General features: G+C 45.0%; 1 protein-coding gene across 7 annotated transcripts; it reads right to left on the bottom strand.

The window, feature by feature from the left end:
* Window positions 1-9,109: 9,109 nt before the first annotated feature.
* Window positions 9,110-118,628, bottom strand: LOC149284527 (uncharacterized). Of its 7 annotated transcripts, none has more exons than XM_089496526.1 (14): window positions 118,501-118,626; window positions 104,859-105,112; window positions 93,952-94,274; window positions 76,668-76,754; window positions 75,927-76,154; window positions 61,379-61,465; window positions 56,287-56,373; window positions 51,195-51,281; window positions 48,768-48,854; window positions 34,059-34,145; window positions 28,250-28,336; window positions 27,736-27,957; window positions 11,022-11,148; window positions 9,110-10,171 (listed from the first exon to the last, which is right to left on the bottom strand). In XM_089496526.1, the coding sequence occupies exons 2-14, from the start codon at window positions 105,049-105,051 to the stop codon at window positions 10,074-10,076; spliced, it is 1,800 nt and encodes a 599-aa protein (XP_089352652.1). In that variant the 5' UTR covers window positions 105,052-105,112; window positions 118,501-118,626; the 3' UTR covers window positions 9,110-10,073. The 7 variants fall into 7 exon arrangements, with proteins under 7 accessions (XP_089352652.1, XP_089352651.1, XP_089352654.1 ...); XM_089496525.1 differs by having other exon boundaries at window positions 9,110-10,174; XM_089496528.1 differs by lacking the exon at window positions 11,022-11,148 and having other exon boundaries at window positions 118,501-118,628.
* Between the last annotated feature and the right edge of the window lie 25,551 nt (window positions 118,629-144,179).

A 144,179-nucleotide genomic window follows, 5' to 3' on the forward strand; every position in this document is an offset into this window, starting at 1 on the left:
CAAATTTCAGTTAGATCAGAAAGTTTATTGTAAGGACTAAGTAAGTAAGAAGCATTCTTGGTCTCGTCTTTGAAGAGTCTGAAGCACACAAAGGGGAAGCCTTACTTTAAAAGGACACATTCCCCCCACCCTTTTTTTCCATTCCCTCCCATATGTTCTCTCCAAATCACCCCCCCCCCCCTCACTCAGCGGAGGCTTGGAGCCCTATATCAAAGCAACCCAATGTGGACACCATTTGGTCTCCGGAGATCCTCTGTCTTGTAAAAGCTATTGATGCTTAATTGATAGCTTGTACCTGTGGAACCTCTCTCAGTCGTAATTCTTCCTCAGGGTGTGAAAGATTCCTTGTCTTGTTAGCCTATGTTTTGCTTACATAACACCTTTGATTACAAATCATGGCCGCAGATGGGCATTTCCCATAATGCTTATTCAATTGAGTCCTACCGATACATACTTTTATTTAATCCATATATATATATATATTGCTAAGACACTCTAATATCTATATTTATATATGATAGTATATATGTATGTATGTATGTATGTATATATGTTCACTACTAAATATGATCAACAACTTTACCCAGTCTGCCTTCAACCATTCCAACATACAACAAGGTGAAGATTGTATATACATATCATCAGTGTGCATGTAACTAATTACTAACTTAGATGACTTAATCTAAACTCTTTACACCATCATGACAGAACCCTGAATGAATAAATGAATGAAAGGGTTCTGACACCTTGAGGGACACCAGATGTCAGCTCTTTCCTAGAAGAGCTACTGCCCCCCAGCCTCACCATCTGGAATCTGCCCGAGAGGTAAGAACGGAGCCACTGGAGCGCAGTGCCCCCAATACCTAACTCCCTCAGGCATTTCAGAAGGATACCATGGTCGAATGCCATTGAGATGTCTAAGAGCACTAGCAGGGTCACACTTCCCCCATCGATACCAGGACGGAGATTGTCAACTAAGGTGACCATGGCAGTCTCAACTCCGTATCCCGCCCTGAAGCCAGTTTGAAATGGGTCCAGATCATCGGCTTCATCCAAGACGGTTGGAGTTGGGAGGCAACTGCCCTTTGATCACTTTGCCTAAGAATGGTAAGAGAGATACCAGTCTATAATTTTTTCTTACCAGGGGATCTAGGGAGGGTTTTTTTTTAAGTGGTCTTACTACTGCTTGTTTTAATTTAGATAAAATATTCCCTCCCAAAAGGATGCTTTAATTATAAGTTTTAATAATATTTTCATTGCATCCTCTTCCTGAGTGGTCAACTATGATAGGCAAAGACTGAGAAGACTTCCTTACATTTCCAAGTAGCTTGTCCACTTCATTGGTATTTACAAACTCAAAATGATCCAGTTTAATACAGTCCATGGAGTCACTGGTGTGAGATTTGGAAACCTCAGACTAATGATCCACAACCAACTTACTGCAAGAACAAGAAAGTTTATTGTAAGATGCACAGCAGAAGTAACCACTGCAGATTTTTTACATAATCTGAAGGCACAGGAAAAAAAGTTCCCACTTTAAAACCAACCCCTCCTTTCCCACCCAGACGGCTTCTACACTACACCCATGGCTAAATCACCATGGCCACCAAGCTGCTCCCAGCCACCTTAACCTTGAAAACTGTGACATTCTATCCCACATTCCAAACCCGTTATCAGGGCCCCATCACCAAGACAAACCTCACCCTTAATATTCCACATTATTTTCCCAAACCCCAACACTATGCAATGTCACAACACAGAGAACTATCTAGATCAATATATATATTCAATATATAACAGTGATCATATATGAGTTGAATACATGAAGTGAATATTAAATAACTGGATATGTCTAATATACTTAATCTTAACTGGTTCTGAAAGTCTGCCCCCCTAAAGCTCTATTTCTCCCCCTTTGGCTTGTCTGGACGAGCATTGTGGAACTCTTAAATCAACTTGTCAGCACTAACATGTTTACCATTTACCCACTCAGCCATGTCAATTGGGAAATGTTTCCACTGTACCAAATATTCTAATTGGTCCCGGTTTAATCTAGAGTCCAATATTTTTATGATTTCAAAGTGCTCCTCTCCATCAATCAGCAGGGGTGCTGTCTCCTCTGTACTCCATTTACTCATCAGACCAGCTGGCTTCAGTAAGCTAAAATGGAACACAGGGTGAATATGTTTAAAATTCTTAGGCAACTCTAACAGCCATTACTTTTGTGAGTAGCCTCTTAACCATGAATAGTCCAACAAATTTGGGGCCCAACTTTTTACTTGGCACTCTGCACCTCAGATTTTTGGTGGACAAGAACACCTTATCTCCCACCTTAATGTCCCAACTAGGTTTTCAATGTTGATCCGCAAATCTTTTGTAATCCAATTTGGCCTGTTTTAAGGCACTCCACCTCCCCACCGACACTGGATTGTCCTTTTCAGGAGTCAATTGGGGTATTGTCCTCGGCTCATATCCATAGACTGCTTGAAATGGTGACACTCCCATACTGGAGTGAACCGCCATATTAAAGGCCACCTCAGCATGGGGCAACAGTTCTACCCAATTGTCTTGGAGGTGGTTCACATAACACCTTAAATAGGTCTCCAAACTTTTATTGGTTCGTTCCGTCTGACCGTCTGTCTCTGGGTGAAAAGCAATGTTCAAAGCCAATTGCACCCCTAATTTCTCCAGTAATCACCTCCAAAACTGGGAAGTGAACTGAATTCCCTGATCGGCCACAATCTTGTCAGGCAAACAATGTAATCTATAAACATGCTCTATGAATATGTCTGCCATTTTTTGTGCACTGGGCAGTCCTTTGCACCCCACGTAGTGCACCTGCTTTGTAAATAAGTCAGTTACTACCCAAATAGTGTCCTTTCCTTTGCTCTCGGGCAGGTGGGATTGGGCTACCTCCTCTTCCCTCAGAGGCCAGGATGGAACCAGATGCCTTCTGGGAAGGGCTCAGTTCCTTTAGGGAGGCCGGGGGGGGGGGGGTTATTTATCTATTTATTTATCTATAAGTACTTATCTGTTCACAAACCTGTTGAATATATTATTCTAATTTCTTATAATTTCTAATAATTTCCAGTTCTTCCAATTATAAATACAATCCTGTATTTAATTTAAGTACCATGTTTGCATTTTTATGTTGCTCATGTCTTTTTAACTGTTCTTAATTTCTATTAATCAGATTCTATTACCACTGTTTCTCTCCATCTCTGGATTAAGTAATATATTAATTTATTCCATTTGTCCAAGTATCTTTTGGAGTTTTCCTTGTTCAAGCATCTGGTGAGTTTATTCATCTCTAATGTATCAAGTAATTTAATAAGCCAATTTTCTGTTGCTGGTGATATTTCTGATTTCTACCATTTAGTATACACCTTGTGTAGGATCTTTTATGTGAATTGAGATACTGAATTCGACTGTTACTGAAGTTTTTTCTATGTCACATGCATTTATATGACTTCTCCTGTGTGAATTTTTTCATGTTTATTACACATACCTCTGTCACTGAACATCTTCCCACATTCCATGCATCGATATGGCTTCTCCCCTGTGTGAATTCTTTGATGTCTAGAACATGATCTTCTGTCACTGAATATTTTCCCACATTCCAGGCAGTGATATGGTTTTTCTCCTGTATGGGTTCTTTGATGTAAACGTAGAGTTTTACTGCAACTGAAGCTCTTTGCACATTCTATGCACTGATATTGATTCTCCCCTGTGTGGGCTCTTAAATGTGAGCATAAATTTCGATTATGAGGGAAGGTCATTCCACATTCCATGCATTTATATGGTTTCTCCCTTGTGTGGGTTCTTTGATGGGAACGGAGGCCTCTACTCTGAATGAAGCTCTTTTTACATTCTAAACATCTCCCTCCCTAACTGTCATCTTTTGGCCTCTGAGGGAGAGAGAAGGCTGGCCCAGTTCCATCAGGGGCTAACCTGAAGAAAGAGGCTCCTCCCTCCCTAACTGTCATCTTTCGGCCTCTGAGGGAGAGAGTAGGCTGGCCCAGTTCATCAGGGGCTAGCCTGAAGAAAGAGGCTCCTCCCTCCCTAACTGTCATCTTTCGGCCTCTGAGGGAGAGAGTAGGCTGGCCCAGTTCATCAGGGGCTAGCCTGAAGAAAGAGGCTCCTCCCTCCCTAACTGTCATCTTTCGGCCTCTGAGGGAGAGAGTAGGCTGGCCCAGTTCCATCAGGGGCTAGCCTGAAGAAAGAGGCTCCTCCCTCCCTAACTGTCATCTTTCGGCCTCTGAGGGAGAGAGTAGGCTGGCCCAGTTCCATCAGGGGCTAGCCTGAAGAAGAAGAGCCCTCCCTCCGGTCCATCTGCCTTGGTCCAGGCCTCAGAGGGAGAGAAGAATGCTGGACCTGATTCCCTCCCTCCCTCACCATTCCCTTCTCCTTTTGTGTCGTGTCTTTTAGATTGTAAGCCTGTGGGCAGGGAACTGTCGGTTATCCCCTCTATTGTAAACCGCTCGGATTCCCAGTGATTGGGCGGTATATAAATAAAACCTATTATTATTATTATTATTATTAAACATTGATGTGGTTTCTCCCCTGTATGAGTTATTTGATGTAAATGTAAACTGTCACTACGAGAAAAGCTCTTGCCACATTCCATACAGATATAAGGTTTTTCCCCTGTATGACACCTTTTATGCCTATGTAAATGCACACTCTGAACAAACCTTTTTCCACATTCCATGCACTCATATGGCTTCTCCCCTGTGTGAATTCTTTGATGTCTAGCACATGCTCCACTATCACTGAAACTCTTTCCACATTCCATGCATTTATAGGGTTTCTCCCCTGTGTGGGTTCTTTGATGTGAATGTAGAACTGCATTCTGACTAAAGCTCTTTCCACATTCTGTTGGTTAGGATTAGATCCAAAATAGCTGACCCCCTTGTTGCCTCTTCCACCTTTTGGACCATGAAATAGTCTTCCAGGCAAGTGAGGAATTTGCTAGACCTTGAGGATTTGGCTGAGTTTGCCTTCCAGCAAATATCAGGATAGTTGAAGTCACCCATCACTACTACATCTCTCCAATTACTCCATCTGACTTGGGGTCTGTAGTAGACTCCCACCGTAACATCCTTGTTGTTTCCCTCCCCTTTAATTCTTATCCAGATGCTCTCCACCTGGCTTCCAGGATTAATGTCCTGGATCTCTTCACTGGTGTAAATGTCCCTGATGTGAGACTTGGGATTGCTCTGACCAAAAAATCCACAACAACTTAATGTAAAACAAAAAGTTTATTGTAAAGACTAATGGAGAAGCACCCTGGACCACGTCTATGCAGAATCTGAGGCACACAAAAGGGAAAATCTTAATTTAAACTGATCACTGACCCCCACCTTTTTCCTGTCCCTCCCAAGTTCCTCCAATCCCCCCCCCCCCAGCGGAAGTTGAAGCCCTACATCAAAGCAAACCCAAATGTAGGCATCATTTGGTCTCCAGACATCCTCTGCCATGGGAAAACTAGTGATGCCTTAATGACTTGTATCTGTGGAACCTCTCCAAGTCATAAATCTGTCTCAAGGTGTGAAATATTCTTCCTATTTGCCCTGCTTGCCAGTCTCTGCTTAAGTGACCCATCCGATTATAGAGCATGACCGCAGATGGACATTTCCCATAATGCCTTTCCAACTTAAATGACTTAATCTAATCTCTTTAACTCATCATGGCAGAACCCCGAATGAATAAATGAATAAAGGGGATTTCTGACACCTGACATATAAGGCTATTCCTTCTCCTTTCCTGTTTGGCCTTTACTTGCTGCCTCGGCGGCACCATCTGCGGAGCCAGTTCACATCCACTATTTTCCTCTCCCTTCCTGGACCGTGCCCTTCAACTGGCAGAAGAGACGAGATGACAACCTGTGCCTCCATTCCTTTCAGCTTCCTACCAAGCGCCTCGTAATCCCTTTTGATGTTCTTCAGGCTGTGTCTTGCAGTATCATTGGTTTCACGTGGACCAAAAGGAAGGGGTATTGGTCAGTAGGCTTGACCAGTCTTTTCAGCCTCTCTGTCACATCACGGATCTTTGTCCCAGGGAGACAACACACCTCCTGAGTATCCTGTATCGCGTGTGATGTTGCATCTATGTTATCTATTAAGCCAAACCCACATATTATTTTTCCTTTAACTTCTTATCCTAGTTTTGTTACTTTTTGTATAAGTAAAACTTAATTATTTGTTTTCAGAAAGCTTTGTTAAATCTATCCAGACTTCTTTTGGATATTGACATCTCTTAAAGTGTACACCCCTACCCCTCTCAATGATTACTGTTTTTAATAAGATTATTTTCTTTATTATTTATAATTTATTTTTCTCTTTTCTGGTGCCTTCTTCTCTCCCCTCTTCCTCTCACCTTCTCATCTTTTACCATTTTCTCCTGCATAATTCTCAAAAACTAATTGCAGCTATTTTTCCCCATTCTTTTTCCAGACAAGCTAGTTATAGTCCATTCCTTTTTCCCGTTGTTCATCATTTTGGATCTAAGAAGTTGTGTTTAATTTGTCTATTTCAATTGTGTCATAAACTTTAGCTATTATTTTATACTTAGGATATTTTTTGCTTTCCAGTTTTGCACCAAAGTTATTCTCATGGTTGTAATCAAGTAAAAAATATTTTTTCCAAAATCCTTGTCCAAATCATCCTCCCACAAGTAGATTTCTGGATGGAACTGCAGCCTCTTTTGAAGGTTAGGATTAATAACTTCATTTGCTTTTACCCAATAATTTTGAGTTTGCATATCCATAAGCAGTGGTAAAGTGTACCGGGTTCTTTGCAATACTTACAACATAAACTATCTAAAATATAAAAAACAAAAAATAACTTATCAGGCAACAAATATAAATAAAAATATGTTTTGTAAAAATTTTCCCTAAGATTCTGAGATGCCATGTGTTTTAGTCTTTTTGTCCATGCAATTTCCCACCTCTTTAATTCTATTAGATATCCAAAATTTTTAGCTCACTGAATCATATTCTCTTTAATAACCTTCTTTTAAACTCCACTTCAGTAATATTTTATAGGAATAGCTAATCCATTTAGGATTGTTTCCTAGCCAGATTTTTATCAAAAGCGCTCAATTCAGATTGAATCCTTGCAATTTAGAGTCCATTTTGTAACACTCTAGAATTTGCCTAACCAATAAATCTTGAAACCCTCATTATTTAGATCTTCTTGTATTTTTAATTTATCTTTGGCAGTTTTATCTTTTTGTAGGAGTTTCTCATAACTTAGCCAATTTGAACATTGTCTTGTTTCTCTCCCTTGAATTGCTTCTTGAGGTGAGAACCAAGAGAGGAATTTCGGTATAATTCTCACTTTATATTTCTTCCACAAAGAAGGCCTAATACAATGTGTGTTGAAGTCCTTATTCACCTTTACTTTTCCATAGCCCAAGTAGGCATGCCACCCAAAATGGAGCCCATCACTTTCTAATTCCAAGAGTTCATTATTTCCCAAGAGCACCCATTCTTTAATCCACATAAAACAACACACCTCGAAATAGTTTTAAATTCAGCACTCTGGGGCCCCTCTTTCTGTGGAATCCTGTTTTATTTTTAATCTAATTCTTGGTCCCTTTTCTTTTGTCAAATAAAATTGTTCATGTCCTGGTGCAAATTTTTTTTAAAAAGTATCATTGATTATTATCGGTAGCATCTGAAATAGAAAAAGCATTTCCGGCAGAATAACCATTTTAAATGCAGCTATTCTACCAAGCAAAGAGGTGGTTTTAATTCCAGTTATTCAATTTTCTTTTAATTTCATGTTTTCTTGTAATTGTTGTCAAATAGTTCAATTGCTTTTTAAAATTATTATACTTTCTTTTGTATTTTCATGCCCTATATATTACTTAGCTCATTTCTTTATCTTTTGCCATGTTTTTTGTAAGAATTATTGATTTTTGTTTAATTTACATCCTGTTATTTCCCCAAATTCATCTATTGTTTCAACTCTTTCCTCAATGTGACAACGCCTCAAATACTTAAACAGGGCTCTCATATCACTTCTTAACCTTCTCTTTTCCAGGCTAGCTCTCTGAGTCTTTCCTCATAGGGCTTCATGGTTTCCAGATCCTTCACCATTTTGGTCACCTTCCTCTGGACACGCTCCAATTTCTCAACATCCTTTTTTGACTTTGATATGATAGCCCTGTTTAAGTATTTGAAGTGGTGTCACATTGAGGATGGAGCAAGCTTGTTTTCCGCTGTTCCAGAGACTGGAACACAGAACAATGGATGCAGTCAAGGGGTGGACTGGATGGGCCTTGTGATATCTTCCAGCTTGATGAATCTATGGCTCTTTTATTTTAAATAGCTTACATTTTCCCTTGCCACCCCTTTGCCTCTCCTGAGCTGCAATTCTCTTACTGCCTCATTTACTTTCTATTTACCAGGCTGAGCACTATTTTCCTTTCGAGAGTAAACACTGGTGTTAAGCAGTTTTGCTTTGTCTTTGTCATCAGTTCCAGACTGTCCCTCTTTCTCTCTTACCCAGATGCCCTTCGTGTTCCCAGTGCAGATGGAAGACCTCAAGCACTTGCTCCTTTTCTGCCAGAGGGACAGCCTTCTTCCCATTGCTGGAAGTATTGCAGGGATGTAAACACAACAGAGATGCTCAAGAGCCCTCACTATTTGTGTCGCCATCCTGGATAGGCAGCAACATAGCGCTCAATGCCTTTAAGCCCCCACACAAAATACCAATTTGCTTTCCTTAAACATTTGGCAGGCCACCATAAAGAATTTGCACGGCACTTTTCAAATAAAAGTGCCAGAACCCCTCTGACTTGAATGTTATGGTTAATATAGGTCCAGCAGATGTAATCTTGTTCTCTCATTGTCCCATGTTTCAGTTTGTGCAGCCTAAGGCTATGGAAAGGATCCTTGGAGAGGTAAGAGCCACTATTAGTGTTCTGGACCTATGGCCTTTCTGGCTTATAAAAGCAGACAGAGGGGGACAGGCTGAATCGGAAAGGAAAGTGGCAAAGCCTCACTCACTGAAGATTAGAATAAAGCCAAAGAAGAAAGAAAAAACAGTCATCATACCGAAATATGTCCTGAAGAACATCTCAACAGAATTTACAGACAATGTGAGAAACAGATTTGCTTTATTAAGCATAACTGAGCAGAACCAGAAGAGCTATGGATAGAATCCAGGGATGTAATCAATAAGAAAGAACAACGGATAACAGACAAAACACTTCAAGCAGTAAAGGAGACAAAAAGAAAAAGAAAAGGAAAGATAGGAACAAAACCAGAACCATGAACACTAGTTCAGCAACTAGTGCATAAGGATAAAGAGAATTACTCTAATAAACCATGTAGAGAAGTGACAACCAATCCCACACTGAGGATCTGCAGTGCCCAGGGTTGCTTGGCAGGACCAGGAGCCAACATGAACTGTTCTTCAGGTCCATCTGCTTTGGGAGATGAGGGCCTCTTGCTTCCCAGGACTGGAAGATGGCACGGCAGCCGCACTGGCTCTTCAGTTCAGCCAGAGAGAAACCTCACAACTGCCATTGGGACCTCATTGCCCAAGAGGGCAATTGGCAGAACTACTCCAGGCAGGACTCAGGGCTCCTGCCAGGCAATTCTTTCCTTGCGCCTCCCAGGGACCAATGGGGGGATAACTTCCACTCAAGTTATTATGATCATCATTAATTTACTTATATGACTCCTTTCTCCCAACATAGGAACTCAATCTAAGTTCTCCTCTTGCTGGGCTTCTTGCAGGCAACCAGTTGGCTGCTCTGTGAACAAGCAAAGGCTGGAGTCCTTCTGTGTGTCTTTCCTTTAGGCCAAATCTTTCCGGAAGGTTTCGTCAATTGTCCAGTCCAACTGAAGTGCTTTCCACTTTCTATGCATTCATATGATTTCTCTTCTGTGTGGATTCTGCAAAGTATGTTTAAATGAAATTTAGACTGGAATATTTTCCCACAGACAGAACAGTTTAACCTTCTTTTTCCTTTATAGTTTTCCTATGGGATCAAGAGTTCACAAATAAAAGCCAAGGAGATCTTCTTCCCACTCTTTAACTGGTTTCCCTTTTGCCTTTTCAGTCCCTTTCCAACTCCTCTTTCTCCACAACTATCTTGGCTGTTTCTGAGGACACCATTGAGGCCTCTACAAAATTCTCCTTCTTGTGCTCATTACCTGCTTGAGAAAGAAGATTTTGTTAGTAGTTGAACACAGAAACCAAAGATCTAAGAAGAACATACTGGAAGAACATTCATAATACAATACAGCAAATTCTTAAAGTTAAATTTGAATTTAAACCTGAAATGTATTTATTGAATATGGTAGATAGAATTGACCCGGTTGTGGAGAGAAATATTGGAGAGTTTTATTATATATGGTTTCAGTGGCCACACTTTTAACAGCTAGAAAATGGAAAGACTCTGAAATACCTACAATAGAGGATTGGCTTTTGAAATGGTTGGAAATGAAGGAAATGGATAGATTGACAACCCTTATAAATCAGAGAGACATTGAGACAATAAATAGAGAGTGGTTACCCATAACTGATTTTTGTAAAATGTGGTACTGAGTGCAAGATGAATTAAAAATATATCAGATTAACAAATAAGAAAATGAGGTACAATTTACAAACAATTGAGTAAAATATTACTCATTTTCTTTAGAAAGAGAGCAAGGATATAGAATAAGATAGGTAAAATAAGACATTAATATAACTGTTGAATTCAGAGTTGTTTTATTGTTAAAGGTACTTTGTAGGTGATAATTTTTTGAAATGACAAAGGATATGACTAATACTGTTGTTTTATGTTATATGTAAATGTTTTATATAAATAAAATAGTAAAAAAAAACAACCTAGGATCTGATTGGGGATCAAGGTCAATCACTACCAACCTTCTTCCCTTTCCCCTCAGTCAGGAATGTTCATGGCAGAACACGGTTGGACTGGATCAGGGCCCTTGTGGCCTCTTCCAACTCTATGATTCTATGATTCTACTATCCAATGAAGGCAAAAATGTCACTTACCCACAGAGGCCACATTACCAACATCTTTCATCCTGACTTCCTTGTAGAGAGCTCTATGGCCCTGATCCAGTAGATCCCACTCCTCCTTAGTGAAATAAACAGCCACTTCCTCAAAGGAGACTGGGAGCTGAAAGGGAGAAAGTGACAAACCTTCTTTAATCACAGATGATCTCTTCTGAAAGTATGCTCCTACAAATAGAAATAATTTAGGTGGCTCTCCATGTACTTTTTAGTTCAAGAATTAAAAATTATTTTTTAAATAAGATTCATGACTTCAGATGAGCAAAAGAACAGAGTTTGCAGTCTTCTTATGGTCTACCTGCATGGGAGATCAAGGAGAGAAAACTGAAACCATTTTGTGGTCTATGAAGGTTTCTTAGCTGCTACACACTGTGAATTGTACATCATCTTGGGCTCAAGAAGTATTGAGAGGTGATATAGAAATGCTTTGATAGACATTGATCTACACCTTTTTAATATATCTAAATTATAATCTCTGACCTGCATCTTGATATCAAAAAGTACATCTTAACCTGAGTAGCTATATGGCCCTAGCATGTGATCTCCCACTGAAACAAGGGGAAACCATGGGTTTTGATATGTAAACAAATTTCCTTTCCCAGCTTTGATGAGATCATGCAAGGAGCTGCTAAGTGCTATCAGGAAAGATGCAATAAATGTCTTAAGGAAGTGTCTCTCTTTGTGATTGAGGGGGAACCATTTGAATCAGAGGAATGGCATTTGCATAGCCATTTGGGTCCCTACTCTGGCAGAAACATTTGGGTTAGATCAAAACATTTGGTTAAGATGTGAAATACACTTCAAACAGTTTCCTTTGATTGCCCTTTGTCTAGAGACCCTGTTAAACCCTTAAAGGGTCTCCCAAATTTAGGAATGTGCTGTGGCCAGCCATTCACTGCTGGTAGCCACTCACTGCTACTAGACTCTCTCACTGCTGGCAGCCAACAGCTATGTCAGTTTGAAGTCAGTTTCTCTCTGACTTGTCTGCTAAACCTTACATATTAAGCAGACCTGCAAACCCACCCACAAATTGGACATACCAAGATAGAATTTCTACATCAGGTGAGTATTTCCATTAGAAAGCCTAATATCTATCCCTCATTTACTACGTTATTTCCTGAGTCTTATATGAATGTATGAGCGAATGTGCCTGCATGTTTGAATCCGTTTCCAATAAATGAGACATTGGTTGTACTTAGAGCTTCTGCCTCATTTCTGGATTTCTAGTTCCTGGTATACAGATCGAAGGGGCGATCCCATCTGAGGTGTAGTAACAGGCCTCCTCTCGTGACTTTGAGCTAATTAAATTCCCCATTGATAATTTGGTCACTGTTTACTGTTACAGCTTTAAATAAAACAAAATGTCTGACAGGATACTCAGGAGGTGTGTTGTCTCCCTGGGACAAAGATCCTTGATGTGACAGAGAGGCTGAAAAGACTGGTCAAGTCTACTAACCAATACCCCTTCCTTTTGGTCCACGTGGGAACCAATGATACTGCAAGACACAGCCTTCACAACATCAGAATGGATTACGAGGTGCTTGGTAGGAAGCTGAAAGGAATGGAGGCACATGTTGTCATCTCATCTCTTATGCCAGTTGAAGGGCACGGTCCAGGAAGGGAGAGGAAAATAGCGGATGTGAACAACTGGCTTCGCAGATAGTGCTGCCGAGAAGGATTTGGATTCTTGGATCATGGGCTGCGGTTCCATGAGGAAGGACTTCTTGCAACAGACGGGTTGCATCTCACGCCGGTTTGAAGAAGGACAGGTTGCTTACCTGTAACAGTATTTCTTCGAGTGGTCATCTGCGAATACATACAAATGGGTTTTACTGCGCCTGCGCAGTGCTGTTCGGAAACTTCTGGAATCACTGGGCAAAGTTTACTTTGCAACATATAGAAACTTTTTGGCGGTAACTCCGCCCACCTGTTATAAGGCCCCTGCCTTCCCGCTCTTTCCCCAGTTCCGCAATTTTTCCGCCAAGCAGGCGATGGAAAGAGCCAATAAGAGCAGGACACTGAGGGGATGGACGGGTGGGATTTGTATGTATTCGCAGATGACCACTCGAAGAAATACCGTTACAGGTAAGCAACCTGTCCTTCTTCTTCGTGGTCTCTGCAAATCATACAAATGGGTTTAGACTGACAAGCTTAGGTAAACGGCGGAGGGAGTGTCCTGAAACCAAAGCTATGGTAACCAAGGTATATCACTGACACAATAAAAACCTTGAACCATAAAAGAGTCAGTCTTTGTTTGTGCACCAACACCTCAACACAGCAATAACATTGCAGAACCTGAGAAGGGAACGTAAGGTCATGCAAGACCAATCCCATGGCAATTTGTGCAAACCAACATTCAACAGGAATGTAAAACAGTGGCATAATTTACATAACCTTGTAAACAAACATCATCAGTAGTGCAACCAATGCAACCCTGAGACCAACACAGCCCTCCCGAAAGCTGCGTCTAGGATGGCCCTAGTGTCCAGCCTGTAATGCCTTATGAAAGTCAGAGGCTGGGACCAGACAGCAGTCTTGTAGACATCCTCTAAGGCAATCCCCGACAGGGATCCTGAGGGTTGTGACACTGCCCTTGTGGAGTGGGACCAAACCCTGCCAGGGAGAGGTTACCCAACAGTTGATAGCAGAGGTGGATGGTACCAGCCACCCATTGGAAAACCTCTGCGCGGACACAGGCAACCTCTTCATTGGTTCCGAGTAGCACAGAGAGGGTCTCTCAGACCGACTGGAGGCAGCAGTTATGTCTAAGTGAAAAACCAGCGCCCTCCTGGCATCAAGAGAGTGCAGGCTTCGCTCTGCGTCCAAAGTCAGGTTGGACGCCGGAGTAGGCAACACAATGTCCTGGCCCATGTGGGAAGCAGACAGTACTTTGGGCAAGAAAGTAATGTCTGACCGGAGAACTACCTACTCCTTGTGAACCTAAGGAAGGGCTGGTCCCTCCGCAAGGCACAAAGGTCGCCCGCACGGCGGGTGGAGGTGATGACCCCAAGGAAGGCAGTCTTCCAAGTCAACAATCTCAAGTCCGTCGTGGCCATCGGTTCAAAAGGCTTGGATTGAAGAGCGGACAGCACCGCCTCCAGGCTTCAAGCTGGTACCAGTACCGACCCAAGGGGGTGCAGGTTGGCACATCTCCTAAGGAACCTCTACAAGGAAGAGGCTAAGCCTCCTCCACCTAATGGCATAGGACCGCTGGGTGGATGGTTTCTGCATAGGCAGGGTCACAGTCCTCACCGCATCAGGCAGTGAGGCTAGGGCTGGATTCTCCAGGCCACCAGCAGCAGGCTCTCGATGTCCGGTTGGAGGATCCGGCCATCCTGGATCGACAGCAGGTCCGGACGGAAATCGAGGCGGAGGGAGCATCTCTTGGAGGTGGAGAAGAGACGCGAACCAGGGCTGCCATGGTTACCACGGAGCGATCAGGATCACATCCGATTGGTCTGTTGTCATCTTGGACACCACCCTGATGATGAGAGGGAAGGGAGGAAAGGCGTAGAGCAGCTCTCCCGTCCAAAGGAAGGCGAACGTGTCTCCGAGGGAACCGTCCGTTCGCCTCCCGGAGCAGAACTGGGGAAAGTGGCTGTTCCATTCGGTCGCGAAAAGATCAACTTGGGGGGTCCCCCACCGGTCGAACAGGTCGCTGACCATCTCCGGATGGAGCCTCTACTCGTGGCACCGGAGGAGATCTGCTTAGGCAATCCGCCAGGTCGTTGTTCTCTCCCGGCAAGTGAATTGCGTAGAGGAGTGTCTGTCTCTGGATGAACCAGCTCCAGACGCGCAGAATGAACTCGAGCAGGGTCCTGGATCTGGAGTCTCCCTGCTTGTTGATGTAATACATCACAGTGGTGCCGTCTGTTCTCAGGAGGACCACCTTGTCCGCGACAGCGGATTTGAATGCCCTCAACGCCTTGTCGGCTGCCAGCATCTCCAACATGTTGATGTGGAAACGTTGTCCCGGGCGGACCACTTGTCCCTGACAACGAGGTTGAGCAGGTGGGCGCCCAGCCTTCCAGGGAAACATCTGTTGTCAAAGTCATTTGAGGCTGGGGTTGATGGAAGGGCATTCTGATGGAGACGCTGAAGCAAGCCAATCACCATCTCAGAGAAGCGGCCACTGGCCTCAGTGCCGTGAGATACCTGGTCGGGGAGTCCTCCATCAGTCTGAAGACTGAGGGGACCGAGAGGAAACAGGCCCGAAGGGGTCAGAGGCGAAGCCTCACCCACGGCGTCACGAACGTTGTCAACGCCATGTGGCCTAGGGCTACCTGGACGTCTCTGGCCCTCACCTTTCTGTGGGAGATGCAAGGCTTTAGTGAAGCTGCCAACGCCTGAAAAGGGTCTGGAGGGAGAAAGGAGGAGCATCCTTCGGAGTCGGGGATGGCCCCGATGAACTTAGCCTGCCTGGCTGGTGTGCAGCGGCTTTTCCTCGCAGGCAATCAGGCCGAGGGGCGCCCAGGGTGCAAGGCGAATGAGACTGTCTCCTGGTGCTCCTGCTGTGAGTCGGCGGCAACAACAGTCGCCAAGGTATGAAAAGACTCTGTAACCCCTCTGATGGAGGTATACCACCACTGGAGCCATGTACTTCGTGAGGACCCTCTGGGTCGTGGCTTGGCCGAAGGGAAGTATGTTGGCGAGGGATCTCCGGTGGGACTCTCGACTTCCGATGTGGAAGTGGGCTTCCCCCAGGTTGAACATCGCGAACCACCGGCCCTGGTGGAGTAGAGTCCGAATAGAGGCCAAGGTTACCATCCGGAACCGGCGGTAGTGGGAAAGCCTCAAGATGTCCAAGAACCGGAGGGGAGAGAGACGAAGTGCGCAGGAACCCCTCGGGTTCTCTTCTTCCCCCGGTCGGTATCCTGACGGCGGGACCTCCGATACTGCGGGTGGTGGTGGTGTTGCAACGGCCAGAGGAGGAGGAAAACTGAGAGGGGTAACGTCACCTCTGGGAATCCTGCTGCTGAGACTGTCGGTCTTGCTGGAAAGACAGTTGCGCCTGACCTTGGGGCTGCCATGGTCGCTGTCTCTTCCGGACGGGCGAGATGGAGGCCGACGACATCCCGTGGTTCTTGGCCGCCTCTTTCATCTTGAAATTGCGGTTCAGGAGCTCGTCGGTCTCAGCATGACAGAGACCAGAATCGTCAAGTGGCATGTCCTCAATAGCTGTCCTGACGTTGGTGTTCAGGTCAGATCAACGCAGCCATGCATGTCGGCGCAGAGCCATCGATGCCGCCATGGCCCGTCCAGCGCAGTCAGCCACATTTGTGGAGGCAGTGATGAGCTAGCTCCTGATGGAGCGGGCCTCATCTATGATCTCCACCAGGCGCCTCTAGACATCATTCGGGACGCCAGGGATGATTGGCAAAATCCTCTCCATCGAGGTCTGGATGTAAGCCCCCATGTAGGCATTGCTGGAGGTGTTGTCTGTTTGGGGATGAAGGTCTGCTGTGTCCCTTCGACTATCGCCAAATTTTTTTTGGGGTGGCCGGTCAACCAGAAACCGCTGGATGGAGAGATCTGGTACAGGGATTCGATCCTGTGGGATGATCTCACCAAGGAGGCCAGCACTCTCAGGGCCGCCTGACGAAGGTCTCCAGGGACGGCAGCAGCGGGATGGATGGCGGGGACGGTACACGGCCGTGCACCCTGTGTTTGACTGGGTCGTGAGCCTTCTCCTCGGGGAAGGGAAGCCAAATATCCAGGGACCTTGGCATCTTGATGATGTGCTTGTTGAAAGAGCGGCCATCATCGGTGGGAGAAGAAGGCTCGCAGTGGTGCAACCTCTGAGGAGAAGCCTGGATGGAGGCCTCATCGTCTGATGGGTCCTCCAGAGTTGACAAGATTTCTGGCTCAGAGACGGTGTCTGATGCCAGTGGGAGATCCGGCACCCGGACTCGCGTGGGGGATCCGTCGGAAGCTGAAAAGCTGACAATTCCACAGCGGGCCGCTACGACTCGGATGTTGAAACCCTCGCATGCAACACTGGGAGCTTGTCTCTCTCAGGAGCCATAAGACGGAGATTCAGCCTCGTGAATTTTCTGAAGGATCCTCATCAGACGGTTCATCCTCGCCTGAGTGAAGGGTCAGAGGGAAGGACTCCCTCCACGGAGGTCTGGCCCTCTCCGCATTGACGCGGACAAATTTCACAGTCGAAGGCAGTGGGGTGTCGAGCGCGGAAACCGCATACGATGCCGACGACTCCTTCGGGCGAGAAGAAACCGGAGTCGGAGTCTTTTGGATGGAGAGCGCGTTTTGTGCGAAGCGCGCTCCTCGCCCTTGGAGGACGCCACCGACTCACCTGGTAATGGGTGGATTTGGGCCTCTTGGGCGTGGAGTTGTCCAAAGCCCCCTCGGAGTGCCTCTTCTCAGAGGATCCCGGCGTCTCGCCCCACTCCTCGGCGGGGGAGGGATTGTCCGGCAGGTCTGACAGGACAATGCTCCCTGAAGGCTGAGGCTTGGTCGCCTTGCCCTTGTCCTCCGGTGCGGCGTTCATTGATGGCACCCAGGGTGCCCCCGTCTTGGGCGGCTTGGGGGGCGTGATGGGACGCCTTCGACGACGCCTTGGAGGATGGGACCGGCACGGCCAGGGCCTCTGCATCCGCTCGTTCCTTCGAGCGCGAACCCTCCGGGGATGCCTTCCTCCCGGACTTGGCCTTGAGCTCAGAACCCTCAGTCCCCGACGTTATGTGGGGGCGCTTGGAGGGTCTGTTGGTGGCGCTGGGTTTGAATGAACCATGAGCCACATCCGCTCGATCCTTCGAGCGCGAGCCCTCCGGAGACGCCTTTGTCCCGGACTCCATCCTGGGCTCGGAACCCTCAGTCCCCGACGTATGTGGGGGCGCTTAGAGGGTTTGTGGTGGCACTGGGTTTGAATGAACCATGGGCCACATCAGCTTGATCCTTCGAGCGCGAGCCCTCTGGGGACGCCTTCCTCCCGGACTCCGTCTTGGGCTCGGAACCCTCAGTCCCCGACGTTATGTGGGGGCGCTTGGAGGGTTTGTTGGTGGCACTGGGTTTGAATGAACCATGGGCCACATCCGCTCGATCCTTCGAGCGCGAGCCCTCTGGGGACGCCTTCCTCCTGGACTCTGTCTTGGGCTCAAAACCCTCAGTCCCCGATGTTATATGGGGGCGCTTGGAGGGTTTGTTGGTGGCACTGGGTTTGAATGAACCACTGGCCACATCGGCGGTGGTGGACGATTCAGCCACTGGTGGGCAGACACCACGCTGGACACACTGGCCCGGGAAGAAGAAGCAGGCGGCGTAGCCGAGGGAGCCGACGATGAAGGGAGGGGGCCCCCCTCATGGGTCTTGGCCTGGTGGATGGCCGAAGTCAGACAGGACTCACAATTCTTCCGAGCCTGGGAAGAGAGGGGCTTGCAGGGTGGACAAGTCTTCGGATCGTTGTCCTTTGCCAGATGGGCACCTTGTCTCCGCAACATCACACTTTGAAAGGTGCTGGAGACCTTCTTCCGAAGAAACAAAAGCGGAAGGAAAGTCCAAAATCGAGGTCAACAAGCCGAGAGTCCGAAGTTATCAGGGGCGGGAGACAACGAATGGTCAAAAACACAGTGATTCCGATCAAGCTAAAGAGCGAGCGAAGTTCCCTGAAGCAGCTAGCGCGGCGGAAAAAAGGAACTGGGGAAAAGAGCAGGAAGGCAGGGGCCTTATAACGGGTGGGCGGAGTTACCACCAAAAAGTTTCTATATGTTGCAAAGTAAACTTTGCCCAGTGATTCCAGAAGTTTCCGAATAGCACTGCGCAGGCGCAGTGAAACCTATTTGTATGATTCGCAGAGACCACGAAGAAGAAATACTATATCCACAGCATTCTCTTCATCTACCAAGCTGGTAATTTTATCAAAGAAAGAGATCTGATTTGTCTGGCATGACTAAAACCCATGTTGACTTTTTGTGATTGTGGCATTGCTTTGTATCTGCTGGGGATGTTTTGACTTGGATTTCCTGCATGGCAGGCGGTTGGACTGGATGGCCCTTGTGGTCTCTTCCAACTCTATGATTCTATATGTTCACAGACTCTCAGTTTAATTATCTGCTCCAGAATCTTTTCTGGGATTGAGGTCAAACTAACTGAAGGATAATTGTTGGGATCCTATTTTTCCCCTTTTTGAAGATGGGGACAATGTTGGCCCTCCTCCAGTCTGCTGGGACTTCTCCTGTTCTCCAGGAGTTCTCAAAGACTGTTATTGCCAATGGCTCCGATATTACATTTCCCAGTTCTTTTAATACCATTGGATGTAGCTCATCTGGTCCTGGAGACTTAAATTCATTTAGATTAACAAGGTATTCCTCTACTATCTCCTTACTTATTCTGTGCTGAAATCCCCCTATTCTGTCCTCTGCTCCATTATCTTCAGGTTAAGTACCCTTTCCCTTTTCTGAGAAGACTGAGGCAAAGAAGGTATTGAGTAATTCTCCCTTTTCTCTGTCTTCTGTTAGCATTTTGCCATCTTCTCCACGCAGTGGCCTTTCCGTTTCCTTCTTCTTCCTTTTGCTGTGGACATATCCATAAAAGCCCTTTTTGTTGTTCTTAACCTCTCTAGCAAGCCTGAGTTCATTCTGCGCTTTAGCTTTTCTGACTTTACCCCTACACATGCCTTCTATTTCTTTGAATTCCTTTTTTGTGATTTCCCCATTTTTCCATTTCTTATACATGTTCCATTTAAAACTTAGCTCAGTTGAAAGTTCCTTAGTCATCTATCCTGGTTTCTTGAGACACCTCCCGTTTTTCTTTCTCACTGGAACTGTTTGAAATTGTGCCTTCAGTATCTCTCTTTTGAGAAACTCCCATCCGTCCTGAACTCCCTTCTCTTAATTGATAATAATTAATTGATATTAATTAAAAAAGAATGTTGTCTTCCAGGCGAGGCCTGTTGTTGCTGGCCTGCCTCTCTCCCCCTAAAGATGGTGGTAGGGAGGAGGGCTCTTTGTCTTCAGGTCAGGCCTCTCTCCCCCTCAAGATGGTGGTCGGAGGAGGGCTCTTTGTCTTCAGGCCAGGCCTCTCTCCCCCTCAAAATGGTGGTTGGAGGAGGGCTCTGTCTTCAGGTGTCTTCAGGCCAGGCCTCTCCCCCCTCAAGATGGTGGTTGGAGGAGGGCTCTTTGTCTTCAGGCCAGGCCTCTCTCCCCTTCAAGATGGTGGTCAGGAGGAGGGCTCTTTGTCTTCAGGCCAGGCCTCTTCCCCCTCAAGATGGTGGTTGGAGGAGGGCTCTTTGTCTTCAGGCCAGGCCTCTCTCCCCCTCAAGATGGTGGTTGGAGGAGGGCACTTTGTCTTCAGGCCAGGCCTCTCCCCCCTCAAGATGGTGGTTGGAGGAGGGCTCTTTGTCTTCAGGCCAGGCCTCTCCCCCCTCAAGATGGTGGTTGGAGGAGGGCTCTTTGTCTTCAGGCCAGGCCTCTCTCCCCCTCAAGATGGTGGTCGGAGGAGGGCTCTTTGTCTTCAGGCCAGGCCTCTCTCCCCCTCAAAATGGTGGTTGGAGGAGGGCTCTGTCTTCAGGTGTCTTCAGGCCAGGCCTCTTCCCCCTAAAGATGGTGGTTGGAGGAGGGCTCTTTGTCTTCAGGCCAGGCCTCTCTCCCCTTCAAGATGGTGGTCAGGAGGAGGGCTCTTTGTCTTCAGGCCAGGCCTCTTCCCCCTCAAGATGGTGGTTGGAGGAGGGCTCTTTGTCTTCAGGCCAGGCCTCTCTCCCCCTCAAGATGGTGGTTGGAGGAGGGCACTTTGTCTTCAGGCCAGGCCTCTCCCCCCTCAAGATGGTGGTTGGAGGAGGGCTCTTTGTCTTCAGGCCAGGCCTCTCCCCCCTCAAGATGGTGGTTGGAGGAGGGCTCTTTGTCTTCAGGCCAGGCCTCTCTCCCCCTCAAGATGGTGGTTGGAGGAGGGCTCTTTGTCTTCAGGCCAGGCCTCTCCCCCCTCAAGATGGTGGTTGGAGGAGGGCTCTTTGTCTTCAGGCCAGGCCTCTCCCCCCTCAAGATGGTGGTTGGAGGAGGGCTCTTTGTCTTCAGGCCAGGCCTCTCCCCCCTCAAGATGGTGGTTGGAGGAGGGCTCTTTGTCTTCAGGCCAGGCCTCTCTCCCCCTCAAGATGGTGGTTGGAGGAGGGCTCTTTGTCTTCAGGCCAGGCCTCTCTCCCCCTCAAGATGGGGGTCAGGAGGAGGGCACTTTGTCTTCAGGCCAGGCCTCTCCCCCCTCAAGATGGTGGTTGGAGGAGGGCTCTTTGTCTTCAGGCCAGGCCTCTCTCCCCCTCAAAATGGTGGTTGGAGGAGGGCTCTTTGTCTTCAGGCCAGGCCTCTCCCCCCTCAAGATGGTGGTTGGAGGAGGGCTCTTTGTCTTCAGGCCAGGCCTCTCCCCCCTCAAGATGGTGGTTGGAGGAGGGCTCTTTGTCTTCAGGCCAGGCCTCTCCCCCCTCAAGATGGTGGTTGGAGGAGGGCTCTTTGTCTTCAGGCCAGGCCTCTCTCCCCCTCAAGATGGTGGTTGGAGGAGGGCTCTTTATCTTCTAGGCCTGGCCTCTCTCCCCCTCAAGATGGTGGTTGGAGGAGGGCTCTTTGTCTTCAGGCCAGGCCTCTCCCCCCTCAAGATGGTGGTTGGAGGAGGGCACTTTGTCTTCAGGTCAGGCCTCTCCCCCCTCAAGATGGTGGTTGGAGGAGGGCTCTTTGTCTTCAGGCCAGGCCTCTCTCCCCCTCAAGATGGTGGTCAGGAGGAGGGCACTTTGTCTTCAGGCCAGGCCTCTCTCCCCCTCAAGATGGTGGTTGGAGGAGGGCTCTTTGTCTTCAGGCCAGGCCTCTCCCCCCTCAAGATGGTGGTTGGAGGAGGGCTCTTTGTCTTCAGGCCAGCCGTCTCTCCCCCTCAAGATGGTGGTTGGTGGAGGGCTCTTTGTCTTCAGGCCAGGCCTCTCCCCCCTCAAGATGGTGGTTGGAGGAGGGCTCTTTGTCTTCAGGCCAGGCCTCTCCCCCCTCAAGATGGTGGTTGGAGGAGGGCTCTTTGTCTTCAGGCCAGGCCTCTCTCCCCCTCAAGATGGTGGTTGGAGGAGGGCTCTTTGTCTTCAGGCCAGGCCTCTTCCCCCTAAAGATGGTGGTTGGAGGAGGGCTCTTTGTCTTCAGGCCAGGCCTCTCTCCCCCTCAAGATGGTGGTCAGGAGGAGGGCACTTTGTCTTCAGGCCAGGCCTCTCTCCCCTCAAGATGGTGGTTGGAGGAGGGCTCTTTGTCTTCAGACCAGGCCTCTCCCCTCTCAAGATGGTGGTCGGAGGAGGGCTCTTATATTATGCCTATTATATCGTATTTGCTTTGTTGAACTGGAGTTCAAGTTCATCTTGCTTATTTCCCATTCTCTGTGCATTAGTGTAGAGACATCGCAGACCATGGGTCCCATTTACTTGCTGCTTGTGCAAGTTTATTTGCCTCCCACTGTTGTGTCCTTGCACTTTTTTTCTTGTTACCTCTATGTCTGTTTGACTATTTTCTCCAGCCCTTTTGCCTTCCTTTATATTGTCTCCCTTCCCCACGGGGATTGGGAACACAGGGGCTTTATAAGGGATGAGCAGAGTTACAGCAAAAAAGTTGCTAAAAGTTGCAAAGTTAACTTTGCCCAGTGATTCTAGAAGTTTTCGAACAGCATTGCACAAGTGCAGTAAAACCCATTTGTATCATTCGCAGAGACCCCGAAGAAGAAATAATATATCCACAGCATCTGATCTTATAAATATTCAGTGTGGTACAAGGCAAGGATGCCCACTGTCACCTTTATTATTTTTGTTGTACATCGAAGTTTTGAATAATAGAATAAAGGAAAATCCCAAGATCAAAGGTGTAAAAATAAAAGATAACCAGTGGAAGTTAAATGTATTTACTGATGATCTAATATGTTATATCGATGACCCCTTCATAATTTGCAACATTTATTAACAGAAATAAGGGAATTTGGAAAATGTTCGGGATTTCTAATTAATCAAGATAAAACTACTACTATTCTTAAAAATGTGAGTAAATCAAAGAACTAGAAATTCAGAAAGTATATGGACTTAAAATTGTGAGGAAGACTAAATACTTAGGAGTGACTATTACTAAAAGAAATATTGATCTTTTGATTAATAACTATGAAGAATTGTGGAAAGACTTAAAAAAAAGATTTAGAGAAATGGGCGAAATTACATCTCTCGTTATTGGGGAGGGCATCTGACATTAAAATGAATGTACTTCCGAGAATTTTATTTTTATTTCAAAATCTCCCTATTATCTCCAATGATTAATACTTGGATAAATGGCAGAAAGTATTATCTCAATTTCTTTGGCAGGGCAAAAAAGCAAGGATAAGCTGGAAACTTTTAATGGATGATAAGAATAATGGAGGGTGGGCTTTACCAAATATTAAACTGTATTACCATGCCTCATGATTAAAATGGATTGAAGATTGGGTTAAGCTTGATAATGATCGGGTTCTATGTTTAGAAAAGAATAATACGCGACATGGTTTTCATGGCTATATGTGGTACGACAAAGTAAGAATTGACAGAAATTTTGAACATCATTTTATTTGTCGTGCCCTATTCAGCGTCTGGAGCAAAATTAAGAAACAATTGTATAGAAATATACCAATGTGGGTCTCTTCCTACGAGGCGTTATCCCATAGTTCTAGAGATGGTAAGGAAAAATGGCTAAATTACAATGATCTATCTATAAAGGAATTTGATGGTACATGTTGGAAACTTAAGATGAAACCATTAGAACAGTTACAAGAGATCAATAAAAATATAAGCTGGTTCTCTTACAATCAACTATATTCAAGATTTAACCAAGATAGTAAAGAACCAGGGATAGGAGAAGAAAGTAATGAGTTGGATATAATCTTTTTTGATACAAAAGGGTAAAATATTTAGAAATTTTATAAAGTATTGAAAGGACGTGATTTGGAATCAGAAGAGATAAAACATGTAATGATAACATGGGCAAGAGACATATGTAAACCAATAGATTTAGAAACCTGGAAATGTTCGTGGAAATTAACAAATAGATTCACTCTCTGTCAAAATTTAAAAGAAAATTATTTTAAAATGCTGTACCATTGGTACCTTACACCCAAGAAATTGAATCTTATTTACAAAACTAAGTCGAGTGCTTGTTGGAAATGTGGTTACTCAGAACCTAATTTCTATCATTGTTGGTGGGAATGTCCAAAAGTAAAAGAGTACTGGGTTAATATTTGTAACTTAATTTCGGAAATACTGCAAGCTAACGTTTCTTTAAAACCTGAAATTTTCTTATTAAATATTATAGAGAATAAATTACATAATAATATCAAAAGAATATTATTGTATATGGTAACAACCGCAAGGATTTTGCTTGCAAAATATTGGAGGAATAATCAAGTACCTACGAAAGAAGATTGGTTGGTGAAACTTAGACAAAATATGGATATGGATTTCTTGACCTCACTTATGAAAAACAAATCCACAAATAATACGATTAGTGACTGGGAATTCCTTTTTTGTGATTTCCCCCTTTTCCCATTTCTTATACATGTTCCGTTTCAAACTTAGCTTGGTTGAAAGTTCCTTAGTCATCCATCCTGGTTTCTTGAGACACCTCCAATTTTTCTTTCTCACTGGAACTGTTTGAAATTGTGCCTTCAGTATCTCCCTTTTGAGAACGTCCCATCCGTCCTGAACTCCTTTATCTTTTAGTATTTCTGACCATGGAATCGCCCTCAATACTTCTTTAAGTTTACTGAAATCCGGTCTCCTAAAGTCTAGGATGCGTGTTTGACTATGCCTGGCTTCTCCTTTCCATTGCATAACAAACTCCAGGAGAACATGGTCACTTCCACCTAAGGATCCCACCACTTGCACCCGATTAACCAAGTCATCCTTGTTGGTTAGGATCAGATCTAAAATAGCTGACCCCCTTGTTGCCTCTTCCACCTTTTGGACAATGAAATTGTCTTCATGGCAAGTGAGGAATTTGCTAGACCTTGAGGATTTGGCTGAATTTGACTTCCGGCAAATAGCAGGATAGTTGAAGTCACCCATCACTACTACATCTCTCCTTTCTGACTGTGTGGTCATCTCTTCTAGGAAGGCATCAACCAGTTTTCTGGAAAATGGCCCAGGAGACCAGCTTTCCAAAGAGCTATGCACCAAATTCACTAGTAAAGAATAGATGGGAGTGGCGCAACAAGCCATACAAATTTCAGATAGATAAACTACCTGTATTCTGGCAAACAGTCTGGAACACCAGCTTTCTAAGGTGTTGTGAGGACTGCTCCTGTAAAGTCCTCTGATTGATTCCCCAACAGCACCTCCTCCTCTCCATGTTTAAAGAAGGAAACAGTGAGGTTAGGTTCAAGCAAAGAAAGATCCACCTCCCGGCCTTATCGTCTAACCTGAATTTGCTGTGAGAACCTACCCCCAGGCATTTACACTGATATATTTTACAGGTGACTAGACGGAGTCAAGGGAGCCGAGGCTGCCCTGAGTTTGCAAGACCTAAGCAGGCAGCAGGCAGGTGATGACTGTGGCTCTTGGAGGCCTCTCATTCATAGGGTCACCATGAGTCAAAGTTTGACCTGATGGCAAACAATGACAACAAAGTAATCCCCCCTCTAATTTCTTTTAACCTCCCCTGAAGACCTACAAATGAGTGTTGAGATAATTTGAATAATAACCTCTTTTTAAAATATATACACATTTCTTTTACTCTAACTTCCCTCACTCCCTTGGTCTCCCAGGCAGAGTCCAGCCAGAATCTCGGGGAAAGGGAGGGGAGAGAAGGAGGGTGTTTGAGAAGCCTCTTTCGCCAGCACCAGCATTATCGCAAGGCCAGCCCAAAGAGCCCTGGTGGCGCATTGGTTCAATGCCAGTATTGCAGTCACTCACTCACAAGCCACAAGGTTGTGAGATCCATTCCAGCCAGGCTCAGGGTTGACTCATACTTGCATCCTTCTGTAGGTCGCTAAAATGAGTTCTCAGCTTGTTGGGGGCAATTAGTTTACACCTTGTAAACCACTTAGGGAGCACTTAAGTGCACTGATAAGCTGTATAGAAATGTACTTGCTTATTGCTATTGCTATAAAGGAGGAGGACTTGTTTTTTTAATTCTACCCACCTACTCAACTTCTGTTTACATCTTTGAGCCAAAACCCTTAGCAGAAAAAATCCAGTTTGAGACTGCTTTAATTGCTCTCGCACAGTGCTAGGGAATCCTGGGAATTGTAGTTTATTGTGGCACCAGAGCTCTCTGACAGAGGTGAAACATCTCTCAAAACTACAGTTCCCAGAATTCCCTGGCATTGAGCCAGGGCAATGAAAGCACTCTCAAACCGGATGATTTATGCAGTGTGTTTTGGACCTAAGTCATTTCAGAGGGCAAAGAGGATCCTGGACTATTTCATCCCTCCCCCCTATTTCTAAATAAAATTATTTCCCCACCTTTACTATTTATTATAATAATAATAATAAAAAGGGAATGAAGGGATCAGAATAAGTGCTAATGAAAGAAGGGCTTTATTGAAACAGTAAGTGTTGTTTCTGCCATTAAGTAGGGCAAGGGAAAAAAACCCGGGGCCACTCTGGCTACTAAAAGGGCAAATCAGCATCTCTTGGAAGCCACAGGGAAGGGCTTTACCCAGTGACACTGGCAACTTGAAAGTCATACTTACTGGAAACCTGTAAGTGTTGAAACTGATGGTGAACTCTGCATGAAGAGAAAACAGGGCTTGCTTGTCAACAACTACATCTGATGATAAAAGTGTATTCCAAGAGAACTATGAATTTTTACACGGGAAAAGGCATGTGATCAAATATAGGCTATTTCTCAGGGGATTCATAGAGGTAGGGACTATTACGGAATGCAAAAAAGGCAGAGTGGCCACGAATGCAATTTGAATACAATTTGAAAGGAGTACAATTTGAAAGGAGGGTGGTAGCAGGAGGAGGCCGACAAACCGTTCCAAACCATTCCACTTCCACACAATCTCCATGCTTAGCAAAACCTGCTGCTACTGCTGCTGCTGCTGCTGATCTTGAGTTAGAGGGGCTCTCTGCCCCTTCTTCCTTCTCCATCAGCCCCAGGACACCTACCTTCCCTTCCTGGAAATGATGACAGAATATACAGCTTCTATCTTTAACCCATGTTAACATTTTCTCCCTCTCTAAGATGTTGAGCTTGCTGTCTACTGAACGCTTTGATGACAAAGAAGGACTGAAGGAAACATACTCTCTCTCTGTTCCTGCAACCCTTAAAACTGCAACCCTAGCAGGCCTCTTACAGACGATCCCAAGCAAAAAGACTGGTTGGAGGACTAATTAACTACAGTATTTTTAAACATAGGAGCCTTAAACACTTTTTTCTGACTTGGAAAAATCTTATGGCACAGAAGATTGCAATCATATACAGTCTTACCAGGGAGTAAGCCCCACTGAATGTATTGGGGGAGGGGAGAGCTACTTCTGAGTAGACCTCCAAAAGACTGTACTATAACTGACCCCCCCACACACTTCCAAAGGAGTCACAAAAGAGGCACCCCTCCCTTACACAACACTGGGAAAGACAATGGGGAGATAAATGGGGAGAGAGTTGTACTTCTTTCTGTGCAGTCCCTTGAAATCCTAAATGTCCCATTGCTGGACCTATGTGTCGTAAGGCTGAACAAAGTGTGTGTGTGGAGGGAAAAGAGAGATACTGACTTGTGGGTGCTTCCTAGGTCTCCCGCACCCCCTCTTCAGTGGTTTGGTGCTGGCAGGATGCTCCTGGGCTGCTGCTGCCGCAGAAGAAGTGGAAGGCTGGTCGGCTCCGGCGCTTGGTGCGCTCATTACCAAGGCTCCATTCACTCGCTGAGACGGCTCTCTTTCTCTCCCGCTCACTCGCTTCTTCCCTCTTTTTCTCCTTCCCAGCCTGCTGTATGGCGCCTTGAAGAAAAGGCAGTCAGAATGTTCCAGTTTTACTGCAGTAAAGATTTCTTTCTTCTAGACTACAGTCCTGAATGCACACGAACATACGTCTGTGTGTGTGTATTTTTTTAAAGTTGGATAAGGAAAACTGCCTGTAACATACTCTATCATACCCAAACATTCCAACATGAAATAATATTAAAATAACACAAACCCTGCAGTTCAAAAGTTAAATATGTGGAAACCTGTGGTTACTGGCTAATGAGTGGATAATAATCCAAGCAAATCTTTTGCTTTGGAGTAAGCTCACCTTCTGAGCTGCTTGAGATGGACTCTTGTTTGTGCTTCCTTTTGGTCTTCCTCTTGGTCTTTTAGGAGATGGCTCTTCCATTGGTAGCTATACAAAGGAAGACATGTTACTGGGGCAACGACCCAAAATACCAGCAACAGCACAAATCCAACTGTGTCACTAAATGAATAATTCACTTTTAAAATCTATTTTCAAAAATAATCTTTATTAAATTTAAGATCAGATTAATACATCCAATAGTTTTTTATTAATCAAAGCTGTTAATATATCCACCTCTCCTAATAATAATAATAATAATAATAATAATAATAATAATAATAATAATAGGATTTATTTATATGCCACCCAATCACTGGGAATCTGAGTGGCTTACAACAGAGGGGATAATAGACGGTTCCCTGCCCTCAGGCTTACAATCTAAAAGACGCAACACAAAAGGAGAAGGGAACGATGAGGGGGGTGGGGATCAGGTCCAGCATTCTTCTCTCCCTCTGAGGCAGATGGACTGGAGGGAGGGTTTGACTTCTTAATCGAGGCTGGGCCCGGTGGCGTTTGGCCTGTCCTTTCTCTCTCTCTAAAGCCAGAAGATGACAGTTGGAAGGAGGGAGGGGAGGGTTCTTCCTCTTCAGGCCCAATGGCGTTGGGCCTGTCCTTTCACTAAAGCCAGAAGATGACAATTGGGAGGAGGGAGGGGAGGGCTCTTCCTCTTCAGGCCCAATGGCGTTGGGCCTGTCCTTTCTCTCTCTCTAAAGCCAGAAGATGACAGTTGGAAGGAGGGAGGGGAGGGTTCTTCCTCTTCAGGCCCAATGGCGTTGGGCCTGTCCTTTCACTCTCTCTAAAGCCAGAAGATGACAATTGGGAGGAGGGAGGGGAGGGCTCTTCCTCTTCAGGCCCAATGGCGTTGGGCCTGTCCTTTCGCTCCCTCCCAGGCCTTATAGAATCATAGAATCATAGAGTTGGAAGAGACCGCACGGGCCATCCAGTCCAACCCCCTGCCATGCAGGAAATCCAAATCAAAGCATCCCTGACAGATGGCCATCTAGCCTCTGCTTAAAGACCTCCAAGGAAGGAGACTCCACTACACTCCGAGGGAGTGTGTTCCACTGTCGAATCAGGAAGTTCTTCCTAATGTTGAGGTGGAATCTCTTTTCCTGTAGCTTGCATCTATTGTTCCGTGTTCTAGTCTCTGGAGCAGCAGAAAACAAGCTTGCTCCCTCCTCAATATGACATCCTTTCAAATATTTAAACAGGGCTATCATATCACCTCTTAACCTTCTCTTCTCCAGGCTAAACATCCCCAGCTCCCTGAGTAGTTCCTCATAGGACATGGTTTCCAGACCTTTCACCATTTTAGTCGTCCTCCTTTGGACACGCTACAGTTTCTCAACATCCTTTTTAAATTGTGGTGCCCAGAACTGGACACAATATTCCAGGTGTCCATGATCTTCTGTATCTATTCCTCTATATTTGGCATGTAGTCTAATTTCCAACTTTTTGACAATAATAATCCAGTGGCTGTAACTAAGTATAGAACTATTCTCCAATCCTCTTTTTTTCTGTCTCTGGACCCATAAAGGAAGTCATATTTAGGAGACCATGGGCTAATTCCTGGACCATGGGCTAATTTAACTTCAATATTTCTTGTATTTTTGTGTGTATTTTATACCAGTATTTTTAATTCTGGAGCAGGAGCACCACATTATGATAATGTGAGCTCTTCTTTTAGTGACATTTCCAACATTTATTTTGCCCTAATCTATAATATATTTTAGCCAATCTCAATAGTGTGTAATACCACCTCTTAATTATCTTTATGTATAGTTTTTTGTGGGTTTTTCGGGCTATGTGGCCATGTTCCAGAAAAGTTTTTTCCTGATGTTTGGCCAGCATCTGTGGCTGGCATCTTCAGAGAAAGAAGATGTAATTTTCTTTAAGATCTTTAAGATCCTGGGATGCTGTGAATTTACTAATCTTTTCCCATGCATTTTCCCGGTTTTCAAAGGTGAGATTATGGCCTATTTCCTATGCCTATTTTATCATATATCTTAATGTCTCCTGCTCCAATTCTCATTTCAGTAATATTTTCTATAGTTTAGACACCTTCCCCTTATCTTTTTCCCAGAATATTTTGTCCAACCCATTTGTAGTGGGATTGTAGTTGCAGTTGTTGTTGGGGATAGCTCTGTATGCAAGGCCTCCTGGAAGAGGAGCTATCTTCTGAGAGAAAGCCTCTATTGCATAGAGGCCAGAAAACGAGGCCTAGAATAATTAGAAGGGGCAGGCTGAGCACGCCACTGTGCTTTATGGTACTGTGGTTTTTGACTGGTGACTCCCAACCTCTTGCCTGTAAGGCACGCTTTAGCAATGTATCCATAGAAGAGTCGGTCTTGGCTGCAAAAAGACCATCACCTTCAAAGGGCAGATCCTCAATATGCTTCTTAGCCTCCTCAGTGAGATCAGTAGACCTGAGCCAAGCATAGCGATGAAGTGCAACAGCACCTGACATGAATTTGACAGCATAGTTCACAGAGCCAAGTAGATCTGTTGGTTGATCAAGGAAAGAGCTTCAGTGTAGAAATCAAAACAGCCACCTTTTGTTCTTCTGGCAAATAAGGGAAGAAAGCATCCAACTTATCCCACAAAAACTTGGTAGGCACCCATGCACGCCTGTATGTTACCACCTTAGCAGAAAGGGCAGCCAAAGAATAGAAGCATCAGCCAAAGATGTCAAGACATCTGCTCTCCTTGTCCAATGGAGCAGAATGGGTTTTACCAGAGGATTTGGAGATAGACTCAACCACCAAAGAGTTAGTAGTAGAGCTGGTGAAGAGATAAGGTGCAGTATCAGGTTGGGCTTTGTACAGACCCTCCAGCTTCCTCAAAGCAAGTAGTACAGATGAGGGCTACAGCCAAGAAAGATTCATGACATCAGACAGTGAGGCCAAGAAGGCAAGAACAGCTGGTGAAACTGCAGCAGTTTCAACTATTTGAAAGACAGGATCTCTCGCTGGCTCAGGAGCGACATCAACCTGGAGTCCTATCACCCGAGCCATCCTCTGGAACATGTGTGAGAAAAGCTGACCATCCTTATTTGGAGACTGAGGTGTGGTGCCTTCAACTTCTTCCTGAGGAGATGCAATAACAGGAGAAGACAAAGCTGGTGACATTTCTGTGTCATAAGCAGATTCCTCAGTAGATTGTTGAAGGATGGTGGGGGTAAAAAACTGGGACACCTGTGTAACAGCAGGAGAAGACATAGATTGAGACACCAACATCAAGGACACAATTGGGATGATGGCAGGAATAGGTGTCACAACTGATGTCAATAGTGGGATTTGAGCTACTAGCATCGATTGAAACAGAGATGCAGAGAGGCAGAGGTGAAGGCACTCTGGTGGCATCATACTCATGCCGAGACTCATGAACACAGTGTGGAGATTGGGATTGAGATCGAAATCGAGAGGGAGAGTTGTAGTGCAGCTCCCTATGGTGGTAATGATCTCTGTAAGGAGAGTAAGACCGGTAGGAAGAAGGGCTTTCTCTCCAGTATTCTTCAGCTCGATATCAACCAATATACGATGCCAAGATGCAAGGTGAGTCTTGATAGTAATGCCACCAACAATTCAACTTGGTATCTAGATAGTGTCAGAGACCTCTGAGATCGATACATCATGGTGTTGAGGGGCTGATGGCGATAGAAAGAGCCTATAAGCCCAAACTGGTGAGGCAAATATCTGCGATGGAACCAATATCGGAATTGGTGGCAGAGGAGAGACCATCACCAGCAAAGATGGAGCGAGTGTTGAGCCAGGTGGTAATGGGGCACTCAAAGAAGCTGAGGTCAACACCGTCAATGTTGAGTCTGAACCAGTGACCAAAATGGTGTTGAAGCCAGTAGCAAGAAAGCCATAGTAGTTTCCAATGCCATTGCTGCTGTCAAGACTAGTGTGGGTGTCAAAGCAGACATCAAGGCCTCACCCAAGTAGAAAAGGCATTTAGAATGTCCATCAGTGAGGGCAACTTTGCAATTACAATCAACACAAAGATTAAAAAAAGACATGGAAGCCACAGAAGAACAGGAAGTAAGGTGCCCGCCTGGGAAGACAATACACAAAAAGGGGAACCTTGTTAAAAGTGACTCACTTCGAAGCTCTCCAAGGGCAATACTCAACATGAAAAATAAGAAAAACAAGAAATCACAAAAAAGATCCATCTACCATACACGAGAAGCTATTCAGCTAAGGAGCAATCTGAAAGGCGTGTTTTTCTTGTGGTGGACAACAGAGAACTGATGGTGACGCAAGACTGGCGAGATTGGGCATGCTCAGTACATGGGAGTGGGAGGCCAATCTGCTCAGCTTTCAAATGGAAACTCTGAGCAGGTGCAAACCCTATTCTGTGAGGCACAGAGACCATGAAGGTGTGTGTGTGTGTGTGTGTGTGTGTGTGTGTTTCTTGATTTATATAGTATAGTATATCTTGATTTCAGTAAGGCCTTTGACAAGGTTTCTCATGACATTCTTGCAAACAAGCTTGTAAAATGTGGGCTAGACAAGGCAACTGTTACATGGATTTGTAATTAGCTGACTGACCAAACCCAAAGGATGCTCAACAATGGCTCCTGTTCATTCTGGAGAGAAGTGACCAGTGAGGTCCTACAGGCCTCTGTCCTGGGGCCAGTGCTATTCAATATCTTTATTAATGACTTGGATGACAAAATTGGGGGCATACTCATCAAATTTGCAGATGACACCAAACTAGGAGGAGTAGCTAATACCCCAGAGGACAGGATTAAAATTCAAAATGACCTGAATAGACTAGAAAGCTGGGCCAAAGCTAACAAAATGAAATTCAACAGGGAGAAATGTAAGGTACTGCACTTAGGGCAGAAAAATGTAGTACACATATATAGGATTATGGGGGACACCTGGCTGAACGAGAGACTTCTAAGTGTGAAAGGGATCTAGGAGTTCAAGGAGACCACAAGTTGAACATGAGTCAACAGTGCGATGCGGCAGCTAAAAAGGTCAGTGCAATTTTAGGCTGCATCAAAAGTATAGTGCCTAGATCAAGAGAAGTAATAGTGCCACTATATTCTGCTTTGGTCAGGTCCCACCTGGAATATTGTGTCCAGTTCTGGGCAAAACAATTTAAAAAGGACATTGAGAAACTGGATTATGTCCAAAGGAGGGCAATTAAAATGGTGAAGGGCCTGGAAACCATGTACAATGAGGAACGACTTAGTGAGCTGGGGAAGTTTAGCCTGGAGAAGAGAAGGTTAAGAGGTGATATGACAGCCCTGTTTAAATATTAGAAGGGATGCCATATTGAGGAGGGAGTAAGCTTGTTTTCTGCTGCTCCAGACAATGGAGCAATGGATGCAAGCTCCAGGAAAGGAGATTCCACCTCAGCATTAGGAGGAACTTCCTGAGAGTAAGGGCTGTTCAACAGTGGAACACACTCCTTCTTCAGAGATTGTGGTGGAGTCTCCTTCCTTGAAAGTCTTTAAACGGCGGCTGGATGGCCATCTCTCAATGGAAATGCTTTGATTGAGAGTTCCTGCATGGCAGAAGGGGGTTGGACTGGATAGCTCTTGCAGTCTCTTCCAACTTTACGATTCTATGATTCTTAAGTTGGATAAGGAAAACTGCCTGTAACATACTCTATCATACCCAAACATTCCAACATGAAATAATATTAAAATAACACAAACCCTGCAGTTCAAAAGTTAAATATGTGGAAACCTGTGGTTACTAGCTAATGAGTGGATAATAATCCAAGCAAATCTTTTGCTTTGGAGTAAGCTCACCTTCTGAGCTGCTTGAGATGGACTCTTGTTTGTGCTTCCTTTTGGTCTTCCTCTTGGTCTTTTAGGAGATGGCTCTTCCATTGGTAGCTATACAAAGAAAGACATGTTACTGGGGCAACGACCCAAAATACCAGCAACAGCACAAATCCAACAGTGTCACTAAATGAATAATTCACTTTTAAATACAAAAACAAATAATGAAAATGGAAGACTGAAACATTAATATGAGTAAAATGTTGCATTATGACTGGCTGGAAAGCAGCATCTTAATTGGTTTCATCTGTGCAGATAATTTTTTTTTTAAAAAAATCAACATCTTTCCAAAAGGATTATAAAAGCTTCAGGATCCCCACCAACCTGTTTACTTTGAAAATAACCAAATATTTCTGGATTCCACCCAGCCTTGTTGGGGATGCAGGGAGGGCTGGGGAGAGGTCACGAAGAACCGGACTGAAGAGGGCAGCAGCTTGTGTGGGATATTTGCTATACATACACACACACACACACACACGATTGAGACATGGGAAAGGGAAGGACCAGGCCCTATTCTTCCTTTCCATTCTCACTTTCTTTCTTTAAAAAAGAAAGAAGAAAAGCAATCCATGTGCTCAGACAGTCAAGCTTTTCTCCTGCAACCAACAGGGATCCTCTCCTGCCAAATATATATACAAGCCTTGCAAACCCTGTTTTCCCAGCTTGCCTGCTGTGTGAGGCTGTCAGAGTTAGCCACCAAATTTCACCCACTATTGCCACCACAACAGCAGCAACAAGAAACAACCAGCACCACATGCTGCCAAAAAGCCCAAGAGTTTCCCTATCTGCTGGTTACTCCTGGGCTCCTGCCCTATTTGGTAAGTACATGCATACCTGAGTCCCCCAGCCTCTGCACTGGGCACATATTTATGGCTGGTAAGGCTAAGCAAAGTGTGTGTGTGTGTGTGTGTGTGTGTGTGTGTGTGTGTGTGTGTGTTGGGAAGGAAAGAGATATACTGACTTGTGGGTGCTTCCTAGGCCTCCAGCGTCACCTCTTCAGAGGTTCGGTGCTGGCAGGATGTTCCTGGGCCGCTGCTGCAGAAAAAATCAAACGCTGTCCGGCTCCTTGTGTGATCATTATGATTCCGTTTGCTACCTAGATGTCAGAACCAATCTTGAATCCAGTTACAATGTTAATCCATATAAATATATATACACTGTTGTGGAGTTGCACTGCTATTAGTAAGGTTAGGTTGGGAATTGTATGTATTTAGTTACTTAGGTTCACTTAGTTGTGTAGTGGGTTTTTTTGGGATATATATATTTCTCATTGTAACTGTAATGACTGGGCCCTCCAGTCACTTGGGGACTTCCCCTGAACCACAAAGGGTTAATCTGGGGGGAGGTACATGCTAATGAGAGCTGACATCACATGCTAATGAGCAGCTACATCATAGCTGACGTAAGGCTCACCTGGTCAATCAGCAGTGCCAGAGCGGCCTTTTCAAGAAGGTTCCAGGAGAGGACTTTAAATACCCTGTAGGACCATGCTTCCTTTGTTCTCCATCTTTGTGTTTGTTTGGGGAAACCAGCTGTGTGCTTGCACGGAGGCAGGCAAAAGTGATGCAAGTGGAGCTAGGCCATGAGGGCCAGCTCCTTGCATCCAAGAAATCAACATGAACTGCAAATCCCATCACTATGTGAGTAGCTAGGGAATGTGTTAGATAGTGCGTTTAGGTTTTGTTATGTTTATCTAATAGCTTGTCTGAAATGAATACTTCGTAACTATGCTTTCTATACCTGCAAGGCAAGGAGGCTTTGCATGAATGATACCTTCCTATCCTATGCTATTTCTTTAAAAATAAATATCTTTCTTTAAAAGTATCTGCTGGCTCTCTCTGCTCCTGGACACGTGCTTTTTAGCTCGGTTGCTGATTATTGATTGCTTAAACTGGAGAGATCCCTAGGAAGTCCCAGTGTGATGTCTGCTGTTGGAATCCAATCTTATAACAATCCACACAGAGTCCAGCCTTCAAGTAAGAGCAGTAAGTTTATTCATCCATGAGCTACTGAGCACAGCCAGTCCCAGGAGAGTGAGATGAGGAAGAGAGAACAATCAATCCCTCTCCAACCCTCTTAATAGTATATATACTACAGGTGATATCACTAAGGGCTATGTCTTAAAGGTACCTTACATCACATCTCCCTTTCATGGAAATATAAAAGCAATAATTATACACTTTAGAAAGTAACACATTGTATACAGAATTTTAAAAACATATGTAGAAAACATAAATACAAAGAATACAATATTTCTCATTGACCTAACTTACACAAATCATAAAAAGTCACCTTAGGGCCAAGGTGCATTTTCAAGAAGTATATCTCTCTGGCCTAAACACTGGTCTACCATATGATGTTATATATGTCAGTTGCCTATCTGCTGTTGGTGATGTTTGCACCTCATCATTATTCTCAGGAGCCCCACCATATCCATTGGTTAATGCATCTGGTCTTACACTTCTGTCTCTGATCATTTCTGGCATCTGTTTTCTCAATTGGCATCTATTATGCCGATATATCCTACCATTAAGAGTCTTTATTTGGTATGACCGTGGTTGTTTACATCTTTCTATCACTGTGGCAGGAAGCCATCTTTCCTTGGGGTCATTAGATCGCATCCAAACTGCATCTTGCTCTTGTAAATGAACATTGGCTTACCTTGTGATATGTTTGTTTTCAGCGATGGAGGCGATGGAATCCTGAATTGGGTTAGTTCCCTCCTCTCGCTCCAATAGGCAGGGACTAGGAAGTTGCAGGTGACGTCAAGGAGGGAACGCCCCTGACCTTCCAGTCGTTGTAACAGCCAAAGCTAAAGATTATTTAACACTAACATATAGAAGGTTAAGAACAGCAAAACTATGTACAAAACAACTTGTATCTAGCTTATCCTCTCCAAAACCGAAGCGTGACCTCAGTTCTGGGAGGGCAGGATTCCATCGCCTCCATCGCTGAAAACAAACATATCACAAGGTAAGCCAATGTTCATTTTTCCAGCAATGGAGGGATGGAATCCTCAATTGGGATATGCCAAAGCTATCTAGTGTGGGAGGGAAAACTGACAATGGCAACTAGACAATCGCTTGGAGGACTCGTCTACCAAACGAAGCCTCTGCGGATTGGAAAACATCCAAATGGTAGTGGCGGACAAAAGTGGAGGGGGAAGCCCAAGTGGCAGCCCTACATATATCTAACAGGGGGGCATTAGTGGAGAGGGCAGCCGATGTGGCAGCACTGCGTGTAGAATGGGCAGTGATAGCCCGAGAGGCAGATGAGCTATTAGAAGTATAACATTTGGATATGCAGTCTCTTAACCACCTAGATAGTGTGGAGGAGGACACTCTTTTGCCCTTAGATGAAGCAGCAAAAGAGACAAACAGGCGATCAGAAGTACGAAAACATCGTGTACACTTGATGTAGATTTGAAGGGCCGGCCGGACATCTAACGTGTGCCAGGTTTTTTCTAATTGTCTTTTGGGTTTAGGGCAGAAAGACGGTAACACAATCTCCTGGGACCTGTGGAAGGTAGAGTTGACTTTGGGAATAAATGTTGGGTCTAGACGTAACACCACTGAGTCCTCTCTGAAAGAACAAAGCTCTGATCTGACTGACAAGGCTGCTAGCTCAGAGACTCTTCTGGCAGAGGTAATGGCTATAAGAAATAACACCTTCCAAGTAAGGAATTTGATGTCCATTTGGTGTAGTGGTTCAAAAGGAACTGTAGTGAGAGCTGCCAAAACTAAATGGAGGTCCCAAGTTGGATAACGGTGAACTATGGGAGGACCAAGTAGTGTAGCTGCCCTCAAGAATTTCTTGACATAAGGATGGGAAGAAATCTGACTTGATAGTTTGACAGGTAGAGCCGAAGTGATTGCTGATATTTGTCTTTTTAGAGTGTTGGGCTTGAGTCCCTTATCAAGTCCTTGTTGAAGGTAGAGGAGAAGGTCGCCTACTGAGAATGAGGCTGTAGATATATTATTTGAGTTACACCAAGAAGTGAAGTTGCGGTAAGTGTACTCATATATTCGCCTAGTCGAGGGTCTTCTAGACTGGATGATGGTATCAACTACCTGAGCATTTAGGCCATCTCTTAACAGGATGAGGCGTTCAGTCTCCATGCGTGAAGACTGAGCCATTGTGGGTCTGGATGAAATATCTGACCCTGGGATAACAGGTCTGGGCGCAGAGGAAGTCTGAACTTGTCCTGTGATAGGGATAAGATTTCTGGAAACCAGGCCCTTCTTGGCCAATGTGGAGCAACAAATATCAGGGTAGCTCTTTCGCTTCTTAGCTTTAGCAGGCACCTGGATATCATTGGGATCGGGGGAAAGGCATAGAGCAGACCCGGAGGCCACGGAGCATGAAGGGCGTCTGTGTCCTCTGAAACCTGAGATGGGAATCGGGAGAAGAATCTCGGTAGCTGATTGTTTACTGGGGATGTGAACAGATCTAACATGGGAGTCCCCAGAGACCGGGATATCATTTGAAATACCTCTGGATGGAGATGCCATTCTGCTTGATCTATGTCTGTCCTGCTTAGCCAGTCTGCTTTGGTGTTTAGAGTCCCTTTTATGTGTTCGGCCCTTAGAGACAGGAGGTTGATTTCCGACCAACTTATTAGACTTTTGGTCTCCTGCATCAGCGCTCGTGATCTGGTTCTGCCCTCTCTGTTGACATGAGCTTTTGCTGTGATGTTGTCCGTCCTGACCAAAACATGGGTGTGGTTTACAAGCTGGGCAAAGGCCAGAAGGGCCAGGCGGATCGCCCTGAGTTCCAGCCAATTGATGCTGTGGGCTCTTTCGTGATCTGACCACCTGCCTTGAGCCACGTGTGTGCCGAGGGTGGCACCCCATCCGTGGAGACTTGCATCTGTGGTTATTTATATCTGGTGAAGAAGCCATATCGATTGGACATCCACCATTGTAGTGACCTTTTTACGCTTTGGGGCACACGAACCTGTTTGTGTCTCTTTTGGGTAATCATCTGTTGAAAGGGTAGGAGCAGCCATTGCAGTTCCCTTGAGTGAAATCGAGCCCAGGGGACACAGGACATGGCTGATATCATGAGTCCCTGAAACCTTGCAAGGAGAAGTAGATCTATTGATGGTAAAGGAAGAATGGAGGTTATCAAGTCTTGAATGTCCTTTATCCGTTGTGGTGGCAGTGATACAACTCCCTTGAGGGTATCTATCAAAGATCCTAAGTGTAGAATCGTCTGAGAAGGGATAAGGTGGCTCTTCCCATGATTTACCAGAAAACCATGGAGAGACAACGAATGTAACACCGCAGTGACATCGCTGGAGGCCTGTTGAAAGGTTGGGGCGGCAATCAGTAAATCGTCTAAATATGGGAAGACGTATAGGCCCTGTAGTCTCCAGTGTGCGACTAAGGCTATCATTATTTTGCTGAAAACTCTTGGGGCTGATGAGAGGCCAAATGGAAGCACCCTGTATTGGAAGTGACGTTTGTTGTAACAAAAACGGAGGTATCTGTGGTGAGATGGGTGTATCCAAATGTGCAAATAAGCCTCCCTTAAATCTGGGGCTGCCATGTAGACTCGTGGTTTTAATGACTCTAATATTGTCTTTAGAGTCTCCATTCTGAAATGACGTTTTCGGACACTCTTGTTGACCCTCTTTAAGTCCAGGACTGCCCTCCATGATTTGTTTTTCTTGGGCACTATAAACAGGATGGAGTAGCACCCCTTGTGTCTCTCTGGAGGTGGTACTATTTCGATTGCCCCTATCTTCAGTAGGTGATCGATGGCCTCCAGCATCAGGAGGTGTTTGCGTGGACGCTTCGACCTTGGTGAAACTGTGAAATGGTCGCGGGGAGGGTGAATAAAGTCTATCAAGTAGCCCTGTGAAATAGTCGACAAGACCCATCTGTCTGATGTGGTTGTTTGCCAAACATGGTGGAAATGTTGTAGCTTGCCTCCCACCAGATCCGGTGGGTAGTCAGGATCGCTGATTGGTTCCCTGTTTGCCAGGGTTGGAGGATCCAGGGTTGTTGGAGGCAGTTTTTCCGAAGGCTCTAGACTGTGACTGATGTTTAGGTGAAAATCTTCGATCAGGCCATTGTTGTTGTTTTCCATATCTGTTGTCTCTTTGTTTGAAGGCGGAGTTGCTGTTGTTACGAAAGGAACGACCAGATGATTGACCCTGGCGGGAGGACTTTTTGTCGTCGCATCTATATAAGGATGGAAGCGCCTTCTTTTTGTCTTTAGTCTCGATGAGTATAGGGTCCAGCACATCACCGAAGAGTTTTGATCCCCCGAAGGGAGCCATACTGAGGTTCTGTTTGGATCGCATATCGACTTGCCAGTTTTTTTAGCCAAATCTGCCTTCTCACCGGAATAGAGGCAGCCTGGGCCCTGGCACAAAATTGGATCATGTCAAGTGAAGCATCTGAAGTGAATGCCAGAACTTTCACTAGCTTATTTATACCCTGACGAAGCTTGGTGTCACCTTTGGGCACAAGCTGGATAAGGTCTTTGGCCCAGTCATAAGCAGCCCTTGAGAGGATAGAGACGGAGGATGAAGCCCTGATGGCTGAGGAAGAAACCTCGAAACTTCTTTTTAAGGCCGACTCTGCTCTTTTGTCTTCTGGAATTTTTAGTGTCATCGCCATCTTTGGCGTAAATGGCTGAGGAAACGAGTTGTGAGACAGGTGCATCAACCAAAGGGACTTGAAATTTTGACATCACTGAGGATGGTAAGGTGTAAAATTGTTTGACTATTGAAGGGTTTGGTCTTACAGTTGCAGGTTTGGACCACTTTTCTCTGACCACTCTCATAAAGTCAGCAGGGAATGGGACCTCTGTGCAAGGAGGACAAGGACGTGGGAAGGAGTCACCCTTTCCCTGAGGTAAATCAGTGTCCAGAACCTGAGTAGGTTTGGGTGTGTCAGTCAATTCCAGAGCCTTAATGGCTTTCTTCAGGAGAATGGAAAAATCATCAGCAGTAAATAGTCTGGCAGAGGGAGGAGGAAGGGGGGTATCCATCTCCTCTTCTTCAGAAAGATCATTTTCACCCCCCCTCAGAGACTGACTGTGACTGGGAGTTATCCATAGATTCATCTGAGGAATGATTGGAAAGTAGCAGTTTAGCTTTCTTGTAGTTTGACTGATGGCCACTAGATGTTGCCCTTCTCTTATAAGAGGCCTTAGAGTGAGTGGGTTTGGCGAGCTTTTTACTGCCACTTTTAACCGCTCTGAGGCGTTTGTGCAGCCTAGGTTTGAATTTGCCCCTCTCATTGGCTGGAATGGCTTCTGATGACGATCTGGCTGGCAATGTAGAAGAGGGTGAGTGAGCCCGGTGGGGGGAATCGTTGAGCCTCCTGACAGAGTCCCTGGGAGGGTTTTGGGAAGGAGGAAGGGCCGCTGGTATCTCACTAGGCAAGGACTGAGGATGGAGTAAGGGGGAAGGGGCGACCTGGCCTGCTAAGACCGAAGCCTGCGCTGCGATTAGGGAGGCCAGAAGGGAGGAAATCTCGGGGGAGAGGGTGAAGGGAGAGGCTGCTGGGAGAGGCAGAGAAGGGCTACTTACATGCCCGATGGGTTACGCTGGTAGCACCACTCCTTCCCGATTCCAGGAAGGGAGTAAGTGCTGTGGCGCATCTGGGCTCGGAGACGAGGGTTCTCCCTCCTCCGGCCGCGCCAATCTGGGGGTCCCTGCTTGTGCCGCTGTGCGGACTCGCTGCAGGGCAACCTCAATCTGCGAGGAATCCCCGGACATGCCGGGACTCTCCTCCGCATCCTCCATGCTGTAGCTCCTGACTCCCTATCAAGTCCTGCACTCGGAAGGAAGGAAGGGAAGGAGAAGGAAAGGATTATTATTATTATTATTATTATTGTTTGTAAAGATGGAGAAGGAGAAAAAGAGGAAGAATGACCTATCTGGAGCGAGGCAGGAACAAGACTGGAAGGTCAGGGGCGTTCCCTCCTTGACGTCACCTGCAACTTCCTAGTCCCTGCCTATTGGAGCGAGAGGAGGGAACTAACCCAATTGAGGATTACCTCCCTCCATCGCTGGAAAATGGTTGAAGTGGTCTAGCTGTTCGATCATAAAAATGTTTTTGTCTTTACTGAACTCTTTGTAGATCTTGATGCACATTCATAGGAATCTTAGGGCATAATAAACCAGTTGTTATGGGAAGTTTACTTCTCAACATCCTGCCCATCAACATTTGCGCAGGTGAATATGACAACCCTGTGACTGGTGTATTGCAATATTCCAACAATGCTAGATGTAAATCCCCACCAGCCTTCCCTACTTTGTTCATAAGCTGTTTAATAGACTGAATTGCTCGTTCTGCCATTCCATTAGATTGTGCATATCCTGGACTACTAAAGCATTGTTCAAACCCCCATTCTTTAGCAAATGTTTTAAATTCTTGACTAGCAAATGGCATGTTATCACTCATCACTATTCTTGGTATCCCATGGCGAGCAAACACAGACTTAAGCCTACAAATTACTGTTTTTGCAGCTTTATCAGGTAGACTTATTATTTCTGGATATTTTGAAAAATAATCAACTATCAACAGAAATGGACAACTATCCTGTTCAAAAATGTCTATCCCCACCTTTTCCCATGGTACTTCAGGGATATCATGTGGTTTGAGTGGTTCCTTTTGGTTGTTTGGAGCAAAACATGCACAAACACTACAGCTCCCCACAGCCAGCTCAATATCTCTTGACATACCCGGCCAATACATTAATTTCCTTGCTCTTTCTTTGGTCCTTTGAATCCCTTGATGAGACTCATGAAGTTGTGTAAGTACATTTGGTCTTTGACTTGTTGGAATAATCATTCTTTCTCCCATAAAAAGAACTCCATCCTGGCACCACACATGATCTTTAACTGGCCAGAAAGCTTTTGCTATCGGACTTACATCTCTCATATATTGTGGCCATCCTTGATCTAGGTATGTTTGAACCATCTTAAGCTGGGGATCACATTTTGTTGCCTCTTGTATTATAGACACTTTGTCTGGATGCATTGCTAAAGCATTCACCTCATGTATTACTTTCTCATCTCCCATGGAATGCTCTTCACTACAAGGAGGATCTACAGTGGCTCTTGACAAGGTATCAGCCAGATATATAAGTTTACCTGGGGTATATACAATGTTAAGTTGATACCTTTGAAGCTGCAAAAGCATTCGTTGCAATCGAGCAGGGGCACTGCCTATTGGTTTTTTGCAGATTGACTCTAAAGGCTTGTGATCAGATTGAACTAACACAGTTTTACCAAACACATATTGATGAAACTTTCGTACCGCATATACAACCGCAAGCAATTCTTTCTCTATTTGTGCATAATTTTTTTCTGCTGAGTTAAGAGACCTTGAGGCATAGGACACTGGCTTATTGTCCTGAAGCAGACATGCTCCTAAGCCATCTTTTGATGCATCTGCCTGAATTACAACTGGCTTTGTCACATCAAAATATTGAAGCACAGGTGTGCTACATAACTTTTGTTTGATAGCATCGAAGGCTTTTTGATGCTCTGGCATCCACTGAAAAACTACATTCTTTTTAAACAGCTTTCTCAATGGGGCCATCAGCTCTGCCTCTTGTGGAATATACTTTGCCAAATATTGTGCTGACCCTAAAAATCTCAGGACCCCCTGCTTATCCTCGGGCGATTTCATTTCTTGGACAGCCTTTACTTTCTCAGAATCTGGTCTGACTCCTTCAGCAGTCACTATGTGACCCATGTATTTTACAGAGTTTACCTTGGGAGATGAGGAAGAGAGAACAATCAATACCTCTCCAACCCTCTTAATAGTATATATACTACAGGTGATATCATTAAAGGCTGTGTCTTAAAGGTACCTTACATCACACCCAGTGTGTGCTGAGGGAAAACGTAGAGATTCACTGGGTAGTGGCAGCGAGACTACAGGATCTCCAGGGGGTCTCATTCAGCTCGGCAGGGAGTGGGAATGTAGACCTAGGAGATCCTAGAGGGGAAAGTGTGAAGGGGATGCCCTGGGAGTAAGAGCCACACACAGGGCTGGTTGCTCCAGGGATCACCCCCAGATCACCTCAGTAACTGTTATTATTCTTGTTCTCTCTAGGAGTTATGGTGGAAGGGGGGTTGGGAGAGAATAGAGACATTAATTGCATATACAGTCATCCCTCCATATTTGTGGCTTTGATATTTGCGGATTTGATTATGCACGGATTTGATTAATATGTTCTCTCTAGAAATATCTAAGCCCTCCAGTGCAACTCTATGGTCAAATTTAACTAAAAGATGCACTGAAAGACCTAGAGAGAATACTATACTAGGCATTTATAGTTCCTCCAGTGCAGTTCTAGGGTCAGTGTCTGTCGGATGTTGACCAGAGTTGCGCAGGAGGACCTAGAGCAGAGGTCAGCAACCTCTGGCCCGCGGGCCAGATGCGACCTGCGGAGATCTTTTGGCCGGCCCCTGCCTGCCCCTGCCACCGCCGCCGCCGATTCCGGCTCCCAGGCGCTGCCATTTTTTTCAAAATGGCGGCGAAGTCTTGTGCGACCTTCCCCGAGGTCATGCGAGACTTTTGAAAAAAATGGCGGTGCGAAGTCTCGCACGATCACAAAGGTCGCGCGAGACTTCGCGGAGGCCCGCGGAGGCCACCAGAGCCCTCGACCAGGGCTACGACGGCAGCAGCGGGCCTCTGAGAAGCCCGTTGCCATCGCTGAGGCCCTCCAGGAGGGCTCTGGTGGCGGCAGCGGGCCTCCCAGAGGCCCGTTGCCTTCACTGGAGTCTTCCTGGAGGGCTCCAGCGGCGGCAGCGGGCCTCCCAGAAGCCCATTGCCTTCGTGGGGCCCTCCTGGAGAGCTCCAGCAGCGGCAGTGGGCCTTTGGGAGGCCCGTTGCCTTCGCTAGGGCCCTCCAGGAGGGCTCCGGTGGTGGAAGTGGGCCTCTGGGAGGCCCGTTGCCTTTGATGGGGCCCTGCAGGAGGGCTCCGGCGGCAGCAGCGGGCCTCCCAGAGGCCCGTTGCCTTCGCTGGGGTCCTCCAGGAGAGTTCCTGCGGCGGCAGTGGGCCTCTGGGAGGTCCGTTGCCTTCACTGGGGCCCTCCAGGAGGGCTCCTGCTGCGGCAGCGGGCCTCCCAGAGGCCCGTTGCCTTCGCTGGGGCCCTCCAGGAAGGCTCTGGCAGTGACAGTGGGCCTCCCAGAGGCCCGTTGCCTTCGCTGGGGCCATTGAGGAGGGCTCCTGCGGTGGCAGCGGGCCTCTGGGAGGCCCGTTGCCTTCACTGGGGTACTCCAGGAGGGCCCCAGTGGCATCAGCGGGCCTCTGGGAGGCCCCTTGCCTTCACTGGGGCCCTCCAGGAGGGCTCCTGCGGCGTCAGCAGGCCTCTGGCATCAGGGGCCGGCAAAGAGGCGGAGGTCTCCAGCGCTGGCGGCCCCTGCCGGCTTTTTTGCTGGCCTTTGATGGGGCCTGGCACCCCGTCAGGGGCTATGTGATGACTAGGTCATCCTGTCATTTGGAAACTTCTCCTGACTACAAAGGGTTAATCTAGGAGGAGATACATGCTAATGAGAACTGACATCACATGCTAATGAGCAGCTACATCATAGCTGACGTAAGGTTCACCTGGCCAATCAGCAGTGCCAGAGCGGCAGTTTCAAGAAGGTTCCAGGGGAGGACTTTAAAATACCCTGTAGGACCATGCTTTCTTTTTCTCTCCCTCTCTCCTCTTGAGGGGGAAACCATGCTTTCTCTTGTTCTCCATCTTGGCTTTGGTTGGGGAAACCAGGTACTTTTCTTTGTCCTCTGAGCAGCTGGAGGACCGGCTCAGGAATGCAGGTAGAGTTGGCACGGAGCCAACTCCCTGATTCCAAGAATTCCACAAGAACTACAAAGCCCACTACTGTGTGAGTAGTTCAGGATAATGTGATAGAGAGTGCGATTAGGTGCGTTTGTTATGTTACCCAAATAGCTTGGCTGAAATGAACTCTTTGTAATTATGTTTCTGTACCTGTGAAGCAGGATGGCTGGCTTTGCATGAATGATACCTTTCTATTCTATGCTATTTCTTTAAAATAAACTTCTTTCTTTTAAGAAGTACCTACTGTCTCTCTCTCTGCTCCCTGTACACGCGTCTTGAAGCTCGGTCTACTGGTCGTTGTGGGCTAGCAAGAAAGGAAACTAGAGGTCCCAGCAAGTCCCAGTGTGTGCTTGGGAAACATAGTTCATTGAATTCACTGGGTGGTGGCAGCAGAAGGAAAGTTCTTTTAAGGGACTCCCTGGGAGTAAGGGCCATGCACAGGGCATTGCTCCCAGGGAATCATCACAGGCCAGCAAAGAGGGGGAGGCCTCCAGCACTGGCGGCCCCCACCGGCTCTTTCTTGGCCTCTGACAGGGCCTGGGGCCCCGTCAGGGGCCGGCAAAGAGGAGGAGGCATGGCCCCCGGGGGGTGGAAACTCCACCCCCCCGGCTTCGGCCCCCCAGTTGTCTGAGGGACAGCAACCCGGCCCCCGGCTCAAAAAGGTTGCCTACCCCTGACCTAGAGATTCCTAGAGAGGTGTCCTCTCAAGTAAAAACATGGTGTTTTTGTTATTTGCGGTTTTTCCATATTCACAGGGGTCTTATACCCCTAACCCTAGCAAATATGGAGGGATAAGTGTAGTTCTGTTTGAGGCCTAGCCGAGAGATTGCAATGTGGGAGATAACGGTACATCTGGCATCATCAAGGTCGCTACCCATCCTGGGAAAGGCTTGGTTGCCTTGGTGAGGTGTGTGTGGTATGGTTTAGCTAGGGTTTGGACAGGATGGGGCTGGGGGAAGGTTTAAAAGGCTAACTTTTTCCTGTAGCCCTCAGATATCGCAAAAACGTGTTAATGGATCTTTTTCTGCCTTATGCTTTACAATAAACTTTTATTTCTTTGGAATAAGTTTCCTTGTGGATTACTGGTCTGAGGATCCCAGATCTCACACTGGATTTGCTCACTCACTCCCCTGTTCGCTGGCCTTTTCTCTCTCTTGTTCCCTCATGCCTGCTGGCTCAGTGGTTTCCTCACTTGCTATAAGGCACCTTAAAGAAACAGGAGGATTCAAATGTGATCTTGTCAATTTCCTTTTGTCCACTCTCTTGCAACAGTACCAAGAGCAGCAAATACACCACCACAACCACTAGACCAGATGTCCTGGTGATGCTAAAAGGAGAGAGAAAAGGGAGGAGGAGGAGGAGGAGGAGGAGGAGGAAGCAGAGGCAGCAATAACAATGATGTTGCTGGTGATGAGATTGATCCTGTTGACTGTTGCACCCATTGGAGGGGGAAGTGGAATCCCTCAGTTGACAATTTAGCACCAAGATGGCAAAGGCAGGAGCAACTGACCCTTTCTCATGGAGGGAAGCAAAAGGCAGGAAGAGAGAAAACGTGTGTCTGTGCTCTAAACTCTTCAATCGCTGAGGGAATGGGTCAGAAGCGTGAGTGGGCAGCTGTTTGGCCAGGAGAGGCTTCTAAGGGGCAGAAAGTGAGTTGGGGTCTCTGCAGCCTTTTGGTGGACTCAGCTACTGCTGCTTTGTAGACCGTCTAAAAGAGAGTGTTATCTCACCCAGTGTGCCTTTCAGTGGGACTGATGGATTGGAACATGCATGTTGAGAGCAATCAGGTAATGGGACTGTGACATTGGCAGATCTCTTAGATCTTTCACACTAGATCTCACACTAGATCTTGGTCCTCTCACCTTAAATGTCTTTATTATTAATTGTTCTTATTATTCTTGGTAGCATGTTTAATGGTATTTATAAATCACTTCAGGCAACTTCTTGGTGAACATAGAGAAAATAGCTTTTGTTTACATGCAGAACTTATGACTGAATCTTTCTTAGTAGTTGGTTCTCAACCTTGTTGTTACAGTACACATATTACTTAATATATTTAAGTTCCCTCACTGACTTGTTTCACACAGAGCACAGTCCTTTAATAACACGGGACTTATAGTTCTTTTTCTGATCTGGGAGACTAAATTCCATCCAGGCTGAACTCCTATTCCTAGCTGCTCTTCCTGGCCGTTCTGATACACCTTCCTGCCTCCATACGTTTCACATTCGGCTCAAGCCTCTTTTAGGTCAGTTCATCAGGCAGCCCCCACCTTTTTCCAGTCTGTCCATGACTGGATACGCCGAACATTGCATTTTGCCGTGCTTCTCCATAAGTCTCCATAAGGACTTTTGCAATAGAAATAGCAATAGCACCTATATTTCTCTACTGCTTCATCATAAATGATGCACTCTCTAAGCGACTCACAAGTGTTAGCCAATTGCCCCTGACAAGCTGGGTACTCCTTTTACCGATATACGAAAGGCTGGAAGGCTGAGCCAACCTTGGAGCATGCTACGATTGAACTCAAAATGTTGTAGCAGCAGTACCAGTATTTAACCACTGCACCACTAGGGCTCCTTTCTCCGCATGAAAGGTTTTTGCGCACATTTCAGTGTGCATTTTTCAATGCACACATTTTAATATGTATGGTTATAATATATTGTTTTGTGAAAATAAAAAAGATAGTTATGAAACAATGTTCATTTAGCCTAACTCAGACATTGCTTGTATCAGTTTAACCCCATACATCCCCATTCAATGTTTCAGTTCAAAGATTAAAAATTGAGATCCTTTGGTTATTGGCTGATGAGTGGATAATAATCCAAGCAAACCTTTTGTTTTGGTTTAATCTCACCTTCTGAACTGCTTTAAATGGATTCTTGTTTTTGCTTCCTTTTGGTCTTCCTCTTGATCTTTTAGGAGATGACTCTCCTGTTTGCTCCTAAACACAGGAATGCATGCTATTGAGACAAGGATTTCAACATAGAACGTAAATTCAAACAAATCCAACTATGTCACTAAGTGATTCACGTTTAAATATGGAAGGAAAAAAAATAGAAGTTGGTACAGACCTATTAATGAGAAATTAATGTTGTATCTTTGGAACTTCCTGACAGTAAGGGCTGTTTGATAGAGGAACACACTCCTTCCTCGGAGATTATGGTGGAGTCTTCTTCCTTAGAGGTCTTTAAACAGAGGCTGGATGGCCATCTGTCAATGGGAATACTTTGATTGAGAGCTCCTGCATGGCGGAATAGGGTTGGACTGGATGACCCTTGGGGTCTCTTCCAGCTCTACGATTCTATGACCACTGGACTTGTATAATACAAAAATCTTGTATTTCACACTCTTTCTAGCTAAATTTATTTTAAAAGGATATTGTTTTTATAAACGTTCAGGACTTTTCTTAATCAACAGCCACATAAATAAGATGATATAAGATGCAGACCACCAACAGGAAACATCTAAGTTGGTTTAAGCTATAGACATATAGTGTAAACTATATGAAGCATGAGGTGGGGAGCTGTCTTTATCACATTCTAGTAAAATGAAAAGCCAATGCAAAATATAAAGGTACCTAGGATTCAAACAATTCAAGAGTAATGGGATTTAAATGGATGTGATTAAGCCCCCAGATTTCAAATATTAATTCAATGTAACATATGTACTATACAGAAAAAAATATATATCCAAATTCTAAATACTGAATATTTCATTTGGATTAAAGGAGGATGTAAGATTAATTAAATGCAGGGTTTTTAAAAAATGGAATCCTTAACTATTTAAGGCAATGAAATAGCGCTCACACTCCCCACCAAAACAGCAGCAGTAGCAGCAGCAACAAAAAAGACCGAGCACAACCACATGTCAGCAAAACGTCCCAGGAAGGTGACTTCTGAATCACAGCTTTTCCATCAGGAACACAGCTATGGGTCATTAGGTTGAGCAAAGTGTGTGTGTGCACCAGATGAGCACCATTCCAAAACAAAGTAATATTAAAATAACACAGCCTCCACAGTCCAGAAGTTCCCTTGTCCCCTCTTCAGCCATTCTGTGCTGCCAGGTTGCTTCTGAGCAGTTTGTCATGGCCCCTAAAAGCATTTACTGTCATGGCCCCTAAACTGTGGAATAGCCTACCGGAAGAGATCTGACTTAACACTACCTTAGAAACCTTTAGGAAAGCGATTAAGATGGATCTCTTCCGGCGGGCTTATCCCCCAGATCTTTTGTAAATAAATATAAAGGGACATCCCACTCTGAGTATGTTAAGCGGACCAGATGATGATATATTGATCTTAATGTGATACTATGTTTTTAAGCTGTATTTTATATGTAACTATGGCCTGAACCAGACAGGCCTTTGCGGTGCCCTCGTCACGTGCGAGGGCTGCCTGGTGGGCGGAGCACCCACATGCCCGGCATGTGACGAGGGCGCCGCAGCTGCAGCACACACACCTGACGTGGTGCGTACTGGTGATGTCGCAGCTGTGACGTCCCCGTGCCATCGCTGGCGCTTTGGGGCGCCGGAAGTGCGCAACAAAAAGGAGCCGCTTCCTGGTGCTCTTTTTTTGCTCCGCAGGAGCGCCGCGCAATTTGGTTGCTGCTGCGCTCCTGCGGAGCAAAGAGAGGCGCCGGGGAAGCACCTCTTTCTGGTGGTGTGTACCCTGCCTATATTTCCATTTTTATTATGGCTTCTAAACTCTTAGGACGCATGCATCATTTAAACAGCATAACTCCAAAGTGAACCGAAGCAGCTTTATTTTGGCCTGTCTGTCCGTGTCCTAAGTTTCCCTCATCCCCTCTTCAGCCATTGTGCTGGCAGGTTGCTTCTGGGCTGCTGCCACAGAAGAAATCAAAGAACGGCTGGCTCTTTCATGTTGTGTGCGCATCCTGAGTCCATTTACTCACCAGGGTTGCCAGCCCCCTCCCTTCTCTCTTGCTCATCTGCTTTTTGGCTTTTCTATTCTCTTATTCCCTTCCCACCCAATGGCTCACCCATCCCCTCGACTGCTGTAGGGAACCTTGAAGAAACAAAATTCAGAATGTTCCCATTTCACAGTAGTAAAGATTCATTTTTTCTAGCATACAGCCCTAACTAGAAGAACATACATGTAAATAAAGGTTCAACTGTTTAAAAGATTAAACAAGGAAAACTGCCCCTGAGATATTTAGGATTCTCTTATAACATTCCAAAACGAAGTAATATCAAAACAGCACAGCCTCTGCAGTTTAGAAGATTAATATGGTAAACCCTGTGGTTACTGCCTAATGATAATCTTACCTTCTGAGATGCTTGAGACAGACTCTTGTTTTTACTTCCTTTAGGTCTTCCTCTTGGTCTTTTAAGAGATGGTTGTCCTGTTGGTTCCTAAATATAGGAAGACAGGCTACTGAAGCAAGGATTGCAGAAAAGTTCCTAAATACAAGCAACGGCACAAATCCAACTGTGTCACTGACTGATTCAGTTTTAAATATGGAAGGGAAAAAAACGTGGTACAGATCCATTAATGAGAAATGAATGTTGTATCTTGACCACTGGACCTGTATAAACAAATTATAAAAAGTCTTGTATTTCACACTCTTTCCAGCTAAATTTATTTTTTAAAGGGTGACTATTGTTTTTCTAAACATTCAGGACTTTTCTTAATCAACAGCCACATAAAAAAAGACAGAAGATGCAGACCACCAACAGAAAACATCTAAGCTGGTCTAGACTATAGACAGTTTTTATTTTCTTAAAGCTACATGGGAGAGTTTTTCTTTCTTCTGAAGGTTTCACTCAGTTACCATTTCTCTAACATAATGTTCTGCATTATATGAAGCAAGAGGTGGGGGGCTGTCGTTATCACATTCTAGTAAAATGAAAAGCCAATGCAAAATATACAGATACCAAGGATTCAAACACCTGCGCCAGCGCTGAGGGGAGGAGAGCCGGTGGGAGCAAACTCCAAATATTCAACCCTCTGGCGGAACTTTTGAACGTTTGGGTTGCTCAACTGGGATGTGTGAATGAGTATGTCAGAATGAATATGCTGAATGTGTTGTCTACTGGATTGGTAGCAAAACTGAGTTAGGAACACCTGAAAGATGTCTATCCCCCACTCCTCACAAGCTGAAATCTCAAGCCGAGCTCAAATCTCAAGCTATAAGATCTGATCTTAAGATCTGATAGCCTAAGATAGCTTATAGTTTTTACTATCTAGTTCAGTTGGTCTACATTCAGATAGAGAATTCGATTTCAAATGAAGCACCAACAGATGCTTTTATTTATTATAACATATATCATTTAACTACTATGGATCATGAGGAGATTATGAATGGGAGGGAAATAAGTGGTGAAAGAGAGGGGAACCATTTGATTATAAATTCTGCCTATAATATACCAACAGGAGTAGTGTGGAGCAATGGGAGATATAGCGCTGACAGGGTGGGCATGAAATATAAAGGAAGACGAGATTGATGCTTAATATCTATCTCGTCTTCCACTCCCCTTGTTAACCCTAAAGAACCAAGGACCATCCCAATCATACCACAAACCCTCAACTTACTCCTCTGTAATGCCAGGTTGGTGAGGAACAAATCCCATATCATCCATGATTTATTGGAAGAGGAGAATGCCGACCTGGCCTGTTTTATGGAAACCTGGCTGGGGGAGGATAGTAATGTAATCTGGACTAAGACTCTCCCAGCTGGATATGCCATCAAGGAGCAGGTGAGGGAAAGTGGGTGAGAGGGAGGAGTCCCCTTGGTCCATAAATGTACCATCATGTTGAAAAGGAGACCTGTCAGGAAAACAGATCACATCAAGTACATCTACCTGACCCTGAAGGCTTGGGACAGTCTAGGGATTCTGTTAGTTTACCATCCACCCCGTGGCCTAACGGACTCCCTGGCTGAGCTGACGCTCCTGGTCTCGGGGCTGGTATTGGAGTCCCCCAGGCTTATCATCCTGGGGGACCTCAACATCCCCTTCGAGGCCGACTCATCAGATCTATCAGGAGCAGCTCGGTTGTTCATGGATACCATGACAGCCATGGGCCTGTCCCAATTAGTATCAGGGCCAACTCAATGTGCAGGTAATGCTCTTGGCGTGGTCTTTAGTACCGAACAGGAACATCCATGAGCACATGTAAAACAGATTTCTGCTCTGTCATGGATGGACCATTTCCTGGTCAAGGTAGGACTGAAGGCTACTCCTAATATCCCTCTCGGGGGTGGAAGACCTATTAACATGGTCAGCCCTCGAAAGCTGATGGAACCCAAAAGGTTCCAGGAAACTCTAGAGGGATTTATGATTGGGTATGATGGCGATTCTGTTGAAGCCTTGGTTGATACCTGGAATTATGACCTTACCAGGGCTATCGACACTATCGCTCGTGAGCATCCTTTCCAGCCCGCTTCAAATAAAAAACCATGGTACACAGAGGATCTTTGCCAAATGAAGCGGGCTGTGCAACGACTAGAGCGCCATTGGCAGAAACATCAGCATTTATCTGATAAGACACGCCATGAGAACCTGTTGAGATCTTATGGAGTGGCAATCGATTCAGCAAAGAATTCTTTCTATGCTACACGTATTGCATTAGTGGAGTCTCGTCCAGCAGAGCTGTTCAGGGTGGTTAAACAGCTAACCCAACTGCCTCCCACCCTGAACCCATTATTAGAACCAACTATATTCTGCTGTGATGCTTTTAATGACTTCTTTGCTGATAAAATCTCTCAGATAAAGGCTGATCTAGAGGTGGACATTACAAGAGAAACAATAAGAGAGGTGTCCAGTGACTCCACGGTCCATGTTAGACTGGATCATTTTGAGTTAGTAAATACTGATGAAGTGGACAAGCTCCTTGGAAGTGTAAGGAGGGCGACGTGCTCCCTTGATACTTGCCCATCGTGGTTGACCATTTATCTTATAATTAATGTATCCCCAAAGGAGGGAATATTTCCAACAAAATTAAAACAAGCGATAGTGAAACGGCTTATAAAGAAACCCTCTCTAGATCCCCTACTGAGGGACAACTACAGACCTTATACCATTTTTGGGCAAAGTGATAGAGAGGGCAGTTGCCCTCCAACTCCAAGCTGCCTTGGATGAAACTGACTATCTGGACCCATTTCAAACCGGTTTCAGGACAGGATATGGAGTTGAGACTGCCCTGGTCGCCTTAGTCAATGATCTCCGTCTGTGCATTGACAGGGGAAGTGTGACCCTGTTGGTGCTCTTGGAAATCTCAGCGGCTTTCGATACCATTGACCATGGTACGCCTAGGAAAGTTAGGTATTGGGGGCACTGCATTCCAGTGGTTCTGATCCTACCTCTTGGATAGATTCCAGATGGTGAGGCTGGGGGGCAGCTGCTCTGCTAAAAGAGAGCTGACATTTGGTGTCCCTCAGGGCGCCATTCTGTCCCCCACGCTGTTTAACATTTACATGAAACCGCTGGGAGAGATCATCCAGAGATATGGGGTGCGGTGTTATCAATATGCTGATGACACCCAAGTACACTTCTCTATGTCTCCGACTGACACAGTGACTAGGGATGGCATCTCTCCTCTGGACGCAAACCTTGGGTCGGTAATGGGCTGGATGAGGGAATACAAACTCAAATTGAATCCAGGGAAAACGGAGGTACTAGCAAAAGTTTCTCCAAGTCCAGGGACGGAGATTTGTCAGTCTGTCTTGGACGGGATCACACTTTCCCTAAAGAATGAAGTACGCAGTTTGGGGATACTTCTGGATCCATCTCTACAGTTATCATCTCAAGTAGATGTGATGGCCAGAAGTGCCTGTATCAACTTTGGCCGATACGCCAACTGCGTCCCTACCTGGACCAAAAGGACCTTGAAGCAGTGGTACTTGCACTGGTAATCTCTCATCTTGATTTCTGTAATGCGCTTTACATGGGGCTACCTCTGTACCAAGTTCGGAAGCTTCAACTGGTGCAAAATGCAGCAGCCAGATTGGTCACAGGAACACCTAGGTTTGACCATATCACACCTGTATTAAAATCTCTTCACTGGCTACCAATCAGCTTCCGGGCACAGTACAAAGTGTTATACTGTGCTTGGCTTGGGCCCGAATTACTTGCAGGAACGCCTCTCCCTACATAATCCACCCCGCACTCTCAGAACATCTGGGAAGACTCTATTGGACTATCCAAATATCAGATTGATATCAGCTTCCCACAAAGCATTTACTGTCATGGCCCCTAAACTGTGGAATAGCCTACCGGAAGAGATCCGACTTATCACTACCTTAGAAACCTTTAGGAAAGCGATTAAGATGGATCTCTTCCGGCGGGCTTATCCCCCAGATCTTTTGTAAATAAATATAAAGGGACATCCCACTCTGAGTATGTTAAGCGGACCAGATGATGATATATTGATCTTAATGTGATACTATGTTTTTAAGCTGTATTTTATATGTAACTATGGCCTGAACCGGACAGGCCTTTGCGGTGCCCTCGTCACGTGCGAGGGCTGCCTGGTGGGCGGAGCACCCACATGCCCGGCATGTGACGAGGGCGCCGCAGCTGCAGCACACACACCTGACGTGGTGCGTACTGGTGATGTCGCAGCTGTGACGTCCCCATGCCATCGCTGGCGCTTTGGGGCGCCGGAAGTGCGCAACAAAAAGGAGCCGCTTCCTGGTGCTCTTTTTTTGCTCCGCAGGAGCGCCGCGCAATTTGGTTGCTGCTGCGCTCCTGCGGAGCAAAGAGAGGCGCCGGGGAAGCACCTCTTTCTGGTGGTGTGTACCCTGCCTATATTTCCATTTTTATTATGGCTTCTAAACTCTTAGGACGCATGCATCATTTAAACAGCATAACTCCAAAGTGAACCGAAGCAGCTTTATTTTGGCCTGTCTGTCCGTGTCCTAAGTTTCCCTCATCCCCTCTTCAGCCATTGTGCTGGCAGGTTGCTTCTGGGCTGCTGCCACAGAAGAAATCAAAGAACGGCTGGCTCTTTCATGTTGTGTGCGCATCCTGAGTCCATTTACTCACCAGGGTTGCCAGCCCCCTCCCTTCTCTCTTGCTCATCTGCTTTTTGGCTTTTCTATTCTCTTATTCCCTTCCCACCCAATGGCTCACCCATCCCCTCGACTGCTGTAGGGAACCTTGAAGAAACAAAATTCAGAATGTTCCCATTTCACAGTAGTAAAGATTCATTTTTTCTAGCATACAGCCCTAACTAGAAGAACATACATGTAAATAAAGGTTCAACTGTTTAAAAGATTAAACAAGGAAAACTGCCCCTGAGATATTTAGGATTCTCTTATAACATTCCAAAACGAAGTAATATCAAAACAGCACAGCCTCTGCAGTTTAGAAGATTAATATGGTAAACCCTGTGGTTACTGCCTAATGATAATCTTACCTTCTGAGATGCTTGAGACAGACTCTTGTTTTTACTTCCTTTAGGTCTTCCTCTTGGTCTTTTAAGAGATGGTTGTCCTGTTGGTTCCTAAATATAGGAAGACAGGCTACTGAAGCAAGGATTGCAGAAAAGTTCCTAAATACAAGCAACGGCACAAATCCAACTGTGTCACTGACTGATTCAGTTTTAAATATGGAAAGGAAAAAAACGTGGTACAGATCCATTAATGAGAAATGAATGTTGTATCTTGACCACTGGACCTGTATAAACAAATTATAAAAAGTCTTGTATTTCACACTCTTTCCAGCTAAATTTATTTTTTAAAGGGTGACTATTGTTTTTCTAAACATTCAGGACTTTTCTTAATCAACAGCCACATAAAAAAAGATAGAAGATGCAGACCACCAACAGAAAACATCTAAGCTGGTCTAGACTATAGACAGTTTTTATTTTCTTAAAGCTACATGGGAGAGTTTTTCTTTCTTCTGAAGGTTTCACTCAGTTACCATTTCTCTAACATAATGTTCTGCATTATATGAAGCAAGAGGTGGGGGGCTGTCGTTATCACATTCTAGTAAAATGAAAAGCCAATGCAAAATATACAGATACCAAGGATTCAAACACCTGCGCCAGCGCTGAGGGGAGGAGAGCCGGTGGGAGCAAACTCCAAATATTCAACCCTCTGGCGGAACTTTTGAACGTTTGGGTTGCTCAACTGGGATGTGTGAATGAGTATGTCAGAATGAATATGCTGAATGTGTTGTCTACTGGATTGGTAGCAAAACTGAGTTAGGAACACCTGAAAGATGTCTATCCCCCACTCCTCACAAGCTGAAATCTCAAGCCGAGCTCAAATCTCAAGCTATAAGATCTGATCTTAAGATCTGATAGCCTAAGATAGCTTATAGTTTTTACTATCTAGTTCAGTTGGTCTACATTCAGATAGAGAATTCGATTTCAAATGAAGCACCAACAGATGCTTTTATTTATTATAACATATATCATTTAACTACTATGGATCATGAGGAGATTATGAATGGGAGGGAAATAAGTGGTGAAAGAGAGGGGAACCATTTGATTATAAATTCTGCCTATAATATACCAACAGGAGTAGTGTGGAGCAATGGGAGATATAACGCTGACAGGGTGGGCATGAAATATAAAGGAAGACGAGATTGATGCTTAATATCTATCTCGTCTTCCACTCCCCTTGTTAACCCTAAAGAACCAAGGACCATCCCAATCATACCACAAACCCTCAACTTACTCCTCTGTAATGCCAGGTTGGTGAGGAACAAATCCCATATCATCCATGATTTATTGGAAGAGGAGAATGCCGACCTGGCCTGTTTTATGGAAACCTGGCTGGGGGAGGATAGTAATGTAATCTGGACTAAGACTCTCCCAGCTGGATATGCCATCAAGGAGCAGGTGAGGGAAAGTGGGTGAGAGGGAGGAGTCCCCTTGGTCCATAAATGTACCATCATGTTGAAAAGGAGACCTGTCAGGAAAACAGATCACATCAAGTACATCTACCTGACCCTGAAGGCTTGGGACAGTCTAGGGATTCTGTTAGTTTACCATCCACCCCGTGGCCTAACGGACTCCCTGGCTGAGCTGACGCTCCTGGTCTCGGGGCTGGTATTGGAGTCCCCCAGGCTTATCATCCTGGGGGACCTCAACATCCCCTTCGAGGCCGACTCATCAGATCTATCAGGAGCAGCTCGGTTGTTCATGGATACCATGACAGCCATGGGCCTGTCCCAATTAGTATCAGGGCCAACTCAATGTGCAGGTAATGCTCTTGGCGTGGTCTTTAGTACCGAACAGGAACATCCATGAGCACATGTAAAACAGATTTCTGCTCTGTCATGGATGGACCATTTCCTGGTCAAGGTAGGACTGAAGGCTACTCCTAATATCCCTCTCGGGGGTGGAAGACCTATTAACATGGTCAGCCCCTGAAAGCTGATGGAACCCAAAAGGTTCCAGGAAACTCTAGAGGGATTTATGATTGGGTATGATGGCGATTCTGTTGAAGCCTTGGTTGATACCTGGAATTATGACCTTACCAGGGCTATCGACACTATCGCTCGTGAGCATCCTTTCCAGCCCGCTTCAAATAAAAAACCATGGTACACAGAGGATCTTTGCCAAATGAAGCGGGCTGTGCAACGACTAGAGCGCCATTGGCAGAAACATCAGCATTTATCTGATAAGACACGCCATGAGAACCTGTTGAGATCTTATGGAGTGGCAATCGATTCAGCAAAGAATTCTTTCTATGCTACACGTATTGCATTAGTGGAGTCTCGTCCAGCAGAGCTGTTCAGGGTGGTTAAACAGCTAACCCAACTGCCTCCCACCCTGAACCCATTATTAGAACCAACTATATTCTGCTGTGATGCTTTTAATGACTTCTTTGCTGATAAAATCTCTCAGATAAAGGCTGATCTAGAGGTGGACATTACAAGAGAAACAATAAGAGAGGTGTCCAGTGACTCCACGGTCCATGTTAGACTGGATCATTTTGAGTTAGTAAATACTGATGAAGTGGACAAGCTCCTTGGAAGTGTAAGGAGGGCGACGTGCTCCCTTGATACTTGCCCATCGTGGTTGACCATTTATCTTATAATTAATGTATCCCCAAAGGAGGGAATATTTCCAACAAAATTAAAACAAGCGATAGTGAAACGGCTTATAAAGAAACCCTCTCTAGATCCCCTACTGAGGGACAACTACAGACCTTATACCATTTTTGGGCAAAGTGATAGAGAGGGCAGTTGCCCTCCAACTCCAAGCTGCCTTGGATGAAACTGACTATCTGGACCCATTTCAAACCGGTTTCAGGACAGGATATGGAGTTGAGACTGCCCTGGTCGCCTTAGTCAATGATCTCCGTCTGTGCATTGACAGGGGAAGTGTGACCCTGTTGGTGCTCTTGGAAATCTCAGCGGCTTTCGATACCATTGACCATGGTACGCCTAGGAAAGTTAGGTATTGGGGGCACTGCATTCCAGTGGTTCTGATCCTACCTCTTGGGTAGATTCCAGATGGTGAGGCTGGGGGGCAGCTGCTCTGCTAAAAGAGAGCTGACATTTGGTGTCCCTCAGGGCGCCATTCTGTCCCCCACGCTGTTTAACATTTACATGAAACCGCTGGGAGAGATCATCCAGAGATATGGGGTGCGGTGTTATCAATATGCTGATGACACCCAAGTACACTTCTCTATGTCTCCGACTGACACAGTGACTAGGGATGGCATCTCTCCTCTGGACGCAAACCTTGGGTCGGTAATGGGCTGGATGAGGGAAAACAAACTCAAATTGAATCCAGGGAAAACGGAGGTACTAGCAAAAGTTTCTCCAAGTCCAGGGATGGAGATTTGTCAGTCTGTCTTGGACGGGATCACACTTTCCCTAAAGAATGAAGTACGCAGTTTGGGGATACTTCTGGATCCATCTCTACAGTTATCATCTCAAGTAGATGTGATGGCCAGAAGTGCCTGTATCAACTTTGGCCGATACGCCAACTGCGTCCCTACCTGGACCAAAAGGACCTTGAAGCAGTGGTACTTGCACTGGTAATCTCTCATCTTGATTTCTGTAATGCGCTTTACATGGGGCTACCTCTGTACCAAGTTCGGAAGCTTCAACTGGTGCAAAATGCAGCAGCCAGATTGGTCACAGGAACACCTAGGTTTGACCATATCACACCTGTATTAAAATCTCTTCACTGGCTACCAATCAGCTTCCGGGCACAGTACAAAGTGTTATACTGTGCTTGGCTTGGGCCCGAATTACTTGCAGGAACGCCTCTCCCTACATAATCCACCCCGCACTCTCAGAACATCTGGGAAGACTCTATTGGACTATCCAAATATCAGATTGATATCAGCTTCCCACAAAGCATTTACTGTCATGGCCCCTAAACTGTGGAATAGCCTACCGGAAGAGATCCGACTTAACACTACCTTAGAAACCTTTAGGAAAGCGATTAAGATGGATCTCTTCCGGCGGGCTTATCCCCCAGATCTTTTGTAAATAAATATAAAGGGACATCCCACTCTGAGTATGTTAAGCGGACCAGATGATGATATATTGATCTTAATGTGATACTATGTTTTTAAGCTGTATTTTATATGTAACTATGGCCTGAACCGGACAGGCCTTTGCGGTGCCCTCGTCACGTGCGAGGGCTGCCTGGTGGGCGGAGCACCCACATGCCCGGCATGTGACGAGGGCGCCGCAGCTGCAGCACACACACCTGACGTGGTGCGTACTGGTGATGTCGCAGCTGTGACGTCCCCGTGCCATCGCTGGCGCTTTGGGGCGCCGGAAGTGCGCAACAAAAAGGAGCCGCTTCCTGGTGCTCTTTTTTTGCTCCGCAGGAGCGCCGCGCAATTTGGTTGCTGCTGCGCTCCTGCGGAGCAAAGAGAGGCGCCGGGGAAGCACCTCTTTCTGGTGGTGTGTACCCTGCCTATATTTCCATTTTTATTATGGCTTCTAAACTCTTAGGACGCATGCATCATTTAAACAGCATAACTCCAAAGTGAACCGAAGCAGCTTTATTTTGGCCTGTCTGTCCGTGTCCTAAGTTTCCCTCATCCCCTCTTCAGCCATTGTGCTGGCAGGTTGCTTCTGGGCTGCTGCCACAGAAGAAATCAAAGAACGGCTGGCTCTTTCATGTTGTGTGCGCATCCTGAGTCCATTTACTCACCAGGGTTGCCAGCCCCCTCCCTTCTCTCTTGCTCATCTGCTTTTTGGCTTTTCTATTCTCTTATTCCCTTCCCACCCAATGGCTCACCCATCCCCTCGACTGCTGTAGGGAACCTTGAAGAAACAAAATTCAGAATGTTCCCATTTCACAGTAGTAAAGATTCATTTTTTCTAGCATACAGCCCTAACTAGAAGAACATACATGTAAATAAAGGTTCAACTGTTTAAAAGATTAAACAAGGAAAACTGCCCCTGAGATATTTAGGATTCTCTTATAACATTCCAAAACGAAGTAATATCAAAACAGCACAGCCTCTGCAGTTTAGAAGATTAATATGGTAAACCCTGTGGTTACTGCCTAATGATAATCTTACCTTCTGAGATGCTTGAGACAGACTCTTGTTTTTACTTCCTTTAGGTCTTCCTCTTGGTCTTTTAAGAGATGGTTGTCCTGTTGGTTCCTAAATATAGGAAGACAGGCTACTGAAGCAAGGATTGCAGAAAAGTTCCTAAATACAAGCAATGGCACAAATCCAACTGTGTCACTGACTGATTTCATTTAGGGTTGCCATAAGTCAGGACCTCCAAACCAGGACAAATGTAGGACAACATTTTCAAATGGAGGACATGCGAAAAAAATTGATGATTTTTAAAAAATGTTAATATACATTAACATACATTAATACATTAATGATAAAACCTCAAGATATGTTAGAAAAGGAGGTTTATGTTTAAACTGGTTCCTGTATCGCCAAATTAAAGAAAGGTTTATGTTAGACAGTAAGACGTGTGGTATAGACTCTTTACCCTCAAATTTAGATAAAATCATTTTTGGTAAAAATGAGAAGATGATTTCTAAATTTTACAGTCTTTTGTTGGAAACAGACATGCATGAAGAGCTTGTGAAACCATCTATGATTAGATGGGCTCAAGATTTGGGTGAACCCTTGCCATTAGTTCAATGGGAAAAAAGTGGGTTGTTAGAACTAGATACACTGCCTGTATAGCACTAAAGGAGAACTATTATAAGATGCAGAATAGATGGCATCTTACCTCTCTGAAGCTTTCAGAGATTTACAAAAACCAGAGTCCCAACTGTTGGAGGTGTGAGAAGGAACCAGGCTCCTTTATGCATATGTGGTGGTATTGCAAACATGTTAAAAAATACTGGGTACAAATATATAATAAAATGCAACAAATTGTAAAAGTGAACTTTAAATTTGAAGTCAAATTCTTTTTGTTAAATATGATTTCAGATGAAATGGAAAACAAGCACGGAAAATTATTTTTTCACATGATTTCAGCGGCTAGAATGATACTTGCATCTCATTGGAAGGGAGATGCAGAACCTACATGGAAGGAAGGGATCTTGAAACTTATAGATTTTATGGAATTGGATAAAATTACTTGTTATGTTATGAATTTGAATTGGAACAAGGAGAAATTAATTTGTCATCCTTTGATTACGTTTATAAAATCAGATAATTTGGTCCGTAATTTTATTGGGTAATTTCTTAATGTGTTATAAAGATTTTTAAAAGAAATATAGCAAAATGCGGGGAGATATAAACACAAGACAAATTCATAAGTGGTAAAGATTTTTTATAAATTGAAAATAATCATAGACTACACAAGAATGGTGAATTTTTATTTTTTATTTTTTTTGTATTAAGGAAAATTGCTGGGCTAAAGCATGTCTCAACCCCTCTGTAGGAGGAAGTCACTATGTTCTTGTAGTAATGTTGGCATTGTATTTGTTGTTGTGGGTTTGTTTAGAGGAGGGTTAATGTTGAATGTATGTATTGTATTTTATCGGAAATGTTATGAATGTTGTATGTAGTTGTATGTGTTTTTATATATATGTATGGTAAACTTTAATAAAGATTATATATAAATGCATGTTTCTTAGGCATGAGCAAAATGGAGGACGTTTTGCCATTATTCCTAGACAGATGGCAGAAATGTACTTCCCTTTCTGGCCAAACCACCCCCCTCCATTCCAAAACACACACAACAGCACATTAAGCATTGAACATGGTTTACTTAGCATAGCCTTTTGCATATTTCAGAGGCTTATTCCATAACCAAACCCCTTAGGTTTAACAGCATGGTTTATCATGGCTATGCATATTGAACATGTCAAGGTGGTTTCACAAGAAGTGGATTTGCCGTTTCAGGTTTCTTGCACCAAATGTACTTCTCAGAAATGTGTACTTGGTCAAGGGAAAGCACAAAAAATACACCAAAAACACACTTTGGAAGGTGACACTGTCTCGCCTTCAGAAACAGTGCACACATGCCTCAGAAGCTGACTCATATCATCATCATCATCATCATCATCATCATCACACTATCATTGTCAAAACAAGGGAGACTTGTAAGCATTAAAAGCACAAAAAATACACCAACACACACTTTGGAAGGTGACACTGTCTCGCCTTCAGAAACAGTGCGCGCATGCCTCAGAAGTTGATTGATATCGATATCACCATCCTCATCCTCATCACTATCATTGTCCAAGCAAGGCAGGCTTGATAGCATTCAAAGCACCAAAATGCACTTTGGAAAGTCACACCATCTCGCCTTCAGAAAGAGTGTGCGCAGGCCTCAGAAGCTGACTGATATCAATATCACCACCATCATCATCATCACTATCATTGTCAAAGGAAGGCAGACTTGTTAGCATTAAAAGCACAAAAAAAGACACAGAAAATGCACTTTGGAAAGTCACAGACTCTCGGCTTCAGAAACAGTGAGCGCATACCTCAGAGGCTGACTGATATCAATATCACCACCACCACCACCATCATCATCATCACCATCATTGTTAAAACAAGGCAGACTTGTTAGCACTAAAAGCACAAAAACACACATAAATGCATTTTGGAAAGTCACACTGTCTTGGCTTCAGAAAGAGTGAGCGCCAGCCTCAGAAGCTGACTGATATCATCATCATCATCGCTATCATTGTCAAAAGAAGGCAGACTTGTTAGCATTAAAAGCACCAAAAATACACAAACAATACACTTGGGAAAATGCATATTGGAAAAAATACACGTTATAAAAATACACTTAAGAAAAAGACATATTGGAAAAAAAATACACTTTAAAAATATTTTTAATAAAAATAAATACTGGAAAAATACACTTTAAAAAATACAAAAATTCATACTGGAAATGGCCACTCACCACCACCACCTCCTCTTCCTCCTCCTCCTCTTCATCCTCCTCCTCCTTGGCGCCAAAAAAGGGCAAAAGAAATGGCCCTTTCCTTTGCCCTCTGGCTGCAGCCTGGCCCAATAGAGGAGGAGCTCCTCCTCCTGAGTCTGGCTGGCCAATGGGGGCGGACTGGGACTGGAACAGCCCTGCCCCCGCCAGCGCTCACAGGCTCAGGCCTGGAGCCCCAGCCTCAGGAGGAGGAACACCTCCTCATTAGCTCTGTGTGCGGCCCTGCAAGGGCATGTGCAGGGCCAGCCTAAGCGCCGGCGGGCGGCCAGCAAAGGCTGCGTTGCTGGTGGCGGCCGCACTGGCGGCTGCGCAAGCGATCGTGCGCGAGCAGCTCCACACAAGCGCCCATGCACGAGGGCTGCAGGAGCGGCTGTGCGCAACAGCAGCCGCCGCAGCCGCCGCAGCCGCCGCAGCCGCAACCTCCTTGACCCGGAACAAACCTGGGTCAAGGAGGAAACCGTGCGGGGACGCCCCCCAGCGATCAGAAACTGGGACTGTCCCGCCCCCCGGCGGGATATGGCAACCCTAATTCCATTTCACACATGGAAGAAAAATAGAAGGATAAAACAAAACAAACCGAAGGGTTCTAACAAAAAATGTGAGTAGCCAGGATAAACTGTATCCCACTTCCAATTACAAAAAGAATTAAGAAAATAACTACACCCTGGAGCAGAAAAGCAAATGTCATTTCTAAAAGGGTATAAATACCCCACTAAAAAGTATGCAAATGCAAAAAATAAGTATGAACAGGTTGCTCACCTGTAACTGTGTTTCTTCGAGTGGTCATCTGCGAATTCACACAAATGGGTTTATTCTGTGCCTGCGCAGCAATCCTCGGAAACTTCTAGAATCTCCAGGCAGAAAGCAATGTATCTTTCTGCAACTTTTTGGCGGTAGCCCCTCCCACCCATATATAAGGCCCCTGGTGGCCCGCTCCTCTTCAGTTCCGAATGAGCCGCTAATCAGCGCGGCAACAAGTGTTGTCAAATGAGCAGACACTGAGGGGATGGATGGGCGGGTTTGTGTGAATTCGCAGATAACCACTGGAAGAAACACAGTTACAGGTGAGCAACCTGTTCTTCTTCTTCGTGGTCTCTGTGAATCACACAAATGGGTTTAGACTAGCGAGCTGTAGTCAGTGGAGGAGGGAGTGTCAATAACCAATAAATCACATAACCAATAAAGTATGTAAACCAAACAACTGTGTTATTTATTAACAGTGCAACAGGTCTATTGCATGGCAGAAAATAACACTGCCCTCCCAAAGGCTGCATCCTGCCTGGCCCTGGCGTCCAGCCTGTAATGTTTTATGAATGTCAATGGCTGGGACCAGACAGCAGCCTTGCATACATCCTCAAGGGGAATCCCCGTCAAAAAGGCTGAGGATGCGGCTACCGTCCTAGTTGCATGGGCTCTAACCCGACCTGGCAAGGGCTTCTTGGCCAGTTCGTAGCAGAGACGGATGGTGTTGGCCACCCATTTAGAGAACCTCTGCGGTGAGACCGGCAGCCCTCTCTTGGCTTCGGAGTAGCATACAAAAAGTCTCTCCGATCACCTGGACGCAGCAGTTCTGTCCAAGTAGAATGCCAGTGCCCTCCAGACATCCAGGGCATGGATCTGGCACTCAGAGTCCGTGGTCGGATTAGGAGCCAAAGTCGGCAAAACAATGTCCTGGTTGATGTGGAAAGCAGACACCACTTTGGGCAAGAAAGTAATGTCTGTACAGAGCACCACCTTGTCCTTATGAAAACGGAGGAAAGGTTGGTCCACCCTCAGGGCACACAGTTCACCAGCCCGGCGGGCTGACGTGATAGCTACCAGGAAAGCCGTTTTCCAGGTCAGGAGTCTCAGGTCCGTGGTAGCTAAGGGCTCAAACGGCTTAGACACCAGCTGTGCCAGGACGGTGTCTAAACTCCACTGCGGTGAAGGGTCTGCGACAGGTGGATGCAGGTTGTTGAATCCTTTAAGGAACCTCTTTATGAGAGGGCCCCCAAACAGAGAAACAAATAGTGTGACGAAATGGCAGACAGGTAGCACTTGATAGAACTCAAGGAGAGACCTGCTTCTGTCAGTGTCATAAGAAAGTCCAGGACCACAGGGATGGAGACACGGGATGGTGGAATGCCCTTTGTCTGCAGAAAGGCAAGGAACCGATCCCATTTGTAGGCATAGGACCTCTGTGTAGATGGTCTTTGTGCTGCTTTGATGAAATCCTGAACACCGGATGGAAGCGTGCTCAGGACCGAATCCTCCATGCCACCAATGGGAGAGACTGCATTTCGGGATGGTGGACTCGCCCGTCGTGAAGCGAGAGCAGGTCGGGCCGGTGTTCCAGTCGGAGATGCTCCTGTGCCCGCTGTAGGAGAGGAGCAAACCACGGCTGTCTGGGCCACCACGGAGTTATCAGGATTGCGTCCGTGTGGTCCGACAACATCTTCGAGATCACCCGTGTGATCAGAGGAAATGGGGGAAAGGCATACAAGAGGCCTTGAGTCCACTTGAGTTGGAAGGCATCCCCTTCCGATCCGGGCTCCCTGTACCGTGAGCAGAATCCGGTGTGTGAGCATTCAGCCGGGAGGCGAACAGGTCCAGGAGAGGAGGACCCCAGCGATTGGAGAGTTGGGTCACTACTTCTGGATGCAGCCTCCATTTGTGGCAAGTGGAAGATGACCTGCTGAGTTGGTCTGCAAGGTCGTTCTGGTCGCTGGGCAGATGGATGCACTGCAGCAGTATCTTGTGCTGTATGCACCACTCCCAGATGCGGATGATGACTGCCAACAGAGTCCTCGATTTTGTACCCCCTTGTTTGTTGAGGTAGTACATGACCGTGGTGTTGTCGGTGAGAAGAAGCACCACCCTGTTTGTGAGGACCATCTGGAACGCTCTGAGTGCCTTTTCCACGGCAAGCATCTCTAAGACATTGATGTGGAGAGTGGCTTCCGCCAGTGACCATTTGTCCTTTATTGTAAGGTCCAAAGTGTGGGTGCCCCATCCATGCAGGGAGGCGTCCGTGGTCAGGGAAAGGTCCGACTGCGGGGGTAGGAATGACATTCCCACGCAGACGTTGTCGGGCTGGAGCCACCATCGAAGGGACTTCTGTACGGTCCTCGGGATGGTGAGCAGTTTGGTAGGCGTGTCTCGGACGGGGTCGAACACGGATAGGAACCAGGATTGCAGGGGCCTGAGCCTTAGCCTGGCCCACGGTGTGACGAAGGTGGTAGAGGCCAGGTGTCCCATGGCGACTTGTACCACATGGGCTTGAAGACGCCTTTGACGCAGGCAGGGCTGCAGTGATGCGTGGAGGGCCTGAAACCTTGCCTCTGGACGGTATGCCTTCATTGACACAGAGTCCAGCGTGGTTCCTATGAAGTCGATGCGCTTGGTAGGAGTCAGGTTGGACTTGTCGAAGTTGACCTGTAGTCCCAATGCTTGAAGGAGCGACAGGGCAAACTCGAGTTGTTTGAGCAGAGTGTCCTTGGAAGATGCTGCGAAGAGCCAGTCGTCCAAGTATGGGAAGACTGTGATTCCCCTTTGACGCAGGTATGCCACCACGGGTGCCATGTACTTGGTGAAGACCCTTGGAGCTGTGGAAAGGCCGAAGGGAAGGACCTTGTACCGGTATGCCTGGTGTCCGACAGCAAAAGCGAGGAACCTGCGGTGGTCCTCCAGGATCGCTATGTGAAAGTAGACATCCTTTAAGTCTAGCGTCACGAACCAGTAGCCTTCCTGTAGGAGTGGTAAGATAGAAGCAAGGGTTACCATCCTGAATTTCTTGTGAACCATAAAGTCATTGAGGGCCCGAAGATCCATTATGGGTCTAAGGCCAGAGTCTTTCTTCGGTACGGTGAAGTACCTGGAAAAGAAGCACCGCTTGAACTCAGAGGGGGAGACAGGTTCAATGGCGCCTTTTTCTAGAAGAGTGCGCACTTCGTCAAGAAGGGTGTCCGAGGGGACAGTTGACACAAAAGCTCCAGTTGGTGGGAGCTGAGAGAACTCTAGGGCGTAACCCCTGTGGACGATGTTAAGTGCCCAAGAGTCCGTAGTGATGGCGGCCCAGGTGTTGAAGAAAGGGCTCAGCCTGTTGGAGGTGACGAGGTGCGCAGGAACACATCAGAACCTCTTCTTGCCCCAGCCATCCTTCTTCCTATACCCCTGTTGGTATCTGGGTTGGGAAGATTGACGCCTGTCTGGTGGGGGAGCAGGCGACCGGGAGGATCGGCCCTGAGGGTTACTGTCCTGGTGGTAAGGATGGTCCTGGGGCTGGAAGCGGTACTGGCCTCCTGGGTGCCAGGGGCGCTGACCAGGGTACCTCTGGCGGGGGGACTTGGATGGTGCGGAAGACATACCGTGCTTTCTAGCCGCGGTCTTCATCCGGTACCTGAAGCTAAGCTTCTCGTCCGTGTCCCTATTGAAGAGGCCCAAGTTGTCGAAGGGCATGTCTTCAATAGCCACCTTCGCCTGAGGGTGAGGTCTGAGGACCGGAGCCATGCATAGCGGCGGAGAGCTATGGAGCCAGAGAGGACCTTGGCTGCACAGTCCGTGGAGTGTCTGGCGGAGATGATCTGCTGCCCAGCCATCAGGTGGATCTCACTCCTGAGAGCCGCCATCATACGCCTCCTGTCCTCGGGCAAGTCAGCAATGGTGGGGTTCATCTTCTCCACCAGGAACTGGACGTAGGCCCCCATGCAAGCTGCGTAGTTTGCGATCTTGAGATCGAGAGCCACCGAGGCATAGAATTTCTTTGCAAGGCCGTCCAGCTTCTTGCTGTCCTTGTCGACAGGCGAAGATGAGGTCTTGGGAGCGAAGGTGGACTGGGCTCCCTCCACAATAGCTGAATTCAGCTTGGGATGGTTTGACAGCCAGGATGGGGCAGACGGAGTAACCCGGTACAGGTTCTCGATCCTGCGCGAAGTCGACGAGATGGTGGCTGGGGCGTCCCAAGAATGCTTGGCAATCTTCTCCAGGGACGGGAGGTAAGCCAGGGCTGGTGGAGCTGGAGCAGAGCCGTGGATCCTCCTTTCCACCGGGTCAAGGGCATCATCCTCCAGATGGGCGACTTCTAGCTTGAGAGCATCAGCCATCCGTATGACCCTGTCGGCAAAGGCCCGGACGTCGTCCGTGGGCGACGGGACAGATGGGCCTTCGGGCACAAACGGGGCGTCCTCATCCGAGATGGGAGACACGGAACGAGGAGAGCCCGAGCCAGATCTTGAAGCAGATGGGCTCCACCGTCTGAGGAGAAGATCGGATGTCCCGAAGTCGTCCCGGTCGTCCCGGCGGGAGGTGCCACCATCCAGACGACGGGCCCGTGAATGAGCATGGAGGTTACGACGCAGGTGGGACGGGTCAACCGGGATGAGGTACTGTCCCGTGTGCTGGTCATGAACGAGATCCGGGAACGCCTGGAAGAGGTCCCGATCATGCTCTGCAGGGGCACGATGGTCTGCGGCCAGAGCCTCGTCAGCTTTGGTCCCCAGCGTAGCCCGGTCCCGTGCGACAGAGCGTGGCCTTCTCCTTGGTGGGGGTGAAGGAGATCTTGGCCTCAGCCTCTGAGGAGAGAGTGGAGCATCAGAGTCCTGGAGCTCTCCCTCCAATTCAGAGTCCACGGTCACAATCTGTAGGCTGTCTGCTGGTACAGAGAGGTGACTGGTGAGGAGGACTCTGGGTTCAAGCGGCACCATCCGGGAAGGGGCCGGTACAGACAGAGCCGGGGTCTTCACCGGCTCTGCGACAGGCGATGTCGACGGTACTGGCCTCGACTCAGGCGGAGGCACTGAGACTGTACTTGGGGGCCCCTTACGGCGGCTCTTAGAAGGCGGCGAGGACGAGCGAGCCCGCTTCTTGTCCCGGCCGGAGTCCTTATCCCCTTTTCTCTTGGGGGCTTTGGGGGCATCCAAATCCCCAGAGGCTCCAGAGCTGCCAGGCTGGCTGAGAACCCTCTCATAGAGGGCAGCCTTGAGTGTCCGGTCCCTGTTCTTGAGGGCTTGGGTGGATATGGCCTTACAGTGGGCACAACTGCCCGGAATGTGTGCCTCCCCCAAGCAGAGGACACACTTGTCGTGGCCGTCGGCCTTGGGGATTTTCACCCCGCACTTGGTGCATTGCTTGAAAGAGGCCATGGTAAGAGAAGTCCGTTACCAGTCTGAAGTCGAGCTGTAAATCAGAGAAAGTCGTCAAGCCAAAGGGAAAGTCCGAATGAATGGTCAAGTGAAAGTCCGAAGGTCGAATAGCCAGAGATTCCAATACACAAAGAGCAAGCGAAATGCTAGCGAAGTTCCTCGAGCTGCTTAGCGCGGCGGAATGAAGGAACTGAAGAGGAGTGGGCCACCAGGGGCCTTATATATGGGTGGGCGGGGCTACCACCAAAATGTTGCAGAAAGATACATTGCTTTCTGCCTGGAGATTCTAGAAGTTTCCGAGGATTGCTGCGCAGGCGCAGAATAAACCCATTTGTGTGATTCGCAGAGACCATGAAGAAGAAATAATAATACAAATTTCAAAAATTAGATAAATAAAGAAAACTGCCGTATATACTCGTCTATAAGATGAAAAATGTATGCCAAAAATGGGTCCCAAAATCCTGGGTAGACTTATATACGGGTTTATACGGTAATGTGGCTCAGAAAAGTGGCAGCCACAGCTCTTTCAGGGGGAGCAGGGGTTGAGTGGCCCTTCCTTTAGTCCAGGGAGGCTGCCTTTAAAAGAAACACTGCCCTCCATCTCCTGCCGGTCTCCCTGCTTCTCTCCTTAAAAAGAGACGTCACCCTCTCTCCCTTTTCTTCTCTCTTCGGACTCTGTGCCACGAAGATCCAGGGTTAGGGATCAGCTTCTTCCCCTTTAAGAATATAGCAAAAGCAAGTGCATGTCTATACCGCTTCTCAGTGCACTTAAGTACTCCCTAAGCAGTTTACAAACTGTAAACCAATTGCCCCCAACAATCTGGGTACTCATTTTAGCAACCTCCTCGGAAGGATGCCAACCTGGGTTGAGCTTGAGCCGTTTTTCTGGTTTTGAACCCGCAACCTTATGGTTTGTGAGTGAGTGGCTACAGGACAGGCATTGAACCCTTGCACCACCAGGGCTCAAGGAGCACTCCCTTGCCCTGAGCCTCACTTGCACGCTAGCCAAGCAGCTTAGAGATTTCAAGGAGAGGGCTTTTAAAGGAGCAGAAACCTTAACACTCATTGGAGACACTCAGGAAAAGAAAAAGCAGCTGGAAAGGAGGCCTGTTTCTCTGGTGAAATCTCCCAGCCGTTGCTTGCGCAGCTAACGTGCAAGCAAGGCTCTCCCAGGGAAAGGGAGCCCTCCTCATGTTCTTAAAGGGGAAGAGACTAGTCTCTAACTCTGGCTCCTAGTCCAAAGGGAGAGGAAAGGGGCAGAGGGTGAGGTCTCTTTTGAAGGAAAGAAGCAGGATGCCAAGCAGGATGCCAGAGACTCTATCACTTGTGAAGCAGGGAAGAGCATTCTCCCTGGACAAAAGAAAGAGAAGACTCACTTTTTAAACGGGGGTGGGGAACCTAACTGGCTGCAGCTATGGCTGGGAGAAGCCAGCTTGCCTGATTTCACCAGAATCAGGAAAAAGAGAGCTCTGTTTAGCTGCTCTGTTCTTAAAGGGGCAGAAACCTAACACTTGCTGGAGAACCCAAACTGAAAGGGAGGGGTGGGAAGGAGCCTCTCTTGAACTCTTTCCTCTCCAAAACAGACAAAAGAACAAACAAACCTGAGCAACCTTTTGAGTTAGAGTCTCAAGGGAGAGGGAGCAGTGGAGATGGCAGCAGAGATGTCTGGTTTACAAACTGACAAAGAAAATCCAGCAAATGCTTTGCCCAGCCAAGGACCAGAGAGACCCTCTCACAGCCGCAGGAGGGTCTGAATACCATGCAGCTGCGGAAAAGTCTACATAGGGACCATCAAACGCAGTGTGCAAACAAGAATCAAGGAACATGAGAGACACTGCAGACTGGGCCAGCCAGAAAAATCAGCAGTAGCAGAACATGTTACAAACCATCCTGGGCATAAAATACTGTTTGAAAACACTGAAGTTCTGGACCATGTCAACCACTACCATGTCAGGATGCACAGGGAAGCCATTGAGATCCACAAACATCTGGATAATTTCAACTGGAAAGAAGAAACCCTTAAAGTGAACAAAATTTGGCTACCAGTCCTGAAGAATAGCAAAATAAGGAATCAGCAAATGCAAATGGGAAACCATTCAGAGTCAGGGGCTTTCCCAGCAGATAATTGATCACCAATTAGCAGACATTAATCCTCGTTTGCATTAGCCTCCCAGGCTGAGGCCAGACATCAACACAGAACAATATACATGCAAACCACTCCTGCATTCCCAGGCTCACACAGTATATATACACCCCATTTTCCAGGCAAAGTATTCTCTGAAGATGCCAGCCATAGATGCTGGCAAAACGTCAGGAAGAAACTCTGCTAGAACATGGCCACAGAGACCGAAAAACCCACCAAAAACTATAGCAGAGATGTCCCTTTGGCGCTTGCTCTCAGAGCATGAAAAGGCAAGCAGACCACAAGGACCGCTCAGGGGCAACAGCCACTCAAAGGAGCACCAAGAGGCAAGTGGAGCAGAGGGGCAGTGACTGCACCCCAGACTTATCCACAGGTCATATTAAAATCCATAATGTTGGCCCAAAAGCCTCACCTCAACTTGTACATGAGGTCGACTAGTACATGAGTATATACGGTACTACAATGAACAGTGCAGAGAAACAAGACAAAAACAAAAAGGGGAAAACAAGAGACCTATTCCACAAGATCAGGGAAATCAACGGAAAGTTAAAACCAAGGGCTGGGACACTCTATGATAATAAAAGTAACATAATTCAAGACCCGGAAGGAATAAAAAGACGATGGACACAATACACAGAAGAGCTATATAAAAGAGATGACAGAATTAAGGACACATGGAACAAAGAGCCACATGAAGATGAACCCTGTGTAAGGCAAAAAGTGTATATGATTGAGCCCCATTGAATATAATGGGACTTGTGCTCACTGTGTGGCCGGGCACACACACCATTCTCCCAATCTCCCAGCGGCTTCCACATAAACTGGAAGCCGCCTCTAATGAGCTGAGTATGGTGCGGGCTCACTGTAGAAGCTGCAATAAGAGAAATGGCAAAAAACAAGTCACCATGAACAGATGAAATGCCCTTTGAGTTGCTGCAATCTACACTGACAGAGTCAATTATAGTGATAACTAAACATGATGGCCAACAGACTGGAAACAATCAATATACATCCCCATCCTCAAAAAGGAGACACAAAGGATTGCTGCAACTATAGAGCCATAGCACTAATATCCCATGCAAGCAAAATTATGCTCAAAATTCTACAACATAGATTCCAACCATGAATGGAGAGAGAAATCCCAGAGGTCCAAGCAGGGTTCAGGAAAGGAAGAGGCACTAGAGACCACACTGCAAATATATGATGGATAATTGAGAGAACCAGGGAGTTCCAAAAGAAAATCAGCATGTGCCTTATAGATTATAGTAAAATAGATCATGAAAGGCTATGGAATGCCTTTAAAGACATGGGAGTGCCAACACATCTGATAGTCCTGATGAGGAATCTGTACTTAGGACAAGAGGTGACTGTCAGAACAGAACATGGAGAAACAGAATGGTTCCCAATTGGCAAAAGGGTCAGACAAGGCTGCATCTTATCACCCTACTTGTTCAACTTATATGCATAACATATTGTAAGAAAAGCAGGCTTGGACACAAAAGAATGAAGAGTGAAAATAGGAGGAAGGAATATCAACAATCTGAGATACGCAGATGACACCATAATACTAGCAGAAAACCTCAAAGATGTGGAACAACTGCTAAGGAAGATCAAGGAAGAAAGTGCAAAGGCAGGCCTATTGTTGAACATAAAGAAAATAAAAATAATGACCACAGAGAACATACACAAATTCGAATTAGACAATGAAGAAATAGAAATAGTAATAGAATTCTCATACCTGGGATCAAATACTGATAGAAATGGAGACTACAGCCAAGAAATCAGAAGATTAAGAATGGGGACAGCTATGAAAGAACTAGAGAAGATGCTAAAATGCAAGGATATACAACTGAGCACAAAAGTTAGAATTCTACATGCCATTGTATCCCCTATTGCCATGTATGGATCTGAGAGCTGGACAGTTAAGGAGAATAGCAGAAAAATAAACTCATTCGAATTGTGGTGCTAGAGAAGAGTGCTAAGGATTCCACAGACAGCCAAAAGGACAAACCAATGGGTCTTGGAGCAGATCGGGCCAGAAATCTCCCTAGAAGCCAAGATGACAAAACTCAGGTTGTCGTACTTTGCACAGACCATGAGAAGGCCTGAATCATTGGGAAAAACAATAGTGCCAGGAAAGATAGAGGGAAGTAGAAAGAGAAGAAGGCCACATGCAAGATGGATGATGGACTCTATTAAAGAGATAACAAATATGAGTTTGCCAGAGTTGAGCAGAGCAGTTGAGGACAGAGGGTCTTGGAGATGTCTCAGCCGCACAGTTGCCATGGGTCCAGATTGACTCAAGGGCAATTAACTACAACAACAAACTCTCTGGAATGTGTGCATTTTGTTCAGTGGGGCAGGAGCAGAGATGTTTTTACCATGTTCTAGTAAAATGAAAAGCCAGTGCAAAATTTAAAAGGTGCCTGGGATTTGAACAATTCAAAAGCAATGACTGTTTCAGCTGTTCACCTCTCCCCCATGTGTTTGCTGCTTGACAGTAAATAAAGACTAATTTAAATAGGTATGACTAAGCTTCCAGATTTCAAATACAGTGGGCCCTTGGTATCTGCTGAGATTTGGTTCCAAGATTCTCCATGGATACCAAAATCTGTGGATGCTCAAGCCCCATGATGGAGGAGTAAAACGGTGTCCCTTATATTAGATGGTAAGATCAAGGTTTGCTTTTGGGATTATTTTTTAAAAATATTTTCAAGTCATGGATGGTTGAATCTGTGGCTACACAGGGCCATAGAAACAAACAACCTACATCCAAATTCCAAGTATTGAACTTTTTATTTGGATTACAGGAGGCTGTTGCACTTAGGGATGAAAGGGCGGCTTGAAGCCACCCCTGACAAAACTGGATTGGGACCATGGCAACAGCATGCCGCAGCCCCTATCCTCCTTTTTGCCAGCCAAAAAAAAAAGCGGCAAACACTCCATCCTTTTGGAGGCAACAAAAAGCCAGCTTTTCAGCCCCGCTGTAGCTGGAGCAGTTTTAAGGCACTGCGGTGGTATCTAAACACCATCCACCGGAATGACTGGAAGCCAGCCCACATGTGGGCAGCAGGACGGCATGAATTCGGCTTCCAGACATCTTGGGGACGTGTGTTGTGTGTACGCCACACTTCCAAGCTGGCTGAAAGCTGGCTTTTTATGCTTGTCTGTTCCGATCCTAAATCAATGTTGGGTTTTTAATAGGAACCTTAAACATTTAAGGTTATCAAACTGCACTGGCAGTTGCCATCATAACACCACATAACAATAACAAACACTCTGCACCACTGCGAAATGCTGCCAAAAAGCCTTAGAGCTTCCTTATCCACCAGGCACGCATGCCTCTGAATCATTCAGCCTCTCCACTAAGCACCTATCTGTGGGTGGTTAGGTTGAGTGAAATGTGTGTTGGAATGGAAGAGATATACTGACTTGTGGGTGCTTCCTAGGTCTCCCGCGTCCTCTCTTCAATGGTTTTGTGCTGGCAATGTGCTCCTGGGCTGCTGCCACAGAAGAAAACAAAGGCTGACCAGCTCCTTCGCCTTGTGTCCTCACCACGGCTCCGTTCTCTTGCTGGGACTGCCCACTCACTTGCCCATTTGCCAGCTTTTCCCCTCTTTGGTTCCCCTCCTGCTTCTTGGCTTGCTCATTGTAAGACACCTTGAAGAAAAGACATTCAGAATGTTCCAGTTTCACAGTAGTACAGTGGACCCTTCTTATATGCTGGGGGTTGGTTCCAAGGTCCCCAGTGGATCACAAAATCCGTTGATGCTCAAGTCCCATTAAATATAATGACATGGTGTCCCTTATAACAAATGGAAAATCAAGGTTTGACATGTGAAATTTATACTTTTTTGAAAATTTTCAAACCGTGGATGCTCGAATCCATGTATAAAAAATCTATGTATAAGAAGGGACAACTGTAAATATTTGTTTCTTCTAGATTACAGTCCTGAATACAGAAGAACACACATGTATATAAAGGGCTGGCTTTTTAAAAAAAGTTGGCACAAGGAAATCTATCCCTAAAATACCCAGAATGTTCCTACAACATTCCAACATGAAACAATATTAAAATAGCACAAACTCTGCAGTTCATATATTAAATATATGAAATATGTGGTTACTAAATGAGTGGATAACAATCCAAGCAAATCTTTGGAGTAAGCTCACCTTCTGAGCTGGTTGGGATGGACTCTTGTTTGTGCTTCCTTTCAGTCTTCCTCTTCGTTTTTTAGGAAATGGCTTTCCCATTGGGTTCTAAATATAGGAAGACATACCATTAAAGCAAAGATCCTAAATACCAGCAACAGCACAAATACAACTATGTCACTGAGTGATTCAGTTTTAAATATGAAAGAAAATAAAAACAAGGGGGGGGGGAAATAAATAGAAGGGGGGATTTCAGTAAGACCTTTGACAAGGTTTCCCATGACTTTCTTGCAAACAAGCTTGTAAAATGTGGTCTAGGCAAGGCAACTGTTACATGTATTGCAGTTTGAATCAAGGGAACAAACAAAGTAAGAGTAGTGGCAATATTAATGAAAGATGGAATAACCTTCCAAGTAGATAAGATTTTAAAAGATAATGAAGGGAGATACATTTTTGTTAAGGAAATATAAAGAAGATAAAAGTTATGTTTGCTTGCATTTATGCCCCAAATAAAAAAACAAGTCAAATTTATAAATAAGGTATTAACATTATTAGAGGTCCTTTATGAAGGGGAGCTATTTCTGGGAGGGGACTTTAATACTGACATATTAAGATACAATATAAAGGGAATATAAGAGGAAGAATAGGAAACACGCCCTCTCTATGGCTAAACAAACTTATTACAAATTATTGATCTCTGCCAATGAGAGGCGCCCGCAGCGTTTGTTCTCCATCTTCAACTCGTTGCTTAAACCTCCCTCTCCTCCTGTCTCTTCATCATTCTCTCCTAATGACTTTGCTAATTATTTCGTCACTAAGATTACCACTATTCGCTCTGAGATAGTCCCTCCTGATTCCTCTTCTGCTCATAATCTTCTTTCGCCCTCCCCTAACAAATTTTCTGTGTTTCCTCCTGCCTCTTTGGATGAACTAGCTACACTTCTGAACTCTTCCAAACCTGCAACCTGTCCTCTTGATCCAATTCCTACTTGTCTTCTTATTTCTATAGCTCACATGTGTTGGTGATTTTCAGATTTTTATTGTTACTCCACACCCTATGCTTTTCCCTAGGATTTGTTCTTGAGTTTTAGCACGATTAAGCTCATTACCAACACAGCTGGTTATAGAAGACACTCTGAGAGCAGTTGAAGCTCATTGCAGCTTTTGAATTCAGCAAAGACATATTGGTTGCTAAGGTGCTATTATACTTTTTATATTTTTACAGGCCACCGAGGAAGACGTAGGTCGAAACGTGTCTGGCCTTTTGTTTTATAAATAATTTTGCATATAATTGCCAAGTATTTTGGATATTTTTATTCACCATTAGCATTTTAAATCTTCCAGTGGGGTAATTTTACCCTTTTAGACATTACATTGTTTTTCTGCTCCAGGGTGTTGTTATTCTTTTTTAATTTTTACCAGAACCCTTTGGTGGTTGTGTTTGTATGCAGGACCTGATCGATCAGGAAAGTGTAGAAACAGACACCTTTTTCCCCATGGAATTTTTGTGGAATGAAACAAAAAGGCTGTCAGTCAAACGGAACCTTTTCGTTCTATTAATATAAATGTGGAGAACCCTCCGAACATCCAGTGTATGCCAGGTCTTTTCCAAGTCTTTTTTGGGTTGAGGACAAAAAGAGGGTAGAATGATATTTTGGGCCCTGTGGAACATAGAGTTTATCTTGGTTAGTGACACAGAGTCTTCTCTGAACATGCAGAGTTCTTTGCCTATGGACAAGGTGCCAAGTTCTGAGACTCTCTTGGCCGAGGTGATGGCTGTGAGGAATAGGACCTTCCAGGTAAGGAATTTTATGTCTATGACTTTTAGTGGTTCAAAGGGAGCTTTGGTAAGAGCCGAAAGTACCTTGTGGAGGTCCCAGTTAGGGTATCTATGGATATGGGAGGTTGGATGAGAGTGGCTGCTCAAAGAAACCTTCTGACATAGTAGTTGGACAGTTTGTTAGCGTGTTTTTGAGGAAAGGCAGAAGTGATGGCAGAGACCTGTCTTTTGAGGGTGTTGGGCTTAAGACCTTTATCAAGTCCTTCTTGGAGGTAAGAAAGGAGAAAGCTCACAGAGGCCTTGAGTGGATTAAGTTTGTTTAGCTTACACCAACAGGTCTGGTGGAAGGTCGTCTAGCACTGATGATGGTATCTATCACCCTAGAAGTGAGCCCTTCTTTTATCATATTTTGGCATTCAGCCTCCAAGCGTGAAGGTTGAGCCAGGCCGATCTGGATGGTGAACCTTGGGATAGAAGGTCTGGGCAAAGCAGAAGCTTGAGAAACTCTTGAGCCATGGCCAGGATCTCTGAGAACTATGGTCTTCTTGGCCAGTATGGAACTATATTAGTGTCTATCTTTCTTTTCTTGCCTTTTTTAGGCACTTGTTGATCATGGATGTTGGAGGAAAGGCATATAGTGTCCCGTCTGGCCATGGGGCATGTAGAGCGTCCATTTGTTCCACTCCTTGAGTTAGGGACCGAAAGAAGAAGCATGGCAGTTGATTGTTTATGGGTGACATGAAGAGATCTACCAGGGGAGTTCCAAGCTTGTGTGTCACCATGTGAAAAGCTTGAGGACCATTATGACTGGTCTATGTCCTGTCTGCTGAGCCAGTCGGCTCTCGTATTTAGAGTCCCCTTGATGTGTTCTGATCTTATTGAGAGGAGATTTGTTTTGACCACTTAAGAGAAGCTCTGTCTCGCTCATTAGAGACTTTGATCTTATGCCTCCTTGCTGATTTATGTGGGCTTTTGTTGACATGTTGTCTGTCTGAACCAACACTGGTTGTCCTTTGACCAGGGATGAGAACTGTAAAAGAGCCAGGGGAACCGCTCTGAGTTCTAGAAGATTTGTTCTTGGATGGACCATCTTCCCTGTATATAGGAGTTGTTGAGTGTGGCTCTCCAGCCCCGCAGACTGACGTCCGTCATCAATTGTAGTTCTTGAGGAGGCCAGAGTGGTCGACCTGTTTGGAGATTGGGAGAAGTCCACCAGAGGAAGGAGTGTCTGATTCTGTGAGGGAGTATGAGTCGTTTGTTGATCTTTGGCAATATGTATTTTTTGTGTGGAAGGAGGAACCACTGGAGAGGCCTTGAGTGAAATCTGGCCCATGGTGTGCAGTCTATGGCCAATATCATTAAGCCTTGTAGTCTCGCCAGGATCAAAAGGTTTGTCGAGTGAGAGTGGGACACGAGGTTGATGGTCTCACAAAGTTTGTTTATTCTTTCTGGTGAGAGGTATACCTTGCCATGTTGGGTGTCAATGATCGCCATGAGGTGGAGAATATGTTGGCAAGACTCTGGGTGGCTCTTCCCACGATTGACCAGAAAACCATGTCTTGTCAATGAAGATAGGACCAGATGGACATCTGGACAGCCTTGTTGGAATGATGGTGAGCGTATTAAGATGTCATCCAAATAAGGATGGATGTGGATTCCTTGTAGCCTCAGAAGTGTGTACTTGGTCAAGGGACTTTGGTTTTTCTTCACTGCACATGAGTTTGTAAAAATCACAGCAATTTACCTTGCCTCAGGGGCTTTCTGATATCAATATCACCATTAAAGAACCAAAAAGACACAGAAAAGGCACTTTGGAAAGTCACACTCTCTTGGCTTCTGAAAAAGTGCGTCCATGCCTCTCTAGCTGACTCATATCATCATCATCACACTATCACTGTCAAAACAAGGGAGACTTGTTAGCATTAAAAGCACCCAAAACACACTTTGGAAGGTGACACTCTCTCGGCTTAAGAAACAGTGCCTGCATGCCTTTCAAGCTGACTCACATCATCATCATCATCATCATCACCACCACCACACTATCATTGTCAAAGCAAGTGAGACTTGTTAGCACTTAAAGCACACACAAAAAATTTAAAAAATAGCACTCACCACTTCCTCCTTCTGCTCCCCCTCCTCTTCCTCCTCCTCCTTCTCCTCTTTCCCCTTCCTCTTCCTCCTCCTTCTTCTGTTCCCTCCTCCTCCTCCTCCTTCTCCTCTTCCCCCTCCTCCTCCTCCTCCTCCTTTTCCTCCCCCCTCCTCCTCTTCCTCCTCTTCCTTCTTCTCCTCCCCCCTCCTCCTCTTCCTCCTCCTCCTCCTCCTTCTGGCAAAAGTAATATCGGAGCCATTGGCAATCATATTTGAAAACTCCTGGAGAACAGGAGGGATCCCAGCAGACTGGAGGAGGGCAAACGTTGTCCCCATCTTCAAAAAGGGGAAAAAAGAGGATCCCAACAATTATCGTCCAGTTAGTCTGACATCAGTTCTAGGAAGGATTCTGGAGCAGATCATTAAACAGAGAGTTTGTGAACATCTAGAAGGCAATGCCATAATCACAAAAAGTCAACATGGGTTTCAGAGAAACAAGTCATGCCAGACAAATCTAATCTCTTTCTTTGACAAAATTACCAGCTTGGTAGATGAAGGGAATGCTGTGGATATAGTATATCTTGATTTCAGTAAGGCCTTTGACAAGGTTTCCCATGACATTCTTGCAAACAAGCTTGTAAAATGTGGGCTAGACAAAGGAACTGTTAAATGGATCTGTAATTGGTTGACCGGCCGAACCCAAAGGGTGCTCAACAATGGCTCCTTTTCATCCTGGAGAGAAGTGACCAGTGGGGTCCCACAGGGCTCTGTCCTGGGCCCAGTGCTATTCAACATCTTTATCAATGACCTGGATGACAGAATTGGGAGCATACTTATCAAATCTGCAGATGACACCAAATTAGGGGGAATAGCTAATACCCCAGAGGACAGGATCAAGATTCAAAATGACCTGAATAGACTAGAAAGCTGGGCTAAAGCTAACAAAACGAAATTCAACACAGAGAAATGTAAGGTATTGCACTTAGGGCGGAAAAATAAAATGCACAGATATAGGATGGGTGACACCTGGCTGAATTAAACTACGTGTGAAAAGGATCTAGGAGTCCAAGTAGACCACAAGTTGAACATGAGTGAACAGTGTGATGCGGCAGCTAAAAAGGCCAATGCTATTTTAGGCTGCATCAATAGAAGTATAGTGTCTAGATCAAGAGAAGTAATAGTGCCACTGTATTCTGCTCTGGTCAGGCCCCACCTGGAATATTGTGTCCAGTTCTGGGCGCCACAATTCAAAAAGGACACTGAGAAACTGGAGCGTGTCCAAAGGAGGGCGACAAAAATGGTGAAGGGTCTGGAGACCATGCCCTATGAGGAACGACTTAGGGAGCTGGGGATGTTTAGCCTGGAGAAAGGAAGGTTAAGAGGTGATATGATAGCCCTGTTTAAATATTTGAAAGGATGTCATATTGAGGAGGGAGCAAGCTTGTTTTCTGCTGCTCCAGAGAACAGGACCCGGAACAATGGATGCAAGCTACAGGAAAAGAGATTCCACCTGAACATTAGAAGGAACTTCCTGACAGTAAGGGCTGTTCGACAGTGGAATGCACTTCCTCGGAAGGTGATAGAGTCTCCTTCCTTGGAGGTCTTTAAACAGAGGCTGGATGGCCATCTGTCAGGGATGCTTTGATTTGGATTTCCTGCATGGCAGGGGGTTGGACTGGATGGCCCTGGTGGTCTCTTCCAACTCTACGATTCTATGATTCTATGATTCTTCCCCTTCCTCCTCTTCCTTCTCCTCTTCCTTCTTCTCCTCCCCCCTTCTCCATGTGCCGTATGGCCTGGGGGCGGGGTGGAGGAGGCAGAGGAGAAGGAGGTGGGTGGCATGGGGCCATGTGGGGAGGCAGGGAGGGCAGCGCAGGGCCGCGCAGGGAGGCAGGTAGGGCAGTGCGGGGCCGCGCAGGGAGGCAGGGAGGGCAGTGCGGGGCTGCACGGGGAGGCAGGGAGGGCAGTGCAGGGCCACACGGGGAGGCGGAGAGGGCGGTGCAGGGTGGCACAGGGAGGCAGGGAGGGCAGCGTGGGGCCACACGGGTAGGCGGGGAGGTTAGCGCAGGGCTTCCCCCTTTGCCTCCTCTGCCCCAGGCCGCAAGGCCCTCCTCTTCCTCCTCTGCGCGGTGGAGGAGGAGGAGGGCAGCGTGGTCGCCCAGTCGTGCGGCCCAGGAGGAGGTGGAGGAGGAGGCGGCAGTGGCAGGACTGGGCTGGGGCCGGTCCTGCCGCCTCCGCGGGCTGCATCCGGCCCACGGGCCGGGGGTTGCCAACCCCTGCCCTAGTGTAATTTAATGTTGCCCGTAGGGAACTCTTGGATAAGGTCTCTAGCCCATGTAAAAACAGCCCTGGAGAGAATAGAAACTGTAGATGCAGCCCTGATGGCTGTGGAAGAGGTTTCAAATGATTTTCTTAAGGCCAAATCGGTTCTTTTGTCTTTGTGGTTCTTTAGGACATCATCTCCATCTTTGCAGTAGACTGCAGACGTGATCAGAGCCGCCACAGGAGCATCAACCACCGGAACTTGGAGCATTGACAAGGGGGAAGGTTATAAAAATTTTTGAATGACTGAGGATTTGGTCTGGCTGTGACGGGCTTAGACCACTATTCTCTAATAACCTCCATGAAATCTGAAGTAAAAGGAACCTCAACAGATGGGGGCCCAGGTCACTCTTTCCCTGTGGGAAGTCTGTGTCTTGAGTCTGTGGGGTGGTAGCATTTATAGGCAATTCAAGAGTTTTTATTGCTTTTTTCAACAGGATTTGAAAATCTTCTTGGGGGAAAATGCTGGAGGAGGGTGTAGGATCTTCTTCATCATCATCATCATCATCATCATCATCATCATCACCATCAAATTCGTCAAGGGTGAGTTCACCCTCTTCACTGTGAGGTAATTGGTTTGGAATGTCCTCTGCATCATCCTCGTCATCAGAGGAATGCAGAATAATGGAGATTTTGGGCTTTTTAGATTTGTGTTGTTGGCCAGTAACTGGCGCTAGCTGCTTTGTTTTTGTCTTAGCAGCAGTTGAAGAGGAGCCCGGGAGACCTTTCGTACCTTTTTTGTGGGGCTTTAATGGCGTTTTTTCTGGGGGTGAATTTTCCACTTTCAGAAGGAGGGATGGAATCCAGGGAAGAGTGGAGTGGAGGAGGAGGAAGCCCTTGTCCTGGTCGGGGCTCTCTGGGCCGAGGAAGGGGCACACTGGGCTGGAGCTGGCTGGGAGTTAGGACAGGAAGGCTCTCCCCAGTGATCTGAAATGGGAGAGGGGAAGGGCTGCAGGGGAGGGCTGCTGGCCCAACAAAGCCACGGCTTGGAAGAAGATGAGGGAAGCGATTAGGGAGGAGAGCTCCGGTGGCAATATTTGCAGCGGGGAGGGGGGAAGTTGGGCAGGGGTGGTACTCACACCCTGCTCTGAGTCCTCTGATGCGGCCCAGACCCGGTCCTTTTGCTGGGGGGTGTGGTGGGGACCCTGTAGTTTCGAAGACAAGGGTTCTCCTTCATCCGACCTGACCGTGATGGGCGTAGCCGCAAGCTCCTGGTCTTCATAGGGGCTGAGGGAGCATCTGGGTTGCTCCCTAGCCAAGTTCAGGGAATCACAGGACATGCTAGGGCTGTCCTCCCAGTCCCCAGCCCCTGACATCTTTGTTGGTCCCCCGGCAGTCCAAAGAGACAGGAGAGGGGACAGTCAGGAGGCAGAGAAAAAAGGAGCGGGATAGAATAAGGGTTTTGTTTTTTAAGGAAGTAAAGGAAGAATAGCAGAAGAGCTGATCTGAAGCGTCTGACCAGAGCAGAGGCAGGAACAAAACTGGAGCTTGCTTTGGGGGTTAGTCCTATCCTGTGGACATGTCTCTAAAGTTTTGTCTATTATTATTATTATTATTATTATTATTATTATTATTATTATTATTATTAACCTTTATTTATAAAGCGCTGTAAATTTACACAGCACTGTACATACAATCTTTTTAATTGGACGGTTCCCTGCCCTCAGGCTTACAATCTAGAAAGACACGACACAGAGGGAGTGGTGTTGGGGAAGGGGCATCTCTAGTAGGATAATACATATAAAATACATAGCAATACAGGAAATGATTCAATAAAACAGACAACAAAAGAACATCAAATAGCAAGTGACAATTATGCAATGCCTGGGAACGCTGCCCTGAACAGAATGGTCTTCAACTCCGTCTACTTCCTGTCTGACCTAGAGCGAGTCACAGGGTCTCACCCACACATCAAGGATGCCTTCTCTCCATTGCTGGAAAACCAGGGGAAGCTGCCATAGGGATTTTTTTTAGCTTAATGGAGTTATTGGTATTACTGTAGGAGATGCGTAGAAAATAAAAACAGAAACAATAAAGATTACACCATCTTTTCAAACCCCCATAAAACTTGGTCTAGGATAGATATGATCTATGTTCCAAAATTCATAAGGTAAAAATTTTACCTAAAATTTGGTCTGGTCATAATCTGGTACAATAAGATTTTAAAATGGGAAGAGGAGAATTCAACTGGAAATTGAATACAAATCTATTGAAGGATGAGAATTTAGTGAAAGAGTTCAATATGAATATTGAGAATTACTTTAAAGAAAACTTAAAGAAAGAGACATCTTCGCAGATAGTTTCGGATGCTATGAAAGCAGTAATAAGAGGTTGGTTGATTAAAAATCTTCAGAAATAAAGAATAAAAGAAATGAGAAATTAAATAACCTTAATAAGGAATTGGAGAAGAAAGAAAAGGATTTAAAGAAGGAACCCAAAAATCAGAAGATAGCACAGGAACAAATATCAATTTTAATGGTAGAGGAAATGGGGAAAAATTGTTAAAAATATTTCGAATCTGCAAATAAATCTGGGAAAATTTTGATATATCAATTGAAAAAAGAAAAAAACAAGCTGTTTGATTACTGCAGTTAGACAAGATGGAATACTGACAACAAATCAAAATAAAATTAAAAAGAACTTTTTAGACTTTTATACAGAATTTTTTAAAAAACCAAAAATAAATGATTTAAAAATAACAAATTATTTGGATTCACAGATGAACAAAGGGAATTACTGAATAAACCAATAACTTTACAAGATCTCTCACAAGCCATACAAAAATGTAAGACGGGGAAAACCCCTGGGTTTTATGGGTTTTCAAATAAGTTTTATAAAATTGGTGAAAAATATGTGATCAGACCATTATTACAAATGATGAATGAAATCATGATAGGTAAAATATCCCAAACATGGACTCAATCGAGTACAATTTTGATACCAAAGGAAGGAAAAGGCTTGACCTATCCAAAAAAATTATAAACCAATTGCACTTCTTAATTCTGATTTTTAATTATTTATATCTATATTGGCAGAAAGATTAAAAATATTTTAAATAATTGGATTCACTCAGATCAATGCAGCTTTCTCCCTAATAGAATGATAAAAGATAATATTAGAAATTTTATAAATTTGATAGAAATTCATAAAAAAAGAATTGATAAAAAAAATAGCAATGATATTTATAGACGCGGAGAAAGCCTTCGATAATATTAATTGGGAGTTCATGTTTGGGGTATTAGGAAAAATGGATGTTGGAGAAAAATCCTAAAGCTGGATTGAAATGATCTATAATAAGCAAGAGACAAATATATTGATCAATGGAGGAAAAACAGGCCCCTGTATGATATATAAAGGAGCGAGACAAGGTTACCCCCTATCACCACTCTTATATTAATATTGGAATTACTTTTGAACAATATTAGAGAAAATCAGCTGATTTAAGGGTTTAAAATGAAAGGAGAAGAATATAAATTAAGAGCATACGTGGATGACCAAGTCTTGATAATATCAAATCTAATTGAGAGTTGTGAATTTTGGAAAAGTAGCAGGATATAGGATTAATAAAGAAAAAACAAATATGTTAAGCATGAATTTGACCAAGGAAGAAGAGAAAATATTGGAAGAAAAAACGGGATTCCGATTGAAAAATTCTGGGAAATATTTGGGCGTTATAATACACCTATATATAAAATGTTAATATAGTGCACTAAGTACAATATACCACAATACAATATAGATACATATGAATAGCCTAAACATGGACAGCTTATATACAGACTATACAAATCTAAATAAAAATATGTACAAAAAACACAGAATTATTTGGGAATAATTATGGGAAAACTTGGAAAATTATTTTTAAAGATTTGGAAAGGTGGAAAAAATTAAATATTTCTTGGATGGAGAAAATAGCCACAATAAAGATGGTAGTGTTGCCAAAGATGATTTTTCTGTTTCAAAACATTCAATAATTGGGGAAAAGATTTGTAAAAATTTATATAGAATAATAAAAAGCCCAGAGTTAAAATGAAGCTCCTACAAGACTCAATTGATAAAGGTGGTTTCGTCCTGTAGCCAACAGGGATTTACTTACACACACACACAAGCCTGACAAACCCTTTTCCCAGCTTCCCGGTCTATGCCTGCCTCTCTCTTTCTCCGTGGCGCCAGCTGCTTGCTGGCTTTTCCCCTCTGCTCGACTATGGTACTGCATGCCTCAGAATCCTATTCATGAATGATTTAAAGGATTCAAATTTAATTTAAAATTTAAAGCATCAAATAAATGGAGAGGCAGAAAGAGCAAAGTACCCTCTATCAACACACTCAGACCAAGACACCTACAATCAGGATCTCAAAAAGGTCAATGTCCATAGGTCCCAGCAGAACTCCATGGTTTGAAACACTTCACTTGTGTTAAAAACAGTTAACCGCAAACAGGCACATAGCCTCACTCCTGCTGAGAGGATGTGCAAACCTTGAAGGAAACATCCACCACCAACGAGGCAACGTTTAGCCAGTATGCCTTTCAAGTTTGAAGTGAACATTTCACAAAATTCCTTTGGAGCTGAGATTGCAAGAAGCAGTTCATGCACTGGTAATTTCCAGATTAGATTGCTGTAATGACTCTACATAGGGCTGTCCTTGAAGATCCTTCACTAGCAGACAACACAACAGACAGGATGCTTACTGAAACACAGCACAGAAACTATAAAACACTAGGCTGAAAAAAGCTGGAAAATTAAAGGGAGATAAGGTATTAATTTCAAAGGGAACTAAACGTAACTCACTCATTCTGGATGCAGTCAATAATGACAGACTGCCATGTGTTGCAAAACATCCCATTTGTCAAAATAGCTGCCAGTTCGAATTCTGAGGTGCCCTGTTTGTTATTCCTTGAGTATTTTCTACTGCTTTCTTTAAAGTTTGGATTGTCAAATTCGAAATGTCAGGACATTCTGAGATTAATGTTTTGAGATGCAAGGAGGGGTGTTTTTTTGGCTCTGGTAAAACTAGGAATATATAAAACCAGCTTAAATTAAAACCCAGCAAAGCTCTAAAATATAAGTGAGAAACACATGGCCCTCTCCCTGTGTCTTGCGTCATCCCTTGCTATTAACCGTGCCTTCTAGGGATGAAGTGAGCTGCAAGCCAACAAATCTGAAAGACCACACATTCCCCATCTCTCCTTCAGAAGCGTCGGATGCAGGGATGTGGATTTCACTGGCTCCTTAGAAAGGACACTCCTGAAAGTTTCCATGTCAGATTTCAATTTAAATACAATGATGTATTTTAAAAATGAACACTGGCTTACCTTGTGAGATGTTTGTTTTCAGCGTTGAAGGCGAAGACATCCTTCATAAGGGACATACCAAAGCTCCCCGGAACTGGGTGGGAAACTGAGGTAATATCTGAATTATAAAATGGACTGAAGAATCTGTCTACCGAAAGAAGCCTCATGTTGACGGAGATGACCATGTGGCCGCCCTACAAATATCGGACAATGGGGCGTTTGTGGCCAGGACAGCAGTTGTGGCGGCACTACGAGTGGAATGAGCAGTGATCCTTACTTGAAGAGTTGTTCCTGAAACTGTATAACACTTGCGAATACATGATCAGATCCATCTTGACAATGTAGATGAAGAGACCCTTTTGCCCAGGTAAGTATTGCTGAATGACACCAATAAACGATCTGATTTTCGCCAAGGCCGGGTGCGTTTGAGATAAATGTGTAAGGCCCTGCATACATCTAGGGTATGCCATGTCCTTTCGATTTCTTTTTATGATCTGGAACAAAGGAGGATAAAATAACCTCTTGAGATCTATGAAAGGTAGCATTGACCTTAGGCATAAAGGTAGGATCTAGACGAAGCAAAACAGAATCTTTTCTGAATATGCATAACTCCTTTCTGGTTGATAGGGCTCCAAGTTCAGAGATCCTTTGGGCAGAAGTGATAGCCGTGAGGAAAAGAGTCTTCCAAGTCAGAAACTTTAGTTCTGCCATGTCTAGAGGTTCAAATGGCAGCTTAGTCAGGGCCTGAAGAATGATGTGAAGATCCCAATTGGGATATCTATGTATTGTAGGTGGTTTAATGAGAGCAGCTGCTTTTCAAAAACTTTTTGACATAAATGTGGTTGGATAATCTAAATGCTGATTTTGCTGGGAGTGCCGACAAAATAGTGGAAACATGTCTCTTTAAAGTATTAGGTCTGAGCCCCTTGTCGAGCCCATCTTGGAGGTATAGGAGGAGGGTGTCAACTGATACTGACAAGGGTGAGGTATTGTTGGAGACACACCAGTCAGAAAAGGATCAATAAGATTATTAGTAAATCCTACGAGCAGAATCCCTACAAGATTGAATGATAGTGTCAGCCACCCGAGGAGAAAGGCCATCTTTTATTAACAGTCGCCTTTCAATTTCCACGCATGAAGGTTTAGCCAGTCTGGGTCTGGATATATTATTTGACCCTGTGAGAGGAGGTCTTTGCATAATGGACGACGGAAGTGGTCCTGGGCCAGTTGAGATATCTCTGGAAACCACACCCTTCTTGGCCAATGAGGAGCCACGAGAATGATCGGTGACCTTTCGCTTCTTAGAGTTTAGAGGCATCGTGATATCATTGCCGTCAGTTGAAATGCATAAAGAAGACCTCTTGGCCAAGAGGAGTGGAGAGCATCGATCTGTTCTGCTTCCTGAGTCTCAAATCTTGAAAATAACCTGGGGACTTTGGTTGTTTATTGGAGATGCAAATAGATCTACCAACAGCATCCCGAACCTTTGAGTTATGAGGTTGAACATCTCTGGGTGGAGGTGCCACTCTGCTTGGTTTATGTCTGACCTGCTCAACCAATCGGCCCTTGTATTTAGTTTTCAATTTATGTGTTCTGCCTTGATGGACAACAGGTTGGTGTCCACCCAATGAAGGAGAATGGTTGTTTCTTCATTAACGACAACAACCTGGTCCCTCCTTGTCGGTTTAGATGTGCCTTTGTTGTCATGTTGTCTGTGAGGACCAGAACTTTGTTTTTTATGTGTTGAGCAAAGGCCAGGAGCGCCAGCCTTATGGCCCTCAGTTCGAGCCAGTTTATTATGTGAGTTTTTTCAGACTGGTTCCATCGTCCCTGAGCACAGAGATTGTCCAGGGTGGCCCCCCAGCCCCTCAGGCTGGCATTGGTTGTGATCAAGATTGGTGGAGGGGGTAGAAACGAGCATCCCCACCAGATGTGATGAGTTGTCCACCATGTTAGGGACAGTTTGACTCTGTGGGGAACTGGAATCTGTTTGTGGATTTGGTGAGTGATTTACTTCTGGTGTGGCAGGATCAACCATTGTAACTCACAGGAGTGATAACGAGCCCAAGGGACGCTTGAGATGCTGCAATCATTAGACCTTGAAGCCTCGCTAGAAGAAGATTTGATGAGGGACTTTTCTTTACAGACTTGATGGTATCTTGAATGGTCTTGATCCTCTCTGAGGGGGAGCTGTAGCAGGCAGCTTGTGGTGTCTATGATGACTCCAAGGTGTTGGATGATTTGAGAAGGAACAACGTGGCTCTTCGCAAGATTTACCTGAAAACCATGGAGACATAACAATGTAAGAATGAAATTGACACCTTTCATTCCCTGTTGTGGAGACGATGAAGCAATCAGGATGTCGTCCAAATAGGGAAAGACATGAAGGCCCTGGAGACGCCAATAGGCCACTAGGACAACCATGATTTTGGTGAATATCCTTGGGGCTGATGAAAGACCAAACAGGAGCACCTTGTATTGAAGATGTCTGTTGTGGTAACGATAGTGAAGAAACCTGCGGTGGTCTGGATGTATCGGAATATGCAAATAAGCTTCTGTCAATTCCAGAGGGGCCAGATAGTCGCCTCTTCAAAGAGATTGTGTTATCATTTTGAGCGTTTCCATCCGGAATCGATGTTTTGTTACAAATTTTTTGACCCTTTTGAGTTTGAGGACTGTTCTCCAAGATTTGTCTCTTTTTGGAACAATGAAGAGATTAGAATAGGATCTGAAAGAGATTTGAGACAAGGGAACCAGTTCTACTGCTTCAACTTGGATCAGATGGTCGATGGCTTCTATCATTAATAGAATTGTGAGGTCTGTAGGATCTGGGAGAAGCGATGAAATGATCTCTAGGAAGGCACATAAATTCTATTAGACACCCTGATGACAGGGTGGAAAGGACCCATCTGTCTGAGGTGGTGTTGGACTACATCTGAGAGAAAAGCTGGTCTCCCTCCCACTTTGGGGTCCAGATAGTCATGTAGATGAATTTTGTTGTTTTCCTGAGGAGTTGGAATTATTGGACAGTCCTGTGTTAGTTGATCTACCAAAGGACTTGCTGTATTGAGATCTAGAGGAAGATCTCTGGTCAGACCACTGTCGTCCACCACGTCTGCCGCCTCTCCCACGGGAGGATCAAAAGGAACGAAAGGAAGATTGTCCCTGACAAGATATTTTTTTTTCCTCTCAGCGGGGAATGGAAGGAAGAGCCTTTTTCTTATCTTTCGTTTCAATAAGGACAGGTTCTAAAACTTCACCAAATAGCTTGACACCCCCGAAAGGAGCCAAAGTTAAATTTTGTTTAGATCTAGAATCTACCTGCCATTTTTTTAGCCAAAAATGTCTTCTGACAGGGATAGAAGCTGCCTGGGCACTGGCACTAAACTGAATGACATCGAGGGAGGAATCAGCAGCAAAGGCTTTAATAATTTATTAATTCCTTGGCGTAGCCTGGTATTGCCCCGAGGCACCTCTAATACGAGGTCCTTGGCTCAGAGGTGAGCAGCCCTGGTTAACACAGAAGTAGAAGTGGTGGCCCTGATAGCAATGGAAGATGCCTCGAAGGACCGTTTGAGGGCAGAGTCAACCCTTTTGTCCTCTGGCAATTTAAGGGAATCTTCTCCATCTTTAGAACAGATGGCAGATCTAACGAGAGACAACACTGGAGCATCTACAAGAGGAATCTGTAATTTGGACATCATGGTTTGAAGGAGGGAATATAATTTTTTAACAGAAGAGGGATTGGGTCTAACAGTTGCAGGTTTTGACCATTCTTCCCTAAGGACTCTCATGAATTCAGATGAGAAAGGCACCTCATCACTAGCCAGGGAAGGCTTAGAGAAGGAATCTTTTTTGCCCTTGGGAAGATCAGTCTCCTCTTGGTTAGGAGTCAGTGGTTTTGTATCTAACTCAAGGACTTTAATGCCTTTTTTAATAAAATAGGAAAATCATTAGCACAAAAAAGTCTGAATGAAGAAGACGAAGAAGGCTCAATAACTTTGTCATCAACAGACCACTCTCCTTCCTCTGATTCAGACTACCCAGGAAGCCTGTCGCCCTCGGAGTCGGAGTCCCTGGGAGAAACTAACAAAGGCTCCTTTATGGGGCGAGCCTCCCTATCGGAGGAGGGCAGGGAAGAAGAAATGGCTGCCGTAAGGGCAGACACCAGGTTAGCCAACTCTGGCGGGAGTGGTGGGGCGAGATGCGGCCACGCGTTATGGCCTTACTTATGCTCCTAGAGACCTCCGAGAGAGCCACTTCCTCCTGATTTCGGGACAGGTCACAGCGGTCAGGCGCATTAGAGCACGGAGATGAGGGATATCCCTCCTCTGGCTGCACCCTGTGGCCTCCCGGCCACACGTCAGAAGTCTGGGCCAACTCTCTCCGCGCCACAGGAGCCCTTGGCAGATGTCAGGAATCACCGGGCATCCCAGGGCTGTCCATCTCCTCTGTCCCACATCTAGCCTGCTCCATAGGAGAGGGGAGGTATGGGAAAAAAGGAAAGAAAGGTTGTTTCTTTCTTTCCTTCTTTTTTAGAAGAAGAGGACAAGGGAGTCTGAAAGTAACCTGACGGAGTGAATGCAGGAACTAGACTCGGAAACAAGGGGAATGGATTCCCAGGGTTCACGCCCAGAATTCTAGGTCCTACCTGATTGGAGCGAACAGGGGGAACCAACCCTTATGAAGGATGGCTCCGCTTTCACAGCTGGAAAAGCACAAATACATACCGTATTTTCTGGCGTACAAGACGACTTTTTGACCCTTTAAAATGGGGTCAAAAGTTGGGGGCTGTCTTGTATGTCGGTAACAAGAGAGCCCCAGGAACCCATCACACTTACCTGGTTGTCCTGCCAGCTTCCAAAGCCCTCCGGAGCCCTTTGGAAGCCGGCGGTTGTGGGCATCAGGCCCCCTAACTTGGCCTATAGTAGGCCAAGGCACTGCCTGCATGCAAGGCAGGCTTTGCAGGCCTCAGCAAAGGCCTGGGGAGCTGGCTTACATAGCAGCTAGCCCCCCCTAGTGGTTGAACCATAAATAACTGGTAAATAAAAATAAAAAAATAAAAATAAGAAAGATAGATAGATGATAGATAGATAGATAGATAGATAGATAGATAGATAGATAGATAAGATAGATAGATGATAGATAGATGATAGATAGAGATAGGTAGGTAGGTAGGTAGGTAGGTAGGTAAATAAATAAATAAATAAATAAGCAGGCAGGCAGGCAGCAAGCAAGCAAGCAAGCCAGCCAAGATTGGAGAACGAGTTGGGGTAAATGCAGTGATGTTTTTTTAAAATTTTATTTGGTGTGCGTTGGAAGAGGGGTGGTCTTATACGGCGAGTATATCCCAAACTCTATATTTTAACTGGAAAAGTTGGGGGTCATCTTATACGCCCAGTCGTCTTATAGGCCGGAAAATACAGTATATCATATCAAAACCTTGCCCAAAGGGGAAAATTCGGACAATGAAATATGAAATAAGATCTTGTAAGGGTCTTATAGCACTGCAAAAACTAATTTATTTTAACATGAGCTTCCATGACTCTAGTTCACATCTTCAGGCATGTGTTCAAACTTCCTCCCCATCCATTCATCTAAGGATGTGGGGACTAGAGCCCAGACATTTCTGCCAAATAAAATTTGCTAGTCTTTGTTGCCACCAAACTCTCAGATGTTACTTTTGTTGCAGCAGACACTTCCAACTACCCTGCACTACTACCATCCCCTGCCCCGGGGGATTTCGGAAACAGTTACCCTTAGAATTGCCCTTGCCTGCATTAGCGGTTTTAAACAGCACATCATTGGGGCTCTCTACATACCTTGAGGGCCTGGACATTCTCCAGACTTAGGACAAATTTGTCCTGCTCTTGTAAGATCTCCTCCCCAACATTCTCCATCACATCTTCATCTGTCTTCCCACAAACAGCGGTGGTCTCCTGTTTTTTTAAAAGGTGGAGGAGCAGAGTGTCTTCAGGGTCCTCGGTTTCAGAAGATGTCTGGGCTGGTGGCTGTTTGTCTAGAGCAGGTGGAGCCTCCATAGGGGATGGAGCTGGGGAAATGGGGCGTGGGGGCAGTTCTTGGTGGGTCTTGGCTTCCATTGAGGAGGCCAGGCAGTGGGGTTGCTCTTCTACTGGTGGAACATCTGTGGGTGAAATGCAGACGTTTTAATCAATAAGAGTGCCACATTGTTTTAAAAAACTTTTCTACACTGTCTTTGGATTAAAAACTGTCCCCCTTTTTGTGCACCTCTATTAAAACTCAGGAAGAAAACAAAACCAGTCATCATGCCAAAATATGACCTAAACAATATTAACAGAATTTATTGACAACATAAGGAACAGATTTGCGATTCTAAGCATAATAGACCAAAAGCTAGATGAACTATGGACTGAAAAAAAACATAATAAAAGAAGGCTGCAGACAGACACTTTCAATAGACAAAAAGAAAGAAAATAAACAATGGATGACAGATAAAGCACTACATGCAATAAAGGAAAGAAAACAAAACAAAAGGAAGATAGGAACAAATTAAGAACCATTAATGCAACAGTACAACAGGTAGTGCATAGAGATGGACAGGTTGCTTACCTGTAACAGTATTTCTTCGAGTGGTCATCTGCGAATACATACAAATGGGTTTCACTGCGCCTGTGCAGTGCTGTTCGGAAACTTCTGGAATCACTGGGCAAAGTTTACTTTGCAACATATAGAAACTTTTTGTCGGTAAATCCGCCCACCCGTTATAAGGCCCCTGCCTTCCCGCTCTTTCCCCAGTTCCGCAATTTTTCCGCCAAGCAGGCGATGGAAAGAGCCAATGTAGAGCAGGACACTGAGGGGATGGACGGGTGGGATTTGTATGTATTCACAGATGACCACTCGAAGAAATACCGTTACAGGTGAGCAACCTGTCCTTCTTCTTCGTGGTCTCTGCGAATCATACAAATGGGTTTAGACTGACAAGCTTAGGTATGCGGCGGAGGGAGTGTCCTGAAACCAAAGCTATGGTAAACCAAGGGTATTTTTATTGAAACAATAAACACCTTGAACCATAAAAAGAGTCAGTCTTTTGTTCAAGCACAAAAACTCAACACAGCAATACCTTGCAAAACCTGAGAAGGGGATTAAGGTCATGCAAGACCAGTCCCATTGGAATTGTGCAAACCAACATTCAACAGAATGTAAAACAGTAGCATTATGTACACAAATGCTGACAACACAAACCATCAGTAGTGCAGTCAACGCAACCCTGAAACCAACACAGCCCTCCCGAAAGCTGCGTCTCGGATGGCTCTGGTGTTCAGCCTATAATGCTTTATAAAAGTCAATGGTTGGGACCAGACAGCCGCCTTACAGACATCCTGCAAGGGAATCCCCAACAGGAATGCAGAGGATGCTGACACTGCTCTCGTGGAGTGGGACCGAACCCTGCCAGGGAGAGGTTTACCCAGCAGTTCATAGCAGAGGTGGATGGTACCAGCCACCCATTTGGAAAACCTCTGCACCGACACGGGTAACCCCGTCTTCGGTTCCGAGTAGCATTGGAAAAGTCTCTCGGACCGACTGGAGGCAGCATACGTTGGCAAAAGGCCTAAGGATGTTCAAAAAACACAGAGGAGAGGCGAAGTGCACAGGGAGTTTTCATGCCCTCTTCTTGCCTTGATCGGGATCCTGCTTTCTCGCCGCCGCCTTCATCCTAAACTTCCGATTAAGTCTATCGTCCGTCTCGGCATGAAATAGGCCCGAGTCATCAATAGGCATGTCCTCAATGGTGGCTCTGACACTGGAGTTGAGGTCTGAACCATGGAGCCAGGCGTGCCTCCTCAGAGCGATGGATGCTGCCATGGCCCTGCCCGAACACTCTACAACATTCCTGGACGCCGTGATGAGCCAGGCGACAATGGAATGGGCCTCGTCCCTGATCTCAGTCAGTGTTTGTTGCACCCCATCCAGGACGTCCGGCACAATCGGGGAAATGCCCTCCATCAAGGTCTGGACATAGGCGCCCATACACGCAGTGTAATTGGTCGCCTTCACCTCTAACGCAGCCGCCGCATATGCCTTCCTCGCCAAAGCATCAATCTTTTTGGCCTCCTTGTCCATCGGTGAGGCAGCCTGACGCTGAGTCGAGGCCTGCTGGGCGCCTTCCACAATAGCCGAGTTCTGGCGAGAGTGTGAAGTCAACCAGGGCGAGTTCGGAGCCGAGACCCTATACAGGGACTCTATCTTGCACGGCGGGCCAAGGAGTGAAGAAGGGGTGTCCCAGGAACGCTTGACCAGAGTCTCCAGTGAAGGCAGGAACGGAATGGAGGGTGTTGTGTGGACCCGACCACGGACACGGCGCTCAACAGGATCCTTGGCCTCTTCCTCAGGATAGGAGAGTTCAGTGTCCAGGGCCCTGGACATTTTGATAACATGCTCCGCAAATGACCGCACATCATCCGTCGGGGAAGCCACCTCCGGGTGGTGAAGGTATTGAGGGGAATCCCGAGGAAGCCCCTCGTCACCCGAGGTGCCATCGGAAGCGATGGGGTCTGGTTCAGAGTCTGAAGAGAGCAGGTCAACTGCAACAGTGGACCTGGGGTGCTCAGCTGGACGAGTCGCAGGCAGTAAAGAAAGTGCCATCGACAGACCTGGGCGGTCGGTACGTTCCTCGGGTCGATAGCGATCCTGACCATGAGCACGGTCCTGGTCATGAGCACGGTCCCGAGCAGAAGTGGGCTTGGCCATAGCAACCTCTCTAGGTACTGGCAAGTAGAACTGGTCAGTCTCAGTCATAGAAGTACACCGCATCATCCAGGGCCCGGGCCGGAAAATGCAAGGCAGGTGAAGAGGACCTCACTGGGAGATCACAAGGATCCTCATCGTCCGACAGAAGAAAGGGGATTGTTGTCGAAGCCGATGGACCCGGAACCGAGGATGGCACTCCCGCAACAGTCGGTTCTACGGTAGCACCCTGGCCATGATCTCCTACAGAAGAGTAACCTTCAACAGATGGTGTAGCGAGGGAAGCAACCACCGGCAGGGAGCTAGGACGAGAACGGTCCCGACGGTGAGTCTTCCGGGACCCATCAGCCTCCTTGGATGTGACCGGCCTCTTGGAAGGAGACCCCGACTGGGAACCTGAATGGCCACTTGGTAACTTGGCCTTCTTGGTAGCCGTGGATGTCGCGACTGGGGCCGATGCCTGCCTCTTCTTGCCCGATTTAGACCGACGAGGTGCATCCGGAGGAAAGAAGAGGATCGGTGACTCCGAGATCCTGCCCACAGGCCCAGTCCCATCCTTCTTAATGGAGGCGGACTTCTTCGAGCCCGAGTCATCGGGTTCAGCGGTGGCCCTTTTCGAACCGGAGTCATCGGACCTGGAGGGCTTGGAACAGTCAGATGATCTGGACTTCTCCTTGGCTCTCTTGGAGCTGGAAGATGCCGATGGAGCCGCCTTATGGGACTTATGGTCAGAGACCGCCCGCTGGGATGCCACCGAGGCTTCGGAGGGGGCTCCCTCCTCACGAGTTGGAGTCGAGGCGGCAACAGAACCCACTGACCCTGATTTATGCGGGTGTTTAGCAGGTTTGGAAGTGGCACTGGGCTTAGTGGAGCCGCGGGCCACCGGGGGTGTGGCGTCAGAGACCCCCGAATCCAGCACCAGAGAGGTAGAGGGAGGAGCGCTGGCCAGGCCATCCCAGGCCGGGAGAGGAGGAGCCACCACAGGGGCCGAAGGGGCTGAAGCGGGACGGGAATCCTCTTCCCGAATCCTGCCCTGGGCTATCGCGGACGTCAGCCGGGATTCCCGGTTCTTCCAGGCTTGGGAGGACATAGACTTACAGAGGCTGCAAGCCCTGGGGTCGTAGTCCCCGCCGAGGCACAGCAGGCAAAACGAATGTGGATCCTGCACAGGAACCTTTCCCCCACAGACGTCACACTTCTTGAAAGGGGGAGACATCTTCACCGAGGTCGACAAGCCAAAGCGAGATCCAAATCAAAGTGAACAGTCCAAAGTCCAATAACACGGGGGAAGAAGAAAAGCCAAAGTCCAAAAACAGTCCGAGTCAGAAGAAAACCAGTGATCCGAAACGAGCTAGCAAGAGCAAAGTTCCAAACAGCAGCCAACACGACGGAAAAAAGGAACTGGGGAAAGAGTGGGAAGGCAGGAGCCTTATAACGGATGGGTGGAGTTACCGCCAAAAAGTTTCTATATGTTGCAAAGTAAACTTTGCCCAGTGATTCCAGAATTTTCCGAACAGCACTGCGCAGGCACAGTGAAACCCATTTGTATGATTCACAGAGACCATGAAGAAGAAAACGAAAACTACTACAATGACCAGTGCAGAGAAATAGAAGACAACAAGAGATATATTCCACAAAATCTGCGAAATCAAACAAAATACAAACCAATTAGCAAGACATATATGACAATAATAACAACATAATTCAAGTCCAGGAAGGAATAGAAAGACAGTTGCAATATACAGAAGAATTACATAAAAGAGATGACAAAATGAAAGACACATGGAATGAAGAAATATAAGATGAACCCCAAATTCTAAAATGCAATAAGAGAAATGGCGAAAAACAAATCACTAAGAACAAATGATATTCCAATCAAACTGCTCCAGTCCACACCGACAGAGTCAAATCTCGTGCTAACCAACATATGTCAACAGATATGGAAATCAAAATGATGGCTAACAGTTTGGAAGCAATCAATATACACCTCCATCCACAAAAAAGGAGACATAAGAGACTGCAGCAACTACAGGATCATAGCACTAATTTCCCCACACAAACAAAATTCTGCAACACAGACTCCAAGCATACATGGAGAGAGAAATCACAGAGGTTCAAGTAGGGTTCAGAAAAGGAAGAGGCACTAGAGACCACACTGCAAATATATGATGGATAATGGAGTGCACCAAGGATTTCCAGAAGAAAAGAAGCATGTGCTATATAGGCTATAGCAAAGCCTTTGCATAGATCACGAAAGGCTGTGGAACGTCCTTAAAGACATGGGAGTGCCAACACATCTGATAGTCCTGATGAGGAATCTGTACTCAGGACAAGAGGTGACTGTCCCAACAGAACATGGAGAAACTGAATGGTTCCCAATTGGCAAAAAGGTCAGACAAGGCTGCATCTTATCACCCTATCTGTTCAACTTGTCTGCAGAACATATTATAAGAAAAACAGGCTTGGACCCAGAAGAAGGAAGAGTGAAAATAGGAAGAAAGAATATCAACAATCTAAGATCTGCAAATGACACCATAGTACTAGCAGAAAACCTCACAGACCTGGAACATCTATCAAGGAAGATCAAAGATGAAAATGCAAAGGTAGGCTTAAGGTTGAACATAAAATATGCATGGGTAGCTGTGTTGGCCATTTAGCAAATTCAAACAAAAACCCACCAAACAGTGATACCTTTATTAGCCAACCAAAATGCACAATATACTTGTTGCAAGCTTTCAAAGCTCCACTGGCTACTTCATCAGGCAAGGTGTTACAAATCAAACAGGAGAAAAAAAATGGAGATGTTAGTAGGAAGCCTGCATTTTGTTCTTCTGTCCTTGGTTAAGATGGTATGAGGAGGGTAAATTTGCAGGCTGGTTCCTCCTCCTTCTGGTCATGTGGGAATTGGGAGTTTAGCAAAGTCCAGGAAACTTAAAGTACATTTGTAATCCGATCTGTCTCCATTCCATATGTTGAACATAAAGAAAACAAAAATAATGACCACGGAGAATCTACATAAATTCAACCCAGACCATGAAGAAATAGAAAGAGTGGAAAAAAGTCTCAAACACTGACAGGGACTGCAGCCAGGAAATAAGAAGATTAAGAATTGAGAGGGTGGCTATGAAAGAACTAGAAAATATCCTAAAATGTAAAGATTTACAGTGGGACCTTGATAGCCACAGAGATCCTTTCCAGACACAAACACACCCTCCCGCACAGATGCAGATGCCAAAATCCTTGAATACTCAAGTTCCTTCCTGGTGCTGTTGCAGCTGCCCCTGCCACCGCCCTCTTCTTCCTCTTCCTCCTCCTCCTCCTCTTCCTTGTGCTCTTCCTCCTCCTCACAATTGTACCCACCGCCCGAGAAGAGCAGCTTCTTCAAGATCAGAGCAGCTGCACGCTGTGGGAGCAATAGGGAGGAGGAGGAAGAGGATGACAATGACAAGGAGGACTGAGAGAATGAGGAGGAGGAGGAAGGTGGTGCAGTGGCAGCAGCTGCAACAGCATCAGGTAGGCCTTTATTGGAGACAACCAAGGGCTTGCCGTCTGCAGATGGCAATTCCATGGATAAGATGGATGGACTCTATTAAAGAAGTCATGGGTATGAATTTGCGGGAACTAAGCAGAGCAGTGGAGGTCAGGGAGTCTTGGAGATGTCTCATCCACAGAGTCACCATGGATCAAGATTGAGGGCAGTTAACAACAACAAATTACTGGCATCTGAAATCCTTTCAAAAAACAGGATGCATTCCTTCCTGGATCATTGGATCTGACCAGTGATGTAGCTGAATGAGCTCAGACCAAGCCATTGGTCCCTGTAGTTCAGCAGCAACTACACTGACCAGCAGTGGCTCTCTGGAATTTCAGGTAGAGCTCTCTTCTCATCCAAGGGAATGTACCTGGAACCCTCTGGATGCAAAGTGTTAACTCTGCCACTGAGTCATGGCCCTTTCCTGTGGCCAGCTTGCCTGACGGATAGATATAAATGTTTCTGAGAACTATCCATTACTAGTGATACGAAGCCCTAGGTGGGGGGGGGAATGGTTAAATTTAGGGGGAAAGAAAAAGGTTGTTTTTTTTTTTTTCCCCCAAAGCCTTTTCTTCCAGGGAAAATGTGGGAACACTTGTGTTCATATAGTTCCTCCCCCAAAATTATTTCTAAGAATTATGTCAGAGGAAGGCTTATAGACAAGACTAATTACAGGATCAGATCACTGCAATTCTTAGTCTTGGGTTTCCTTTTCTCAGTTCATTTGACAGGAACGTCTGCTTGACACTATGGAGAAATAGAGGAAACTAAAAAAAGCGTTATGTTGTTGATAGTTCCCCTGCCTTGTTTTTATTAATTGTTGCCTTTTTTTTTGAACTGGCAAAATGCAATCAATTCCTTATAGTTCAGGACTCTCTGGTCCATTTGTAAATATTAAATATTAATTATTAACATATATTAAATATAAAAATTAAATTCAATTTGTAATAAATAACCTGTACCAAACATGATAATATTAAGGCAAACCAAATTACAGTGGGATTACTCCACATTCGCTGGAGTAAGAGGCACAGGACCCCTGTGAAAGTGGGAAAACCACAATTTTTTAAAAAAGCTATTTTTTTAACCTGAGAGATCACTTTTCTAGGAATCTGTGTTCTCCAGTACAACTCTATGGTCAATATCTACTGAATGCCTACCATAGAACTGCAGTGGAGGACCAACAAATGCCTAGAGAAGTGATCTATCTATGAAACTTAGTTCCTCCAGCATGACCTTTGGCAGAAACTGACCACAGAATTGTACTGGAGGACCTATAAATGCTTAAAGAAGTGTTTCACTAGGAATCTCTAGGTCCTCCAGCATGACTTTTGGCAGAAGTTGACCATAGAATTCCACTGGAGGACCTAACGATTCCAATAGGGAACATATTAATCAAATCCATGAATAATCAAATCTACAAAACTCAAAGCCAAAAATGTGGAGGGCCAACTCATGTTTTATATTCCTTAAGTAATAAAGTGGCTTTCAATTTATAAAGTGTGACAGTATTGCCATTTTTAATTTTTTTTCCTGGTACTTTTCATCACCACCACCACCACTACCCCCCCAAAAAAAAATCCTGGGAAAAAGTTTTCCCAGCATAGCTTCAAAATTTCTGGAAATTTTACATCAATGTTCATAAAGTTCCCAATTGAACAGAATGCAGCAGCCAAACTAACAAGATGCCAAGTGCCTAAGGTGTGCCAATTGTATATTTTCAGCACTCTGAGATAAAAGGTTTCTCTGGCTGGCAATTTGCTTCTGAACTCAATTTAAGCTGGTGGTCTTAAGCCAGCGTGGACAAAGCGCAGCCCTCCAAGGCTGGTTTTGTAATCACGGAAAACGCTGACTTCCCTAGACTACCATTTTCAACACACACAAAAAGTGAATTGTCTCTTTTGGAATCAGCCATTTACCTTATTAAACAGGCTGCCAACTCCCCTTGTATTGCAAAGGGATCGTGTCACACCTTTGACACTAACTGAGAAAATGTTGTAGCACAAGCTTTTGTAGCCTAGGGGTGCATCTACAATGTCTGGTGTTCTGCCCTTTGACAAAAAGGGCATTATAAATAAACACTGTTGTTGTCACTATTATCATTATCCGATGGGATAACTTTACAAGGCCTTTAGCCTTCTCTGCCAAACAGTGCTGGTGCCTCACAAAACTACAAATTCCAGGATCCTATAACATGGCAGCTAAACTGGCATCAAACTACATTATTTCTACAGTATAGATGCACCCTCATTTTACTTCCTCAGATCTGCATCTGAGGAAGTAGACCAAGGTCCAAAACACACTAGAGAAATAATCCAGTTTGAGACTGTCTTAACTGTACTGCCATGGAATTCTGGGAACTGTAGTTTTGTGAGACATTTAGCTTTCTGTGTCAGAGAGCTCTCATGGCACAATAAACTACAATTCCCAAGATTCCCGAGCACTGAGCCAGGGCAGTTAAAGCAGTCTCAAACTGGATTATTTTTACAGTGTGCTTTGGGCCCAAGTCTACAAAAGCTTAGGCTACAAGTCTTTTGCTTATTTGTTTTCAAAGGTGCTACTAGATCCCTTTGCATACTTATATTCTAGAGACTAACATGGCTACAGAGTTGTTCCCACTAGGAAAAGCTCCGAAGCCTGATTTGAGCTATATGCCCCTAGTTCCCACTGGAAATCAAGTCTGATCCTCATTTGATGGGGAAATAGAGGAGCAAACGCAAAAAGCCTGGGGGGGGGGGGGTTGGTAGCAGTTATTTTGACGTTCTTTTGAGAAGAATCGGTTCTGATGCAATTCTTAACAGTGGGAACGCCAGATCATCAGAATCAATTCTTTCTGAGGGGAGGGACAAATGGCAGAGGGGTGATGTTTTGACAGATTCCCCCATTCCCCCTTTGCAGTGCTGCCTGTGTACTTGTGTTTTTTTAATTGATATAATATGTGATTAGAATATATGATTGATAGACTATGTGATTGATAGTCTATGCGATTGTTTAATTTTGTACCTACTTGCAAGGCAAGAAAGGACAAAAGGAGGTGTGACAGCAGTGCTGCCTGTGTTCAGTTTTTGTTTTTTAATTTAAACTGATAGAATATGTGATTGATAGATTATGCGATTGATTGATTTTGCAAATAACTTGCAAAATCAATCGAAAATTCTGTATTTTAATTTTTTTTTAAAAAAAATTCCTCCCCTTCATCCTCCTCCTCTGTTCCTCCAGTGCCTTCCTTCCTTCCCTGCTTGGCTTCCCCAGTGCCTGGCTTCCTTCCTTTCCCATCTGGCTTCCCCGGTGCCTGCCTTCTTTCCTTCCCCACTTGGTTTCCCCGATGCCTGCCTTCCTTCCCTGCTTGGCGTCCCTGGTGCCTTCCCTTTTATAGTGAGAACGAGGGATCTTTTGAAATTGGTTACAAGCACGGAGGGGACCCAAATCACAACCCATGTTATTCTGCCAGTGGGAATGAGCCCCAAGTCTCGGAATTCTATCCCCCTGTACTGTTTAACTTTTCATAGAATCGTAGAGTTGAAAGAGACCACAAGGGCCATCCAATCCAATATTTTTTAAAAGGGGAAGTAGAACTTCCAGTTTTGTGGGGTCCCCAAGAAGGCCTGGAGCAGAAAATCTGGCCATGGTCCTGCAGAAATTGTCTACTCCCTCCTTAATAACCCTAAAGCATTAATAACTGGGGCTGCCCTTTCATAGGACACCTTTATAGCAGGACGGCTCCATTTTCATTGCCATGATTTCATCTTGGGGAATCTTGACATTTGCAGTCTTGTAAGAGATGGGAGCTCTCCAGCTGAGACTTCTCAAGACCGCTCCCTAAAATACAAATCCCAAGAGGATCCCAGGGGATGTCGCTGTGGAAGTTAAAATGGAACTGCAGGTTTATGACTGGGTGGTGAAAAGGAGCACCAGAACATTTTCAGAAACACCTTCTTCTGCATGAACCCCTTCAGACACTTAAAGAGTACCACAGCTAAATTAATCCCTGGCATCGCTAGTTCAAAAAGACTCAGGGGAGCAAGTTTGCCTGAGGCTCTGGCAAGCCACTGTCTGTCTAAGAAAACAAGACTGGATTATAGAGACAAACTTCTTGATCTGATTCAAAGCAGATCCATTTACCAAGTCCATTCTACCAAGCCAGAAGCCAAATATTCCATCACTGACCTCTGCCTGTTGAAAGATCTTGTAGCACCTTTGAGACCAACTGAAAGAAACAAGTTGGCAGCATGAGCTTTCATAGACTTAAGTCTACTTCCGTTACTGCATATGGATTTAAGTCTGCGAAAGCTCAAGCTGTCAATTTCTTTCATTCAGTTAACCTCAAAAGGGCTACAAGAGCTCTCTACATATTGATTCTACAGACTAATATGGCTATATGTTTGAATTTTGACTTCTGCTTGTTTTACTTTTACCCTTAAACTCTATGGCTGAACAAAGAAACTCAGTTTCCTTGCCCTCCTAGCCTACCTTGAGTGGTTGGAGTGGCTCCAATATTCCTGCTGGCTTCCGTCTGTCTCCCCTGGCTGTGAAGTGTCTGGGTGCCATTGTGAGCCATGCCCCTTTGAGGTAGTTCAGTCAGGGGCTGGATGTACAGCCTTCCACACAGGTAGGATGAGTCCTCTCGCTTGGGCTTCTGGTCCCATTGTTTGGGTTCCTCCATGCGGCTGCTGTTAGGCTAACAGAAGTCTATGTCTCCCTTGGGGCTGAGCCTGGTCTGGCAGCTGGAAATGAGGTTGGGTGGGTGGGTGGGGGGTAACAATAAATAATAAGAAAGCCAGCTTGGTGTAGTGGTTTGAATCTTGGACTACAACTCTGGAGATCAGGGTTCAATTCTCCACTCAAGCATAAAAACCCGCTGGGTGAACTTGGGCAAGTCACACTCTCTCACCCTTAGAGAATGGCAATGGCAAGCCCCCAGTGAGGAATCTTGCCAAAAAACACCAGCCCTATGATAGGTTAGTCCCACGGTCACCACAAGTCAAAAATGACAGAGACATACAACTATTATTAATAACAATTACAATCGTTGTTCTGCTGCAAAACACCCCAGCAGAGAGAGAGAGAGAGAGAGAGAGAGAGAGAGAGAGGACTACAGTGACTATATGGGGGCCAATGAGGAGAAGAAGCTGCTGGCCTACTGCTCCTTGGACCTCTGCCTTCCAAGTGGGATTCTTTTATCTTCAGGACTAAGGCCCTGGCTCAGCATATTTGTGCTGGGTATAGAGGGTGAGGTCCTGGCTTTTTCCTGGTTTATTATCTGCTTTGACCATCTGTTCTTACTATCTGCCTGTCTGTTTAGTGGACTGTTGGTTTTTTTAAATAGCAACTGGTCTGTCGGCCTAACAGAGAAAGGATGTGCTTTTCAGAGGCAAGAAGGGAGACACAGTTTCAGGGAGCAACCATTTGAGTCATAGAGGTCAGTTATGAAGGGAGGAGACAATTAAAATATCAAGGAAGAGAGGAGCACAAGAGGATACTTGTGGTCCCCAAACTGTCTCCTAGTCCAAATAGCATGGACAGCCTTTGGTGACAGCCCGCCTGGGTTGAAAATACTGCTACTGAATGCCAGGTCAGTGAATAGTGAAACAGCTGCCATACAGGACCTGATCATGAAGGAACAAGCTGACCTGGCATGTATGACAGAGACCTGGTTGGATGAGGCTAGGGGTGTTAAGCAATCTCAGCTTTGCCCACTAGGATTCTCTGTGATGCAGCAGCAGCAGCCAAGACCTGGAGGACAGGGAGGTGGAGTTGCAGTGGTCTATCATGATTCCATCCCCCTGACCAGATGCCCCTTCACACAGTCTACAGGTTTTGGGTGTATATACCTAAAGGTGGTTAGCCAGGATAGAACAGGGATTCTGTTTGTGTACCGCCCACCCTGCTGCTCAGCAGTCTCCCTTCCTGAGCTAGCTGGGGTGGTCTCGGGTTGGTGTTGGCGTCTCCTCATCTATTAGTGCTGGGAGACTTCAACAACCATGCTGAGACTGCCAGTTTAGGAGTGTCTCAGGACTTCATGGTCTACATCACAACCATGGGTCTGTCCCAAGTGGTATCTGGCCCTACCCATGCTGCAAGGCACACTCTGGACCTTGTTTTCTGTGCTGGGTGGGGTGATGATAATCTTGGTGTGGAGGAATTCTCACATTTCTGTAGTCATGGGTGTTTATCACACTATACTCTTATAGTGCTACTATTCCACTTTAACTGCTCTAGCTGCCTCCTGTTGCATTCTGGGATTTGCAGTTTTAAGGAGGGGTATTTAGAATTCTCAGGCAGAGAAGTCCCCTCCTTAAAACTGCAAATCCCAGAATGCAACAGGAGGCAGCTAGAGCAGTTAAAGTGGAATAGTAGCACTAGAAGAGTATAGTGTGATAAACATCATGGACAGATCATTATCTGGTCAGGTTTAGACTCAGTGGGATTCAGAACCTCTGCAGGGGTGCAGCCTATTTGGCAGACCATATCTCCCTATATGAGCTGTCCCAGGCTCCAAGATCCTCAGGGGAGGCCCTTCTCTCCGTCCCACCACCATCAGAAACACAGTTGATGGGGACACGAGAGAGGGCCTTTTATGTGGCCGCCCCTAGACTCTGGAACTCCCTGCCCAGGGAGACCAGAATGGCCCCTTCCTTGATGGCCTTCCGCCGACAGACGAAAACCTTCCTTTTCAGACAGGCATTCAAAAGAGAAAGCTTTTAAAGAACGGCCTAGATGCTATATTGTTTTAATGTATTTAAAACATTTTTATCTTTTTAAAGTTTTTGATATCTTAGCAATTTGTTTTAATTATTGTACTATTTAAATTCTGTTTTAATGTGCTACTTTTGTATGTTTTTAATTGTATTGTTTTTTAATATTGTAAGCCAGACTGAGTACCAGTCCTAGGAGAAGGGCGGGATAGAAATAAATATAACAACAACAACAACAACAATTCCCTTTAACATTTGGATTAATTGAAAACATCAGGGTATTCTCAGATTCATATTTTGAGATGTAAATGGATCAATTTATCTTTTGGCTTTGGTAAAACTAGGGATGTTTTTAAATCTTGATCAGCAGAGATTGTTGTGCTGGGAGGGAGGAATGGTGGAGGTGGGAGAAGGAGGCGGTGTGTGGGGTGCTTGAAGGGGGAGCGAAATAAAAGAAAATAAAGGGTCAACTCTCCTCCCCCCCATGTCATTGGTTTTCTTCCCCCTTGTTGTTGTTGTGTGCCTTCAAGTCATCCCTGATTTATAGTGACTCTAAGGGGGAACCTATCATGGAGATTCCTGAAGCATGGAAATTGAACAGCCCCCCACTTCATTTAAAAAACAAAGAATGTAGTAAATAGCAATAGCAGCTTCATTTATATAGCACTTCATGTCCCACTGATCAATCTCTAAGTGGTTTACAACTGTAAGCTAATTGCCCCCATCAAGTTGGTACTCATTTGAGTGACCTTAGAAGAATGCAAGGCTGAGCCAACCCTGAGCCCCTGGCTGGGATTGAACTTACAACCTTATGGTCTGTGAGTGAGTGGCTGCAGTACAGGCATTAACCCTAAATGAAAAACAGCATTAAAGGTCCAAAACCAATTTCAACTCAGGCACTTCTTGCCATGGGTGGGTGGGGGGGAGGAATCAGACACATACACACACAAAAGCCCCTAAAGAAAAGAGGTTTTGGTTAAGGAGGGAGGTCTCTACATGCATACATCAGGAAGTGTTCATGAGGCCGGGAGGAGAATAGAAGAGTGACACCCTCCCCTCTGAATGCCTTTCTGCAGAGCAGAGGATTATTCCTGAATTTCCTTGGAGGGGGAAAAGGAGGCCTTTCAAGGAGGAGGCTGGAGAGGAGGAAGGTAACAAATATAGGGGGGGTGGAAGAACCCTCAAATTCCCTTTCTAGGTGGGAAACCTTCCCTGAATAATTGACTCAGTTGCCCCCACTGATATGGACTGTCCTAATGCCACCCCAGATGTCCTGTCGCCTGTCTCTGGTTGTTTTAATGATTTTAATTGTATTTTATTATAATTATTGTCATGTTATAATTACTGTTGATTTGTTTTAGGGAGGGAGGGATAGTGAGATTTATCTTACTGTATTGTATGCATTTTATTGTTGTAAGCCACCTCGATCTTATTGGAGAGGCAGGGTGGAAATAATAATAATAATAATAATAATAATAATAATGTATTTATTAACAATTAACAGATGAAGTATACAGTGAGCCCTTCTTATACACAGATTTTTTTATACACAGATTCAAGCATCCACTGTTTGAAAATGTTCAAAAAAAGTATAAATTTCAAATATCAAACCTTGATTTTTCATTTTTTATAAGGGACACCATTTTGCTATGTCATTATATTTAATGGAACTTGAGCATCAACAGATTTTGTTATCCACGGGGGATCTTGGAACCAAACCCCAGTGGAGAACAAGGACCCACTGTACAGATAAATAAAATAAAAGTTAAATTATGAAAGTAAGTAATATTAATTGGAAATCAAAATACAAAGTTCACTCCTCCAAAATTGAAAATTAATCACTAAAAAAGTTTAAAATGCCATTTTACACCGAAAGACCATTGCTGCTGCGGAAAAGCTGGCCGCTTTAGTTGTTATGATGGACACTAGTCTGCCAGCAAATAGGATACTTAAAACTCATGACTGCTTCCAGGATAATTTCTAAGAATTGGATAAATAAAAATGTGATGATAAACATTATAAAAAGGGGCAATATGCTTCCGGCTGGGAATGGCGCCTCGCCGAACGGAATCCTTTTAGCTCCGGATCCGTTCTGATCTGTGGCGGGAATTGGGGACCCAAAGGGATCTTTGAGGTCTCAAAATTCCCTCTGAATACTGAGGGATCAGAGGGGGCTCAACGGAGGGCTCATACTCTAGCTCCCGGCGCTGGAAACAGAAGTAAGTTTGCAGCCATGGTCGCAGACTGAAAGCCGGGGAGAGGAGCCTGCAGAGAAACCCACGCCTGCTATTGATCTTTAATGGAAAGCCTTAGGCTCTCCATACAGAGGCGCCCACCAGCATTCAAGGATTTTATTGGACTTGTATTTTGATCTAAAGAAGAGCTGAGTTTGATTATATTTTGCTGAGAACTGACCATTATCTTGGGAGACAAACGGAGATTGGACATTTAAAATATAAATTCTCTCTCTATTTGATTCTTTGAAACACTTTGGAAGATTCCACTTACTGGACCGGACTTATTGGATAAAATATAAAAATATAAAGGTGAGAACTGATATTCGAACCGGATTAGAAATTTAATTGAATATACGTCTTGGGCTTTGGAGAAAAGGCTTCAATCAAATTTGGGGAAAAACAGTCTCCCCCTTCGTTATATCATAGCCATTGACTCTTAGAAGGGTCGGAGAAAAGAGGGGAAGACGAAGAGAGGGAAAGGAAAAATATAAACAATAAATTCCAACAGCAAATCGAACTAATCAAGTTGTCCTTGAAAACCCACCTGTGCCTGAAAAGCAGCGTCCGACGAAGGACTAGAGGAGGAGTTGGTGCTGGGGAAGAAACGGTGTTTGTTTGGAGATTTGGAGGAGTGATATCTGGAGGAGGAAGCGTGTGGATGTGAAAGCAGCGGTGGAGGTGTGGAAGAAGAGGAGGAGTGGCGAAGGGACGGACTTGGAGGAAGATTGGCAGGGACTGTGGGGTGAACTTGTTGGTATGAGGAAGGGAAGGATCAGCAGGAAGTGAAGTGGAGGCTGTGGGAAGTTGAAAGTAAAGGAGTAGAAACAAGAAGGTACCAGTCAAAAGTGAAAGAGTGTGGGATTCTGGAGGACTGAACTAGCTGATCTGTTTCTGGAGAGAACGGACAGGAGAAGCAAGACTTGTGGGAAGAAGACAGAAATAGAAGAGGAGAAACAAGACGGAACTCAGTGGAAAAGGGAGGGGTTACAGATTGGAGGACTGTGACTGCTCTTTTAAATTTGGGAGGGAAGTTTAAAAAAAGAAAAGGAAGAAAAAAGGGGGCAAAAGCAGCAGTGAAATTGGTGAGATAAAGACAAAGACAATAAAAGGTAATTAAATAACAGAAGTAAGAAATTATATAAAGTGGGGTTTATTTGAAGCTGAAAGTGGAATAGAGTATTGTATAGAGATTTATATTGATATAGTAAAGGATAAAGGATAACTTATATTGGTATTAGGGTAAGGAAGTGATAATAAGGATTTCAATATAGCTTATATTAAGGAAAAGGATAGAAAGGAATTTGGTATAAGAAATATATAAGGTAAAGTATAAGATTTGTATAGATACTGCTATAATTGATATTATATTGTGTTTTACTTTATTCCAGTCACACTATTTTTAATATAATGAACACAAGAAAACAAACGCAGAAAATCAACTCATTGAATTCAAATCAAAGACGGTTGTCTATAGAAATGAATAAGAATACAGACATGAATGAATTATTTTTGGAAAAATTTGATAATTTAGCTTTAATGGTTAATAATTTGTCCAAAGATTTAAATAAAGAATTTATCACTTTTAAGAAGGAGATTAGGGAAGATTTGAAAGCAATAAATCAAACGGTGGACAAATTAACAATTGATGTACAGAAAACAAAACAAAGAGTAGAAATCTTGGAATTTAGAAATGAAAAGCTGGAAAATGATATGTCAAAAATTTTAAATAAAGGTGAAGATGAATTGGATGCAAGAGCTATGATCGATTTGAAACTAAAAGAAAAGTCCGTTAAAATTAGAGGGATTCCAGAGCAAAAAGATGAAGATTTTAATGACAAATTAATTGTGGCCATAGCAAATTTTATGAATAGAGACCCTGACTCTTTTGGAAATGAGGTGGACAAGCTCTATAGAGTGAACTCTTTAGTTGCAAAACAAAAGGGCTTACCACGGGACGTGTCAGTGCATTTTGTCCGGAAAATAGTGAGAGATAAATTTTTGAATTTACATAACGAATCTCCTTTTAAATATGAAGATCTGGAACTAAAGGTGATGAAGGATATCCCGGGAAGACTTTTGCAGAGGAGAAGAAGTTATATTGGTCTAACACAATTTTTAAGAGCAGAAGGGATATCCTACAGGTGGGATATCCCAGAAGGCCTTATTTTTTGGTGGAAGAGAAAAAGAGTGTACAAACATACCCCAGAACAAGCTAAAAAATTTTTAAGACAAGTGAAGAAGAATCGTCAAGTAGGAAAAGAAGGGAAAGACAAGACTACAGGTGGAGATCAAACTGGTGAAGCTTTGAGCAAGGAAGAACAAGAAAAGGGTGGTGAAGAAGAAGCTTCTCAAGAGTTATTAGGTTCAGAATCAGAATTAGAATTTGATGATCAAGACTTGTCACAGGAGGAAGAAAGACTGAGAAAAGAAGAACAAGGACAAGGTGGTGACAACTGACTAAAGATTTCGTGTACTGAGCTGTTAAGCTCCCAGTTGAATTATCTTCAGATCTGCTTTAACTAAACAAGATTAATCTTTTCTTCTTGGTTGACATATACAACTTACTTTTGAACACAACTTATTTACATTTTGTGATAATACAAATAAATAAAGATAATTAAATTTTTATTACCGTGACTGGTGTTCAGGAGATACTTTTTAAGGGTGGTCTGCATGATGAAGTGTCTTTCCTGGAACGTACAGGGGATGAACACCCCTCAGAAGAGGAAAAAAATCTTTCACTACTTACAGAAAGCAAAGTTAGATGTAGTTTGTTTACAGGAAACAAGAATAAGAGATAAAGATAAAAAACATTTGAGATGTACCAAATTGGGTCAGGAATTTTCAGCAAACTCTAAATTAAAAAAAAAGGGGGTGGTATTGTATGTGAATTCGAAATATGAAGCAAAGGAGATAATGCGAGACGCAGAAGGAAATTATGAAATGATTGAACTAATAGATAATGATCATAAAGTGTTGATTGTGGGTATATATGGTCCGTTGGAAAATAAAAATAAATTTTATAAAAATTTGAAATCAAAGCTCTTGCAACGAGATGGAGATTCAATAATTCTTCTGGGAGACTGGAATGGGGTAATTGATACGGAACTGGACAGATTTTCAGAGAAAAAATTAAAAAAAAATCAAGGCAAATTACCAAAAGAATTCTTTGACCTAATGGAAAGTCTATCGGTGAATGATGCCTGGAGAATGAAATATGGAGATAGTAAAGATTATACCTTCTATTCAAATCCACATAAAACTTGGTCTAGAATTGACATGATACTACTCTCAGCTCACTTAAATAATAAGATTAAGGAAGTCAAAATTTTACCTAGAATCCTCTCAGACCATAGCCCAGTACAAATAAATTTGGATATTGAAAGAAAAAAGCAGTTTAGTTGGAAATTAAATTCGCACTTATTACAAGATGAAAATATCGTCAGACAATTGAACGATCAGATTGATAAGTATTTTGAAGAAAATTTAAATAAAGGTACTTCACCACAAATAGTATGGGACGCCCATAAAGCAGTCATAAGAGGCTGGCTGATAAAGAAAGCAGTGGAAATAAGAAGGAATAGACAAGAAAAATTAGATAAATTGAATAAGGAATTAAGTGAAAGGGAGGATGTATTGAAAAAGAATCCAAAAGATTACTTAATCAAACAAGAGATCAAATTTTTACAAAAGCAAATATTGATATTATTAGTAGAGGAAATCGAGAAAAAATTAAAGTTCTTGAAGCAAAAGTATTTCATTTCGGCCAATAAACCCGGTAGATTGCTTGCTTACCAAATTTGAAGAGAAAAAGCAAAAAGGACAATTGAAGTTATAAAGGAGGGAGAGAAGTTAGTCACAACCCAGAAAGGGCTTAAAAAAGCATTTCTGAAATATTTCTCAGAATTGTTTAACGAACCCAAGATAAATGGATGTAAAATAATTAAGTATTTAAATAGACAAAAATTAAAGAAATTTACAGAGGAACAAAAAGAAGTCTTGAATCAAAACATCTCGTTGCAGGAGTTGAGTGATGCAATTAATAAAAGTAAATCGGGAAAATCCCCAGGCCCAGACGGATTTATAAATGAATACTATAAAAGATGTCAAGACCATATAAGAAACCCGTTGCTCCAGGTCATGAATGAAGTTACCTCGGGAAAGATACCTCAAACGTGGACACAATCGGACATAACGTTGATTCCAAAAGAAGGAAAAGACCAAACACAATGTAAGAATTATAGACCTATTGCTTTGTTAAATACTGATTATAAATTGTTTGTATCCATTCTAGCTGAAAGACTAAAAATAATAATGACTAATTGGATTAATTTGGATCAATCTGGATTTCTACCAAATAGAATGATTAAAAATAATGTAAGAAATTTGATTAATTTGATTGAAATTCACGAAAAAATATACATAATAAATTGGCACTGATCTTTATTGATGCTGAAAAAGCTTTTGATAATGTGATCTGGCAATTTATGTTTGAATTAATAAAGAAATTAGATATAGGAAATAAATTTCAAGTGTGGATAGAAACAATTTATAAATATCAAGAGGCTAGAATTTGGATTAACGGAGAAAAAACGGATATATGTAAAATTTATAGAGGCGTAAGACAAGGTTGTCCATTATCACCCTTACTCTTTATACTAGTAATAGAAATTTTGTTGAATAATATCAGAGAAAATGTTTTAATTAAAGGTTTTAAATTGAAAAAGGAAGAATATAAACTGAGAGCCTATGCGGACGACCTTGTGTTAACGCTAACTAACCCTGTGGAATGTAGTGAAATCCTGATAGATACTATGACAGAATTTGGTAAGGTTTCCGGATATAAAATTAATAAAGAAAAAACTGCAGTTATACCTATGAATATGGATAAAGAAGAAGTAGATATTTTGAAAGAAAGAACTGGATTTCAAATTCAAAAAATGGTTAGATATCTGGGGATTAATATAACAAAAAGAAACACAGAACTGTTTAAAAACAATTATGAGAAAGTATGGAAGAACATTAAGAAAGATATGGAAAGATGGCAAGAATTGAAAATCTCTTGGATAGGTAAAATAGCAATCTTGAAAATGTCAGTTTTACCACGAATGATCTTTCTTTTTCAAAGTTTACCTATTATTGTTAATGATACACCCGTTTAAAGTATGGGAAAGAGATATATCGAAATTTATATGGAATAACAAGAAACCAAGAATTAAAATGAGAATATTGCATGATGAAGTCGACCGAGGAGGGTTGAATTTACCAAATTTTAAATGGTATTATTATTATTCTGTATTAGACTGGATGTTGGATTGGATGAGATTAGATAATGAGAGAAGTCTAAATTTAGAAAGAGTGGAATTAAAATTCGATCTACACGGATATATGTTTTATGATAAAATTAAAATTGATAGTAACTTTAATAATCATATATTGAGAAAATCTATGTTAAAAATCTGGTCAAAATATAAAAGAAAATGGTTCGGTGCTATCCCGCTCTGGGTTTCCACAAATGAAGCAACGTATAGAAGAGAGGAATTCTTAAAGAATAAATATGTGACATATGAGGATATTACAAAGATTGATAAAGGGGAAAGAAGAATAAAAACTCAAGAAGAATTAATTTCGGATGGATTCACTTACAATTGGTTTGCATATAGACAGGTTCGAGAAAGATTTAAGATAGACATGAAAGAATTTGGAATCGAAAAAGGAGAATTAGAAATGGAGAAAATAATAAACCATCGCGAAAAACAAATTTCTAAATTGTATAAATTAATACTCAAATTTGAATTAGAAGACGAGATAATAAAAGATTTTATGATAAAATGGGCAAAGGATTTTAAAGAAAATATTCAACTAGAAGAATGGGAAAACCTTTGGAAGAGAAAAATCAAACAGATCAATAGTATGGAAATTAAAGAAAACATATACAAATCTATGTACAGGTGGTACCTGACACCTTACAAATTAGCCAAAATGTTTAGTAAGAATAAAAGTACCTGTTGGAAGTGTAAAAGAGAAGTAGGGAATTATTTACATATGTGGTGGAATTGCGAAAAAGCTAAAAAATTTTGGGAAAACATTCATACTGAGTTACAGAAAATTTTAAAAATTGAAGACAGACCACACCCAAAGATGTATCTCCTGAATATGACAGATGGTATTAAAATGGAAGGAAGGAATGAAAAAATGACAATGTATGCACTGGCAGCAGCTAGAATGACATTTGCTAAGTTCTGGAAAAAGGAAGATCATCCCACAGTAGCAGACTGGCAATTGAAAATGATGGACTACTATGAAATGGAAAAATTAACGCATTTACTAAAGAATGGATCAATGGAAGATTTTTATGACAAGTGGGAATGTTGGAATGAATACATTAAAAATGAAAAGGGAGAAGATATGTTCCCGGCATTAAATTAAATATAAAATCAAAGTCTAGATAATTAACGTATCAGTTAACAATAAGAAAATTATATATAGTAATAGAACAAGTGGATAAGAGAATGTTAATGAGAAATGATGAAAAAATATAGGTAGAGAAGATGGTTATTCTTTCTCCGATTTTGGGATATTTTTAGTAAGATGGTGAAAATAATTTTTAACATATTAACAAACTTGGGTCATAAGAACTTAATGGTAAATTTAAAAGGGATAATAAGAGTACAAAAAGAAACAAAGAAATTTTTTAGTTTATAAAACTCAAGCTCAAGGAAGTATACTGAGGTTTTTTTTTTCTTTCTTTTCGAAATGGACCGGATATGTATTTTTAGAAATACGATGTATTATTAAGAATTGTCTTTTTTATATTTCTTGATGTTTTATTTCTTTCAATAAATAAAATTAAAAAATAAAAATAAAAAGGGGCAATATAGCAATACATATCCTACAGTCTCCACTATGCCAGCTCTGCCTATCACAAGAGATATTGTTGTATCTCCCTTCCAATAAAGCTGAGGGTTAAAACATTAAATTTTGTAGGAAGTTTCCCCAAAATCATATCTTAAGGGAAAACTTTTTCAAAATGGAAATAAGATGCAGCTGACATCTGCCAGACTAGCAAGAATATACAAAAAATAGCAGCTTGATATGTTGGAAATACCAGAAAAACGCTGGCACCTGGCTCCACACGCGGCGGACATGTCCAGCGACAGAGGGATTCTGGAAACAGGCTCACAAAACAATTTCTGACATTTTCCAACATTTCCTTTGAGTTTACACCAGAATTATATTTGCTAAGCATAACTAATTGTATAAAAGTGACGGATAGGAACAAATATTGGTCTCAATTCTTGTGTATGGTCTCAGTAGCAAGAGTGTCAGAAATCCCCTTCATTCATGTATTAATTCAGGGGTTCCTGTCATGAGGGTTATAGATTTAGAGTTTTGTTAGAATATTATTGGATTAAGTTAGTAGTTGGTTTAATGTTAGATTTCATAATGGGTTATTAGAATGTACTGGAAAGAGGTAGACTGGCTGTTAAAATATGTGCTTCTTTGTTAAGGGTAGAATGTGGAGGGAGTTTCCCAGCCAGCAGAGGCTTTGTCTTCAAAGGGCTGGAGAGTGGTCTCTGTGATGGGAGGGGGAACTGAAACATAGAGTGCTTACTGCTTATATGATGTTATGTTGATATGTACATTATATTCTAATATGCTGCTATAATATTTTAATAATAATAATAATAATAATAATTTATTTATATCCCACCTCTTTGAGGTCAAAGTAACAGTAATAAAATACAATACATTATATAACAAAATCTACTTCCCCTCGTAAAAAGTTATCAGTTATAATTAAAACCACATCAACACATACACATTATTACAAAACAAAACAAGACAAAACAGTAAATTGTGGTAGCATTCTACTTAAATTTCCAGGGAGGACCTTGGGGACTCTCATGAGAAGAGGATTCCTGAGGCTGGGATTATCTATCCGGGAAAGGCCTACTGCTATATTATATTGTGGGATGATGGGGTTTTTAGTTCTGCTTAACTGTATATATAGGCTGTTTAGGTTTAATATAACTTAGTCCTGTGGTGGCTTAAGGTTTATATCTCAAGGTCACAGGTGCAGTGGGGAGATAATGCCAAGAGCCTGGACTGGAGGACATGACATCCCCAGGGAGGAGATTCATCACTGTGTGGGAAAGAGTTAACCAATTAATTTACTTTATTGCTTGATGGGGTGAGTTTGCTTTATGGGATTATATAAACCACATGTTAATACACACTTTCATTCCTGACAAAAAAGTCACTTCTGTTGTATGTATCTCTTTATTCAATAAAGCTGTTCCTTTTTCAAAGCACAGCCTCTTGTTGCAAGAGGGGGGCTGCAATTGGGAGCCTGATACTGGAGTGAAACCATCAGGTACCCCTTCCATAGATAACTGGTTTGTTGAGAATGGTGGATGTGATGGAAATGGACAAAATCTCAGATGTAATAAATGGAGAGGAACTAGAGAATCATAAACAAAAATGGCAGAAACTCCATGTCTGTTGTGAAAGGACCTGGAGCTGCACTAATCAGACACTCATAGAACAAGTGAGAAGACTCTGTTTAGATTTTATATATATATATATATATATATATATATATGTATATATTTATATATATTGTATATCTATACAGATAGATAGATATTTTTCTAAAGGAGTACTGTTAAATATTAAGTTTGAATATTTAAGGATTTTTAGTTTATAATATTAATTGAAGTGGGTTATATAATGTCAAGAACAAACCCACTCATTTGGAAGTCTTATGTGGGAAGAGATGGGGGGAGTCTGGGGCGGGAGCTTCAGGGTTTGTGGAGATTTGCTTGTAAAATTTTTAGATTGTAAGTCTGAGGGCAGGGAACTGTCCAATTAAAAAGATTGTATGTACAGCGCTGTGTAAATTTACAGCACTATATAAATAAAGGTTAATAATAATAATAACAACAACACGTTCTCAATTTACAAAGAACGCCAAAGGCTTCCCTGTATTTTGGAAGGGCTGCAACACTCCAATGGTTCGCTACAAAAACAGCCAGGAGCGTTTGGAAAGGCCGCCTCCAGCCAAGTCCGTCAATGCGCCTCCTTCCTTTCCCTGGAAGGCACCTCTTCCCTTAGGCCCCTTCCCTCGCTTGCCAAGCCTGGGTCTGCCTTGGTTTACTTCCCTCCCTCCTTCTTTACCTGGGATCTTTCCTTCTTTTCAGGGGCAAATCCGAGCTTTTTGGGAAGAGAGAAAAGGAGGACAGAAAAGCTGCTGCTGCTGCTGCTGCTGCTTCCGCTTCCTCTTCTCCCTGAGGCCTCCGACCAGCGAGTTCTGCTTCCTAGAGAGGCAGGACAAATGGGAGGAAAAAGAAATGGGGAACATCCTCTGATGTCATTTCCGGTGCATTGGGAAAAAACAGGCCGAGGAAACACGAAAGGAGCCTTTCCCCAACACACCGGAAATGACGTCAGAGGACGTGCCCCTTTCTCCTTCTCTTGCCCCCTTAACATTCGTCCCACCTCTCTAGGAATCGGAGGGGCCCGGATTGGCTGCTTGTCTTGCGGGAGGCGGGACTTCTCCAACTGCCAGGACTACCCTTTTCTCTTCCGAGGGGAAGTTAGCTTCTTTGCTGGGAATGACGCCAGGAGGCCCAGGAAGGCCCTTGGAGGGGGAAGGAGCGTGGAAGGAGGGCATCCCAGCTTCTGGAAGGCAGGAAATCTCGTCGGGAATGGGCAGGAAATCCCTGGCTCCATGTTCCTGGGGGAAGGGGTTCCTGGGTCCCCGCGTTGGAGTGGGCACAGGAGGGCAACCAAAATGGCCCCCAAACCCTTTGAGGGCGAGCGACTGAGGGAACTGGGAGAAGTGTCAGATGTTGTTGCAATTAGGTAGGAAAGATAAAATACACAGATGTAGGATGAAAGAGAGAACAAGCGAAAGGGACTTAGGAGTCTTAGTAGGCCACAGGAGTCAACAATATGATGCGGCAGCTAACAAGGCCAATGCCATACTTCAAGCAGTGGAAAAGTAATACTGTAGTGCCCCTCTATTCTGCCCTGGCCAGGCTTCACTGGAAGACTGTGTCCACTTTGGGACACCACAATTCAAAAAGGATGTCGAGAAATTGGAGTGTGTCCAAAGGAGAGTAACCAAAATGATGAAACTGCCCTATGAGGAAAGACTGAGGGAGCTGGGGATGTTTAGCCTGGAGCAGAGAAGGTTAAGAGGAAATATGAAAGCCCTGTTTAAATACTTGAAGGGATGCCATATTGAGGAGGGAGCAAGCTTGTTTTCTGCTGCTCCAGAAACTAGGACCCAATGGTTGGATGCAAGTTACAAGAAAAGAGATTCCACCTCAACGTTAGGAGGAACTTCCTATGAGGAAGGACTGTTTGACACTGGAAAACTCCTTCCTTGGAGAATAGTGGAGTCTCCTTCCTTGGAGGCTGCCTTCAAGCAGAGGCTGGATGGCCATCTGTCAATGGGGATGCTTTGACCGAGATTTCCTGCATGGCAGAAAGGGGTTGGACTGGATGGCCCTTGCGGTCACTTCCAATACTATGAGCAAGATAAAGACTTTCTGAGGGAGACTTAGGATGACACATGTGTATCCCCCCATGCCAGACAAGCTAGGCAATTATCCAGACATATGCGGGTTTAAATAAATTTTAATAGCATCCTTTCTGAAGCAAAGACTAGGTAATGCCATTTTGTGTATATGCACTGGGTTGAGGGCAGACAACTAAAGAAAGCCACTGGATACATGATTGTGAATGTGCCGTCTCCTGGGATGCATAACAAAATGCCACTCCTTGCAGGAAAACAAACAAGAACACCAGAGCAAGTGAGCGCCTGGGTTCCCAACAGGCCCCTTGCCTGCCCTCTACTGGAGGATCAAAGCAGAGCTTAAACTAGCTCTGGCCACAAGAACCAACTGCAGAAAAAGCATGTCATGGGGGAAACCCTGAAAGTTCTATCCCACATGTATGTCCTGAGGACAGGAAGATTTTAAGATTTAACATGTGGATTTAACAGTGGACATTGTGTATTAACATGGGGCCAGAAAAGGCAAAGAAATGGCCTTTCCATAGGCCACTGAATATACAATATACCCTCATAGTCACAACTAGTTGAATTAATAATAATAATAATAATATGGTTTATTTATAATCCGCTTTTCCAAAATTTGATCAAAGCGGTATACAATTGGAGTATAAAACATCTCAATAAGATCAATTAAAAACAGCATTAAAAACAACACAGTAATCATAACAACTAAAGGGCCACATGGATAGGGGAGTCAATACACACATTACAAGGTCGTCAATGAAAGGGGGTAAGGGATAATATGATTTTCATGTTGGGAAGGATTGGGAAAAGAAGGTCTTTAGATTCTTTTTAAAAAGAACTAAGGATGTGGTGGAGCGGAGCTCATCTGGGAGATTATTCCAAGATCTAGGGGCCAGGATAGAAAATCCCCTCTGTGAGGTCCTCACATAGCGTGTTGTTGGGACCTCCAACAATTTCATCCCTGTCTACCTGAGTGTGCGGGGCGGATTGTATGGGGATAGGCAGTCCTCCAAGTACCTTGGAGTATATTATTAACAAAAATACTGATTCTCCATAACCAATGCTATGAATGCTCCAAATAATTCAATATTTCACACATTCACTTTCTCTCCAGTGTGGACATTCTGATATCTCAAAAGGTTTCAGTTATGAGTAAAGTATTTCCCACATTGCTGGCATTTGTAAGTTTCTGTCCTGTGTGCATTCTCTGATGAGTCACAAGGGACGGCTTGCGAGCAAAACATTTCCCACACTGCTGGCATTTGTATGGTTTCTCTCCTGTGTGGATTCTATTGTTAGGCAGGATCGAATTAGGGGAATATTAGGTCTATTTGCTGAGAGGTGGCCCTAACAACACCACGTGCCGGAATCCAATTAAAGGGTATCATTCATTATACCACAATGAAAACCACACAGCAAAAGGGAAACATACACACACACACACACATTCAATGCTATAGCAGGGGAGGGGTGAGTTTGGGAAGATAGGTTTGGAAACTAGAAAGGCACCGCTAGGGGATATTATCTTAGAGGTTTTCTCCGGGAAGTCTGATGCAGCTTGAGTGGACAGTGATTCACGGCTGCGGAAGCGAAAGGGAAGAGGGCCACGGGAGCGAGGAGCGAGGTTCAAACTGGGGCGAACCAATTTGCAACCTAGTGACAGTGTAAGCTCAGCTCTAGCACGCAGATTTAGCTCAGAGTTCAGCTCCGCTCCAAGCTCAGAGAGGGTCTGAAAACCCAGGGTTTATATAGGGTGAAATGTATCCCAAGGCTATGAGAACTTGCTAGACAAAGGTGTTGATTGCCTGGGCTTTGTTAAGTCGAGAGCAAGCAATGGGTTGCACAATGCACTTAGGTCTGGACACAATTCAGAGGGGCATCTGACGATTGCTGAGCCGTTAAGCTGATCACTGGCTCATTAAGTGAGAAGCCAAGTCTATTGTCTTACTTGGGCAAGCAGAGGCGAATCTGGTTTGGTGACTCCCAAACTTCCTATGGAAGATTCTTAATTCCATCTCTTTCTAGGGCTCTGCCTGTGTCGGGTGAGCTGTCTACGTGGTCTCCCCACTTTTGGGTTAATGGGTATTTCCTGGGGTCAGTCAGGGGTCCTAGCACAGACCGCATGTACCCAAAATTTTATTAAATCCAAACTTGGTAACAGTCCCCTCCCTCCCCGCAAAAGTGTCAAGACCTATGCGCATGCGTGGGGTTGGGCGACTTTCAAATTAAATGCCTTTGTCTAAAATTTCAGGGTGAGAATTTGAGTGGGAGCATGGCTTACTATGGCTGTGTCTCCTAGCGATGCTGAGAGTGATGGGAGGGAGGGAGACTGGTCTGGTACACATTCACACAGGGGCAAAACAATAATAACAATTCCATGAGGAACAATTCCAACAGAGAATCAATAAAGCAATCAATAGAGCAATGGTGCTCAATACATAAAAAGCAAGCAAAAGGCAATGCAAGGCAATGAGTAATGACTTGTTGAGTCCATAGAGTCTATATATGGATAACTCAGTGTCTCTTGGGGGTGCCTGCCAATGCAGGCACATTGATTTTATTTGCAGGTCGGTGGATATGTAACTGAGCCCATATATGTGGGCAGATGCAAAGTGTCCTTAGGGCAATCAGAGTCCAGTAACAAGTAGTTCCATCAATAGGAACCTGGAATGTGGGCAAATGGATAGTCCAGCAGCAAGTGGTTTCTTCAATAGGAGCCTGAAATGTTTGCAAAGAGTTCTTTTTCAAAAGTGGCACAGCTGTAGTGACTGGAATGGAGGACACTGATTGTGTCGCGAAGGAGCCTCTGTACCGGGAAGAGATCTGTGGAGGACGTAGGCACAGGAATTCCGGTCCTTAGCGGGGGAAACTCGAACTGGGGTAGCCTGGAGCTGGTAGCGACATCAGGGTTGGGGTCATCTGGGCTGGAACGGGGCAAGGACACCGGCTGCTTCCTTTTCAGCGAGACATGGAGGACGTTGGGGCCTCTGCCGGGGCACACCGTGGAGCAGGAAGCATGAAGCCATCTTGGGGTGCGGACTCGCGTCGGAAGCTTACCTTCCTCATAGAGTTTACACAGGGGTGAAAGCACAGATTCTAGAAAATTGGGGGGGGGGGGGGCGAAGGTAAACTATCCTTCTCTGTTCCCTCTCCGGGAGAGACTTGGAAGTAAAAGGCACAGAAAGGGATTCTGGGAGCAATTGCCTTTGCTCAGAAAAATAGGAAAGCCAGCACCAAAAATACATGCAGGAGACTAACACATCTATATCTATCACCATAAAGATATTTGCAAAACACACAAAGTTATCTAGAGCAGGGGTAGGCAACCTTTTTGAGCTGGGGGCTGGGTTGCTGTCCCTCAGACAACTGGGGAGCCGAAGCCAAAACATAAATAATTAAATATTTTTTTAAAAAATTAAATATATAAATAAACCAGGACAAATGTAGGACAAAATTTTCAAATGGAAGACACTTTTTAAAAAAAAATGGAGGACACGCAAAAAAAATTGCTGATTTTTTAAAAAAATGTTAATATAAGTGCATGTTTCTGAGGCTTCTATAGACAATTGCCCCCCAAAGACCCCGGCAGCAATCGGCGGCAGGACCAGGCTGGGGCTGGTCCCAAGGCCTCGCCGGGCCGCATCCGGCCCGCGGGCCGCAGGTTGCCTACTCCTGATCTAGAGCTTAAGGCCCATAACTCCAAACTATAATAACAAACTTACCTTTGGCTGAAAGAGTCACTCTGACTCACTCTGTCTCCAAGCCTGGCAATTTTGGGCATCTCAAAACTGCATTCTAAAGTGGGGAGGCGCTTATGCCTCGGTCTCTGCTGTGAGTCAGGGTTAACTCTCATGTGGGCATTCTGGTCTGTGGAGAGTCTCTCTCTTCCCTGAGTCTGGGGAAGAGACTCCAAAAATTGAGGATTTCCAAAAGAAGCTGTGGATAGGCTGAGGCCAGTCATGTGGGCCTTTGGTGCCTTTCCCTATAGGCTGTTTGGACTGTGGGCAATTGGGGTCTGAGTGAGGCCGAAGTGGCCATCTTTACAGTGAGTTTGGGGTTGCCGGGGAAAAATATGCAGATTAGCCAAAATTCCAGACTAAAAAGCTAATAGCGGCCAAACTAGGGCATTTTCAGATCGGAGACCAGGCAGACTAGTGGGTGTATTAATTCACCCACTAGTGTATGGCTTGGGGTTAAAAAGAGGAATGGCTGCGTGTGAGATGGCTCACGGTGACCAGAAAGGTGGCTGTCAGAGATGGGAATGGGGAGGGCAGCACGTTTCTCATTGCCCTTCAGCAGGGCTCCCTGTAAAGGGGCCATGCTAGCCATCTGTAAGAAAGACTATCCTTGGTGATGGGTCACCGCTGGAAGCAGTTTCTGTGGCACCCGAAAAACCTGACCCAGGGAGTGGTTCCAGTTAGCTGATAAATAGCCAAACTGGCACTGTTCTACTCCCAAGCATGCAAACCAGGGCGGGGCATGGAACCCCTGCCCACCTTTCCTGGTGCAAAAAAAGGAATTCTTACTACTAGGCTAGCCGTCCCAGCATGTATCTTCAGAAGGGGGAACCTTGGAGAAATCGCTCTCCCCCCCCTGTAAACTTTCAAAACAAAAGGGACCTTTTCTATCCAAAGGGTCCAAATGCTCTGTGCCATCTTCTGTTCCTGTAGGGAAACAGAGAGGCAAACTTACTGCTGCTATCTCTACTCTGGGAATAGACTTACAAAAGTCTCTGACAGATTCATGTGTGGCTGAGTGCGTGGCTCAGGATGGACCAGCTTTACCGGGTTCGGTCCTCCTTTCCATTCCTTCAGCTGAGAAGAGTGGAAATATTTTAACCGGGTGCCCTGGCAGCTAGGAATGCGCACCTGGTACACAGCAGGGGAAATTCTCTCTGTGATTTCTACTGGTCCTAACCACTTTGCGGCCAGGTTGTGTTTGTGTCTAAAGAAGTTTCAATACATAACTAGTTGTCCGGGATCCCATTGTTGGGGGTTTCTGACCCATCCTAGCTTCCTGTCCATGGCTTGCATATTCTGACCTAGTTTTTCTGCTACTAGTCTGTGCATTTGCTGAATGTTTTGAAGGAGGGTTTTGATCTATTTGTGGTTTAGGACTATGGGTTCTAGATATGCAGGGAGAGTTGTGTTGAGCCAGAAGGCTTCTGGCATGATCATTTTGCGTCCAGTCATTACTTGGTGTGGCGTGAAGCTGTGGTAAGCTGTAGTTCCTCTAAGGGCCATCAAAATAATGGGGAGTTTTGCATCCCACTCTTTTCCAGAGGCCTTAACTACCTTTCTCATGGCCTCCTTTAGGGTTCTATTGGAACTTTTGCTGGATGAAAAGCCACATAAAACTGCTGCCTGATTCCTAAAGCCTTACAGAGGGTCTGCATGACTTCTCCTGTGAAATGGCTGCCTGAATCGTAGTCTATGGTGAAGGATCGGGGCATTCCCCAATGACTGAATACTTGGTCAAACAGCACCCTTGCTGTGGTGGCTGCTCTGTTGTCGTGTGTGGGAAAAGCTTCTATCCATTTGCTAAAAGGATCTATGACGATTAAGCAGTACTTGTGCTGTGGAGTGGTCAGTAAGGGGCCAATGAAATCGATCTGCAGTTTAGACCACGGTCCTTCAATGCACTGGTGGCGGATGGGGGCCTTAGGGCCACTGGGGTCTGCATTTACCATGACACAGGAGAGACAGTTCTCTACCCATTGATCTATATCTTCCTTCATGCGGGGCCACCATCCTGTTTCCTTGACTCTCTCTAAGGTTGCTGCCTTGCCTCTGTGTCCTATGTTGTGCACAAACTGAATGAGGTCTCCGCAAACCTCCATGGGAAGAATCCAGTGATGGACGCCCTCTGCATCTACCGCCCACCATTCTCCTTTTTGCGCTATGCTATATCTTCCTGTGGGATCCTTTCCCGCTGTGGCCAATGCCTTGACCTCACTGTCTCCTTTCTGGAGTTGGGCTAAATCTAGGGTGTCTGGTAACATGGGCTCCTTAGGCCTTACATTAATGGGAGCCATAGGGATTGCTGCTGCTTCTTTAGCTAAGGCATCTGCCTTGTTGTTCCATTGGGCTTCCTCTTCGATGCCTTTCTGGTGGCCTTTAACGTAGGACACTCATGTGGGGGCTGTCCGTTTCTGAATTAGGGAGGCAGCTTTCTGCCATTTATCTGCGTGTGTGACTGGCTTGTTGTCGTTGGTTTTCCATTCTCAGGACATCCATACCAGGAGCCAATCAATGGCTGCATTTACAGTCCATTGAGGGTCAGTAAAAATTACTAAGGGGGAGTGAGGGTCTTCAAAGTTTAGGACGGCGCAGAAGGCTTCTACCTCGGTGGCCTGGCTGGAGTGGGGCCTGACTGAACCTTGCAGGACATGGCCGTCGTTGATGTGGATCACTCCTGTTAAGTGGGTGCCCTCTGGGCAGGAGGATGAACCGTAACAAAAACAACACATAAACCCTTCCTTCAATGCTTCTTCCAGGGGTCTGCCTGCTTTAACTGGCCAATCACTCTGAATGGACACGGGAAGGGGACCCTCGTGGGCGGCACCGGTGACTACCAGTCCATAGGGGGCACTGGGTTCGCTGGCTTGCCAGTGGTACTCGTTACCACACTTCAACAATTCTAGGGTCCATTTTGCTATCCTTGTCCATCCTGAACTTTCCCTGACAGAATGAACTTGAGTGGGATGTGTGGGGTCTGCACTATGACTCGGGCTCCTCCTATAATGAATTTCCATCTAGTTAGGGCCCATACTAAGGCTAGGTAATTCTTCTCACATGGACTAAACTTTACTTCCGTGGGTGAGAGATTCCTGGATACATATACCACAACTCTATGTACATTGTTTCTCAGCTGGGTGAGGACTGCTCCTACATGACTGTCTGCAATGGCTAACTGAAAGTAAAATGGCTGGGTTACATCGGGGTGAACCAAGGCTGGGGCTTTGGCCAAATCTGTCTTTAGGGTGGCAAAAGCCTCTTGCTGTTCCTGTCCCCATTTCCAAATTACTCCTTTCTTTAGCAGTGAGTACAAAGGTTAGGGTTCGGGTTTGGGTTTAGGGGTTAGGGTTAGCGTTAGGGTTAGGGATTAGGGCCATGATGGCGAACCTATGGTGGCACATGAGGCCATTTTGCCAGGCATGGGGCGAGAGAGAAGGCGGAACAGGCACATGCCCGTTCTGCTTCCTCCCTGCCATTTTTTGTCTCTCTGAGATAGCGGAAAGCCAGAAAATGGTGCCTGGGAGAAGGAGACAGCGGAGGCGCGTCTGTCTCCTCCTCCCAGCCTCATTCCCCCTGGCCTCCCTTAGCTCTGTGCTAAAGGGCTCCATGGAGCCCTTTAGCACGGAGTGAAGAGCTATAGGGGAGGGCGCTGGGATGCGTTCCCAGCCTTCTTCACCTCAGCCTCCCTTCGCTCTGTGCTAAAGGGCTCCATGGAGCACTTTAGCGTGGAGCGAAGAGCCGAAGGGGAGGGTGCTGGGACGGGTGCCTTGGAGCCCCATTCGCTCCGAGGAAAGAGAAGCCAAGGAACGCGTGCCCGGTCCCCTTCTCCTCGGCTTCTCTTTCCTCGGAGCGAACGGGTCCCTTGGAGCCATCCTCCGAGGACTGTTTGCTGGCCTCTGACAGCCCCAAAGGGACTCTCAGAGGCTGGCAAACCTCGGAGGATGGAGCCCAACAGCACCTGCCGCTGGGCGCCATCCTCCGAGGACTGTTTGCCAACCCCTGACCTCCCCAAAGGGACACTCAGAGGCCAGCAAACCTCGGAGGCCAGCGCACTGTCCTCCAAGGCCCATTTGCTGGTCTCCAAGAGTCCCAAAGGGACCCTTAGAGGCCGGCAAATGCTGGGGGGGAAGGGGGACAGAAGCTAGGGTTATGGTTCGGGTTCGGGTTAGTGTTAGGGGTTAGGGGTTAGCGTTAGGGTTAGGGTTCGGGTTCGGATTAGGGTTTGGTTTAGGCATAGGCTTAGGTTTAGGCTTAGGGTTAGGGGTTACGGTTATGGTTTAGGGTTAGGGGTTTGTGGTTAGGGTTACGGTTAGGATTAGGGTTCGGGTTTGGGTTAAGGTTTAGGGTTAGGGATCTGGGTTAGCGTTAGGGTTCGGATTAGGGTTCGGGTTAGGGTTCGGGTTAGGGGGGTTGGGTTAGGGGATTAGGGTTCGGGTTCAGGTTAGGGTTAGGGTTCGGGTTTGGGTTCGGGTTAGTGTTAGGAGTTCGGGTTAGGGTTTGGGTTAGACTTCGGGTTCTGGTTAGGGTTTGGGTTAGGGTTAGGAGATTAGGGTTAGGGTTTGAGTTAGGGTTCGGGTTAGGGTTGGGGTTAGGGTTAGGCTTAAGGTTAGGGTTCGGGTTAGGGTTTGGGTTAGGGTTAAGGTTTGGGTTCAGGTTAGGATTCGGGTTAGGGTTCGGGTTCAGGTTGGGGTTGGGGTTGGGGTTCAGGTTGGGGTTGGGGTTATTGTTAGGGTTCAGGTTAGGGTTCATGTTAGGGTTAGGTTTCGGGTTAGGGTTTGAGTTTGGGTTCGGGTCCGGGTTATGGTTAGAGTTAAGGTACAGGTTAGGGTTCGGGTTCGGGTAAGGGTTATGGTTAGGGTTAGGGTTCGGGTTCGGGTAAGGGTTAGGGTTATTGTTAGGGTTCGTGTTAGGCTTAACGTTAGGGTTCCGGTTAGGGTTAGGGTTGGGTTAGAGTTAGGGTACGGGTTAGGGTTCGGGTTCGGGTAAGGGTTATGGTTAGGGTTAGGGTTAGGATTCGGTTTCGGGTTAGGGCTAGGGTTTAGGGTTCTGGTTAGGATTCGGGTTTGGGTTTGGGTTCAGGTTAGTGTTAGGGGTTAGGGTTCGGGTTAGGGATAGGGTTAGGGTTAGGGTAAGGGTTAGTGTTCAGGTTAGGGTTAGGGTTAGCGTTCAGGTTAGGGTTGGGGCTAGGGTTAGAGGTTAGGGTTTGGGTTAGTGTTAGTGTTAGGGTTAGGGTTAGGGTTTGGGTTAGGGTTTGCGTTTGGGTTTGAGTTAGGGTTGGGGTTGTGGTTAGGGTTAGGGTTCGGGTTAGGGATAGGTTTCGGTTTAGGGTTAGGGTTTGGATTAGGATTAGGATTAGGGTTATGGTTAGGGTTACGGTTGGGTTTTGGTTAGGGTTAATGTTAGGGTTAGGGTTAGATTTAGTGTTAGGTTTTGGGTTCGGGTTAGGGATAGGGTTAGGGTTCGAGTTAGGGTTAGGGTTCGAGTAAGAGTTCAGGTTCGGGTTAGGGGTTAAGGTTAGGGGTTAGGGTTAGAGTTAAGGTTACCATTTAGAGTTAGGGTTTAGCGTTAAGGTTAGGGTTAGGGTTATGGTCAGGGGTAAAGGGTCAGGGTTATGGTTACGGTTAGTGTTTAGGGTTAGGGTTAGTGTTTAGGGCATAGGGTTAGGGTTAGGGTTAGGGTTTATGGTTAAATTTAGGGTTAGGCTTAGGCTTAGGGTTAAGTTTAGGGGTTCGGGTTAGGGTTAGTGTTTGGGTTCCAGTTAGGGTTAGGGGTTCAGGTTCGGGTTAGGTTAAGGTTAGGGTTGAGGTTTAGGGGTAGGGCTTATGGTTAGGGTCAGGGTTCGGATTAGTGTTAGCTTTAGGGGTTAGGGTTAGGGTTAGGGTCCAGGTTCCTGTTAGGGTTAGGGTTAGGGTTGGGGTTAGGATTCGGATTAGGGTTAGACTTAAGTTTAGGGTTAGGGTTCAGGTTAGGGTTCGGGTTAGGGTTTGGATTAGGGTTAGAGTTAAGGTTGGGGTTGGGGTTCAGATTCGGGTTAGGGTTCAGTTTCAGGTTAGGGTTCGAGTTCGAGTTCGGGTTGGGTTTCGGGTTGGGGTTGGGGTTTGGGTTAGGGTTTAGGGTGAGGGTGAGGGTCAGGATCAGGGTTAGGGTTCGGCTTTTGGTTAGTGTTAGGGTTCAGATTAGGGTTAGGGTTATTGTTAGGGTTTGTGTTATTGTTAGGGTTAGGGTTTGGGTTAGGGTTAGGGTTAGGGTTAGAGTTCAGGTTCGGGTGAGGGTTATGGTTAGGGTTTGGGTTAGGGTTAGGGTTCAGGTTAGGGTTCGGTTTAGGGTTTAGGGTTCGGGTTAGGGTTCAGGTTCGGGTTTGGTTTAGGGTTAGGATTAGTGTTAGGGGTTAGGATTAGTGTTAGGGGTTAGGATTAGCGTTTGGGTTAGGGTTCAGGTTCGGGTTTGGGTTAGCATTAGCGTTAGTGTTAGGGTTCGGGTTCGGGTTAGAGTTAGTGTTCGGGTTAGGGTTAGGGTTTGGGTTAAAGTTGGCGTTGTGGTTAGGGTTTGGGTTAGGGTTACGGTTTGGATTAGGGTTATTATTAGGGTTATGGTTAAGGTTATAGTTGGGTTTTGGTTAGGGTTAGAGTTAGATTTAGGGTTAGGGTATGGGTTCGGGTCAGGTATAGGGTTAGGGTTCTCGTTAGGGTTCGGGTTCGGGTTCCGGGTTAGAGTTAGGGGTTAGTGTTAGGGTTAGGGTTATGGTTAGGATCAGGGGTGAAGGGTCAAGGTTCAGGGTCAGTGTTAGGGTTTAGGGTTAGGGTCAGTGTTTAGGGTATAGGGTTAGGGGTTAGGGTTAGCGTTAGGGTTAGTGTTTACTTTTCGGCTTAGGTTTAGGTTTACTGGTTCGGGTTAGAGTTAGTGTTTGGGTTCCGTATAGTTATAGGGTTAGGTGTTCGGGTTCGTTAGGGTTAGGGTTAGGTTAAGGTTAGGGTTAGGGGTTAAGGTTAGGGGTTGGGTTTAGGGTTAGGGTCAGGGTTCGGATTATGGTTGGGGTTAGGGTTTCAGGTTAGGGTTCAGGTTCTGGTTAGGGTTAGGGGTTAGGGTTATGGTTAGGGTTCGGGTTAGGGTTAGGGTTGGGGTTAGGGTTTCGGGTTAGGGTTAGGGTTAGGGTTCGGGTTCAGGTTCGGATTAGGTTTAGGGTTAGGGTTTGGGTTCAGGTTAGGGATAGGGTTACCGTTAGGGGTTAGGGGTTAGAGTTAGGTGATAGGGTTAGGGTTACTGTTACGGTTAGGCTTAGGGTTAGTGTTAGGGGTTAGGGTTAGGGGTGAGGGTTTAGGGCAGGGGTAGGCAACCTGCAGCCCGTGGACCGGATGCAGCCCGGCGAGGCCTTGGGACCTTCCCCAGCCCGGTCCTTCCGCCGATTGCCTCTGGGGCCTTTGGGAGTCAATTGTCTATAGAAGCCTCAGAAACATGCATTTATATTAACATTTTTTAAAAAATCAGCAAATTTTTTCACGTGTCCTCCATTTTTTTAAAAAAAGTGTCTTTCATTTGAAAATTTTGTCCAAAATTTTCCTGGTTTATTTATATATTTATTTTTTTAAAAAATATATTTAATTATTTATTTTTTGGGTTCGGCCCCTAAGTTGTCTGAGGGCCAGCAACCTGGCCCCCGGCTCAAAAAGATTGCCTACCCCTGGTTTAGGGTTAGGGTTAGGATTAGGGTTTATTATTTATTTTATTTATTTAGGTATTTATATTCCGCCCTTCAGCCCTAATGGCTCTCAGGGTGGGTTACAATATTATTTTTAATCAGACAGTTCCCTGCCCTCAGGCTTACAATCTAAAAGACATGACACAAAAGGAGAAGGGAATGATGGAGGGAAAGGGAATGAGGTCCAGTGGTTCTTCTCTCCCTCTAAGGCCTGGACCAAGGTAGATGGATTTGAGGGAGGGCTCTTCCTTCTTCCAGACTAGTCCTGATGGAGCTGGACTTGCCTGGTGAACTCCCTCTCAGGCCGGCAGATGGCAGTTGTGGAGGGCGGAGTCTCCTTCCTTCAGGCTTAGTCCTGATGGAGCTGGACTTGCCTGGCGAACTCCCTCTCAGGCCGGCAGATGGCAGGTGTGGAGGGCGGAGTCTCCTTCCTTCAGGCTTAGTCCTGATGGAGCTGGACTTGCCTGGCGAACTCCCTCTCAGGCCGGCAGATGGCAGGTGTGGAGGGCGGAGTCTCCTTCCTTCAGGCTTAGTCCTGATGGAGCTGGACTTGCCTGGCGAACTCCCTCTCAGGCCGGCAGATGGCAGTTGTGGAGGGTGGAATCTCCTTCCTTCGGGCTTAGTCCTGATGGAGCTGACTTGCCTGGCGAACTCCCTCTCAGGCCGGCAGATGGCAGTTGTGGAGGGCGGAGTCTCCTTCCTTCAGGCTTAGTCCTGATGGAGCTGGACTTGCCTGGCGAACTCCCTCTCAGGCCGGCAGATGGCAGGTGTGGAGGGCGGAGTCTCCTTCCTTCAGGCTTAGTCCTGATGGAGCTGGACTTGCCTGGCGAACTCCCTCTCAGGCCGGCAGATGGCAGGTGTGGAGGGCGGAGTCTCCTTCCTTCAGGCTTAGTCCTGATGGAGCTGACTTGCCTGGCGAACTCCCTCTCAGGCCGGCAGATGGCAGTTGTGGAGGGCGGAGTCTCCTTCCTTCAGGCTTAGTCCTGATGGAACTGGACTTGCCTGCCGAACTCTCTCTCAGGCCGGCAGATGGCAGTTGTGGAGGGCGGAGTCTCCTTCCTTCGGGCTTAGTCCTGATGGAACTGGACTTGCCTGCCGAACTCTCTCTCAGGCCGGCAGATGGCAGTTGTGGAGGGCGGAGTTTCCTTCCTTCGGGCTTAGTCCTGATGGAGCTGGACTTGCCTGCCGAACTCCCTCTCAGGCCGGCAGATGGCAGGTGTGGAGGGCGGAGTCTCCTTCCTTCAGGCTTAGTCCTGATGGAGCTGGACTTGCCTGCCGAACTCCCTCTCAGGCCGGCAGATGGCAGTTGTGGAGGGTGGAATCTCCTTCCTTCGGGCTTAGTCCTGATGGAGCTGGACTTGCCTGGCGAACTCCCTCTCAGGCCGGCAGATGGCAGGTGTGGAGGGCGGAGTCTCCTTCCTTCGGGCTTAGTCCTGATGGAGCTGGACTTGCCTGGCCAACTCCCTCTCAGGCCGGCAGATGGCGGTTGTGGAGGGCGGAGTCTCCTTCCTTCAGGCTTAGTCCTGATGGAGCTGGACTTGCCTGGCCAACTCCCTCTCAGGCCGGCAGATGGCAGTTGTGGAGGGCGGAGTCTCCTTCCTTCAGGCTTAGTCCTGATGGAACTGGACTTACCTGGCGAACTCCCTCTCAGGCCGGCAGATGGCAGTTGTGGAGGGCGGAGTCTCCTTCCTTCAGGCTTAGTCCTGATGGACCTGGACTTGCCTGGCAAACTCCCTCTCAGGCCGGCAGAAGGCAGTTGTTGAGGGCGGAGTCTCCTTCCTTCAGGCTTAGTCCTCATGGAACAGGACTTGCCTGGTGAACTCCCTCTCAGGCCGGCAGATGGCAGTTGTGGAGGGCGGAGTCTCCTTCCTTCAGGCTTAGTCCTGATGGAGCTGGACTTGCCTGGCCAACTCCCTCTCAGGCCGGCAGATGGCGGTTGTGGAGGGCGGAGTCTCCTTCCTTCAGGCTTAGTCCTGATGGAGCTGGACTTGCCTGGCGAACTCCTTCTCAGGCCGGCAGATGGCAGGTGTGGAGGGCGGAGTCTCCTTCCTTCAGGCTTAGTTCTGATGGAACTGGACTTCCCTGGAGAACTCCCTTTCAGACCGGCAGATGGCACTTGTGGAGGGCGGAGTCTCCTTCCTTCAGGCTTAGTCCTGATGGAACTGGAGTTAGGGTTAGGCTTATTGTTAGGGTTAGGGTTTAGGGTTAGGGTTTAGGGTTCGGGTTAGGGTTAGGGTTTGGGTTAGGGTTAGGGTTTGGGTTAGGGTTGGGGTTAGGGTTGGGGTTAGTGTTAAGGTTAGCGTTAGGGTTTAGGGTTTGGGTTAGGGTTAGGGTTAGGGTTAGGGGTTAGGGTTTGCGTTTGGGTTAGGGTTTGGGTTAGGGTTGGGGTTGTGGTTAGGTTTTGGGTTAGGGTTAGGGTTCGGTTTAGGGTTAGGGTTTGGATTAGGGTTAGGGTTAGGGTTACGGTTGGGTTTCGGTTAGGGTTAATGTTAGGGTTAGGGTTAGATTTAGGGTTAGGATTTGGGTTCGGATTAGGGTTAGGGTTAGGTGCTCGGGTTAGGGTTAGGGTTAGGGTTAGGGTGTTGTGTTAGCGTGTAGGGTAAGGGTTAGGGTTCTGGGTCGGTTTTGGGTTCCTGTTAGGGTTAAGGTTAGGGTTAGGGTCTGGGTCAGGGTGAGGGTTAGGGTTCGGGTTAGGATTCGGGTTAGTGTTAGGGTTTGCATTAGGGTTAGAATTAGGGTTATGGTTAAGGTTATGGTTGGGTTTTGGTTAGGGTTAGGGTTAGATTTAGGGTGAGGGTTTGGATTCGGGTCTTAGATAGGATTCGGGTTCGGATTAGGGTTCAGGTTCGGGTTAACGTTAGGGTTACGGTTTAGGGTTAGGGTTACGGTTTAGGGTTAGGGTTTAACGTTAGGGTTATGGTCAGGGTCAGGGTCAGGGGTGAGGGGTCAAGGGTCAGGGTTTAGGGTTAGGGTTACGGTTAGGGTTTAGGGTTAGTGTTAGTGTTTAGGGTATAGGGTTAGGGTTAGGGTTTAGGGTTGGGGTTAAGTTTAGGGTTTCGGGTTAGAGTTAGTGTTTGGGTTCCGGTTAGGTTTAGGGTTAGGGCTTCGGGTTCGTTTTAGGGTTAAGGTTAGGTTAAAGTTAGGGTTTTGGGTTAGGGGTAGGGTTTAGGGTTAGGGTCAGGGTTCAGATTAGGGTTAGGGTTCAGGTTATGGTGTAGGGTTCTGGTTCTGGTTAGGGTTCTGGTTCCTGTTAGGGTTATGGTTAGGGTTTGGATTAGGTTTAGGGTTCAGGTTTGGGTTCGGGTTAGGGATAGGGTTAGGGTTCAGGTTAAGGTTAGGGTTAGTGTTTGAGTTATGGTTAGCGTTCGCGTTAGGGTTCGGGTTAATGTTCGGGTTCAGGTTTAGGGTTAGGGTATAGGGTTAGGGTTACGGTTAGGGTAAGGCTTACGGTTAGTGTTAGAATTTAGGGTTAGGTTTCAGGGTTTAGGGTTCGGGTTTGGGTTAGGGTTAGTGTTAGTGTTAGGGGTTAGGGGTTGGGTTTGGGTTAGGGTTAGGGTTTGGGTTAGGGTTAGGGTTCGGGTTAGGGTCAGTGTTCGGGTTAGGGTTAGGGTTAGCCTTCAGGTTAGGGTTCGAGTTCGGGTTGGGGTTAGTGTTAGTGTTAGGGGTTAGGGTTTGGGTTAGGGTTAAGGTTAGTGTTAGGGGTTAGTGTTAGGGTTTGTGTTAGGGTTTGCGTTTGGGTTAGGGTTCGCTTTAGGGTTAGGGTTAGGATTAGGGTTATGGCTAGGGTTACGGTTGGGTTTCGGTTAGTGTTAATGTTAGGGTTAGGGTTAGATTGAAGGTTAGGCTTTGGGTTCGGGTTAGGGATAGAGTTAGGGTTGGGGTTAGGGTTGGGGTTAGGATTAGGGTTTGGGTTCAGGTTAGGGTTAGGGTTAGAGTTTGGGTTAGGATTTGTGTTTGGGTTAGGATTAGGGGTTAGGGTTAGGAGATAGGGTTAGGCTTAGGGCTTACGGTTAGACGTAGGGTTAGGCTTAGGGATAGGTTTCAGGATTCGGGTTATGGTTAGTCTTTGGTTCCGGTTAGGGTTAGGGGTTCGGGTTAGGGTTAGTAATAGGGTTATGGGTAGGGTTTAGGGTTGGGGTCAGGGTTCGGATTAGGGTTAGGGTTTGGGGTTTGGGTTAGGGTTAGGGTTCGGGTTAGGGTGTAGGGTTAGGGTTCGGGTTTGGGTTCGGTTTCGGGTTCCTGTTAGGGTTAAGGTTACGGTTTGGGTTAGGGTTAGGATTAGGGTTATGGTTAGGGTTACGGTTGGGTTTTGGTTAGTGTTAATGTTAGGGTTAGGGTTAGATTGAAGGTTAGGCTTTGGGTTCGGGTTAGGGATAGAGTTAGGGTTCGGGTTAGGGTTGGGGTTAGGATTAGGGTTTGGGTTCAGGTTAGGGTTAGGGTTAGAGTTTGGGTTAGGATTTGTGTTTGGGTTAGGGGTTAGGGTTAGGGGATAGGGTTAGGCTTAGGGTTTACGGTTAGGCTTAGGGTTAGGCTTAGGCTTAGGGATAGGTTTCAGGATTCGGGTTCGGGTTAGTCTTCAGGTTCCGGTTAGGGTTAGGGGTTCGGGTTAGTGATAGGGTTATGGGTAGGGTTTAGGGTTGGGGTCAGTGTTTGGATTAGGGTTAGGGGTTCTGGTTAGGGTTCGGGTTTGGTTTCGGGTTCCTGTTAGGGTTAGGGTTACGGTTTGGGTTAGGCTTTGGGATAAGGTTGGGGTTAGGGTTGGGGTTAGGGTTAGGCTTAAGGTTAGGGTTAGGTTTCGGGTTAGCGTTTGGATTTGGATTAGGGTTAAGGTTCAGGTTGAGGTTCAGATTTGGGTTAGGGTTCAGGTTCGGGTTGGGGTTAGAGTGAGTGTGAGGGTTAGGGTCAGGGTCTGAGTCAGGATCTGGGTCATGGTCAGGGTTATTGTTTGGGTTGGGGTTGGGGTTAGTGTTAAGGTTCAGGTTCAGGTTCGTGTTAGGTTTAGGGTTAGGGTTCACGTTAGGGTTCAGGTTAGGGTTAGGGTTAGAGTTAGGGTACGGGTTGTTGTGGCTCGTGTGCTGCGCCCATAACCCTTGTTGGGACCTATGGAAATGACGCGCAGTGTCCACCACGACCACCTGCAGAGTTCAACCACATCGACAGGATGCCAAGAACAACGAATCTGTGAAGATGTCTTCAACTAATAAGGACTCTTACAAGTCTTCACTCTAAACGAGGGCTTTAATCTTCCTTTGCAGTATTTACAACATAGATATACACAGTGTATTGGACATCCGTCTCTAATACACACTATTTACACCAACCAACAATAACACAACCTCTGAGGCAGGCACATTAACACACAACCATCTCACTGCCTCTCAGTAACAGACAAAGCCCACTCTCAGGCACCAACTGTCTCACACTCCCTCAAGGACAGTTGAGAACTGACAGTTGACAGTTGCATCAACATTCCGATGATGAACTGTTTGAATGCTGACACATTAGCTGCCACTGGAGCTCCAAATTATCTGCACAACAGCTCCTCCTAGTGGCCACACCAATGTCATTTCCTGACATTCCCCTCCAACTGACATGTGTTGTGTCCCATGTGTCATTTACCCTAGTTCCATGTGTGTTTCTATGAACCTTCCCGTTTCACACATTACTTGATCTCCTGGATCTCTTCCACCCCTCCTTCTCAGTGCATGTCCCCCTGAGCTTTTCTTGGGTGGTCACAGATCTCCTGTCTGCTATCACTGAAGAGACCTGTGCTTGCTTCACTACAAAGAACTTGCTCTTCTGAGACCTCATAGGTATCAGGAACATTCCTTGACCACCCTCAGTGTCACTGCCACTAACCCTGGCCTGTCTTGCTCCTGGACCTCAACCTGTTCTTTCTTTACTGTCTCTTTCTTTGGTTTTGATTGCAAGTCTCCAGGCTGTTTTAACACACCTGTTCCTTCATCCACCACATCAGTGCAAGCTCGTGCCTCTTGCACCACAAACCTCTCTGGTGGTTTCCTGACTCGTTGAGTCCTTCGTGGAATAATCTCTGTACACTCCCTATCACCCTTACTTTCACTACTTGTCTGCACTTCTGCATCTGCACATGGCACTTTCTCACTCTCTTTAGTAGTGATGGGTGAGGTCTGTGTACTTCTATGTTCCCTGGAGGTGCTAGGCTGGCCATCTGGCTTAACCTCCGGTGTTTGTGTGTCCACTGAAGTGCTAGGCTCCTCCAACGTGCCTTGTTGATGTGAATCACTAGGCTGATGTGAAGTGACTGGTTCCTCAACCTTCACATCCCTGGATGCTTGTACCCCTCCATTTCCAGAGTTTGTGTTAACACCAATGTTTTTAAACTTAACAAAAGCATCTTGATTTGGATACACTTTTTCCCACCCAGCATGGGTTTCAAATCTAGCATTCCTGGAATACAAAATCCTGTTCCCATCCATTAGGAACCTGTAGTTTTCACCTTCATAGCCCATAAAACACAGCCTTTGGCTCTTGGGTTCATTCTTTTTCCTGAACTGAGAAGGAATGTACACAGAGGCATACTGTCCAAATGCCCTCAAGTATTTTAGGTTGGGTGCTCTGCCTTATAGCAGCTTATATGGGGTTTGATTAATTACACTGCACCATGACCTATTTACAATGTGACAAGCCGTTCTTGTGGCTTCTCCCCACAAACTAGCCGGTGCTCCAGAATCCTCCAGCATACAGTCCCTGATTTGATTAATCATTCCTATCCTGCGTTCAGTTAAACCATCTTCTGCAGGACAACCACGATTCGTGGTCTTATGCTGGATTCCCTTCCGCCCAAACCATTGCTGTAATTTGTTACAGAGGAATTCCCCACCTCTATCCATCACAAAAGTGCCCACTTTGTAGGGAAACTCCCTCTCAATGGAATTCACCCACTTCTTGATGATATCAGCAGTCTCACTTTTGGTTTTGAGCACTGCAACGTAAGAAAACCGGGTATGCCTGTCCACAATCAGTAAACTTGTTACCCCCTACACTCTTTACTTGATGTGGCCCTGACAAGTCTGCGTGTACCACCTGAAAAGGCCTTTGGGTTACTCATTTGCTCACTTTTGCCACAGGATAAGCCTTGACTTTTACCTTCTTACACACAGCACAGTCAAGGTAACTATTATAGTTTACCCTGAACTCTGGGCATATCTTTTCCAAGTTTCTCAAACCTTTGAAACTTATATGGCCCATAACTCAATGGAAGTAATGTGCACAACCATCATGCAGTGCCTTATTTGTTACATTCCCACACTGCCCCTGTGCCACCATGTGGTAAATATTATTTTTCTTTACAGCTTTACCACACACTACCCCCTCTTTGGATACAATCCCTTCATTCCCTTTGAAAAGGATCTCATGCCCATCAGAGGTAAGAGAAGATACACTTACAAGGTTATTTAGCAGTTTTGGTGCACACAGTACATTATGAAAAACTTTTTTCAAACCTGGGATTAACACAGACCCTTGTACCTCCACATTGCCAGAGTCACCATCTGCAAACACAACCGTGTCCACTGGTGCTGGCCTTGGGCTCTGTAGTTCTTCCCTGTTAGGGGTCATGTGGTGAGAACACGCACTGTCCAAAATCCAGACAGATTGGTCCTTCTTCCCACTCATAACTCCCTCCACAAAAGTAACAAGCCCCCTCCCATCCTGGGGCTTCTTCTTATGTGAAGTCTGTCCTTTCTTTGCCGCAGAGACCTTTGGACAGTTCTTTCTCAGATGCCCAGTCTCTCCACAGGAATAACATCTCCGTGTCCTACAGACAGCAGCACTCCCCTCCTCGGGCAAGGACATAGGTTGGTTGGTTGGTTGGTTGTCGTCTCCAACTGGTCGCTCCCTCAGAGTCTCTCCTCTGTACTTCCTCCAGGATCCCTGATGCAGCAAGGTCCACATTCAAATCAGCTTCAGCTACTCCCTGAAGGTTATACTTTAGAAATTCCCAATTATTGTTTAGACTTCTCAGAAGTATGTAGGCTTTCTGGAATTCCTCAATCAGGATGCCAAGCTCACTGCGAAGTTGTCCTGCATTTTCTTTAAATGCACAAGTACAGATTCACCTTCATGTTGCTTGCAGCAGTATAGCTTTCTGCTACAGAGCATCTTAGACAAGGCTACAGCTGGCTGATTAACGCCTTCCAGTGCTTTCCACACATCAAACACTGTCCTCTTATTTCTGATGTGATTCAGTTGGTTTGGCTCTACAGCTAAAACAATACTGCTGTAGCCTTTTCGTCACCAGCTAATTGATCCTCATCATCCAGGTCTGGCTGTTTCTTTACATAGTCCCATAAGTCCTGCTTTATCAACAAAGCCTTCATGTAGACTTTCCAGGAAAAATAATTTTTGTCATTTAATTTTTCAAATCTGATGGCCATTTTCATGTTGCGCTGAGTCGGCGACTTGAACAGACGCAAACAAACACACCAAACAGACTGATAAGAGAAGAGTCTATGAGTAGACACACTTAACTCACTTATCTTCAGGACTTTTTCTCTTCAGCCCTCCAATAAGCCAAACACAGCTCACCATTTGCAGAACTAGATCTCCCACAGCTTCTCTAGCGTTGTTTACGCGGCTACTGGGCCCGTAACCCTTGTTGTGGTTCGTGTGCTGCGCCCATAACCCTTGTTGGGACCTATGGAAATGACCTATGCAATGGCGGATGGAAAAGATGCCCCTGGAGTGGAAGAACATCTGAAACATGGTGGCTGACACCCTGGGCATTCCTATTCCTATTCTGTTATGAGAGTAGTCCAGAGAAGCATGGTAACATAGTTGCTTGGCAAGAGTCTGTAACATCAGGCTAAAATTATAGTTTCTCAATGAGAGGTGATTCTGACAGCAGATACAATATTCTTTATAGTGGAGCTCTCCTATTGAATCATGAAACAAATATACAATACATCACTATCAGAAGATTAGCTTGGTGTCCAGAATAAATAAACTCCAGAGAATCAAACCTTTGTCAGCCAGAGAGAGAGTTTTTAAAATGAGGCCTGAAAATTAGAGCAAAGGAGTAAAAAGAGCATCATGACCCATAAGAAGCTGGCACCACCAGAATTAGACATAATATACACAATTTAAGATAAGGATACATTGTTTTATTTATTACTATAATCTTTATTAGTATTTAAAAAACAACACATACCACAATACATAATACATACAAAGCCACACTACAACAACTACAAAAACACCATATATACAAAATACAATATACAAAAAATACATACATACATATAATAACACATAAACAAACTACAAAACCAGACCAACATCCGTTACTTCCTAGAGGAGAATGGGCCATAATAAAGCCAAGATAAAGTCCTTAATACAATATAATCAAAAACAACTATTTACTTCATGCACGTTTAAAGTGTCATCATGCTTATTATCCATTATTTTTCCACTTTTCCTTCCTATGTACTCATATAGAATAATTTTCCATGCTTATTTTCAAGAGCATCATCCAAAATCATATTTAATAAAAACATTTTTGGGTCAAGCGGGAATTTACAAGATAAAATCTCCTGCATTTTTCGATGTACTTGGACCCAAAACTTCTTAGCAGAAACACAATACCACCACATATGAACAAAAGAACCCAGAGATTTACCACACTTCCAGCACATAGGATTTTGATTTTTATAGATTTTTGCAAGCTTTAAAGGGGTCAAATGCCACCTATTCTGCATTTTATAATAATTTTCTTTGATTGCTACACAGTGTGTTTTATTTGAAAACACCAATTTTTCTCCCATTGATCCAGAGGTAGGATTTCACCCAGATCCTGCACCCACTATCATTGATGGTTTTACCAATTCATCATGCATTTCAATTTTCAGTAAATACTTATAGAATCTAGAAATTCTCTTGGTCTTTTTACCAAAAATTATTTTATCAAACTCTAGCAGAGCAGATTCAATGCCCATAGTTTTATAGTCCAACATATCCCTTTCCTTTATTTGTCTATATAAAAACCAATTCAAAGAAAACTCCTCTTTTTCTAATCCGTCCTGTGTCTTAATAGAAACTGTATTGCTCTTATTATCCTTCATCAAAATATATTTATAGGTAATCCAGCGACCTGGCACTATTATATCATTTCTATGGAATGCCTCATTAACCGATGTCCAGACTGGAAGTTTCATATATATTAATTTCCTAAATTTAGACCAAACTCTCAGAAGGGTTTTCCTAACAAAATGTTGTGAAAAGGCGCTATTAACTTTGCTCTTGTCATAGAATAAATATGCATAAACCCCAAACACATTTCCAGCCATTTCCAAATTCAATACATATTTATCCTCCAATCTGAACCACTCCACCAACCACTCAAAGCAGCACACATAGAAATATACTCTAAGGTTTGGAAGACCCAGACCCCCCACGTCTCACCTTGTCTTGCATGATCTTAAAACGAACCCTGGGTTTCTTACCTCTCCACAAGAATTTACTTATTTTAACCGTTGCCACTCTCCCCAGCCATGAAAGATCAGTGTTCTCCCAACGTCTTAAATCCTTTTTAACTTTGCCAGACTCTACTATAATTGTTCTTAAACAATTCACTGTTTCTTGTGGAGAGCCAAACCCCCAGGTATTTGACCTTGTTAACAATCTTGAAACCGCAATTATTCTGTAAAACTTCTCTCTCATCCTTGTTTAAATTCATTGTCAATATTGCTGTTTTATCCCTATTTAAAATTAAACCCGAAGCATTTCCAAAATGGTTCAGTCCTTGCTTAATTTCATAAATATCGTCAATTGGATTTGATAATGACAGGACCAAATCATTGGCGTAAGCCCGCAATTTCATTTCTGATCCTTTTATCCTAAGACCTCTAATCCTTTCATTTTGCCGGATTTCATCATTAAGGGTTTCCAAAATTAAAATAAAGGAGACAAGGGGCAGCCTTGCCTGGTGCCTTTATAAATGCCAAAAGATTTTGTTCTATTCCCGTTTATAATCAAGGATGCTAAATTTGGTCAACCCAACATTCAAAACACCTAGGCCAGCTCTTTTACATATCTCTGTCAAAAAATTCCAATTGACCCGGTCAAACGCCTTTTCAAAATCACAGAATATTAGAGCCAACTGGTTATCACAACGTTTTTCATGGTATTCAATCATATTTAACATATGTCACATTGTTTTTTAATTGTCGACCAGGCAGAAAGCCAGATTGATCAATATTAATATATTGAGGCAGCCGCAAATATTTTGTAATCAACATTGAGTAAAGAGATGGGGCGGTAACTGTTTGATTCAATAATATCATCATCACATTTAGGGATCAGAACTGTGTTAGATTCCCACCAAGAGCTGGGTACTTTCCCTTTCCCAGCAATTTTCATAACCGATACCAGAGGGTCCACCAATTCCTCAACAAAAGCTCTGTAATATTCAACAGGGAATCCATCCGGTCCCGTGGCTTTACCCCTTTTAGTCTTCATAATAACATTATAAATTTCTTGGGTAGTAAAGTCTCTATTGATTAATTCAGATTGCTGAGGAGAGATTTTTCGAATGTGTTTTTATCTAGGTACTGCTTAATTGTTTCTGTAGGAGTCAGATCTTTCTTAAAGAGATTCGAATAATATTTAACAAAAATTTCCTCGATCTCCTTCTGTTTATAATAAATAATATTGTTATATTTTGTCTTCAGGATTTTCTTCTGCTTATTTCTCTGTTAAATTTAAATCTTTTATTTAACTGATCCGTTAACACCAATGAGATCTGCTTTTGTATAAGTTTCAGTTCCTCTAATATCCTTAGGTTTCTACTATCCCCCATCAGTTCTCTATCTTTTTCTTTTAGTTGAGCTTGCAGATCCACTGTTTTATTTTTCATCTTTTTCCGTTCAGTACCTTTTTTGATTAAAAAACCTCTCAAAACAGCCTTAGAGGCATCCCATACAGTCTCAATGGGTACCTCCCCATCCAGATTCTCCGCAAAATAATTCCTGTTTTAGCTTCCAGCCTTATTTTCTCATCATTCAGTAGAATTTCGTTTAATCTCCAATTATAATTACAGCTTCCGGTTTTCATATCCAAAATAACTGGTTTGTGATCCGATGTGAGGTAACATATCTGCATTCATAACACTAGTACATAATTTGGTAGAAATCAGAAACATATCCAATCTAGCCCAAGAATTTTGGGCAGGAGAAAAGAAAGAAAAATCTCTTACGTTTGGGTTTTTTAACCTCCAAATATCTGTTAAAGGAAAGAAATCCACCAAATCAAAAAAGCTTTTCGAGAGTCTTCCTTGTTTAGGCTTAATGGTCTGGGAGGAGGACCTATCCAATTGAGGTGTCCATACTCCATTCCAATTCCCCATCAATATTGCTCCATCAAAGGAGATATCTTTAATATTATTCAGCAGCTTCCGATAAAAACTATCTTTGTTGTCCGTGGGAGTGTAAACCCCCAGGACTAAGATTTTTTGGTCCAAAAGATTAACCATAACCCCAACATAATTTCTACTACTTCCAAGCTATTGTTTATATATAAAACAACCCCTTTCTTACGCTTATCAGCTGCTGATACAAAATGTTGTCCTAGCTTAAAATTTTTAAGATATTGAATGTCATCTTTTTTACATGAGTCTCCTGCAAACATAAAATATCACATTTTAAGCTTGCTAAATAATGGCGGGGGGCGGGAATTCCGCTTAACATTCCTGTTGATACCTTTTACGTTCCAAGAAACAAATTTAATTTTCTGATCCATCTAGCATTACAGAGTCCCCTCTAGGCCCAGTAACTGGAAAGATCGATCCTGTGTAACCCCCAAGCATAACCTCCGGAAGAATGTTGTCATCATTTTCAGAGTC

This window comes from Sceloporus occidentalis, unplaced genomic scaffold, assembly GCF_023333645.1.
Source record: "Sceloporus occidentalis isolate IW3139 unplaced genomic scaffold, rSceOcc1.0.p SCAF_91, whole genome shotgun sequence".
Classification (NCBI taxonomy): domain Eukaryota; kingdom Metazoa; phylum Chordata; class Lepidosauria; order Squamata; family Phrynosomatidae; genus Sceloporus; species Sceloporus occidentalis.

Excerpts from the sequence above, each read along its gene's own strand:
- LOC149284527 (XM_089496525.1), bottom strand. The coding sequence starts at position 105,051 with ATGGAGGAACCCAAACAATGGGACCAGAAGCCCAAGCGAGAGGACTCA. Across the intron at positions 48,855-51,194 it reads TGTCTCAAGCATCTCAGAAG|GAGCAAACAGGAGAGTCATC; the intron begins GTAAGATTATCA and ends TCCTGTGTTTAG. Across the intron at positions 11,149-27,735 it reads GACCTAGGAAGCACCCACAA|CTCCCAGTCTCCTTTGAGGA; the intron begins GTCAGTATCTCT and ends TCTCCCTTTCAG.